At 41.2% G+C, this 130,846-nt stretch overlaps 1 protein-coding gene across 2 annotated transcripts; it reads left to right on the top strand.

Moving 5' to 3' along the window:
• Window positions 1-17,620: 17,620 nt before the first annotated feature.
• Window positions 17,621-90,729, top strand: spast (spastin). 2 transcript variants are annotated; one of them, XM_048531033.2, is made up of 17 exons: window positions 17,621-17,990; window positions 29,620-29,703; window positions 45,811-45,894; window positions 52,330-52,425; window positions 58,349-58,539; window positions 63,429-63,568; window positions 64,318-64,411; window positions 66,007-66,081; window positions 75,889-75,960; window positions 77,796-77,871; window positions 78,016-78,107; window positions 80,610-80,689; window positions 81,755-81,797; window positions 82,423-82,502; window positions 86,470-86,540; window positions 87,659-87,699; window positions 87,999-90,729. In XM_048531033.2, the coding sequence occupies exons 1-17, from the start codon at window positions 17,669-17,671 to the stop codon at window positions 88,125-88,127; spliced, it is 1,770 nt and encodes a 589-aa protein (XP_048386990.1). In that variant the 5' UTR covers window positions 17,621-17,668; the 3' UTR covers window positions 88,128-90,729. The 2 variants fall into 2 exon arrangements, with proteins under 2 accessions (XP_048386990.1, XP_048386991.1); XM_048531034.2 differs by lacking the exon at window positions 52,330-52,425.
• Window positions 90,730-130,846: the final 40,117 nt, after the last annotated feature.

Consider the following 130,846-nt stretch of genomic DNA (forward strand, 5'->3'; position numbering starts at 1 on the left):
TCAGAAAATATAGGTAGTGTCTTAAACAATATAAAACACCCCGAGGCACTTCGCAGAAGATTCATGCTAAAGATGAAACCTAGCCACATACAGAGATATATCTTGCTGCTCAGGTCAGATGACCAAATGTTTTGTCAAAAAGCTACGTCTTATGGAGAATGTTAAAGGAGGAAAGTGAGGGGGAAAAAGACAAGGAGGTGAAGGGAGGAAATTGATATTGTTCTCGGTGCTGAGCACCAATGACTAGAGTGATAAAGTGCAAGTCAGTGAACATATCCTGCTGACAATGAGTGTACTGGATTTGGTGTTGAATGGCAGCCACCAACCTGTCAATGGAGGCAGCCAGATGCTTGTGTGCCAGAGACAGCAATGGTATGGATGTAAAACTGGAGTTCTGGAGAAGTCATGCCAAACTTGAAAATGTTAATTCCATTTCTCTGCAGAGATGGATAATACAGTAGCTCAGTGGTTAGTACCGTTGCTTCACCCAGGTTCAATTCCAACTGTTCTCCACCCATAATGCAATCAACAAACACACAGAATTGGACCCATATACAAACCCATACAGATCAAAACTGAAAATGACACTACTCACTATAACAGGCCAAACAGTAAAAATTCCAGGCCGAGTAGAATAACACCGCTTCATCGGTGGCTCCACCTGGCATGGTGACAAAACATCTGAATGAGAACAAGCCAGCAAGTCAACAATCTCAATTCCAACTTCAGGTGACTGTGTAGAGTTTGTATGTTATCAGGGTGTCTGCATCGGCTTCGACGGTAATCCCACAGTCCAAAGGTGTGCATGTTAGTGAGATTGGCCATGCTAAATTACTCTGTAGTGTCCAGGGATTTGCAGGCCAGGTGGATTAGCCATGGTAAATACTGAGTTATGGGGACAGGGTGGGGGCTGCATCAGGGTGGGTGGTCTTCTGAAGGTCAGTGCACATTGATGGGCTAAATGCCCTTTTTCTGCACTACAGGGATTCTATGAGCTGCAGCCCTTATGGTGCAGAAATCATTTGTGGACTCCGATAACCTTGGAATTAGTCTGCCCAATGCTTCTGACAAACCTGCCTGGCGCTCCTTGAATGAAATCCAATAGTCAGGGGTTTTCTCCTGCCTGGACTCCAGCAATCCTCTGAGGACCAGTGACCTCGGGTGTTTCTTCCTCAACCAACTGTCGAGATGTGGCAGGTTTTAGTAGGTATGGAGATTTTCGTAACACTATGTGAGCAATCATGATCCTGTCATGATAAGGAGATCCTCTTCTCCGAAGGAATGAATGTTGGGCACTCCACCACCCATTTTGGCTCTTACTGAATTATGAAGAGATGTTTTCTTCTGGAATGAGACAAAGAGAAGGATTAAATGAGATAGATATGGCTGGCAATGCTGTTGGTGGCGGGGTAGATGAAGAGGTGTTCCAAATATGTGACGAGGCAGTGCAGAGGCCATGCAGGATAATTTGTCTAGAGTGATAAGGATGGGTATAAACAAGTGAGGGAAGATGCTTCATGCAATACTGACAGTAAACATGACTGTTAGTGGGAGGTGGGTACAGTAGCAGAGAGACAATGGGAGACATTTACACTTGCAGAGTGTATAATGTCATTAACCATTTTTCTGCACTGATGGGAATTCTTCCAGACCATAGACATTGCACTAATCTGAATGGCAACTTCAGAACCGGCTGTCAGGGTCTGATGCTGTGGTTTCCTATGGTGACCCTGAAGAAAGAGGGTCAGCCTTCCCCTGAATCACCGCAACTGCCTACCAGGATGGCCTCCAAGTCCCTGTTGGAGAAGTAGGGAGCCAACTTCTCTTGCTGACCTTTCTCTGGGACATTTCCTCACACACAGGAAACTGAAGGACAGCTGTTGACTGACAGCATGGACAAACAGGAGGCTGGAAGAACACAGCAGGTCAGGCAGCATATGGAGGAAAGGAGTGATGTATTGGGTAATACCCTTCTTAAGGACTGGATGTGGGGGTAGGGCAAGCTGCAGATAAAGAATGGGGTGGGGGCAGGAGTGGAGGCAGAATGGTGGTGATAGGTGGACACTGGTGGCAGGTACGACCCGGTTGGTCAATGGGAGAGATGAATTCGGTTGGTGGCTGGAAGGGAGGGTCAAAAGGTGGAATGGAAAGGAGTGCTAGATCTGGTTCCCAGCTGTGTATTAAAAATGGCGCTGGTGCCAGGAATTCAACAGGTTCCTGGCAGTGGCGAGGACTTCCAACACTGGTGAGTGCCTGATAGCAGTAGCAGGCACTATAGATGTAATGTGCATACATAATGAGGTAAGTGGCACAGAATTGCAAGAGATAACTCACTAGAACCTATAGAGAAGCACCTCTTCATTGAAAATCCCTGAAACTGACAATTAATCATGGTTCTGAGTTTATTGATGTTACTGTAATTATGTACATATATAGACAGCTGATTCGCTTAACAAATTACACTGACTTCATTACACTGAGTGACTGCAGGTGTGGCAGGTATCGTTAAATCAAAACGTCACACAATTCAATGTCATGTAACTGTCTTAACAATACGGTGCCTGTGACCTCTAGAATCAATGCTGTAATACAACAGTTTGTTTGCAGATACAGCAAGTAATTAGGAAAGCTAATAGATTGTTATAATGTATTGCATGGGGATTTGAATCAAAATTAGAAAGGTTATGCTTCAGTAATACCATATCTGGAGTACCATGCTTCCGTGTTGGTCTCCTTAGTTAAGAAAAGATGTAAATGCATGCAGAGAAAATTTACTATACTGTTGTCTGAAATAGGTGGGTTATTTTGTGAGGAAAGGTTGGACAGGTGAGGCTTGTATCCACTGATCTGTGATCATTACACAAGCAAAATTATAAGAAATACATCACTTTATTAATAGCACCTTCACTGGAATCAAGTTCACCGGGGAAAAAGAGAACAGCCAACTTCTGTTTCTAGATATAATGATGGGACGAACAATGGTGAATTCCTTACCAACATATACAGAAAGGCTGCAAACACAGATGAAATCCTGAATTGCAACAGTAACCACCTGAGCATCCACAAACACATCTGTGTCAAGACTCTGTTTAAATGAGTGATAACACACTGCGACACCCCGGAGCTGCACAAAGATGATGGTGTCACCTATACAAAGTTTTTATGAACAACGTGTATCCTAAAAGCTTTGACTACCGAAGCCTGGCAAGTAAACAACACCAAGAAGACTCTGTACGCCCCAACTCACTGGCCACACTACCCTATGTTAGAAACACATCAGAACTGTCTACAAGATTCCTACAACCTCTTGGAATAATGATGGCATACAAACCAACAGCCACACTTTGATAGTTACACTCAAAGACAAAAGACCCCATACCCACAACGAACAGGTCAAATGTGATATACAAAATACCATGTAGCAACTGCAAGAAACACTACATAGGACAGACCAGGATACATGAACACCAACTTGCAGCAAAACAGCATGACCAACTCTCCCTCATTTCAATGCACTCTGACATAAAAGGATATTAGTTTAACTGGGACAAAGTAACAGTACTTGGAAAAGCACAACAAAGACATGCACGAGAATTCCTGGACATTTAGTTTTCAACTCCCAGTGTGATAAGCAAACATATTGAATTAGACTCCATCTACATACCACTATGGTGCAAAACCAGAAGCAGGACTACCCACCATGACAGACTGGACCATATAAATTCAGAGCAGGAGAGAACAACAACACTTCAACAGAAGCTAGACAGCACTGAAGATGTGACCTAGAAGGGAGACAAAATGTTTGCACGAAAACCAGTCAGTTCAACGAACCAGCCAACAACTCCTGAATCCACTGGAGTTCAAAAGAGTAGGAGATCACTTGTTTGAAACATATAATATCCCGAGGGATCTTTACAGGGTGCATGTGAAAAGAATATTTCATCTTGTTGAAGAATCTAGACATAGGAATCACTGTTTGAAAATCAGGGTTTGCTGTTTTAACACCAAAGTAAAGAGTTTTTTCCTCATAGATAAATAGATTCTTGCAAAGCAAAGGGATGAAAGGTTTTTGTGGGTAGACAGGAATGTGGAGTAATCAGATCAGCCATGATCTAATGAGGCCTTAGTGGCCTATCCCTGTTCCTTATTCATATTTTCGTATGTTCAAGTGTCCCAGTTGCAGAAAGAAACTAGAAACCGTGCTAGCAATATTCCACTGCAGATAGGGAGCTGAATATTGAACTGGGGAGGACAAAATCCCCGAAACACACAGTAATTGTGCAACGAGTAGGCATGTGGTCAAAGGCCACACCTGAAACTTCCAACAGGAGACAATAAGCCCAAAGAGAAGGGATGAGTCATAGGGTGAAGTCTTAGACAGATATCTCTGCCAAGGGGAGATGAAATGCAGACTGGGTGACTGCTTTGCAGAACACTTACGTTCTGTCTGCAAAACTGACCCCCAGTTTCCAGTTGCCTTCCACTTCAACACACCACCAAGTTCCCCGGTCAACATTTCTGTCACAGGCTTGACGAGTGAACCTCAGTGCAAGCTTGAAAACAACATCTCATGTTTCGCCTGGGGACCTTGCAGCTTCTAGAACTCAGTATTGAATTTACAGCCTGATTCCATCCTTGCATTTTTTTTATCCATCCTAAACCTGGTTCTATTATGACATGGTTTGCTTTTAGCACAGTCACCCATTCACATGTATTCCTGGGCCTATTACATTGTATGGAACAAAAACAGAAATTACTGGAAAAGCTCAGCAGGTCTGGAAGCACCTGTGAACAGAAAGCAGAGTTAACATTTCAGGTCCAGTAACCCTTTTTCAGAACTGATTGTAGTTAGGAAAATGTTGGTATTTCTGAAGATGGGGCTGAGAGTGTGGGAAAGAGTAAATGATAGGTGGAGATCATTTCCACAGAGAGAGAACAACAGTTGTGCAGACAAAGGAATGGATACACGTCAGCTTGGGAAAATCAAGAGCTGCTAATGGGGACCATTAATCGCTAAGAAAGGGTAGTTCTACTAGTAGCTCATGTGATGACAAAACCTGGTGAGTGGGGTTTGGGGTAAAAACTTGGGAGATGGTGATCAGACTCTAATATTATTGAACTCGATATTGAGTATTTGAATCATAGAATCATGCAGTGCAGATGAGACCCTTCATCCCACTGAGTTTTCACCGATACATAAGAAACACCTGACCTTCAATCTAATCCCATTTACCAGCACTTGGCCCATAGCCTTGATGTTGATGTTCACCCAGGTAGTTTTAGAGGATGTAAAGCAATTCGTATCTACTGCTGATCTGCACAATGCATTCCAGACTGCCACCACCTTCTGGGTAAAAACCTTTTCCTTGCATTTTCCCGAAACCTCCTGCTTGAACCTATTTACAGGAAGCAGGATCTGTAGTCAACTGTTGGAGTCAGGAGGTTGTCTTAGATATTGGTGGCCAGCCTATCCCCAGAAAAGAGATGCCAAGGAAGGGAAAGGAGGAGTTAGAAATTGACCACATGACAGTCAGAGCAAAGTGGAAATTGGAAGTGAAATTGATAAACTTTTTCAATTCCGGATGAGAGAGAGAAGTAGCACCCATGAGGTCATTGATATACTGGAAAAAGAGCTTTGGGTGGGGATTGAGTAGGACTGGAACAAGGAATTTTCCATGTACGCCACAAAGCGACAGGTATAACTTTGATCTCAAGAAAATGAGATGAGTTGAATGAGAAGTTGTTCAAAGTGAGGACTAGCTCAACCAGGTGGAGGAGGATGATGGTGGATGGGGATTGTTCAGGCCTTTTTTTGTCCCTTGGAAAGGAACAGAAGGCCGTAAGACCATCTTAATGGAGAATGGACATGTAAAAGGATTGCAGATTTTTTGAGGAGATAAACAGATATGTTGATGAGGGTAGTGCAATAGATGTAGTTTATATGGATTTCAGCAAAACCTTTGGCAAGGTCCCACATAGGAAACTTAGCGAGAAGCAAATGTACATGGGATACAGAGTAATTTGACAAAGTGGATTCAAAATCAGCTCAATTGTAGGAGATGCAGGGTGATGATAGAAGGCTGCTTTCATGATTGGAAATCGGTGAGCTGTAGCAAACCACAAAGATCCGTCTGGGTCCCCTATTATTTGTAATTTACGTAAATAACATAGATGACTGTGTGTGGTTTGAATTAGGAAGTTGGCAGATGACTCAAAGATTGGTCAGGTGGTTAACAGTGAAGTTGAATGTCTTGGGAACCAAAAAGATATAAACGGGATGATCAATTAGGCAGATAAGTTGCAGATAGAATGTAATCCTGAACAGGACAAGGTGGTTGTGAAGATACTATGGCTTTAAGAGGTGCATTTTGTCTTGGTTTTTTTTTGAAGAATGGTTGAGGCAGATGTGCCAAGTGGTCTGCTCATCGCCAACAAAGGAAACAGCTTGTGAGGCCTTGGGTTTTTATTTTCAAAGTTGGAACAATAGAAGCAGCCTGACAGGGTGGTGCCAAGCGCCCACAGAATCAGGAATTTTCATTCTAGCTTTCCACAGTCGCTGGTGTTTTGAAGCTGGATGTAGAAGCTCTTATTCCTCTCCTTGTTAGAGCTCAAAGCTGCCATTCTCTTTCTGCAGCTAGAATGCATGAGAGACAATCTATTTTACTAATTTGGTTTTGCTAAGGGTGTGTTAATGGGATGTTACTATATTTGTACAGTTAATTAATAGTAGTTTATATATATATAAATGTTATTTTGTTAAGCATTTTGATACAGTCACAGTTAAGCCAATTCTTTTCTCTTTATTTTGTCTATTTTTTAATTGTAGTGTAAAAATAAAGTGTCTTGCTTAAAGTTGAATGGTTTCACTAATCAAATTATATCTGGAATGCACCGCCTTTCACGTAACTATAAAATTATAAAAAGTTAAGGTCAAGGCTATCTTATTAATATATTTTGAGGGGGTTTGGTCTGGTCCATAACAATGATACACTTTAGAAGGAGTAATTTGACAAGAAAGTATTCAATGAATTGCATGGTACCAGGGAGTCCTATTGAGCAAAGGGACCTTGGAGTGTTTGTCCATAGATCTCCGAACGCAGAAGGGCATATTAGTAGGGTGGCGAAAAAGGCACTTTCCCCTATCACTTGAGGCATAGATTACAAAAGCAGGGAAGTCATTTTGGAATTGCATAGAACTTCGGAGAAACCATAGCGAGAGTACTGTGCGCAGCTCTGGTCGCCATATTTATTGTGATTGCACTGAAGTGATTGCACAGCAGATTCACCAAGAAGCTGCCTGGGATGGAAAATTTAAAGTTTTGAGGAAAGATTTGGGTTGTTTTTTTCGTATCAAAGAAAACTGAAGGGCGATCTGATTGATTCATCCGTCTGCTCAGACCCTCCATCAGCTGCCCACTTGCCCAACTTCAGCTTCAGCAGAAATAACACATTTTCCTAGCTGCTAGTTGTGATGAAGAATCATCGGATTCAAAACATTAAACTCTACTTTCTTCACACAAATGCTGCCAGACCTTCTGGAGGAACAACATCTCATCTTCCAACTAGACACTTCACAGCCTTCTGGACTTGATATTGAGTTCATCACCTTCAAACTGTGAACCAACTCCCATTTCTAAAGAAGGGTCTGGACCTGAAACGTCAGTTTTCCTGCTTCTCTGATGCTGCTTGGCCTGCTGCGTTCCTCCAGCTCCACACTGTGTTATTTCATTTCTTCCCTTTCTTTTAGCTTTACTTGTTACATTCTCTGTCACCATATCATCTATCCCCTCCCCTCACCACAATGGGACTGTCTTCTCTTTCAAGCCTGGCAGCTAGACACACCATTCTCACATTCCAATCACTTAATCTGAACAATTTCTCCCCCAGCACTCTACATCCACCACCACCACCACAACTCTCGCATAAATGCCACCCCTCTCCACATTTCACTTCAGTGAAACTTGAAACGCTAGCTTGCTGTCTGACTTGCTGTGATCTCCAGCATTTGTTGTTTTCATTATAAATGAAGGCAGGTTTGTGATCACTAATCTGTTTAAAAAGAGTTTCTTTAACCATAATTGTGTAAAAAGCACAGATAGAATGTATCTAGATTTGCTGTTGGCATAAGATTAAGTTGGAAACTAAACTATAATGAAGACACAAAGAATTTAGGATTTGCACAAGCCAAGTGAACGGGCAATAACATGACAGATGGAATATAAAATGAAAAAACTGAAGTTATCTACTTTGATACGGAAAATAGAAAGCAAAATACTTTTGAATTAGTGAGTATTGCAAATGATACTCAGAGTCACCTAGATGTCCTTGTATACAAATTACAAAAAGTTAGCAAGCAGGTATGGCAGGTATTTAGTAATGCAAATTGAATGCAATTTTTTTAGGTATTACAGGTAATTAGATTGCAAATGGTTATGAAACTGTATAATGATGCATTGCAGTATAAAAGCTGTCTTGTCCACATGATCTGAAGCGAGATCATGAATATGTTTTAAGGCTTTATTTGCTTCTATAAATTTTCCAATAAATTTTGCTGGACTTAAACAAAGCCACTTCCAATTGACTCATGCAAATTGACCAAAATTTCTAGAAGAATTCTAATCAGCAAATACTAATCAGAGGGTACTCTGACATCTTCCTCCTGGAATGTCACAATTATGCATGTATGGACCTTCAATTAAAAGCAAAATACTGCAGATGCTGGAACTCTGAAACAAAAATAGAAAGTGCTTAAGAAACTCAGCAGATCTGGCAGGTCTGTGGAGAGAGAAAAACAGAGTTAGCATTTTGAGTCCAAAGACTCTTACTTGGAATGCGGTGTAAAAGGACACAGGGCTTGCATTTGCAAAAATCTGATTCCAAAGCCACATCCAGAGTCTACAATATAACAACCAAACAAAGAGCATGCTGATAGGCTCAACAAGGTGTGTTGCAGAGACCTGCATAAATGGAAGTACACACTTGGGCGTCACAGCAAGACAGATCAGGGTGAAGTTTCAGAGTGGAGGAAACTTCAACAAGAAGATGAATAGACTTTCCATGTTGCTAATATGAAACATTGTGTGGACAAAAAAAAAATAGAAAATAGAAACTTTTGCTTCTGTCAACATCATCTGCCCATTGGTAAACATATATTTGTATCCTTCTGTTCTGAGAAGAGCAACTCAATGACTCCAGACTCTAAAACAAAACAGTGTTGAAGAAACACAGCAGGTCTGGCAGCATCTATAAAGAGAAAACAGAGTAAACATTCATGAAAGGTCCCTAGATCTGAAATATGAACTCTGTTTCTCTCTCTACAGATGCTGCCAGACCTGCTGTGCTCTCCAGAAATCTCTGTTTTTGTTTCAGATTTCCAGCATCCACAATTCCGTGTTTATTTTGTCTACAGACTCTTCTGTGTCCTGGTCCCTATTGATATGGACTGCTCCAAGTAAAGACAGAATATATGCTGATATGTAACTTTATAATAGACATATCAAACAGAATAAAGTGGAGGTACTTAAAAATTTGACAGAATTCAAAGAAGAAAAATCATTTGGACTTGATGGAATATATTCTAGGTTGCTGATGGAAGCCAGAAAAGAAATTATAGAAGCTCTGGTCTAATTATTCCAAGCCCCCGAAAATGAAAGTGGTGTCTGAGAGCTGGAGTACTGCAAAATTTATGCCTTTGTTCGAAAACACAAGAGAGTGAACAACTTGGTAATACAGGACCAATCAGTCTAATCTTTTTTGGAGGGATTGTGTAGAGAAATTCCTCTGGGGCAAAATAATAGGCACTATTATAAATCAGTTAATAAATGAAAGCTTTCATAAATTTGTTCAAGGCAAATTGATTGATTGACTTGGTCAAGTTGTTTAATGAAGTAATGGAGACTGTGGATAAGGGCAGTGCAGTTAATGCTGTATATAAGGACTTTCAATCTTATGCGATGTGGAATGCACTACCTGAAGAGTGGTGGAAATCAATTCAGTAATAAATATAAAAAAGAAAATTGGATTACAACTTGAAAAATAATCACTTTGCTTTGGGGGAAATGTCAGGGAGGATTGATGTCTCAGGGCAATGAGCCAAATTGCCTCCTTCTGTCCAGTTTCATTCTATTAAACTAACAGGTCAAAAGGTAATTGACAGGGTCAAATAGGGATCAGCACTAAGTTCATTGCTACAGCTTTTAGTATATTAGCAGTATTAGTTTATTACAAAATATTGTTAGTAATGACTATTAACAAATTCCTCTGAACTGTAAGCTGATGAACAGGTTTCTATTGATTCATGCTGTGTAGTACAATCTGGTACAGCAGTATCCTCTGGCTCTGTTTAGGGCTTCTAGAAAGCTAATGGAGAGTGTCCAGAATATTATGAGCATGTTGCAGACTTAGATGACATCTCCCTGTTTTAAGTCAGACTGTATTCATTAATCAGCAGTGTTCATTACCAATCAATCTGTAAAAATCTGTGGAATCTCTGCAACAGCTCCTGGAATTGAATCCAACAGCCATATTTATACCTATGATTTTCTCCGACCTGAACAAAAACCAAATTTTCTGATAAAAATGGTAACACATTTTACTTAAGTATGAACACACGAAAAATGACAGGCAGGAAACTGATCCCTCGCCCTGTGCCATACAGTTGCAATGCTAAATGTGGTGAAAAAAAAGCTTGGGAGTGACCTGATGGAGATATTTAAGATTGTGGAGAGCGTGATGAAGGGTCTAGGCCTAGCTTTTTGTGCTCCTGAGATGCTGCTTGGCCTGCTGTGTTCATCCAGCTTCACACTTTGTTATCTTATTTAAGATTATGGAAGTGTTTTTCAATGTGGACCATAGGGAAGAACTTTACACCAAATACCTGACTGAAAAGTCTATTGGAGTGGCACAGTGACTCAGTGTTTAGCACTGCTGCCTCACAGCGCTGGGGATCTGGGTTCAATTTCGCCCTCGGGGGACTGTCTGTATGGAGTTTGCACATTTTCCACACGTCTGCGTGGGTTACCTCTGGGTGCTCCGGTTTCCTCCCAAGCTCCAAAGATGAGCAAATTAGGTGGATTGGCCATGTTAAATTGCCTAGAGTGTCCAGGGATGTGCAGGTTAGGTGGGTTAACCATGGGAATTGCAGGGCAGGGGGGGTGATTGGTCTGTGTAGGATGCTCTTTGGAGGGTTGGTGTGGACTTGATGGGCCAAATGGCCTGCTTCCATACTGTAGGGATTCTGTGATTCTACACTTGTGTGTGAAAGCAAAATTAGAGACTATAAATATGCATTCAGTCGCTGATAAATTTGTCAGGGAACTCAGCAGAAATATTTTTACAGTGTTGTTAGAGTGTGAAACTTGCACGTTTTTTGTCATAGAATCTCTACAGTGTGGAAACAGGCCTTTCAGCCCAACGAGTCCACACCAACCCGCACAGCATCCCACCCAGACCCATCCCCTTATAACACACCTAAACTACACAACCCTGAACACTATGGGCAATTTAGCATGGCCAATCCACACAGCTTGCACATCTTTGGACTGTGGGAGGAAACTGGAGCACCCGGAGGAAACCTATGCAGATGCAGGGAGAAAGTGCAAACTCCACACAAACAGTCAACCGAGGGTGAGATTGAACCTGGGTTCCTGGCGATCTGAGGCAGCAGTGCAAACCACGGAGTTATCGTGCTGCCCTAATTGAGATGATAGAATAAATAATTTTAATAGAGTTTAGATAAAAAGTTTAGATGGGTATGGGACAAATGCTGGCAAATGGGATTACATTAATGTAGAATATCTGGACGGCATGGATGAGTTGGACCAAAGTGTCTGTTTCCATGCAGTATATGTCTACAATTCTATAACTCAATAATATAATGTTCTATAGAATGCAAGACTTTTTTTTCCTAATAGGACAGACCCAGCAGAATGGGCAGCACTGTGGTAAATTGGGAGGGAGTTGATCTAGGAGTCCTCTCCAGTAGTCTCATGGCACAGGTCATACATAGGCAAGGAAATCTCTTGCTGATTACGACTTAGGTCGATGAATAAGTACTCATCTACGTTGAAAATCACTTGGAGGAAGCACTGAGGGTGGCAACAGTGTAGAATATACCCTGGATGGTTGCGATTTCGAAGTCCACCTCCAAGAATGGCTTGGCTGGACCTCTACTGACCAAGCTTGTTAGATCCTAGAGGACGTAACTGCTATTCTGGGTCTGCGGTAGATGGTAAGGGAAGAAGATATTTGACCTTGGCCTTGCCAATCCACCTTCTGCAGATGCATTTGTCCATGACCATTGAGTGATTACTGCACAGTCCTTGTGGAGATGAAATCCTGTCTTCACATTGAGAATATCCTCCATCATTGTGTATGGCATTATCACCAAATGGGATAGATATTGAACAGATCTAGAAACTCAAAATTGGGCATCCATGAGGCACTGTGGGCCATCATCAACACAGAATTTTATTCTAACACACCTTGTAACCTCACAGCCAGGCATATCTTCCACTTTACCATTATGGTCATGTCAGGGTATCAATCCTGGTTCAATACAGAGTGCAGGAGAGTGTCCCAAGAGCAGTACAGAAATCTTAAGTGTCACCTTGGTGAAGCTACCAAATTTGCACACCAAACAACATAAGCAGTATGTGGTAGATAGGGCTAAGCAATCCCACAACCAATGATTCAGATCTAAGCTCTTCAGCCCTGTCAAATCAGTTGTGAATGGTGACGGACAATTAACCAAGTTACTGAAGGAGTATGCTCCATTGATATTCCCCATTCTCAATGACAGAAGAGTCCAACACTTCAGTGCAAAACACAAGCCTGAAGCACTTGCAACAATCATCTGCTAGAAATGCCAAGTGGATGATCCATCTCACCTTCTTCCTGTGGTTCCCAGCATCACAGATGCCACTCTTTAGCCAACTTGCTTCACTCCATTTGATATCAAGAATAGTTGGAGGCACTGGATACTGCAAAGGCTATGGGTCCCGACAATCTTCGGCAAAAGTACAGAAGACGTGCTCCACAATTTGCCTCACCCCTAACCAAACTGTTCCAGTAAGCTACAACAAAAACATCTTTCCAACAATGTGGAAAATTGTACTAAGAACATATCCAGTCAGTTACCTCTCCATTGGTCTATTCCCTCAATCCTTATCAATATTTTGGCTTTCATTAACAGGGGGATTGAGTTTAAGAGTCGTGAGATCTTGTTGCAGTTCTATAAAACTTTGGTTAGACTGCACTTGGAATACTGCGTCCAGTTCTGGTCGCCGTATTATAGGAAAGATGTGGATGCTTTGGAGAGGGTTCAGAGGAGGTTTACCAGGATGCTGCCTGGACTGGAGGGCTTATCTTATGAAGAGAGGTTGACTGAGCTCGGTCTCTTTTCATTGGAGAAAAGGAGGAGGAGAGGGGACCTAATTGAGGTATACAAGATAATGAGAGGCATAGATAGAGTTGATAGCCAGAGACTATTTCCCAGGGCAGAAATGGCTAACACGAGGGGTCATAGTTTTAAGCTGGTTGGAGGAAAGTATAGAGGCGATGTCAGAGGCGGGTTCTTTACACAGAGAGTTGTGAGAGCATGGAATGTGTTGCCAGCAGCAGTTGTGGAAGCAAGGTCATTGGGGTCATTTAAGAGACTGCTGGACATGCATATGGTCTCAGAAATTTGAGGGTGCATACATGAGGATCAATGGTCGGCACAACATTGTGGGCTGAAGGGCCTGTTCTGTGCTGTACTGTTCTATGTTCTATGTTCTAATATTATGAAGCAAAATTTGCAAATGAATAACCTGCTCATTGTGCTCAATTTTGGTTGCACGAGGGCATCTCAGTTCTGAACTCCAAATCAGCCTGGGCTCAAATATTTCAAAGATCAAAATGCAAGTTTGAAAATTAGAAGGAAAAGTTGGAACGTGGAGGAAACCAGGCTAGCAGCTTTATAAAATCATGAGGTATATAGATAAATTGGATAGCAAAGGTTGTTTGCCTATGTTTAGGGAGCTCAAAACAAGACGGCATAATTTTAAGATGAGGGGAGAAACATTTGAAAGGAATCTTAAGGGCAGTTTTTTCACCCAGTGGGTGGTTTGTATGGGGAATGAACTTCCAGAGGAAATGGTAGATGCAGGTGCAGTTACAACATTCAAAAGACATTTGGATACGTACATGAGTTGGAACGGTTAAGAGGAATACGGGCCAAATGCAGATAAATGAGATTAGTTTTGTTTGGGAAATTTGGTTGGCATGGAAAAGTTGGACCGAAGGGTCTGTTTTCATGCTGTATGACTCTGACTCATGGACTATAAAGCATTTTGGAACAACTGGCTGCATGAAAAGCTACCATATGAATGAAAGTCACATATTTTCTTCTCAAATAATTCAGTATCTGTTTGCTGATATGCCACAGACTAATTCAACTGGAATTAAACATCTATCAGGAAATTCAGATAGGACTGAATGTTAGATATACCGCTGTTTATTTAGAGTGTGTGATTTTTCAGAATAAACACTAGATAAAACAATAAGCAACCATTATGTCAATTTGATTGAATTAAACTCAAACTTCAAAACTGAAATTGGTAGATTTTGTAATCCAAGGATTTTTGTAATTCATATATAGATATCCAGTGATGTATATATGATATGTATAGATATATTAATATTGATATTCAAGATAATCCAAGGGTTACACTACCAGTTAAGGACAGAGTATGATCTAATTGAATGGCAAACTGAGCTTGAGTCATTTACTTCTATTCCAATGTTCTTTCCTAAGGAAGAATAGCATGGAACAAGGCCATTTGGCCTATTGTGCACGTATCAGAATTGTTCCTTGCATTATAACATTAGTTGATGTTTACTTTACTCTAGAGAGTAATAAGGAACTCAGATGAGGACAAGCAGAAACATTACTTGGCTTTTCAGGCATCTGCTATAGACTCAACACTTCCAAAGCATTTTTGAAGATTAAAGTCCTTCCACTGGGTCTAATCATTTGATGATGTGTTAGTGCAAACAGAGAATGATAATTCTGGATATGTGTGAAACAATTACTATGCTTAGCTTAATGGTCAGGTAGGGCCAGTTAGTTCAGTTAATTAGAGCATGATGTTTAATAATAGCAGCTGTGTGGGTTCAGTCCCCCTACTAAGTAAGGCCTGCATTTTCTACTATCTCAGTCTCTGAGTCGTGATTACCAACTTTTGGACATTGCATGAACGGGTAGAGTAATATAGCTGTGCAATATCAACTCTGATCAGTGTGATGGTGTAACTGGAAAGTTGTAAATCTAATTAGTGTGTTGAATCAGAAAATGGCTGAATTTAATGTTACAAAAGTAATTTAGATTGTTTTTCATTTGATTTTCTAAATACTGGCCACCATACATGCAGCTATGGTAATATGGTCATATGCATTTGGTATTTGAAAGAAAAGGGAGTTTAAACTGTTAATTGTTTTAAAGATGCAAATGATTAAATTTGAGCTTAACGACACATGCGTTGCACCAAACTTGGAAACATTAGCAGAGAGAAAGGAACCCAGCAAACCCAAGAATTATTTTGCATGATAGCTGAGTGTCAAACCCAGGAACAGCAGCTTGATCAAATATTCATGATAGTCCTTGACTGACAACATAGTTATTATGAGTCTGCAGCAACAATTTCCAAAATTTGGTTTGCAACCCCCAGTGAGTGCCATGTTGGTTCCGGATATTTGCGCACTGTGTCAGTCTAGGCGAGGTCAACAGTGATTGTGTGAGTGTTAGAAAATCTAGGTCATACAGCTGAACTAGGAAGGCTTCAGGCTTTACTGTATGTCTGTTACTTTCAGCTTGATGTATAAGATCTTTACCCTGCAATAATGATACTGCTTTGCACATACTGGCAATCTGGCCAGAAGGGTGGACTGTGAGGGACGGAGTGGGTGGGGAAAGTTGGTCTGGTATTGTGGAGGGGCAGGAAGTAACACTGGTTATAGTTTGTCGGGGAGGATAGAGGGGCTGATTGCAATGTGTGGGCTGGGGAAGAGGGCTGTTCACAGTGTGGGGGCCAAAGAAGAGGGGCTGATTACAGTACATAGATTGTTAAGTGCAGCTGGTTACAGTGTGCCAGGATAGAGACAGGAATGTGAGGGGTGAGGAGAGGCCCTGATTACTATGTCTTAGGGTGGGGGAACTGTTTGGCGTTTTGCTGAGTGTTCTGTCATTGGGCCAAATGGAAAGCTTGTCTGCCCCCTCCCTAAGTATATGTGATATCAATTTAGAAAGTATTTTAAGGCATAGATATTTTTAATCAAATGGTAACTGGGGTAATACTCAAATTTTCATGATTATATACTGAATATTATTATGCCACTTCCTTTGCTGATGTTTGTGGTAATATTAATTTTCAAAAAAGGGAATTGTTTTGAAAAATAGTTTGGGAAATTCTGGTCTTCATTTTCAATTTGTGGGCACAAACAGCAGTCTGAAGCCAGCATAGAAACTAAGCTCCATGCATTGCTTTTCCATGTATGAAATGAACAGACTTGTTTGTAAATAACTCAAGGAGAAAGATCTTTCATGTTTTAATATATCAATGACAAAACTGTTTGGAAATACTTTATATTATGTTTTGCATGGGATATTGACTTGCTAACCTTTTGTTAAATACTGGACTCAAAGCATTGGCTCTATTTCTCTCTGCATAGATGCTGCCGAACCTGCTGAGTTAATCCAGCATTTTTTCTGTTTGTTTCAAATTTCCAGCATCCTCAGTATTTTGCTTTTATTTGTTATACGCTCGTTCTTAGCTTCAGTCCGTCCCTTAATGACAGAGCTTGTACATTGAATCTATTAATGCGCTTGTGGGTTGGTTGATTGATCCCTGATTTATTTGAGCAATAGGCAGGAAAAATAGTGCAAGGCCCAGTTCAGAAAATGAACAGTGAATCCTTGAGAATCCTACTTTTAGATGTTTAGCTAATTATATGACATATCTCTGGAGCAGGTGGATCTCGAGTATGGGCATTCTGGCCCAGAGGAAGACACCTACTGCCGTAGCACAGTGCTGAATTTGTAGAATATTTCTTCAATACACAGTATTAATTTCTGTGCACTGTATTTAGCACCACTAAGAAATATAAATGCACGTCTTTTTTTCCTTTTACTTAACCCTACTCATCTATTCACACACTCAGTGTTTCGTATTTCTTTCTCTTCATTCTGCTTCATGCTTACAATTCAGTTGCTACCTGATCTTCAGTTGCTCTTTACCGAGTTCATTGTTTGTTTTCCTGCGTCGTTCGTCCCATTTTCTCTCCAAACTGGTTTTTTGATTGGCTGATAATCTGTTATCATCTTCACTGCTGAAGAAGGGAGGATGTTTGGTCTGGACGCCCGTCCCATCTGTTTCTGCACAGAGCTGCCTTACCCACCAATGGTTTGTTTTGATTGACTGGGAGGCTGCAGCCCTGGACTCTGATTGGTTCGTTACCGCACAGAGAAATCTCGGAACTTCGTGATTCTATTGGATAACTAGTGAAATACCCACCTTCTGATTGGATGGAGGCCCGGCTGTTAGCGCAGCTGATTGGAGGGTGCCTGGACAATGCGGAGTGGTCGGGACGCCTGCGCTATGCCCGTGGGTGATGGCGGACAGAGGGCGGGTGGATGAATTCTCCGGGTGGCCGAGGCAGAAAGAAAAAGGGTCCGGCGCGAGTATCGCCCGACGGCACCAGCGACAGACTCTCCCTCCACAAGCGGAACCTTTACTACTTTGCGTATCCTCTGGTCGCCGTTTTCAGCTTCCTGCGCTTCTTGGCCTTCCACCTTTGGCTCTTTTTCGCCTACGTCTGCCAGCGCCTGGCCGCGATGGCATCGCGCAAGGCAGCCCCGGCCGTCACCACGGCCGAACCCGAGCAGATCCGCCAGTCCCACAAACTCGCATTCGACTACATCTCCACTGCTCTCAAAATCGACGAGGACGACAAAGGTAAGGAGGTTCTCTGTACTTAAAGCGGGCTGGTCGGAGGAAGGCTTTTGTTGGACAGTTGCAGGGGTTGTTGGGTCAGCGCCCTGCCCCTTTGATCCAGGTGAGAAACCAACGGGTAGTGTTTATTTCCAATGTTAGTGTGCATCACATTGTAAATATCTGGCATTGTAATGTTTTATAATAGATTCTGTACTAGAATATTAAATTTATGTGATTCATTATGACATTATAGTGCAGCAAGTATTATATTTATAGTTAACATTGTAAAGAGCTGTTATTGCGCTGTATCTCGTATTGTGCATATTACCATGTTTTGATGTTGTAGAGTTACGTGATACTTTTGGCAGTACATGGTAATGTATTTCTTGCTTTACTGTCATGATGTAGTACTATATTGTATGCCTCTGTCATGTGATGTTGCATGATAATGTGAATGCTTTACTATGTTACATGGTGTTGCTTTGAAACGTGCTTGCATTGATCTGTGTGCTACACGATGGTGTAAGCCTTACAGCATTACAGAGCAAGGCACCAAGCGAAAGCATGATGTGTACGACTGATCTCAAGGAAAGTGACCCTCAATGAGCCAGTGAGTTCTGAGCTGCCGACTTCCCTTTTTACAACGTCCAGCCAAAGTCCAAGAACAGCAAGCTGAGTAGCCAATCGGATTGGGGAAAAAATATCAAATCAAAGCCAAAAACAAAATGGTGGTTTGCTTTATAACAACAGTTTTGCCATAAATTAAATAAGATTAGAAGATACATGCAGGATTAACATAGATACTGAACAATCATATTAAAAGATATTTTGTAAACTTCTTGTAAAAAAAATCATGGTAAAAAGCAAATGACACTTCAAACTTCTAAAACTATTCTTTCGGTACTGAGTTTATGCAGCAATATTTATGACTTCAGTACAAGTTAGCAGCACAATGACATTTCCTGCAACAAGATTGTGATTTGACAGTTCAGAGGGCTTTACGGTAGAATGGTACCTGTAATGTACAGAAACTTGTCAGATGACAAAAGCGAAATTAGGATTCATTTCCAGTTTTCATTGTCTCATCATAGACTAGGGTAGAACAAAAGTGTCCAAACATCTGGAGCATGTTTGCCTAGCATTTCAAAGCAATGGAAGAAAATGAGGATGAGATGTTGAAAACCTGGAGTTTAAGTTGGCGGACTGAGAGAGTTTGTACACTACAGTTGCTGCTCTGTGGTAGAGATAATGGGAACTGCAGAAGCCGGAAATCCGAGATAACAAAGTGTGAAACTGGATGAACGCAGCAGGCTAAGGAGCATAAAAGCTTTTGACTTTCGGGTGTAGACCCATCAGGGGAGGGGGGAGAGGATTCTGAAATAAATGGGGAGAGGGGGAGGTGGACAGAGGAGAAGATGGTTGGAGAGGAGACAGACAAGTTAAAGGGGTGGGGATGGAGCCTGTAGAGGTGAGTACAGGTGGGAGGTAGGGAGGGGATAGGTCAGTCTGGGGAGGGTGGACAGATCAAGGGGCGGGATGAGGTTAGTAGGTAGGGAATGGAGGTGTGGCTTGAGGTGGGAAGTGGGGACAAGTGAGAGGAGAGGCGAGGACGAACTAGGCTAGTATTGGGATGCAGTGGGAGAAGGGGAGATTTTGAAGCTTGTGAAGTCCACATTGATACCGTTGGGCTGCAGGGTTCCCAAGCGGAATATGAGTTGCTGTTCCTGCAACCTTCAGGTGGCATCGTTGTGGCACTGCAGGAGGCGCATGTCGTCTGTGGAATGGGAGGGGGAGTTGAAACGGTCCGCGACTGGGAGATGCAGTTGTTTATTGCGAACCGAGCATAGGTGCTCTGCAAAGCGGTCCCTAAGCCTCCGCTTGGTTTCACCGATGTAAAGGAAGCCACAACAAGTACAGCGGATACAGGTGCATGTCTGCTTGATGTGGAAAGTCATCTTGGGGCCTGGGATGGGGCTGAGGGAGGAGGTGTAGGGGCAGGGGCAAGTGTAGCACTTCTGCGGTTGCAGGGGAAAGTGCTGGGTGTGGTGAGGTTGGTGGGGAGTGTGGAGTGGACAAGGGAGTCACGGAGACAGTGGTCCCTCCGGAAAGCAGACAATAATGGGGATGGAAAAATGTCTTTGGTGCTGCTGGTCTGAATTGTTCAGCACATTCAATTAGAAACTGCATGGAGTAAATTCTGCATTAAAATGGAGAGAGATAACTTCAAAAGACAGTAAGTTCTTGTTTAAAATTAATTGTGTGGCTTTAGGTGTAATATTGAGTTGGATTCTATAAAGTCTTCAGGAAAAAACATTAACATTATACTCTGCAGGTTGAAATACTTTACATTGCTAGACTTGTGCATTTGTAAATGAAATAACTTCTCATATTTTTCAAACTTTTTTCTTATCATACCTCCTGCTCGCTGCTAATCATGCTGCTCAAACCTCTTGGTCAGTGCTGTTTCTTCACTTACCTGAGCCTCTAATGCTCCCCATCGTGTCTAAGTTTCTTCAGAGACAGTAGGAATTGCAGATGCTGGAGAATCTGAGGTAACAAGGTGCGGAGCTGGATGAACACAAGTAGACCTGAAGGGTCGAGGCCCGAAACGTCAACCTTCCTGCTCTGTTGCTTGGCCTGCTGTGTTCATCCAGCTCTACACCTTGTTATCTGTGTAAATTCCTTTTTGAGTTCTACCTGACAATGGAGTTTTTTTTTCCTTAATGCTCCAGCATGTCTCTTCCCATTCCTGAACACTTTCTGTGCCTGTGGCTTCTAGAGATGAGTGGCTCTTACAAGAGATTGGAAGATCAGTTAAAATAAAACATGGATTATACTCGCTCCAACTTGGCACATCTGTACCACTGTGGCCTGCAATTTTGCTTTTGCCCTGAATTGAATCTAGTTTTTGAATAAAAAATTACATTCAGGAGACAGAAGCAGTGAGAGGTGGGGTCAGGAAGGAGAAAAGCCACAAATCCAGGGTTGTGCAAGGAGAGAGGCTGCACGTCAGTGGCTTGAGGAGAGAGCATCCTTTTGTTGAAGGATCGGACGTAGAGATTGACCCCATGTCACAGGTTTGGGGAGGGGGTACAGACCACGAGTTGCAGAGTTTGTGCCTAAGAAGCTACTCCATTTTGGAGCCAATTGGTGTCTCAATTCACTGTGACCTCGAATATCATGATACTCAGTAAACTTGTTGCCTCCATTAACCTAGCTTTATTTTGGTTCAGCATTGAAAAATGGGGCAACATTAAACAAGGAATTACTGTATTTATTAGATGTAAATGTCAGCATATCCTGAGGTTGTTTAAAACTGTTGCTGTTAAGGTGTTGACTTGTGCTCCAGCTGCAAAAATGGATAATGGAGCCTACTGACTCAGTGCCTCAGCTTTGTAACATTTGTTTTGTCACTCAGAGCAATGGTTTAAATGTCTCCACCTTGTAAGCTGGCAAAACCTAATGGAAGCTGGTAAAGTTTGAATTGAATTTTTTTTTGTCTCTGTGCAGCTCATGACATGATATAAATGGACAAGCACTGCATTGTAGTTATTGGGCAGAGCTTAATCCTTAACGAATGCCAGAAATGGATGACCTGCTCAATTTTCACATTTCTGTACATGGGATTCCATTGCGTAAGTTGGTGCTAAATTCCCAGCATTGCAGTAGTATCTGCGCTTCAAAAGTACTTGATTAGCTTCACAGTAATTTAGGATATCCTTAGTTTGTGTGAGGAGCTGTAGCAATCGATGCCCTCCTCTTGTCCATATCTTGCATGTTAATTACTGTAATTGGTTAGTTCTGCTCTTTCACTTACCAAAGATAATAATGAAATTGGTGTTAGTTTACCTACATTTTCTAACTGGTATAGTACCAGGGAATTTTGCCAGAACTTGGACTATGCAGCAGTTCGGTTTTATGTTGAACCCTATGCTTTCTGTTACAAGTTCTTTTGGTTTTTAAAATGTGGAATAACTGCAGATGCTGTAAATCAGGAACAAAAACAAACCTGTTGAAAAAGCTCAGCAGGTCTGGCAGCATCTGTGGAGGGAAAAACAGTTAACGTTTCAGGTCTGGTGACCCTTCCTCAGAACTTCCTTATTCCACATTTTTAGTTTATTTTATCAACCTGTTCAAACATGCTACGTTGTACACATCTGGAGCAGGTGGGGCTTGAAACAAAACGTTCTGGCCCAGAAATAAACCCATTATCACTGTGCCCCAAGAGTCCTCTTATTTGTGTTTATTATGAAAACATTTTTTGTAAATTTCAAATGTAACAACATTTTCCTGTCAGTGCCACGTTATTTTGAAAAATGCATTTAGAGCATGAGGCATTCACAAGTATTTTCTTATTTCAGTTGTCATAAGAATCTATAATAGCTTTGGGGAATCTTTTTACATGAAGATGAACGGATACTGAGGTAATAGCATGTTGCTTGCTTTGAGGAAAACTTGAATTATGTTTTTTTGGGAGCAATTGTCATATGGAAATATTTAAAATTGAGAGAATGGATAGGCTTGATGGCAGGTTATTTCAAATAGTTGAGAGAGTGATATATTTAGAAGGCAGGAATAATGTCTTCAGGCAGACTTAAGGCTTTGTGGTGGCCTTTTTAAAAAATGTATAATTGAGACAAGTTTTTAATGTTGAACAGTAGAACAAAGGAAAATATATTTTGAGGCATGTGGGGACAGCGTGTAGCTATGTTTTTAGATGATTTGCTTTTCAAAAGTAATGGCCTGGCAGCCCCAGATTACATCTGAGTGGACTTGTCTAGACTTTCCATGTCTCCAAGATCATAGACAGGTATGTGATTGGTGAGAGAATGCCAGATTTTGACTGCAGTGACAGTGAAGGAATCATGATTTATATTTCCAAGCCAGGATGGTGAGTAGCTTGGAGGGAGACTTGGTGTTTTGGTGATGTTCCCATATATCTGCTGTCTTTTTCCTTCCAGATGGAAGTGCTTATGAGTTTGGAAAGCTCTGTGTAAGTTTCTTTGAATTTCTGCAGTACATCTTGTCGATTATACATGCTGTTAGTGGAGTGACTGAATGTTGTGCCAATCAAGCAGGAGGCTTTGGCCTGTATGGTGTCAAGCTTTTTGGTGTCCTTGGAGTAGCACTTATCCAGGCAAATGGGAAGTTTTCCATCACTATTCAGACTTGTGCCTTGTAGATGGCAGGCTTTGGGGACTTGGGTGGTGAGGCATTCACTGTAACATTTGTAGCCTCTGACCTGCTGTTGTAGCCACTGTAGTTATATGGTGGATCCAGTTGAGTTTCTCCTCCTTTGATCACCCCCACGATGTTGATATTTCTGTTTCAATGATGGTAATGTCTTTGAATCTTGGAGTAGTGATTAAATTCTCTTATTCTTCCACTATCAGTCACACAGTAGCTACCAATGTACATCATCTGGAATCTATACTGCAGTAATGAGCCAGTACTCCTTCATAGCCCCTTATAAGTCGCACACCATTCTTATGTAGAAATATATTGTTACTTAATTATCCCAGATCCTTTGTTGCTGTTGACCATGGCTGAGGTAATTACCCATGGCCAAATATTATTATGGTATAAACTGCTGATTGAATGTGAGGCATTGTGGGATCTGATCAATTTGATCACATTCCTGTAATTATTCAGTTACTGCAGCCACAGACCTTAAGTTTACTCATGAGCTTGCCGTTTCATTGCACAAGCAACCACATTGAGTAAATGACTGCTAGAAGAAACAAGCCAGGCATATGGCTGAGATAAGGAAATTCTGAGCATGTTATTCATTGTGAAGGCACAGGGGCAATTGATAAGATGTCTGGTAAATATCATGATGCAACATTGTCCACAAGCTGATCATGCAGCCATATGGTACCTGATTACTAATTTGATTGGGCGTGTATGTAATCAGTTAAGACTGTGCTTGGTTTGACTGCAGCCAGAATAGGCTAAAATATAAGATGTGTACGATTTCCTTTATTCAATGGAGAAGCGCATAGTGAGCCCAGTGACTTGCTCTGCACCAGTGTGAAATAAACCATTTGATGATTGGAATGGACTTGGGTGCTGAGTGATCTCTTTTACCAAAGAATGACTTAACACTTTTAAATCCTGGAACCTCCTCCTTTAATGGTAATGTGCATTCCCCATCACCAAATGGACTGAGGCAGTTTTGAGATGGCAGTTAACCATAACTTTCTCAAGGGTAAATAGGAATGGGAAATTAATGAAAACACTTGTAGTGATCTGCACGTTCCATGAGCAAATTTTAGAATTATTTGCTTTGACTCTGTGTGCATGTTCCTAGACCTTGACCAACATATGGTCTAATGAATTGAAGCTGATTCCATTGGGACTTCATGTTCAGAGCTGCAGTCATAATACAAGATGGAACGTTTAGAGGTTTGGCTGCCTCAGACCACTCTATTTATGAAGTTCTCATGTTTTGAACACTGCTGTGTTGCTATGTCATTCATTTTATGAATGAGAAGAGGGATATAGATCAAAAGTGTTAAAGGTTGCATATAATCTCAAGCGACTTGAAGATCGGCTGTGGTCCTTTTTCTGTCTTCACTCCAGCATTGTTTACATCTTGACATTTTAAACTTTCTTGCCAGTAATTTTGTTTTGTGTGTAACATCAAGCATCACAGGCCACATACAGCCATTAGTGTTCCAGTTAATTTATATACATCTTGTGGAGGTGCTGGTATTGGATTGGGGTGGACTAAGTCAGTAGTTGTACAACACCAAATTATAGCCCATCAAGCTTATTTGAAGGCATGAGTGTTTGGAGCACTACTCCTTTATCAGGTGAAGTCACCTTTGCCAGGTGAAGTCTTGACTGGCCCAGGAGCAGCGCTGCACAAGCTTCTGACTTCAAATAAACCTTTTGGACTATGACTTACACAGTCAGAAATCACATGACACACAATGTATCAACCTGAAAGTTATAAATATAAGAGAACACTGAAGCTGGATGAATACAGAGGTCAAGCATCATCAGAGGAGCAGGAAAGTTTGTTTTGGGTTGAGACCCTTCTTCAGAAATGGGGGAGGGGAAGGAGATTCTGAAATAAATGGGGAGGCGGAGAGAAGATGGGGTGAGAGGAGACAGACAGGTCAAAGACATAGGGTTCGAGCCAGTGAATGTGGGTGGGGAATTAAGGAGGGGATAGGTTGGTCCAAGGAGGACGGACAGGTCAAGGAGGTGGGATGAGGTTAGTGGGTGGGGCTTGAGGCGGGGACTAGCTGGGCTGGCTTTGGGATGTGGTTGGGGGAGGGGAGATTTTGCAGCTTGAAGTCCATATTGATACCCTTGGGCTGCAGGGTTCCCAAGTGGAATATGAGCTGCTGCTCCTGCATCTTTCAAGTGGCATCATCATGGCAAGGCAGGAGGCCCAGGATGGGCATGTCATCTGGGGAGTGGGGTTGGGGGGGGGGGGGGTAGTTGAAATGGTTTGCGACTGGGAGATGTAGTTGTTTGTTGCGAACTGGGTGGAGGTGTTCCACAAAGCAGTTCCCAAATCTCTGCTTGGCTTCCCCGATGTAGAGGAGGCCACAACAGGAACAGTGGATACAGTATATCACATTAACAGATGTGCAGTCGAGCATCTGTTTGTGGAAGGTCATCTTGGGGCCTGGGATGTGGGGGGGGGGGGGGGAGGAAAGAGGGTGCGGGGGAGAGGTATGGGGGTAGATGTAGCACTTGCTTCGGTTGCAGGGAAAAGTGCCGGGGGTGGTGGGGCTGCAGGGGAGTGTGGAGCGGACAAGAGAGTCATGGAGAGTCCTTCCAGAAAGCACAAGGGTGGGGAGGGGAAAAATGTCTTCGGTAGTGGGGTCAGATTGCAGATGGCGGAAATGTCAGAGGATGATGCGCTGGATTTGGAGGTTGGTGGGATAGTACGTGAGGACGCAGGGGATCCTGGTTTGGTTATTATTGCGGACAGTGGGTGTGAGGAGTGAGTTCCGGGAGACACGGTCAAGGGCCTTTTTGATCACTGGAGAGGAAGTTGCGGTTCTTGTGGGTGGGGGAGAGAACAAGTATATCTGGGATGTTTGGGAGTGGAATGCCTCATCTCGGGAGCAAATGCGGTGAAGGCAAAGGAATTGGGATTAGGGGCCTTTTTACAGGAAGGTGGGTGAGAGGAGGAATGTTCTAGGGTGTTGTGGGAGTTGGTAGGCTTAAAATGGATATCGGTTTCCAGGTGGATGCCAGAGATGGAGACAGAGGCCTCCAGGAATGGGAGAGAGGTGTCGGAGATGGTCCAGGTAAATTTAAGATTGGGGTGGAAGGTGTTAGTGAAGTGGATGAACTGTTCAAGCTCCTCGTGGGAACACGAGCGGCACTGAACAGTCATCAACGTAACGGGGAAAGGGCCAGTGTAGCTTTGGAAAATGGATTGTCCCATGTACCCTACAAAGAGGCAGTCATAACTTGGGCTCATGCAGGTACCCACGGCCACCCACTTTGTCTGTAGGAAGTGGGAGGAATTAAAGGAGAAGTTATTGAGGGTGAGGAAGAATTTGGCTCAGTGGATGAGGGTGTCAGTGGAGGGGCACTGGTTGGGCTTGCGGGACAGGAAGAAGTGGAGGGCCTTTAGGCCATCTGTGTGGGGAATGCAGGTGTATCGGGAATGGATGTCCACAGTAAAAATCAGGTGTTGGGGACCAGGGAATTGTATGTTCTGGAGGAGGTGGAGAGCGTGGGTGGTGTTACGGACGTAGGTAGGGAGTTCCTGGACCAAGGGGGAGAAAATGGAGCCCAGATAAGTGGAGATGAGTTCGGTAGGGCAGGAGCAGGCGGAGACAATGGATCAACCGGGGCAGTCAGGTTTGTGGATTTTTGGGAAGGTGGTAGAAGTGGGTGGTGTGGGGTTGGGGAACGATAAGGTTTGAAGCTGTGGGTGGGAGGTCACATGAGGTGATTAGGTTGTGGATGGTTAGGGAGATGATGGTTTGGTGCTCTGGGATGGGGCCATGATCTAGGGGGCGATAGGAGGAGGGGGTCAGAGATATGGTATCTGGCCTCAGCAATGTAGAGGTCAGTGCGCCATACTACTACTGCGCCTCCCTTGTCTGCGTGCTTTATGGTGAGGTTGGGATTGGAGCGGAGGGCTGCATGCTCTGTGGGGGAGAGGTTGAGGTGATCGATGTTTCGACAATCCAGCATTGGCGGTTCCTACTATCTCTAACAAGTTATAAAAATACTTCTGTTTTCTTTTGAGTGATGTATCCATCATACTTTTTAGTCATACTTTTCACCTCTCCAGACCAACACACTTTCTCTGAGATGCTCTTGAGAATAAGCAGCATAAATGGAGGCACCCAAGTCTCATGGGCCGATTGGTGAGGCACTGTGGAAGTTTGCTGTTTGGGTATCTTGTCCACTTGTGTGGACTCTTAGATTGGATCAGACCTTGCAGTCATTTGTGCACTTCGAGCCAGGAGGGGGCACGAGAAAGGCTTGGCGGAAGGAATCAGGGAAAACACAAAGGCATTTTACACTTATGTGAGGAATAAGAGAATGGTCAAAGAAAGAGTAGGGCCGATCAGGGATAGCATAGGGAACTTGTGTGTGTGGAGTCTGAGGAGGTAGGGGAAGCCCTTAATGAATTTTTTGCTTCTGTCTTTACGAAAGAAACGAACTTTGTAGTGAATGAAACCTTTGAAGAGCAGGTGTGCATGCTGGAATGGATAGAGATAGAGGAAGCTGATGTGCTGAAAATTTTGTCAAACATTAAGATTGACAAGTCGCCAGGCCCGGACCAGATTTGTCCTCGGCTGCTTTGGGAAGCGAGGAATGAAATTGCTTTGCCACTTGTGAAGATCTTTGCATCCTCGCTCTCCACTGGAGTCGTACCTGAGGACTGGAGAGATGCAAATGTAATTCCTCTCTTCAAGAAAGGAAATAGGGAAATCCCCGGCAATTACAGACCAGTAAGTCTCACGTCTGTCGTCTGCAAGGTGTTAGAAAGGATTCTGAGGGATAGGATTTATGACCATCTGGAGGAGCATGGCTTGATCAAATACAGTCAACACGGCTTTGTGAGGGGTAGGTCATGCCTCACACACCTTATCGAGTTTTTTGAGGATGTGACTAGAAAAGTTGATGAGGGTCGAGCTGTGGATGTGGTGTATATGGACTTCAGTAAGGCATTTGATAAGGTTCCCCATGGTAGGCTCATTCAGGAGGAATGGGATACAGGGGAACTTAGCTGCTTGGATACAGAATTGGCTGGCCAACAGAAGACAGCGAGTGATAGAAGGAAAATATTCTGCCTGGAAGTCAGTGATGAGTGGGGTTCCACAGGGCTCTGTCCTTGGGCCTCTACTGTTTGTAATTTTTATTAATGACTTGGATGAGGGGATTGAAGGATGGGTCAGCAAGTTTGCAGAAGACGCAAAGGTCGGAGGAGTCGTTGACAGTAAAGAGGCCTGTTGTAGGCTGCAGCAGGACATTGACAGGATGCAGAGATGGGCTGAGAGGTGGCAGATGGAGTTCAACCTGGATAAATGCGAGGTGATGCATTTTGGAAGGTCGAATTTGAAAGCTGAGTACAGGATTAAGGATAGGATTCTTGGCAGTGTGGAGGAACAGAGGGATCTTGGTGTGCAGATACATAGATCCCTTAAAATGGCCACCCAAGTGGACAGGGTTGTTAAGAAAGCATATGGTGTTTTGGCTTTCATTAACAGGGGGATTGAGTTAAGAGTCGTGAGATCTTGTTGCAGCTCTATAAAGCTTTGGTTAGACCGCACTTGGAATACTGCGTCCAGTTCTGGTCGCCATATTATAGGAAAGACGTGGATGCTTTGGAGAGGGTTCAGAGGAGGTTTACCAGGATGCTGCCTGGACTGGAGGGGCTTATCTTATGAAGAGAGGTTGACTGAGCTTGGTCTCTTTTCATTGGAGAAAAGGAGGAGGAGAGGGGACCTAATTGAGGTATACAAGATAATGAGAGGCATGGATAGAGTTGATAGCCAGAGACTATTTCCCAGGGCAGAAATGGCTAGCACAAGGGGTCATAGTTTTAAGTTGGTTGGTGGAAAGTATAGAGGGGATGTCAGAGGCGGGTTCTTTACAGAGAGAGTTGTGAGAGCATGGAATGCGTTGCCAGCAGCAGTTGTGGAAGCAAGGTCATTGGGGTCATTTAAGAGACTGCTGGACATGCATATGGTCACAGAAATTTGAGGGTGCATACATGAGGATCAATGGTCGGCACAACATTGTGGGCTGAAGGGCCTGTTCTGTGCTGTACTGTTTTATGTTCTATGTTCTATCGCGTTTGTGTCACTTTTAACAACTGCATGGCATCAGTCAGGTCACCGGTGCATGTATTTGTGTATCCATTGTAAACAGTGTCTTGATTCCTTTTCCATCACTTCTTTTGTACAAACCGTTCTTAACCCTAGATTTGTATAACCCTGATGCATGCTCTGCTGCAATACGAGTTTAACTGAACAATGCAAGTGATTGTACATATGCGGTAATTTTTCACTGTTCAAATGGGCTTACATGTCGCATATTACAGTCGTCATAGAAGTATAAATAGCAAATTGTGTTCTGGAAAATGACCTAGGTAAATTTGTGTTATTTTGGGCATTTTGTGGGCAGTGGCAGTCATTCTGTTCTTTTCCTTCAACAGGACAGAAGGAGAAAGCTGTGGAATGGTACAAGAAGGGGATTGCAGAACTGGAGCATGGGATTGCAATCCAGATCTCTGGATCAGGTAAGGCATGCATATTAACAAATGCTAACCTGTTGCTGTAATGAATGACGGTGAAAAGAAAATAGATGGTTTGGTCTCCCCAGGTGGCTTGGCGGTCAAATAAGATTCAAAGGGAATAAGCAGTGGAGAGGATGTTTTGAATGGCTGACTGCTGGAAAGACCTTGGCACGAGTTTTTTGTCTTGAATAACTCTAACTTAATCTGGATGGAAACTGTATATTTGTCAATAGAATATTACTTCAAATCAGAACTTTGTACCTATTCTTCTAAACATTAGAATTGTTGTCTTCATGCTACCTCAGCATTACATAGTGCTGTATCATTTTTTTTTTTGTTTTTTTTTGAACTAATTTGTGACCAGGAGTCCCCATGTCATGCAACTTGTAGAGGAAATTGTGACAGTCCCTCAGTGGTGATTAAAAGAGGAGATGATCCATAGTGGACAGCTCCATTGTGAGCAGCCAGTGGTAGTTAAGTTGACAATGGCAGATATTAATGGGGGTCCTCTGTATGGAAGTGTGAAATCTAGACTTTGAGTCTGAATGTCACTGGGTCTTTGAAATAAAAGTTTTTTTTCAAAAAGAAATGGAGTAGGACATTGAATTGATTTGTGCTTGTTCTAATTTCAATAAATTCGTAATCGATCACCTGTTTTACTTCACCTATTCTGTCAGAATCTCAAAAGCCTTGATTTTTCTTATTGAAACATCTGATGACCTGTGTCTCGAATTTACTCAAGCTGAGCATTCTAAGCCCTCAGCCAAACATTCATAATCCTCTGAGTAAAAGAATGTTTCCTTGGATTAATAGTCAACGTGTTATCCTGACGTTGTAACACTCCCCAGCTAAGGGCGACATTATGCTGGTGCTGATGAGCCGGCTTAAGGGTAATTTCTCCGTTCCAGGATTCTAACCCAGTGGATCTTGTATGCAAGGAAATTATATCCATCCTTAGATAAGGAACCCAAAACTGTTTACAGCACTCATGTATCCTGTCCAATGTCTCAATTGTAATAAAGTTGTTTTATTTTGTTGACTTTTGATAAAATGGCTAATGTAACATTTCTTATTGCTTGTTTGCTTGTTTGCCTGTGTGCCTACAGTTAATTTGGTCATTTGTGTACAAAGACACCCAGCTTACTCTGAAGAGGGGTAAACATCTGTAATTCTCAACTTAATAAATATTCTGTTGTTCTAACTTCATGTTTTTCCACATTATGCTCTTTCTCGCCCACTCAGTTAATCTGTCACTTCACAATCTCTTTGCCTCCTCCTTAAGTCTCACTTTCTCATTTAGTTTAGAATCTGCCAACTTGGATGCATTACACTCGTTCTTTTGATATTGATTACATTTGGTTGAGACCTAAGCACTGATTCTTGAAGTATGCCACAAATTTTATAGCCTGCTACCTGAAAATGATCCTTTAATTCATTCTTTTGAGAGTCACCAAAAAACAGACTACAATCTGGGGTAGTGTGTTGCTAATCCCATGGGTCCAACCTTTGTTTAAATGCCCACGTCATCGGTTATTAGCAAATTTTTTTTAAAAATCCCAAAATATCTTTTGGTTTCTTGCTTCTTTACCTGCTTGGCACAAACCCAAACAATTCTAAAAGATTTGTGAAACAGTTTCCCTTTTCATAAAAATCTGTATTGATTTTGCTCCATTGTTATAATTTTCCATGAGCCCTGAAAAGTGCCCTTAATAATAGATCCTTAGTGTTCTGTTTCCTACTAACTATAGGATGACTGGTCCCTAGGTTCCTGTTTTCTTCCTCTGATTTGTTGAACAGCAGTGGTATGTTTGCTCCCTTCCAATCTGTAAGGATAATTCTTTATGTATTTATCTATAAACACTCTTTCAGCATGCATACACGCCCACCCGTCCATCCAGGTTGTCATGCATCAGGCCCAGGGGACTTTGTCAGCTTTTAGTCAAACAATTTCCCCAGCATTGTTTATTTTCTAATGGTAAATTCTCTTAAGTTCCTCCAATCTGCCTGTGTTCCTTGCTGCTTCTGGAATTTTTAATGTGTCTTCTATAGTGAAGTTAGTGATTTTTGTCACATACTCATTTCCCATTTTAATCTTTTTCTTCCGCCTCTAAGGGACCCAAATTTACTTCGCTAAACTCTTTCCTTGCCCACTGAAGTTTTTAGATGCCTTTTATTAATGTGATTAACCTATTCTGACCGTCTTGACCAATTTCTTAGCTATCCTTTCATTCCATCCCCAATCCTAATTCCTGAGGATTACTCCCCTTTTTGACAAAACTATCAACCTCCTCCTATAATTTTGTTTGAAAATGATTGAAACAGCTTTTCAATTAAGCTTTTATTCCCGAAGGAAGTGTATGTTAATTGTGAATAAACTGTCTAAACATGAACTGTTGCTTATCTACTCCATTTAATCAAGTTTCTGATTTTGTTTTTTTAAGAAATTTACCCTTGCAGCAGTTTGGTTTGCTTTGTTTGGATTTAAGACCTTAGGTTTAGCCCTAACTGTGAGACTGCCTTTAAATTGGGTTGTGGTCAATATTTGAGCATGTCCATTTGTACAGTAGAAGTGCAACACTGTCAGAAATATTATATTATGCTTGAGAATTAAATTGAAGCTTAATCTCCAGCATAGATAATCTCATTCTACTCTATTAAATGAAAGAACGAGATTTAAGATGAGGCCATTGTTTATCCCTGAGCTATCTTCATGTGGTCTTTCAATTTTCATTCCAGTTTGTAGGACTGTGCTGTGTTCACATCGAGTGCTACATTTCACAACATACCACTGACTTCCAGTATATCTTCCAAGTGCTTAATTGGTTATGAAGACTTTAGTGTAAGGTCATAGAAAGTTGGAATGTAATGTCATTCGTTCTTACAGTTATGGAACTATATTAGCTTTTTCTTGAAGTTTGTCATGAGACCTGTTTTGAGGAAGTTGTCTTGCACTATGTGTACAATTCTGGTTACCCTGTTATAAGAAGGATATTATTAAGTTGGAAAGAGTGGAGAAAAAACTACAAGGATGTTACTGGGACTGGAGGATTTGAGTTATGAGGAGAGGCTGGCTCGGCTTGGACTTTTTTCACAGGAATGTAGGAGGTTGAAGGGTGACCTTGTTGAGGTTTATAAAATCATGGATAGTTTGAGTAGCAAAGGTCTTTTCCCTAGGATAGAGGAGATCAAAAGACGAGGGCATATCTTTAAGGTGAGAGGAGAAAGATTTAGAAGGGTCCTTAAGGGCACTTTTTTTGTATGTGGAATGAACTGCTGGAGGAAGTGGCAAATACAGACACAGTTACAACCTTTAAAAGAATTGGACAATACTCGCATAAGTAAGATTTAGATGGATATGGGACAAGTGCAGGCAAATGAGATTAGTTTAGTTTGAGAAACTTGGTTGGTATGAATGAGTTGGACCAAAGAGCATGGAAAAAGGCCCTATGACTCTGACTTACAAATTCAAATATGATGCATTGTAGAAAGGTTATTCTTGTATGGAGTTTACTTATTGTTAATTCTCCCGAGATCTTCCCTGGAAGAAGAAAAAGCTTGTGCCCTATAAATTGATATTCTTTATGTTGTTAAATTGCTATATTCATAACTTAAATAGCCTTTCAACATAAAAATATAAAAGAAATATGCTACCTGTTTCTGGATATCTTCACATGTTCCACCTTCTCAAATCTTTGGGCCTGCTCCTCTCTCTTGTCTGAAACGGCCTAGCAAGCTGCTCGGTCCATGGGCAAAAAAGCAACTGCAGATGCTGGAATTTGGAAACAAATACAGAAACTGGATGTGAGTTTGCTCGCTGAGATGGATGGTTTGTTTTCAGACGTTTCAGCACCATTCTAGGTAACATCAGTGAAGCACTGGTGTTATGTCCCGCTTTCTATTTCTGTTTAGGTTTCCCTGGGTTGGTGATGTCATTTCCTGTTCTTTTTCTCAGAGGATGGTAGATTGATTTGGAGCCTAGGTGTTTGTTGGAGTTCTGGTTGGAGTGCCATGCTTCTAGGAATTCTCATGCATGTCTCTGTTTGGCTTGTCCTCGGATAGATGTGTTGTCCCAATCAAATTGGTGTCGTGCCTTATCTGTATGTAAGGATACTCATGATAGTGGATCATGTCTTTTTGTGGGTAGTTGATGTTCATGTATCCTGGTGGCCAGCTTTCTGCCTGTTTGTCCAATGTAGTGTTTGTCACAGTTCTTGCAAGGTATTTTATAAATGGTGTTTGTTTTGCTTGTTGCCTGTATAGGGTCTTCTAAGTTCATTAGCTGCAGTTTTAGTGTCTTGGTGGGTTTGTGGGCTACCGTGATGCCAAAAGGTCTGAGTAGTCTGGCACAACGCATCCATCCTAGGACAAGCCAAACAGAGACATGCATGAGAATTCCTAGAAGCATGCCATTCCAACCAGAACTCCAACAAACACCTAGGCTCCAAATCAATCTACCATCCCCTGAGAAAAAGAACAGGAAATGACATCACCAACCCAAGGAAACCTAACCAGATAAATAGAAAGCGGAACATAACACCAGCGCTTTACCGGAGGCTCACTGATGATGTTACTTGGAATGGTGACGAAATGTCTGAAAACAAACCTTCCAGCTCAGTGAGCAAACTCACATCCAGAACCTCCAACCTGAGCTACAAATCTTCTCAAAACTCACAAATACAGAAACTGCTTATAAAACAGCAAGTCTGGCAGCATCTGTGGAGAGAAGGCAGTGTTCACATTCTGAAGGATCACCTGAACTGGAAATTTTTAACTCTACTTTCTACCTAATGTTGCCAGACCTGCTGTGTCTTTCATATTTGTGGGCACAAACTTGAATTTGGAACAGATTGGAAGGAGTCAACCTTTACACTTTTTAAAAAATTTATTGATGTTTATTACCTTGACTGCTCAAATGACATGATCTGATTTGATGGCTTTCTGATCAGAACTGTATCTGTAGAAGAACTGTCTATTATTTTAAAGACCGATAACAACATTGAACCCTCATGATGTGACAGAGATACATTTAAAAGTCTTTCTTTCCCCAGAAGAAATTGCCGTGACAATTACATCTCCTGTGTGTGAGATGCATCAGCTGAGCACAGATAAGGGAAACTACCATCAATCGATTGGAGATCCATTTATATTTACCTAACACAATAAGTTTCAATGTTTCTGTTCATGGTTAAAACAATAGGACAAGCCAACTGGAAAAGTGTTGTTCTTCTGGTGATGGCTCAACCTTTAGAGGCACAAGGAAATTTCTTAATGGCTGTGAATATTCCTACTTAATTTGCTTAAGACTCAGGTGTCTAGAGCTTGAAATTCCAAAGGTCACGTTTGCAGTGGACCTCTTTTTAACAATTTTTGTGTCCAAAATTTTAATGTATTGTCTAAGTCCATAATATACTGGAAAATGAATAATAGAATGGTGTAACATGGTTGAAGCTGAATGGCCTCCCCTGTCCCTATGTTTTAAATAGACTTAAGAAGTGAATGAAACCTTTGCTGTGTTCTTCATTTCTAAGAATCTGATTTATGGCAAAGATACAAATTTCAGAGCCATCATTCCCTGCAGGATTGCTCTGTTGCTTCTTTGAGAACATAGTTACTGAAGTCAGTTCACTCTCTCAAGACTGTTCCATTCTATTCGTCACTGATCTGAACATAGAACATAGAACATAGAACATAGAACATAGAACATAGAACATAGAACATAGAACATAGAACATAGAACATAGAACATAGAACATAGAACATAGAACATGCCCTTCAGCCCACAATATTGTGCCGACCATTGATCCTCATGTATGCACCCTCAAATTTCTGTGACCATATGCATGTCCAGGAGTCTCTTAAATGACCCCAATGACCTTGCTTCCACAACTGCTGCTGGCAACGCATTCCATGCTCTCTCAACTCTCTGCGTAAAGAACCTGCCTCTGACATCCCCTCTATACTTTCCACCAACCAACTTAAAACTATGACCCCTCGTGCTAGCCATTTCTGCCCTGGGAAATAGTCTCTGGCTATCAACTCTATCCATGCCTCTCATTATCTTGTATACCTCAATTAGGTCACCTCTCCTCCTCCTTTTCTCCAATGAAAAGAGACCGAGCTCAGTCAACCCCTCTTCATAAGATAAGCCCTCCAGTCCAGGCAGCATCCTGGTAAACCTCCTCTGAACCCTCTCCAAAGCATCCACATCTTTCCTATAATAGGGCGCCCAGAACTGGACGCAGTATTCCAAGTGCGGTCTAACCAAAGTTTTATAGAGCTGCAACAAGATCTCACGACTCTTAAACTCAATCCCCCTGTTAATGAAAGCCAAAACACCATATGCTTTCTTAACAACCCTGTCCACTTGGGTGGCCATTTTAAGGGATCTATGTATCTGCACACCAAGATCCCTCTGTTCCTCCACGCTGCCAAGAATCCTATCCTTAATCCTGTACTCGGCTTTCAAATTCGACCTTCCAAAATGCATCACCTCGCATTTATCCAGGTTGAACTCCATCTGCCACCTCTCAGCCCATCTCTGCATCCTGTCAATGTCCCGCTGCAGCCTACAACAGCCCTCTACACTGTCAACGACACCTCCGACCTTTGTCGTCTGCAAACTTGCTGACCCATCCTTCAATTCCCTCGTCCAAGTCATTAATAAAAATTACAAACAGTAGAGGCCCAAGGACAGAGCCCTGTGGAACCCCACTCACCACTGACTTCCAGGCAGATCACTTCAAATCCATGTTGTCTGATGTCTTTATTTAACAAAATTCCACATTTATTTGCAATGCCACTGCAAAGTGAAGTGTTGCAGTCCATAGGTACGAAAGCCAGTTGCACTTGACTTTGGAAAAAGCAACTGCTTGTTCTACCAAAATTTGCTACAAATGGGAAATGAGTAACCAGAGTGCAACCATTTCTTGCATTAAATGTTCAATGATACAAAATCTGGGAAAGGTACAGTAATCAATTTTGGAACCCCTTTGCAATTTGGTGCTTCCATCAACTGCTAATTAGCTTTGAGTTACAATCTCAACATTGCATCCAGGCTGATGATATACTACCCTTCTGAGAGAAATTGAGCATAACAGTAAGGATTGTGTGTGGCCCACTGAGCTGGTTCATTGTTTTTTCGCAGGCGTTTCATTACCCTGTTGGGTAACATCATCCATGCAGCCTTTGTGCTGTGTGTTTTCCCGCCTGTTATCTGAACTCTACCGTCCGTTGAGCTGGGTTACCTCACTTGTGGTTTCCCTTTGCAGTGGAGTGTATATAGGGTCAAGCTCTGTTTGTTGATGGCTTTCTTCGTGGCGTACCAGGCTTCTAGGAATTCCCATGCTTGTCTCTGACACTCCATGAAGAAAGCCATTAACAAACGCCTGGAGCTCGACCCCCATATAGACTCCATTGTGAAGAGAGACTTTGGAACTCTGCCTCAGAAGACAGTGGGTAGGGTCTCATTGAATATCCCGAAGACAGGTTGTTTCTTGTTAGATAAAGGAATCAAAGGCTGTTGGGATAGATTGTAATATGAAGTTCAAAAGAAACAGATCAACCATAATCTTCCAACCATAATCAACCATAAGCACTCGGCAGGTAAGAAGCGCTGTTGAAGTATAATCACTGTCATTTCATTAAGACCCATTACCACTGGTGTTGTCTGAGATCATCTACAATGCCCTCACATTTCTCATCCACCTGTTTTTTTTCCCCTTTTTCATCCAAGAAAACAGTATCAATTTCCACATATATGGTTGTAAACCAACAAGACTTTGACCCCTGCACTGTAACTGATTTGTTATTGCCAAATCCTAACATCCCATTCTGAGTGAGCGGATTTTTTTCAACTACATCTTGGAAAGATTAAAGGCATTGTCTGAGCCCCTTCTGAAAATTTTAGTACCTTGCCACAGGTTATTGCCTCAGGCTGAGTTGAACTGTTTGCAACACTGGCTTTCTGTTCAACTTTGAACTGAGCTTCTGACCAAATTTTCTTCCAACCAATATGACACAGGGTAGGGATCAATAACATTGTACATCTTTTCCTCCAGTTTAGTGCAAGTTAATGCCTTTGTTCTTACCTCTGGTATCTCTTGACTGTTTTGGTGCACACTTAACTGACTCTACATAAATAAGAACTTGAGCAATTTTGGATATGGTTAAGTGAATTCCTATCATCCTTTCTTTCACCCTACACCCTTGTCCACTCACTCACTGGTCTCCCAAACTGACAATTCTCTCTCTCTCTCTCTCTCGCGCTCGCGCGCGCGCTCTCTGTTTCGAGTCTTTGCAGCTCCTCCGTGGAGGCAGAATGACTCAGCATCAAGATAAAGGTACATGGATTTCATGATGACTCAAGAGGCTATGGTTGTTGGAGCTAGGCAAGAATGTTGAGTTGAACGGTGGAACAGGCTCAAGGGCCTACTCTTGTTCTTAATTCATATGCTGAGGATAGTCTAGAACACAGGCTTATGTCTGACATTCTTTTGAGATTGCTGATTTCCAGAATCATTAATCCTTGCACATCTTTTGATTGCCACCCTTGCCTTTCCCATTGTCTGTCTGATCTGGCTTTCTGAAATCCAATTCCAGTCAACTTTCAATTTGACCAAAACCTGACCACTCGTTCTAAAATCCCACTAAAGGTTCAAGCTGCCCATCCTCCAATGCACTGATTTCAAGGAACACCTCTTAATTTGCTGTCATATCTCAACTGTCTAGCATAGCAGATGAAAAATAACAACATTGGAAGATGTAATGTTATCCACTTTGGTGGGGGTGATGTAATAGTAACTTCGAATAATTATTCAAATAATGAGAATCTGCAAAATATTGACATTGAGAAGGACAAGAGTGTCCAAGTACAAGTTAACCCCCCCCCCCCAACCAGAAACTGGAAAATGGAGTGTTAACCTTCTTTTAGTTTTAAAAGATTAGAGTTTGATTGTGAACAAGTCTAACTGCATGTGTACAGGCTCTTGGTGAGACCACACGTAAGAGGCTTGATTTCTCCTTTCCCTTAGAAGTAAAGGGCAGAAACTAAGTAATATTTCTTCAGTCAGGTTGTGGATCTTTTTGAAATTCTTGACCCCAGAGAGCTGTGAATGCTCTTTCACTAAGCATATCAAGAGTGAGATTAAGTTTTTAGCTACTGAGGAATTTAGAGATATCAGGATAGGGTAGATGAAGTGAAGGTTAAAATCTGACCATGATCATGTTCATTGGCAGAGTGGACTCAAAGCTCCAAATGGCTTACACCAGCTCCTATTTATAATGGTCTTTATTATGACTTTGGAGTTAATGATCTGCGTGTGGTGCCATCTTTTCCACCTTAGCCTAACCACCCCCCCCTCCCCAACCACTTAAAGCCATTACTCTTTCCTGTCCTCATTCACCTTTTTATGATCTCATAGAATCATTAGTTGTACAGCACAGAAACATGCCCTTTTGGTCCAACTGTTCCATGCTGAATATAATCCCAAACTAACCCTACCTGCTTCTGGCCCAAATCCCTCCAAACCTTTTCCTATTTGTTTACTTATCCAAGTGTCTTTTTAAACATTATAACTAAGCTTGCATCCTCCACTTGCTCAGGAAGTTCATTCCACGTAAAAGCTTTGCCCCATGTCTTTTATAAATTCATGTCTACTCCATCAAACTGTCTGGCACAAACACTAATGGGCATCTCTGGTTTAATTGCTGACTGCTGAATTTGTCTGGACCTCAAAAAAAACCCTTTTCATTTGACAAAACTACTCAACAGTCCTTGGAATCCTGGAATGGAAAATAGCTCTTGGTTTCTTTTCTCTAGTGCAGAACTCTTTCCATCTGCTGTATCCTTGCCTCCAACAGCAAATAGGAAGAGCAAATGGACTTCTTTGGCAATGTGAAAGCACTTCGCACCCACATGTATTAAATGATATCCAGATGTTGCTACATTGTCAGACTGTCATTTGCAGTACTGTAGGTCAGAAATTTACTTGTAACCAAATGTTGGGAAGACTATAACCATTGCTTTTGCTCTCTGCAACTGCTGACTTCATCTCTCACATTGCCAACAAGTGAAGCTAAGCCAATTTGACCCTGGATTGAACTTCCAGTCACAATCTGCTTCATCACCAACATTTCCTCTTTTCACATTTGCAACATTGTCATCTCTGCTCTTGTCTTAGCTTGTCTGCTAATTCACAGCTTTCCTTCTATGGATTCTTGATCATTCCAGTACTGCCCTGGCTGGCCTCTGAATTTGTGATCATTCAATTTTCTGCTTTTGTCCTAAACCTCCACCTCTGAATTTGCTGACCTATATGAGTTGACCAAAGCATCTTTTAGTGGGTTTATCCTTACCATCTCGTCCAACCTTGGATACTCCATGATGCCCTCCTCCAGTTTTGACCCTTAGAATGCTTTATTTCTATATTCATTTAAAGGGCTTTTTGTTTTTGGTGTTTTTTCTTTTCCATACTCGTAAACTTAATCGATGGTCATGTTGAAATGATACTTTACATACTTCTATCTATGTGTGGCATCAACTCTCCATTTAACTTAAAGCCAAGGGAAAGCATTAACTTGAGTATCACAGTACTTAAATTGGTACCAAATAGCAGGCGTATGTCAGCAATTTCTTGTTTTAAAAATAACTGACCAACTTTTAGGCAAGATGCCATCACTGTGATCATACTTTCCATAGACTAGTGACGCCAGGCTTACATCACATAAGAACAAAGCTAGAAGACTGTAACATGGCAGTTGCTACGTCTTGAACTGAATCTCAGATTTAAGTAAAACAGTTGATGCACTTCATTATTTGCATAGACTGTGTTGTTCCATTACAGTAGCTAGTACAGAAATGCTGACTTAGTCTCTAGAGATTCCGCATTTTACTTGCAGGTGAATTTCGATACTTCCTGGTGCCTTGTTGGCTGCATATTCTTTTGTTGGCCAGTTTAAAACTTTTCACTTTTCTCTGCAGCGACTTTTTTTTTTACAAAAAGAGCAATCTCTTCAGCTGTGAGGAAGGAAATTCTAGGATTTTGACTGAAGGAATGATGAGATATTTCCAAGACAGAACTTGCTACTGGTAATGTTTTCATGTATCTGCTGCCCTTGTCCTCCTAGATCCGAGTTGTGGGTTTGGAAAAATTGTCTTAGGAGCTTTGAATTTCTGCAATGCACCTTGTAGGTGATGCATGTGGCGCTATTGAACATCACTGGTGGGGAGTGTGGATGTGGTACCAGTCAAGTGGCTGCTTTGGCCTGGAATGTGTCAAGCTTCATGTTGTAGTGGTAGTGCATCTGGGCAAGTGTGGCGTATTCCATCACGCCCCTGACTTGTGATTTTATAGCTGCGGGATAGCCTTTGGGGGGCCAGGAACTGGGTTACTTGTAGAATTTGGCGCCTCTTTGTAATCATGTGTTTATATGGTGAGTCCAGTTCAACGTCTGGTCATTGGTAATCCCAAGATGTTGATTAATAGGGGATTTAGTGATAATAATGCAATTGAATGTTAAGGAACAATGTTTATCTTGTTTCTTATTAGAGATGGTCATTGCCTGGCATTTGTGTAGCACAAACGTTATTTTCCAGTTTTCAATCTCTGAGCCTGGATACCAGCCCTGTCTTTTGCATTTGGACATGGACTGCTCCAGTATCTGAGGAGTCACAAATAATGCTGAACATCCCCACTCTGACCTCTACGACGGACAGAAGATTGGAGCAGCTGGAGAGGGTTAGATCTAGGAGACTATCCAGAGGAACTCCTGCGGAGAAGCTGAAATTACTAACCTCCAACAACCACCACCATCTCTCATGTGCCAGGTATGACTCCAACTCATACCTGGAGAGTTTTTCAGTTTTGCTAGGGCTCTTAGATGCCCCACACAGTTGAATATGGCCTCGATGTTAAAGACTTACTCTCCCTTCACCTCTGGAATTCAGCTTTTTTTGTCCATGTTTGCAATAAGCCTGTAATCAGGTGAGTGACCCTCGTGGAAACCAAACTTTGGTACCAACAATCAAGTTATTGCTGAGTAGGTGCTGTTTGATAGCACTATTGAAGACTCCTTCAATATTGTATACTGTATTGATGACCAAGAGTAGACAGATGAGATAGTAATCAACTGGGTTGGACTTGTCTTTTTGTGTATTCAGGACATACTGGAGTCATTTTTCACATTGAGTAGATGCCAGTGTTGCAGCTGTACACAACAACTCACCTAGGGGCATGTCAAGTTCTGAGTGATTCGAATTGTCTGCAGACTGATCATCATGATGCCGAGGACCTCTGGAGAAGGCCATGTACATCTCATTTAATGAGACCATTCACTTCCAAAAGAGAAGTCTGTCAGAAACTTGCAAACATAAACATCTGAATCTGAAGTTACCACTGAATGCAATTGTTAGGTTCTTCATAAATTAGTGTCCAGCTTTTGAACTATGTTAACCATTGTAAGAAAGTGTGAATATTCCAGGTAAACATGAAAAAATAAGTTGTCTATTAATTCATCTGAGATAATTAATAATGAGTCTCAATCAATATCATCTTTTTAGAAAAGTTACTTATAATGATTTAAAGGAAAAGCAGTGACGTACAATTCAAAATGAAAGGCAATGAAGTAGCTAGGAGTATTGTAGAGTACAGGTAGATGCTCGAAGATAGATGCTTCGAACCAGGATCAACAGTGCCTAGAATCAAGATTTTCCTGGCATTGAAATTTAGTTTGCAGCCAAATATTCATGGGAACCATAATGTGATGAATGAGAGATTATCATCAAGCTTGTTGACCAATTGTTGGGCAAAGTGATCACCTAATGTGTTATGTTCCATGTCATTGTTCCTGTTTCACCAAAGGTAGGGTGGTCTTTTATTATCTATCATAGTGTGCTTTGCACAATATTCTGTGTCGCGATTTGAGTCTGACTTTGGAGTACAGTCCTAATTAATTATTATTATTTTTAAAGAAATGTTCAATCCTTTCTTCAAGTGTTCTCCATTGGGGTTTATATTCAGTTCTTACTACCATTCTGTCTGAATTCACCACTCTGTCTCAATGACCTGTTACTTTAAAAATGTGCCATTACCATGTCATGGAGTTAGGTTGTTTACAAACTGTGCTGTTTCGGAAAATTTGAACGCTGGATGAGTCTCTATTCCCTGGAGCTTTTGAAGTGTATAAAATAACTAATATACTTGATTTGAGGGATTTTTCCATGTATGTGAGTCCAGAGTTTTAGAATTTAAAAACTTACTGACTTAGCCTAAAGATGAAAATTTTCTTCACACAAATTCTATGAACATTTGAACTCTCGCCCCATGGGTTTTCAGGTGCTCATTTGATGAGTATACATAATTTAGAGATCAGTGTGGTTTTTCTGCACTTTTAGTAGAGTGGGCTTGATTGCCCTATTTCTTGTGTTATTTTAACTGTGTTAATAATTTAACGTGTTATGCTTAGCATTCAGTAATTATGGAGCTCATAATACAAGATGGGGTATTTACAGAAATAGTAAAGTTACAAAATCAATAGGCAATAGGTGCTGGAGTAGGCCATTTGGCCCTTCGAGCCAGCACCACCATTCATTATGATCATGGCTGATCATCTACAATCAGTATCTTGTTTCTGCCTTATCCCCATAACCCTTGATTCCACTATCTTTAAGAGCTCTGTCAATCTCTTTCATGAAAGCATCCAGAGAGTTGGCCTCCACTGCCTTCTGGGGCAGAGCATTCCATATATCCACCACACTCTGGGTGAAGAAGTTTTACCCCAACTCTGTTCTAAATGGCCTACCCCTTGTTTTTAAACTGTGTCCTCTGGCCCTGGACTCACCCATCAGCGGAAACATGCTTCCTGCCTCCCCAGTGTCCAATCCCTTAATCTTATACGTCTCAATCAGATCCCCTCTCATCCTTCTAAACTCGAGTATACAAGCCCAGTTGCTCCAATCTTTCAACACATGGTAGTCCCGCCATTCCGGGAACTGACCTTGTGAACCTATGCTGCACTTCCTCAATAGCAAGGATGTCCTTCCTCAATTTGGGAGACCAAAACTGCACACAATGCTCCAGGTGCGGTCTCACCAGGGCCCTGTACTGCTGCAGAAGGACCTCCTTTGCTCCAATACTCAATTCCTCTTGTGATGAAGGCCAGCATGCTATTAGCTTTCTTCACTACCTGCTGTACCTGCATGCTTGCTTGCTTTCATTGACTGATGTACAAGAACACCTAGATCTCGTTGTGCTTCCCCTTTACCTAACTTGACTCCATTGAGATAGCAATCTGCCTTCGTGTTCTTGCCACCAAAGTGGATAACCGCACATTTATCCACATTAAACTGCATCTGCCGTGCATCCGTCCCCTCACCTAGCCTGTCCAAGTCACCCTGTGTTCTAATAACATCCTCACATTTCACACTGCCACCCGGTTTTGTGTCATCAGCAAATTTGCTAATATTACTTCTAATGCCTTCGTCTATATCATTAACATATCGTAAACAGCTGCAGTCCCAGCACTGAACCTTGTGGTACCCACTGGTCACTGCTGCCTGCCATTCTGAAAGGGACCCATTTATCACTACTCTTTGCTTCCTGTCAGCCAGCCAATTTTCAGTCCAAGTCAGTATTTTGCCCCCAATACCATGTGCCCTAATTTTGTTCACCAATCTCCTATGCAGGACTTTATCAAAGGCTTTCTGAAAATCGTAGAATCCCCACAGTTTGGAAGCAGGCCATTCAGCCCATCTAGTCCATACCAACCCTCCAAAAGACCATCCCACCTAACCCTGTACCCTGCATTTCCTATGGCTAATCCACCTAGCCTGCACATCAATGGTCACTATCGGCAACTTAGCCCAGCCAATCCACCTAACTGCACATCTTTGGACAAAATGGAGGTTATTCTCTCGCTTCTTACATGTGGATGTTAGTGTAAAATATTCATCAGGGTACGGCAGCTAGGCAGTGAGCTTGCCATGGACAGTGAAGGAATTAACCCTAATCCTTTGTACATTAGCTAGTTTACCTCTTGTTAAATATACACTGGCAGTAACTGTTTCATGAAGCAGTTCTAAAAAGGCTGATTAACGTAAAGCCGAGACCTGATGGCTTTATATCCTGGAAAGTCTCTGGAAATGAAGGTTTTATTTTCCAGAATTATGCAGACAGAAAGTGTGCCTGAAGACTCTAAAGTAACCGTTGTGACTGACCTCTTCAAAATAAGTAAGATTTAGAAAACTATTGGCTCCTTTTAAGTGTTTTTTCTGATTAGCTTAACTGGTCGATCAATAATATATATGATGAAATGGCTAAACAATTGGAGAGATTGGGGCTAATCAAGGTTAAATTTCAGGGATTTCTAAGAGAACTCCTTGCCTGACCAACCTTTTTTTTTAAAAATAGTACTTGAATGATTAAGGAAGGTGAGTGAAGGCAATGAGGTGGATGCGTTGATTTTTGTTTTTTTTTCAAAATATCATTCGGTAAGGGTGCCTATGAAGAAATTACTGCTGCACGGGAAGTAAGGTCAATGTAGCCAACACAGCTGGAAATGGTTTGAAGATAGGATGTAAACAGGTACAGTTTAAGGGAAACTTTGTTGTAAAGATTTCAATTGAAATACAGGGATAGTATTGCTATGTGTAAGTACACATACTGTTAAAGGTGGAAATATAGATAGGAAATCTGAATTCCTGCTTTTTGTGTCTGTAAGCGCAGAATGCAAAAGAAGAGTGGAAATGTTGAATTTATATCCCAGTTTAATTAGGCAGCTCGTAGTAATGTGTGATGTTCTGGGCTTCTCTCCCAGAAAATAAAGAAATATAAAGGTAAACAGTCACAGCAGTGGTGGCTCTTGTTGAACATTTCATTTTACTTAATATTCAAAATGTCTTTTCAGACCTAGTCAATTTTTCATTGTTCAGTTTCTTAATTGCCTAAGGTTGTATACAACTTTGATGCTTGAGCACCCTGAATATATTCTGCATTAATTACATATTATACTTGTTATCAACAAGTGTTATGCACATGTTATTTGACAGTAATTCTCAACATGTTTGGCTTTGTTTTTTTTTAAAATATAATCCAATACCGATCTCGTCCCTTCCAGGTGAGCAGATTGAACGAGCCAGGCGTCTACAGAGCAAAATGACAACCAACTTGATTATGGCCAAGGATCGTCTGGAATTGCTGGGTGTGTAATACTTGAGCTCTTTTAAAGAAAAAAATGCTGATTTTATGTATCAGTGACTGGCTGTTTATAAATAGATTTATCTTACAATGACTTCAATTGAGTATGGGTTGCATGCACTAATCCTGTATACCGATAAATATAAACTATTAAAGGCAATATAATAAACATCATTAATGGATTTGACAGAGTAGATGAAGAAAACTATTTTCTGTGTTGCAAAGTCCAGAACAATGGGACATAACTTTTAAAATTGTTTAGACTGTTCAGGAATTGATGTGAGGTGGTGGGCATGAACTGTATGCCCACATGCTAACACATGCAGCTTGAGGCTGAATTGTAAATTTCAGAACTGAGATTGATCTCGCCTGTTTTTTAATTCTTGAATAAGAAGTGAGGTATGGAACTGTGGTGGCAATAGTTAATACAAGGCCAACTCTGAGCAAATTCACTGGTGGAACTAGCTCAAAGGTCTGAATGGCCGCCATCTGTTTCTGTTTCTTCGTTCTGTTTCTCTTCCCTCGTTATTGTTTTCTTACTCTTTTATGGTTGCACTGAAACCCCTGTAATCCCCATTAGTTGCTTTACATCAGTTCTATCACTATCAGTCCTTCACTTTGCTTTCCTTCATGTCACCATGCTCTTGTTTCACCTGGGAAAATGCCATCCTGCATGCCAAGCTCCCATCCGTCAGTGTTATCTTTCCTGTTTTCATGTGTGTAACAAATGTTAAATGTGCCGTAGGGATGAAAACTTGCCTGATCTTCATCCGCAAAGCCTTTGTGATTCCGGCCCAGGCTGACATTGTTAACTCTTAACCACCCACTGATTTGTATCAGGAAAGCTAAGGGATTTGCAAAATGCCAGTGACAGTCATTAACTGTAGTCAACCTCCATTCTTCAATACTTCATAAGGACATGCTTCAAGTAAGCATTTGAAGGTGGAATATTTATATGTGGAATAGTCTTTATTCATTTACAACTTGGGTGTGTTATGAATCAGACCAAATCCCCTCAAAACATTTCAAGGAATTAGCCGAACTCTAACTTTTGTCTTAGTTAAAGGCAGGTGTAAGGCACGGTGTACTCCAGATGTGACTCCTTGGTCAAACTACCAGGCTTTAAACAAAACATAATTTATTCTACACTATAGTTCAAATATAAACAAAAGAAAAATAGGCTAACTTTAACTGTTAAAATACTTGTTGTAGTTCAACCCTATTATTTTATCAATTGTTCTAATATAGCAAAACTTTCAGGAGAATGAACTCTAGCAGAAGAGAGAGGACTCAGCTTTTGTCGCAGCAGAGAGCCATATCTCGTAGCTTCAACTCCAAAAACTCTAACATAACTGAAAGCCAAACTAAATCCTGGGTTTGCGAGCCTGATTCCACCCACTCATGCTTATTTTGTCTAATTTGTTTTTTAAAACCCCAAAGCTATTTATTCTGCTATTCTTAGAGCAGGCACCTCATTGTCAGGTTTACAACACCTCTCCAAGAAAAACATGACAGAACAAATCCTTCTTAAAGGCACATCTCATCACAGGTGATTTAACCTGTGTTGTAAATGTGGTTCCGTTTGTCTTCTTCATCTTCTTCTCCTTTCCCCCCCCCCCCCCCCCCCCAGTTCAATCTTTCAAGCTCTTGGAAGAAGTATTGAAAACCCTGCACCTTCAGTTCTTGAGTCCTTTGATAGTAATCTGTTTGCTCAAGTAGTTGTAATAGTCATAGAGCACAGAAACAGACCCTTTGGCTCAACTTGTTCATGCCAACCAGACATTCCAATCTGATCTAGTTCCACTTGTCAGCATTTGGTCCCTCAACCCTCTCTATTCATCTTGATTGCTTTAAAGTGTTGTAATTGTATGCACCACCACCACTTCCTCTGGCAGCTTGTTCCATATACACACCACCCCCTGTGTGGAAAAGTTACCCCTTGGATCCTTTTTCCATGTTTCCTGTCTCACCTTAAACCTCTAGTTTTGGATTTCTACACCCTTTGAAAAAGACTCCTGGATATGTGCAGCATATAACTCTATATTCCAATAGCTTGCCTCTCAATATGGATGTGAGATGCACAAAGAATTGAACAAGAACGTTGGGCTGCAGTCTCCGCTCCATTTTGACTGTTCAAACTCTTGCTATATTGAACTGTGCCAGCAATAAGTAGTAGACCATGAAAAGCTTTCCTTACTCAATTACATATTATCATTTGTTAATCAAGTAAGGTGCCCTTTTTAATCAACAGTTGTTTGAAACAAAGGGAAAATGATAGAGAAGTTAATTTGTAATGGAAGCATATCCACAAATTAAATTTCCCCAGTAGGAAGGGAAACTGAAACTGACTAAGTATGTGCAGCATTTCTCTAATTTTTTTTCAACCACAACACCATAAGATACCTTGTATGACAAGCTTTTCATCATGGAGACCATTCTTGCAAACCACCTCTGGACTGTCTCCAACACCAGTGCATCCTTCCTTTTGATACAGGGCCCAAAACCGCTCACGATATTCTGAACTTGGTCTGACCAGAGCCTTATACGGTCTTAGCAGTATGTCTTTGCTCTTGTATCCTAGCCGTCTTGAATCGAATGCCAATGTGCATGTGCCCTCCCAACTTTAAACTGAACCTGCATGTTAACCTTAACAGAATCCTGAACTAGGGTTCCGTGGTCCCTCTGTGCTTTGGATTTCTGTAGCCGTTCTCTATTCTGAAAAAGTCTTCACCTCTATTCTTCCTTCCAAAGTGCATAACCTCACACTTTTCCACATTGTCTTCTATCTCCCCCTTCTTTGCCCATTCTCCGAACCTGTCCTAGCACTCTGCAACCTTCTGGCTTCCTCATCACTACCTATCCCTCCATTTTGTCTTTGTCATCTGTAAATGTGGCAGCACATTTCTTTGTCCAGGTCATTAATATATAACGTGAATTGTTAGGGTCCCAATACGGACCCCTGTGGAATTCCATTACTCAGTAGTGCCATCCTGTAAAAGATCCCTTTGGCAGAAGGCAGAGTGGGGAGATAATCGGCCAATGCCAGTACCTTGGCCTTGACACCATGGGCTCTTGACTTGTTTACACTGAATCCATTTCCACCTGGTTAGAAGATCAGTAAAGTTTTTTTTATAGCTTTTCAGAGCTGTTAACATAAAAACACTGGAGTAAAAATAGCAGAAGTGTGAGATTAAGTGCCAGAACTGGAGATATTGGTTGTGCTTTGCCAAATTAGTTATCATTTTAATGACAGCAAGAATACACTCTGCAGACTGAAAGGTGAAATTGCAAATTGTGATGCTGATGCTTTCTAAACTGAGATTGTTCCAAGCCAGGATGCCAAAAAAATGATAGGGGAAAAAAAGAAAAGCCATTCAACCTGTCAAGCCTGTCCTGGCACTTAATTAGTTTGTACTTCATGTAAGGCATAAATCCATCTGCAGACTTTGGTTCCGTAAACCTCAAACCTCTTCTTGAAGAATAGTTCATTAATCTCAGTTTGAAAATTCACAATTGATTCTTTTTTAGGACAGTGTGTCCCAGATTGTCACTTGCCCTTGTATGAACAGGTTCTTCCTGATTTCGGCGTGCATTACCTAGCTATGCCGTTTAGCATGCCCTCTTGTGGACTTTGACCCGAGGAAAATAATTTTCCCCCTATTTACCCTATCAAATCATTAAGTCATCTTGCAGATTTTGATTTTTATAGCACCTTAGTCATGTGTGAATGATGCTAAGCTACTTAAGGTATTAGCGCTTATGGTCCAATAAGTCCTCATTAAATGTGTTAAAGAAGGAAAGTGAGCGAGAGAACCTTAGAGGTCCAGAACATGTGGGCCCAACAGCTGAAGGTACAACCATCAGCATGAAGTGATTTTAATTAGGAATGCTCAAGACCTCAGAATTAGGGGGTTGCATAGATCTTGGATAATTATAGGATTAAAAGGCCTTTATAAAGATAAGGAGGGATGAGCCCATGAGCGTATTTGAAAACCAGCATGAAAGTTTTAAAATTTGTGTTGCTTGTTATGAGTCAGTGATGCTTAGAGAACATGGTGCATGATAGGACAGCAAACTGTTGGATGGGCTCAAGTTCAGGAAGGATAGAGTGTGAGAGACAAGGCATTAGCGAGAGAAATCTCAAGGAAACAAAGGTATGGATAAGAACTTTAGTAACAGATTAACTGCTGCAGTGTTGATCATGAACCCATGATTGAAATCCAAGTGCAGGGTTAAAATATGACACACAAGTGCCAAATATTTGGTTCAACTTCAGACCGTTGTTAGAGGAATTGGATTTAAAGGGGAAGTGTGTGACATTGTGGTGGGGTCTGAAAGCATTGGCTTCAGTCTTCCCAATATTTAAGAGCATCTCTGCTAATCTGGTACAAGATGCGAGACAAGCAATTTATAAACAGTGGAGTGATTGAGATGGTGAGGAGAAACTGGATGCCATCAGTGTGCATGTGGAAAATTTATGTTGTCTTTATTCAAAAACTGAAATAGACAGTTTCGGATTGATTTGTCAATAATCATTACCTGCTATTCTGAATCACACTGTCATTTGATGACACTTACTCTGCAATTTGTTAATCCCCGTACTTCTGTATATTTACTGGCAAATATTTATCCCTTAATTGACATTATAAAAATGAATTACCATGTCAATGTGGAATCTTTCTGTGCACCATGTTTCCTATATTACAACACCTCTACAAAAGTACTTCATTGGCAGTAGAGGTATGGGGTGTATTTCGTGACTTTGGGACATCCCAAAAGTGTTTTACAACCAATGCTGGGGCATATTGCCAGGTAGCAGAAGATGGAAACTTTATATTTCTGATTTGGTCCCTATTGCAAACTGCAGAATAAGACAACATTGGCCTCATGCTTTACTTGGGATGGCATGTAGGAGTGAACAAGTGTAATATCTCAGGCAACTTTCGACATGAATGGTTGGTATCTGAGCTGGATGGAAAATTTGCATCAACTTTTTAAACTAAAATGCTTTAATTCCTCACCTGCCTTTAATAAGGTGCTAGCAAGGTTTCAATTAAAGTAGCACTTTAAAACATACACGCCAGTAGATTATTTGTGGCATGTTGTGCAGTACTTTGAACAGGAGCAGTTTTTGCGGGCTTTTTTTAAAAAAAGTCCATTATTTCCAATTAGACTTGCTCAACAATAGATCATCACTGTGCTCTCTCTCATTTTCATTTTCTACCAAATGGCTCTAATAATGTTTTAAGACTTTTGACTAACTTCTCAACAAAAAGGAGTTTGGGGACCAAAACAAAACTTGGTTTTCAAAATGAAGTGTATTCACATACGTTTTCTTTAAAATGTTAAGGTGAAAGGTACTGTGCCTGGTGTTGAAGCTAAACCTGCATTTTCATGAAAGTGTATTATAACTCTGCAATGAATGTGGAGCAGATGACAAAGGTGTCAAACGGTCTTTTTGTTGGGTGCTGCTCTGCTGCAGAACTGCAACAAGGCGTTTTATTTCCTGGCACTATTTCTGACCTTTCTTCTCAAATAATGTCGTCAAAAGTTTGTTAAAAAATACTTTGGGCTATTTTCTTTCTGAACCATGCTGCTGTGCTGTTGAACTTTCAATCCACTTATTTTTATTCCATTTTTTTTGGCTAGAAATTAAGTGGAACACAGGAATTCTAAGTTTTGAAGCCCTAGAAATGCTTGGATTCCCTACTGTCACACAACCTAAATGACTCTTGTCAGGGCACGGGTGGTGCTTGGAAATTTGTTGTATTTGAGAAGCTAGTAGTGGACCACCTTTAAACAGCTATAGTCCAATTGGTGAAGTTATCATATTATTGGGTGGCAATTTCCAGGTTTTAGACCTAGTGAAATTTCTGTAATTAAGTCGGAGTTCATGTGTAAGATAGCGTAAACAATACACTTGCTCAACCCAGGATGTATGGGGCTAGTTGCCCTTCAGTTGACGCAAAGTGTTTTTGTACAAACATTTAATAAGAGATTTTAAACTTTCAGTTGGGGTTGAAACTAGGTTTTAAAACTCCTTCTTTTTGGTGTGTGATGTAGGGGATCCTTTGTAGAACTGACTATTGGGACAAAATGAGCATTTAAAAATGAAAACCTTCTGTGATATCCTCTGATATTCTTATTTTAATTTGAAAAATTCTTACCTAGCACCTTTTGCCAAAACCATTCCTCCTGGTTTTTGTTGAAAGAAAATGCAGGTCATTGATCAGCTTCGGCTCTTAACTGCTACCATTTAAACCCTCAAAAGTAAAGATTGATAGGAGTTGTATGAAATCTCACTCCCAAGTTTGTTATTTTAATATTATATCCATTCACTTCAAAGCTCTCTCTCTAGCACGATCTATTTAACTTGTTTACTCTGTCTGTACTTATTTTGTTTTTGTTGTTGTTTGTGCCCACTTATTGTGTTGTATAGAGCAGATGCTAGCATGCGCGAGGTTTTCCAAGCCCGAGAGGGAGGTGTGTAGAGACAGCCCAGGTCCGCCGTGCCCTAGTGCACGGATCCAGTCAGGTGGGTTCCTCTGATCAACAAAACAATGGTTCTATTAGATGGAAAACCATTTGATTTATTAAAGAACATACATATATATATTTTCCTCAAATGCAGTTGCCTTGTCAAAATAGATTGTATACAGTGTTCCATATGATTAAAGGATGATACTCATGTGTCACCTTGCCAATGTCATGTTCAAAAGGAGTGATGTCATATCAGAGTTGAATGCTGATAATCCAGCATAGTACTAATGTTTTCCCAGCCCAAGTTCCTTCCCTTGCTGCTCCACGCCGGGCGAATGGAATCAATGGATTAACCCTAAAAGTGACACCATATCGCAAGGATGAGCAATTGCCAGAAAACCAGATGGCTGCTATTGTAATTTGACTGTTGGTTGAAGGTCTTGTGGGGTTAGTTAGAAATACCTATTTATGGAGCTTTTGTGCAAGCCATCAAGGTCATGAAGGGTTAATCTTGCTAAATGAGGAAAAATTGTTTCCAGTGGCTGAAGGAACCAGACTTTAAGGTAAGAATCATTTTAGTCAATGAGTTATAATGTGGAATACACTGCCTGCGAAAAGAAAGCAGGTTAATAGTAAATTACAAAGAGGAATGGTAGCATCGTAGGTTATTGAACTAGTAGCCCAGAGGTATGAACATATGACCTTGAGACATGAATTCAAAACCTGTCATTGATTGTGATCTCTTAACAATATAATTTATCACTTATTAAAAAATGAACTAATTTTTTAAAATCTTTTTAGGAAAGAAATTTAGCAGTCCTTTAATGGTTATGATCTTGTGATTGGCTCTTATCTGACCTCTGAAATGGCCTGAAAAGCCAGCCAGTTTAAGGACAGTAAGGGATTGCCATTATATGGCACTGACACTTCTCGGCTATAAGCTTGAAGGTTAAGAAATCTGTAGGGCTATGGGTAACTGGCATGTTTAACAATTTTAATAACAACATGCAGTAATTTTAGGGTCTAAACTCTCCCATGTCCCAGCCCCCATCTCCACACGCCAGGTCTTCTTATCACATAGCCTGCCTTTACACGCTACACACTGACTATTGTTAGTCACCAATAGTCCCCATTAACAACTATTCACCTTTGCAGCCTGATCATTAGCAACCCCTTTGAACGTCCAACTGTCCTCCTCTCTTCAGGGTCTATCCTAATGTTTACTCCCTACCCCACTCACCGCCCTATTTTCTGTGTGTAACCTGAAGTTTTCCCAGCCTCCATCAGTTCTGAGGAAGGGTCACTGGACCTGAAACGTTAACTTTTTATTCTTCACAACTGCTGCCAGACCTGCTGAGCTTTGCCAGCAACTTTTTTTGTTTAATAGGACTAACTAGTTCTCTTTTCGAAAAAGATGTTACAGCCACAGAGGTCCAAATAGTCTCCTTTTGTATCACAAATTTATGATTCTATATTTTGTGGTTGGGAGAATAGAATCTTTCTTTTGTAGGTTATAATTATCTGAGAAATATTAGTGCTTATTTGACCATTTTGCCTTTTGTTTATAATATACTTTTTGGCAAACAGAAAATGCTTTGCCTATAATGAATGTACATTTTATGCACGTATGCTGGGTTTAATGCAACTTGGCTATGACTGACACAAGATCCATAGACTGATCAAAAATCTGTACTAGCAGTGAAAGTTTGAAAAAAAAAACACATCTTGGTTAAATATACAGTAGATCAGCTTGTATTATTTACAAGTGACTCAATTTTAGAGAAACCTATTACCTCTACCTCTAACAACATTCGTGATTTGCAGGGTAATGGCATATAATGTGTTCCAAATGTTAGTAGTTATTCCTTGAATTAAATGCATTGCTGTTAAATTTACAGGATGTTTCATTTTAAGTGTGATTGAAGTCAAGACACTGTTAACTAGCTGTCAGGAGAGGGAAGGGTTTAATGTGCTGACACAGCAGTTGTGTAAGAATGACTATATAAATGATAACTCGTGGGGAAGGTGTTGGAGGTGAGAACTATTTTAGATGTACACTGGGTGTGGGGGGGAGGGGAAACACAATTCTGTACAGTCATAAACAATAAAATCCTGGACAGCAGAATTTGAGTAATGTTGGTTTTAATGTTGAGCTGAAAAGTCATGCAACAATTATTTGCTATGTAAAATTGATGCTGATGTGTTCCCACCAGTTTGCCTACCTTATCCCCACTTTTGAAGTCCTGCACCCACTGATCATACGGTAGCCTCTTGCCTTAAACTCCCAATTCCTCACCATTCCTAAATAAAAACCAAAAGAACTGCAGATGCTGTGAATCAGGAATGAAAAACAAAGTTGCTGGAAAAGCTCAGCAGGTCTGGTAGCATCTTCCTGGTTCTGAGGACGGGTCAACGGATCCGAAACGTTAACTCTCTTTCTCCTCCACAGATGCTGCCAGACCTGCTGAGCTTTTCCAGCAACTTTGTTTTTTGTTTCTCACCTTTCCTATTCTACTCCACATTATGTTCACTGCATCCATTACCACTTTTCCTAACTGAGAGTTATCAGTTCCCACCCATCTCCCAGATCAAGTTTTAACAGTCTTATTCTGATTTATTATTATCTTACCCCACTTTATATTCACAAGCTCTTCCATATCTGCACCTAAGCACCCTTTACTATTTGCTCACTCTATTCTCTAGGTATTTGTAAATTACTCTCCCTTTTAAGCTAAGGGGCAGCAGGTTTAGAGAGGGTGTGAGGAAAAGTTTTTCCAGTCAGAGGGCGGTGGGAATTTGGAACTCATGCCTGTAAAATAGTAGAGAAGAACACCTTCATAACGTTGAAGTATTTAGATGTGTACTTGTGATGCCAAGGCTTACAGAGCTATAGGCCAAGTGCTGAAAAGTGAGATTAGAATGGCTAAGTGATTTTGTTTTCTGACTGAGACTGGCGCGATGAGCCAAATAGCCTTTGTCTGTGCTGTAGACTTCTGTTCTACCAATTTAGGAGATTGACTCATGAACCTCTTATCACTATCATTGCATGTTATTTAAGATTATAGTGCCTCTCCCTATTTTTTATGTCAAAACAAACCACCTCAACTCTGTATATTAAATTCCATCTGCTAATTGTCTGCACATTCTATGATCTTTTGATTCCCTACTTTATTTAGTTTGAATCATCTTTACTGTTTGTCAAACCTCCAAATTCAGCATCGTTGAAAGGTTGAGATGTTGCTGTCTACCACAATAGTCAAATCATTTTTATGTACGTGATGTAAAATGCAATTAATACAAATACTGAACTGTGGATAACGTTGCTGCCTGCCACATTCTTCAGTCTGACAAAACAACTATTTACAACTTTATTTTCTGTTCTTAAGCCATTTTTTATCCTAGCAGAAACTGAGCCTTTTCCATGGGGCCTTATTTTTATTATTCAACCTTTTTCACATTGTACTTTGTTTGCAAAGTATATAGACACATCCACTGCTTTAATCCAATCTTTTCATCAATCTTTACAGTTAATTCACTTTAAAAAATTGAAATGGTCGAGCATAATTTATCTCCTGGAACTCTGTGTTGGCTGGGCTGTGCTTCCCCCGGGCTCCCCCTGCCACCGCCACCACCATTTTTATTTTCTAAAATCTCTTTGTTAGATTGACCGGCCTGTGGTTACTAGGGATGTCCTTCTATCTCTTTCTTAAAAGAGACTATCACATTTGCCACTGCCCAGTCATCTGGTGCCTCCCCCATATGTAGGGAATAGCAATGTCTCCCACCATCTGTAATCCCACTTGCTTTAGCAACCTTGGATTTCAGCTGGCTTAAACAGGTTATCCATTCAAAGCATAATCAGCCTTTTCAGAGGTAATGACTTTTAAGATTATACCTGAAATATTGGCTTCCATATCACAGGAACAGAATTCAGCCATTTAGCCCATGCAATCTGCTGTGTTATTTGTTCATGGCTGATGTGTTTCTCATCCCCATTTTCCTGCTGTCTTTCTCTCCTCCCACCCCAACCCTTGATTCCCTTAATTATCAAGAACTTGTCTATCTCTGTCTTACATATATCTGGTGGTTTGGCCTTCACAGCTTTCTCTGGCAATGATTTCCACAAATTCACTACCCTCCGAACAAATGCCTCATCTCAGTTTTAAAAGATTGATCCTTCGTTCTGAGGCTGTGCTCTCCAGTCCTAATCTCTCATTCTAATGAAAGCAACATCTCCACGTCTGCTCTATCCAAGCCTCAGATATGTAATTTTCGGTCCAATTTTGCCTCTTTACCACCTCCATCCCACCCCCCCTCAAAAAAACATTTTAAACTCCAAAGTACAGACCTGGAATCCTCAATGGTTCCTCTTGTCACAAGCACTTAATTCCCAGAATCATTCATGTGAACCTCCTTTGGACACTCTTCTAACAACTTGCAGTTTGTCCTTTTGAGGAAACAAAGGGGAGAAAGAATACTCTGTTTTGCCTCTCTACATATAACTTTTGTCCTTTTAGAAGATCCACTCACCCTCTCACTGGAAGATTTTGGGGTTCTTTGTTATGTTGACTTGCCTTTCTATTCTCATTCTGTCTTTAGCTGTTTTGCTTTTTCCTTCACCTCCTCTCAGCTTATTGCATTTGGCCTGGTGCTTGCTTCAAGAATTCATTTGACATGGATATCATTATGTTCTGTAATGCCTTTTCATCCAGTTTTGGTTGAATATCATTGTCATTGTTGGAATGTACCTAGGCCACATCTGAAACATTGCCACCTTAAGATCATCCATTGTTTTTCCTGACTAACTCAATTTCATCTCATCCCATTGGTAGCCTTCCAATTTAGAAACTCTACTTTTTGTCTCTGCTCTTCTCCGTTACTCATCGAAATTTTGATCGCTTTAATTCAAGTGCTACTTCACAGATAATTGCAGTTGGCTCACCTATTTCCCAACACACTCTCCTTCCAGGTTGAATCAAGAGCGCACTGTTCAAGGAAATTCTCTCATTTTAGAAATTTCACTTACTTCTTTACTCTATTTCCCAGTTGGTAATTGTCTCATTGAAGCACCCCAATATCACCAATCTAAACAAAAACAGTTGTTTTTGCACCTGTAGTATACTTCTGTTCTGATGTGAAGGTTGTCATTTTTGAGACTTGACCTGGTTTTCTGTTCATGACTTTTCCTAATTTGATTTAAACAAGAACGTTTTCTTTTATTTCCTCCACTGCTATATCAGTTTCCTGTAAGTACCCAAAGGATGCAAAAGGTTGCCATTAAATATGGGCATGAACCTAATGTATGAGGATACAGATGATTGAGTACAGATTAATTGCCTGCTCCTGTTGCTCTGATCTTAGACAGCACAATAATTGAGCTGTTGATAGTTAAATGGTTGGTGCATGGTACTTTTCACCACTAACATCCAGATGGTAAATGTAGTGTAGGTTTGATTTAAAGGATTGCCCTAAGATCACTTTCTGGATGAACCTTCATCAGGCTTCTGGCTGATGGACACTGCCAGTGACTTCGTGGAACATTCATCTGCAGAGTATTATAGCTTAAGTTTGCCAAAAAGGTTAGCAAAATTTTGATTTTACTGCTGAGGTTGGATTTGCTTCGTTTTGCATTTGGTTGTCAATATACCCAAGGTGTGTACAGAGCCAGATTTTGACTACACTTTAACTTTTAAACTTCTGCCGTACTTGTCTAGTTGGATCACTTTAAAAGGCATAAATGAAAACTTCAAATTTGTAGAAATATGCTGCAAAATTTCTTTTCTGAAAGACAAGTGCATCTACAAGAGCACTCAACATCACCATCTGCTGCTACAAAACTGTATTGCAATGTTCCAATTTTTAAACGTTAGTATCAATTCCTCTTAATGTAACATTTTACAGTAGATGACAGTGTATTTAGAGTACCGGTGACCATATAGTCTTTGTTCTGATCCAGTTCTGTCTTTATTTGTCTCTAGAAAGTGGAGCTGTCCCAAAGAAAAAGGATCCTTTGACCCACACGAGTAATTCCCTACCCCGCTCCAAGTACACAGCAAAAATCACTTCCCCAGGGCAACGTGGTCACCACAGGGCCCAGAGCCATAGTGGAATCTCCAACGGTGCTGGGACTTCACGATTGCCAGCACAACCCAGTACCTCTACTGCTAAGGTAACAAAATTGGGCACTTGAATGTTCTTTGTCCTGCCCGTACACATCCATCATATGTGTTCTACTGATTGCCCGATGGGCCTCATTTATGAAAGAGACATTGGAAGGTAGCAAAGTTTAGAACTGGGGCCTTTTACTATCTGGCTCCAGAAAATCTTTAACCTTGTACCTTTTTTGGGGGGGGGGTCTTTGCCGTGTGAGTGACAGACAGCATAATGGTACATTCTATATGTAAGTTTCATAGTTTCTTTATGTAAAAACGTATGGTGGATGGTAGAAATACATTTTAGGAAGTACCAGATTACACCAAATGTTGCTTGAAGAACTCGGTAAACGGTCTTCCAATTTTTTGACGTGAGGGGAGAAGTTGGGTTTTTTAAATGTCCGTGCTTCTCTCCAGTTTGGCAATTCACTATCTTTAAGTCAGTAACTTGCTTTGATATTTGACCTAATTATATGTTAAAGGCATCAGAATGTTTGTATGATGTAACCAGGTCGTTTTAACTGTGAACTGTCTTGAATCATAGGAAGAACCATTTGGCTATCCTACTTGTACTGGACCACTGAAATAACAGCTTTCTAATGATCTCACTCCTCTGTCAGCTTGTCAATATATTTCGTGCAAAACGTTTTTGATATGGGTATTCAAAATACTATAGGGAATAGACTAAGTGGACTTGGTGAATCAGAGACAATGATATCCAGATATGTTCTAGAATGTAATGGAAGCAATAAAAGTTTGGTCTTATTGGAATGGGGAATGCTTCACTGAAAGTGGTAATTGGTGCTAAGTAATAGAACTAAGAAAAGACAAAACCAAAGTTGCTGGAAAAGCTCAGCAGGTCTGGCAGCATCTGTGAAGGTGAAAACAATTAACGTTTTGGGTCTGATGACCCTTCCTCAGAACTGTTAACTCTGTGTGTTTGTTTTCTCCACAAATGCTGCCAGACCTGCTGAGCTTTTCCAGCAACTTTGGTTTTGTTCTTGATTTACAGCATCAGCAGTTCTTTTGGTTTTTATTTAGAACTAAAAGGTCCTGGCTGGTTTGAATGTATAAGGACCTAGAGGAAGCCGGAAGTGATGAACTGTATAATATCAGTATTCTAGGGAATGAATCAAAGCAAGAGGTCTCCTATGCTAAACGTTTCCTAAAATTAACTGAAAAATCTGTCTTCACATTTTAACTTAAATACAATAACGATTATTTCCATTTATAAGTGGAGTGATAGTGTTTAAAAGAATAGTGTCCCAAGCACTACATGTATGTTTTGGATAAACCTTGACATAGTCACAGAAGGATAAGGTGACAAAATTTGCTTAAAGTTGGAGCAGTTAAGGAGTGCCCTAAAGCAGGAGAGCAGGGAGGAGATAGGGTTTTAGAAAGAGGCCCAAAATTTTGGGTTCCAGATGGCCAAGGCACAGCCACTGCCACCAGTGATGGGTAAAGAAATCCAGAAATGTAATGCAGTGTTGGAAGAGGGGATTATAGAGTGGAGGAATTTCTGGAATAAAGGACATTTGTGGGTCTGAAAGCAAGTAGAAAATTTGGATGGTCAGGCTGTATATTTAATGTGGTTACAAAGCAAAAGAAAAGGTTTATAAATGATAAGAAATAGAAGTAGCAGCAAGTCATTTGACCCATGAAGCTTACTGCATCATTTGATAAACTGTGGGATGAATGTTAAGCAAATTTGCAGACGCCACCAAGGTGGGTAGAATTTATTGAGGAAGTTGGTCAGATGGCAGACCAATGACAGTATTGAACCCTGATAAGTGCGAAGTAATGCACTTTGGAAGAAGAAACACAATGAGGGATATCTAATGAATGGCAGGACATTCTGTGCCTTTTTAGAGGAACAGAGTCATCTTTGGGTAATTATTCACAGATCCCTGAAGTTGGTAGAGCATGTGAATAGGATAGTTAAGAAGGCATGTGGGACACTTGCTTTCATCAGTCACGACATAGTATAAGAGCAAGGAGGCAATGTTGAAGTTGTACAGTGTGTTCATCAGCCCACAACTGGAGTACTGTACGCAATTCTGGTCACCTCACAAGGAAGGATGTGATAACACTAGAAGCAGTACAGAGGAGGTTCATCAGGGTGTTGCCTGGGATAGAGTGATTGAGCTGTAAGGAGTGACTAGATAGCTTTGGATTGTTTTCTTTGGAGCAGAGAAGATTGAGGAGTATGGACAAGGTGAGTAGAGAGCAACTTTTTCCATTTGGTTGAGGGGGTTAATTATGACAGGGCATTGCCTTACAGGTAAGGGACAGGAGATTCAGAGCACATCTGGGGGGGGAAAAGATATGTTTTCACTCAGTGGGTAATGGAAATTTGGAATGCACTGCCAGATAGGTAATGGTGGCTGGAAACCTTACAACTGTTCCTAAAAACCAAGATTTGGATAAGTGCTTCAACTGTGTAACATTCAAGGAAATGGGACCAATGCAGGAAATTGGGGTTAATGCATTTTTAATGATAGTTATGTCAGTGCAGCTCGCTGGGCTGAAGAGCCTTTTCTGTGCTGTATGAATAAGGCCACCAACAGATTTGTAGCACTTTCCCACTTGTCCCAGTGTTCAGTATGTTGATAAAAATCTAACTTTGGGTCATTGAATATGTTCAAAACTGCCTTCACTGTCTGTGGAATTGAATTCCACAGACCGAGGATGTTCTGAGAGAATAAATTCCTCCTGATTTCCCCCTTAACTGAGAGACTTCAGCATCTACCAAGTTGAACAACCTCCAAATCTTGTATATTCCAGTAAGAGCATCTCTCATTCTTCTAAACTGCAAGAGTGCAAGTCCAACCTGCTCAACCTTTCCTCATAAGAGAGGCCCTTTTATTTCAGAGTCTGCTTTCCTGAGCTTTCTCTGAATGTCTTCCAGTGCAAGTACAGTCCTTCTCAGAGATCACAACTGTTCTCGCTATGCCATTTGGTTTCATGAGTATCCTGTGCAGCTGTGGCAAGATATCCTATTTTTAATTCCATCCTACTTATAATAAAAAATAGTATTCCATTTGTTTTCCTTATTATTTACTATTATCTGCATGATAACTTGTTATTCATGTACAGGGACAAGATCCCTATGTATTGCAGCGTTTTATAGTTTCTCCTGTATTTAAAAGATTTACTTTTCTATCCTTAATGTTAAAGTAGACAACTTCGCATTTTCCCACATTGTTTCATCTGCCAAGTCTTCCCACTCTAAATTCCTTTGTAGATCTTTGTATCTTCATCACAGCTTACTTCCCTATTTATCCTTATTATTCACAGATATGGCTGCCATCCTGTCTGTTTCTTCATCTAAATATTTCAATATAGATCATAAATAATTGAGGCTGCAGCATAGATCACTACAGCACTCTACTAATGGCGGTTTTCCGATCTGAAAACAACCTGACTCCATTTCCTTCAGTTAGCCAGACATCTATCCATACTGATAAATCACGCCTACTCTTTGAGCTCTTCTGCAGTAAGCATGTATGTGACAACTTAGCAGATGTTTTTTGGAAATGCAAATACATCTACTCGTTTCCTTTAGTCCACCCTGCTTGCTATTTCTTCAAAGAAATCCAGTGAAATTATTGAATGTAATTTCTCTCTCTCTCAAAACATGTTGACTTTGCCTGATTTGTATTGGGCTTTTGGAGGATTTTGCAGATTTGAAGGCAGTTGTGGTTTCATGGCAACTAGAGAGAATATGACAATCCGTCAGATGGTAATACTAGGTTTATCTAATTCTTGGATGAAACCTGATTGCTTTTGTTTTCAGTTGTTTACCACAGTGGTCAGTCACTGAAACGTATTTACACAATGCTGCAGGTGTTCCTTAACAAAGCAGCATTAAAAACGGCGGGGGGGGGGGAAAGAAATCAAACAAATCTTAAAACAGTTAGAAAGATATTAAGCCAAATAGCAAAACAACTTGTAAGATTTTTTCGTCTGTACTTTTTCTTCATACAGATATGGAGTTCCAGAGAAACTTCACCCATATATTGATTGTTCAGGTTTTTCCTGAACTGGCTCCTCCAAGTTTCTTCTAGGCCTGTGGAGACAATTTTACAATTCATTTTTAGTCTAAACATTTTTTTAGTTCTGACATTTGGTTTCTATCCAAGCTCTCATGGCTTAGAAACTATACAAAAATAAAATACTTCATTAACAGTGACTGGTTACTCTGAGTAAAAAGCTGATTCTTCTACTAGGAGAAACTGTTCTCCCTTATGGAATCAAACAGTAGAGAAGAGGCCTTTCAGCTCATCAAATCTATACTGCCAAAATGTACTAGTAGCTATTACTAGGCCCATAGCCTTGAATGTTACAGCACTTAGTGCTCATCCAAGTACTTCTTAAAGGTTGAGGTTCTCTGCCTCAACTACCCTCTCTCTGAACTGAACTCCTGATTTTTCTGAACTAAATCTGTGAACTTTCTGTTTTTGAAGTCAAATCTAAACAGATGGTTTTCTGATCTGTTGTAAACTCAAAAACAAACGTTTCATCCATTTACATGAGAGGAGGTTCTTTCAGTTGCATGCTTTCTTGGAACAGATATATTTGGGTCACTTCCAAATGATTTCCTGATCTTTATTTTTCTTAAAACAAACCTTCACAAAACTGACCCACATCCACCTGCCACTTTTTTAAAGACCCAAATCTTAATATATGCATATATATATACTTTTCAACACCAGAGTTGAAGGGCTGTAGATCTGCAGGGGGTTTCAGTCAGGCAGAGGGTTATATGGATGGAGGAAATTACAAAATCGGTGATCCAGAACCAAAGGACTTTGCACTTAGGAGACTGACTTAGTTTTGAGAGGTATACCACTCTTGCTTCAAGGTTTGTTGATATATGCTCAAACTGCATTTTTTTTTTAAACAGGTTGCAAGTACAAAAAACACCGTCAGACCAAACAAACCTACCACTCCTAGTGCAACTCCTCGAAAGAAGAAGGATTTGAAAAATTTTCGAAATGTTGATAGCAAGCTGGCAAACCTAATTTTGAATGAAGTTGTGGACAGGTAAATTTGTGTTGTATGTCATGGATTTTGGTTGCATTATACATACAGGTGGAAAACATAACTGTAATTGCATCAGGGGACCTTTTTGATGTTAGTGCTCAGTTTTGTAAAATGCCTAGCTCTCTTCTAATTTTAAATCTGATGCCAAGGATAGACCATTTCTTGTACTTCATACAGTGTACTACGTCAGTACAGTGCAGCAGTTCCAGAGATGGGCATCTATTTTGGATAGATTTAAACCAAGTTCTTGTTGAACTTCTTCAGTAGTTCTAAAGATTATTCTGTGGTACTGTACAAAGATGATCTGTGTTCTCTTCGGTGTTGTTGACACCTGGTATTTTGTACTTTTAACTTCATCCAGTGAACTGTATTTTATGACCGGCATGGCCAATATTAATCGCCCATCTCTAGTTGCTGAATTATATCAGTGTATTTGATGTCTAAAGAAACTTTAGTTGAGAGAATGTACTATGTTGTGATTTGGAGACAAATCAGGGAAAATATTAAAGGTTTTATATATGCTGAGAATCTTAATGCATGTCTTTGGTGCATGAGTTTATACAGAATTAATCTTGTTGCCTGGTAGTACAAGTGGAAGTATCCTAGTGGGTGTATTGGGAGTAAGTGAATCAGCAGAGTGGAGACAGATGGACCCCATATTCAGAGGCAATCTTTGTTAAAAGAAAAATAACTGAAGAGCCTAGGTGAGTGCCAATGAATTGATGGCAAATATAACATCTCTTATTTAGTGCACCATCCGTCCGTTTTGAAGATATTGCTGGGCAAGAGCTGGCAAAGCAGGCGTTGCAAGAGATTGTCATTCTTCCATCTCTTAGGCCTGAGGTAAGCAAAATGCACCCACCTGAGAATGTTTGTGGTACTTTGTTGCGCTCTGTCAACTTTTGATTTCATACTTAGGTGAAATTTTAGGTCCTTCAAGATAGGCCATCTTTTATTTTCCCACTTGAGCCACTTGTGTTTGGAAGCATTTATAACACTTACTAAGTAAGGTCCCCTTCAAGGCCAACCTTAAATAAGCTACTCTGGTTGAGACTTTATTTATATTTCCCACACTAGTGATCTATGTACAATGGTGGAAGTGGTTTTCATGCAATATCCTGTTCCATGGAGTGCATGCAAGCCTTTATCCAAAATGAGATTTTTGCAATTAGGGATAGAACATAAAATTAAGACAAAACTTAGACTGAGTCTATCATATGTAATGGATGATTGTGCAGTGAAGAGAAAAGGTAGTACTTTCTATCCAGGAAAAGGACATGGGAGAAAATTTATACATTGTTTTAAGTAATCTTTTGTTTAAAGGGGGAAGAAAATTACTCCATTTAATTCTTTGAAGTCTCTACCAAGTTGAACTTGCAGCTAATAAGATGGTGAATAGAAATTCAACAACAACCTTCAAAATCAAAATTGGATAAATGAGGCAGCAGAAAAATTGCAGAGAAATGAGAAAATATGAAGGACGAAATCAACCTTTGTTTAGTCCTTCATATTTTCTCATATCTCTGCAAATTTTTCCAGCTTCAATCATTTATCCAATTTTGTTTTTGAAGGTTGTTGAATTTCTATTCACCATCCTATTAGCTGCAAGTTCATTATCTCTTGATAACTGGTTTTATATTGAAAGCTCTCTTTAAAATATGCAGCTTTTTTAAAAGTTTCAATTTTTTTCAGAAGTTCTTGTTTACAATTGCATTGAATGCATAGTATGGGAATAGGCCTTTTAGCCTAACCAATCTTTACCAATGTTTATGCTTGAAATGAGCCTCTTCCCACCCTCCTTCATCCAACCCTAAAAGCATATTCTTGTGTTCATTTCTGCTTTAATTATTCATTTTGTATTCCTTTCCAAATATAATTATACAATTCACTTAAACTACTGTGTGTGCTCCACATTTTGAGCACTCCCTAGGTAACGAAGTTTCTTCTGAATCGCTTGGATTTTTTGTGATTATCTTATGTTTATACTGGAACTCCAGTTGGATTTTCAGCTGGAACTCCAGTAAGATAGGGGGTTTTATTTGTGTTCTGCTTGTGTTTTTATTTGCTGGGCCCTATCCCTCTTATATTTTGGAACTATTCCAATGACTAAACGTGCTAAGGACCTGCTCTTGAAAGCTGGTCCTCATTCTGGTGGTGGAGGGAAGTGAGGTGGTTTGCGCAATAAGTGCACAGCAAATGTGATCGAATCAACTACTTTGTTTTCCTATGAAAACACTGCAGTTTAAAAGTAATTCATTGGCTGCAATGTTTCAAGATGCCACTTTCACATTATGTTAAAGACTTTTGTTTTTAAATGGAGTTCCTTTCATTAATAACCTCCCTGTCTGTTGTTGGAGATGTCTAATGTGAGAAGTGGTTCACTTTTCTGTCAGTATTTTAATTTTGTTTTTTCTCTTTTGCCTTTTCCTTCATGTAAGTTGTTCACTGGACTCAGAGCTCCTGCTCGGGGATTGCTGCTATTTGGCCCACCAGGGAATGGGAAGACAATGCTGGTACGTAAGACTTGAGTGTATGGTAATGTATATCCATAGCAGTGGCATAACTCTGTTATCCGTGATATCGTTATGATCTTTTGCACTATCTTTTTCCTGATTTTAGTTGTAACTAACAACTTGGAGCATTTGTTTTCAGCCATGGTTAGTTGTGTCACACTTCTGTCTCTTGAGTCAAAATGTCATGGTTTCACTCTCCTGTCCAGAAGCCTGAGTGCACAAGGTGGCACACCAAATTGCAGCACAGAGGGGGTGCAGCTGAGACATTAAACCCGGGTCCTACTTGTGGGCACAAAATAGTATTAATTCAAAGCATGGGTGACTTTTTTAAAACCCTAATCTCTAGCCAATATTAGCAAACCAGCTTGTCAGCATGACCTAGGGTAAACAGCTGCTATTTGTATAAGCCAAACACCATAGAATCAAACGCATGTGTTCTCATTCTGCAGCTCATAGTCAACAAAAGATATTGAAACTATAAACTTACACTACTATGCTAGAATGAGTGAATAATTTTGCTCTTCCTCTACTTTCTGTTAGCTTGTGCTGATACAATTATGTGCAAGTAATGCATTTTTTTACTTATCTATGTATACAAAAGTACAGTAAATTTTACAGATGTTTATTTGGGCTGGGTGACTGTAGAAATGAGACTAATGTGGAAGAAACAATGAATTTGTTTTTTATACTGTGCCTTCTATGATGGATATCCGAGAGTGCTTTGCAACCAAAGAAATGTCTTTTTTTTTAACATTTGGTGCTGCAGGTTCCCCAGAGAGCAATGTGACAACCAGATAATAGCACCTAATGTTGAAATAGTATCTTTGTGACCTTTTTATGTCCACCTAAATGAGGCAGACTAATGAACATCACTTTCTGGTTGGAAAAAAATGACCAACAATTTTGCACATATTCAATGCTGTATTGGAATGTCTCCTTAGACTTTGTGGCTCAAGTTCCTGATGTGGAACTTGAACCCACAATCTTTTGGTCCCCTTCATATTTATAAGTGCAAGAATGTTTTCACGAAGTATCTCGGATAGAATTGAAGTTGAACTCTTGCACAGAGGCCTCATTCTTGAGCAAGGGATGCTTAGACTCACCCCAGTTCTTTTAAATATGGTTAGAATGCCTTCCTTTATATATATAATATTACATATTCTGCTGTAATGACTGGACTATGTCCTTGAAAGATATATGTAATGATGTAATAGAGTTATCATAACAGCTATTTATTATGCTTCTGAAACTAACTGTAGAGAGCAAGCCATGTTTTATATAAATTTCAAATTTAAAAGTTTTTTGGTCCAGGGTCTATGCCAGTGAAAAGAATTAAAGTAGAAATGGGAAATGGCCACTGATTTGTCATGAACCTGTTAAAGATTTAATTTTCTGGTTGCATGCATCAAGATGAACCAAGTAAAGAGTTTTACTTGTGCAGCACATTTGTTTTGTTTTGGCTTAGTGGGTGGTGCTCTCACCTCCGAGACAGAAAGAGAGTGAGTTCTTCATAGATACTCATTGACCGACAGCCATCTTCAGCTGATTCATCTGCGACCTTTCCTTCCACTGCAAAGTCAGAAGTGGTGATGTTCGCACCATTCACAAAGACTCCTACTGAAGCCATCCATGTCCAAATCCAGCAAGGCCTGGGCAATGTCCAGGTTTGGACTGACATGTGAAAACTAGCATTCACACTTCAATAACAGACAATGACCATCTCCAGCAAGAGAGTCTAACTATCACCTCTTGATATCACTGAATCCTCCACTATCAACTTCTTGGGGATTACTGTTGACCAGAAACTGACTGGACTATCCAAAAGTACTGTCGCTCCAAAAGCAAGTCAGAGGCGCAGAATCTTGTATTTCACCTCCTGACTCCCCAAAGCCTGTTCCAAATACAAGCACGGGTCAGGAGAATGAATGAATGCTTCCCACACTCCAGGATGAGTACAGCTCCAGCAACACTCAAAGCTTGACCATATCCAGGACACAGCAGTATGCTGAATTTGGCACCATATCCACCAATGTCTGTTTGCCACCAACATTGTTCAGCAGCAACATTGCATACCATTTACAAGATACACTGCAGAAATTCACCAAGGCAGTTTCAGCAGCACCTCTTGAGTACTACCACCTAGAAAGACAAGAACAGTAGACCCATTGGAGCACCACTACCTGCAAGTTCCCCTCAAAGCCGCTCACCATCCTGACTTGGAAATATATTGCAATTTGTTTGTTGAGTCAGAATCCTGTAGCTGCTTCCATAATGACATTGAGTTTTCCTAGAGCAAATGGATTGTAGCAGTTCAAGAGGGCAACACTCGTCTGCTTTCTGCATAGATATATGGAAGATACAAGCAGGTGTAGGGCTAATCCACTCTTTAAGCCTGCTCCACCATTCAGTATGATCCTGGCAGATCATTGAGCTTAATACCTTAATCCCACCATCTCCCTCTATCCCTTGATCCCTTTAGCCATGAGCTGTAGCTACCACTTTTTAAAGCACACAATGTTTTGGCCTCAATCACTTTCTCTGGTAGTGAACTCCACAGGCTTACCACTCTGGAGTCTGGGTTCCTGGAGGCATCTGCATCCAGTGCAGATTCATGGAGGTGAGTTTGGGCTCAGTATGAGATCCAGTGGCTGCATTGGTGAGGTGGACCCGAAGCTGACTCATAGCAGTGGTGGAGTCAAATTTGGGCCAATGCAGTACCTGGTGGCATCTGAATTAGCAAGGTCCAGTGAGAGTTGAGTGCCAAGGGCATCAGTGGAGGCAAGGTGGTGACTTTCATTGCAGCAGCGTGGCAAAAGGATTCATGCTTGGCCAACAGGCCAATGGTATATGGTTCAGCACTTAACGAGTAAAATTGAACAATTTTTCTTTTTCTTTCTTTTCCTGCCTTTATATTCCATATTTTGGTTTAATTTTCTGTGTTTTAAGATGGCGCTGGAGAGTAGTCGCACTATATAAACACTTTCACTCCCTGTATTTTGTTACAATACACATGACAATAAATAAATCAAATCAAATAAAACTGATGATGAATACCAGCATCTTCCCAACAGCAGAAGTCAGGGTTTTTTGGTCTGTGCTTCCTTTTTTGAACATTGCCTCCTTTTAAATAGTGGCGTTACATTAACTACCCTCAAATCTGTACGAACTATTCCAGAATCTAAAGAGTCCAAAGAACTGTTGACGTATCCAGTATTTCTAGAGTCACTTCCTTTAAATGCTCTGGGAATTTGTCCCATTAATTTCTCCAATACCATTTCTCTATTAATACAGATTTGTTTTAGTTCTTCCCCCTCACTAAAACCTGTCTACACCATCATCCGTGGTACTTTACATGTGTCTTCCTTGGTGAAACAGAAGCAAAGTATGAATTTAGTTTGTCATCCACTTCTTTTGTTTCCTGCTATAAATTCCCCCCTTTCTGACTGAAAACTCATATACGTCCATTACAATAATCCTTTTCTCTTTTCGTAGGTATGATAAGTTTTACAGTCAATTCTTATGTTCTGCACAAACTTGAACTCATGCTGCTTCATCTCCTCTTAATCAATCACTTGGTCCTTGTTTGCTGACTTCTAAACTGTTCTCAATCTTCAGGTCTGTTTTTTTTCTCTTCCCAGTTTGTGTACTTTCTTTTTGCATCTAATACTATCTCTGATTACTCTTGTGTCCCTTTTTGGCTACTGTTCTCTTTGCACTCATGTGCCAGACAAGAAATAAATGACTTGTGTAATTTATCCATCCATTCTTTTGAATGTTTGCCATTGCCTATCCACAGACAGTCCTTGCATTGCCATTCCCCAGTGTCCCGTAGCCAACTCAAATGCTTCACACCATTGTAGTTTGCCTTATGAAACTTTAGGACCCTAGCCTCCGAATCCACTACCTCTCCTCCTTGATAAAGAATACCATCATATTATGGTCACTCATCCCCAAGAGGTCTATAATATGCAAAACAATTTTAATAAATAAACACATGTTGACAAGAGTATGATCTGATAGCAATTACAGCGATGTGCATGCAGAACAGTAAAAATTGATTCCTGAATTTTGAATGGTATATTATACTTAAGAATATGAGGCTAATTGAGAGAAAGGAGAAGTACATGTAATCAAAGATGGTGTTAATGCAAAAGTTGGAGATGACCTTGGTTCAGAACATCAGGACATATCATCAGTTTGACTGGAGGTAAAGAATAGTGGGAGGAAGAAGTCATAGTGGTAGTGACCTATAGGATTTCAAACAGTAACCATGCTTTAGAAGTACACAAGAAATATTTGTACTTTTAGTAAGGGGTTGGTGGTAATATATTTTAAATGACATACAAACTGGAAAAATTTGGTAATAATGGCCTAGTTGATGAGTTTATGGAACTCTTTCAAGAATTTCTTAAAGTGGCTGCTTTTTTTCAAATTGACCTGCAAGCAGGCTATACTGGACTTGGTATTGTTAATGTGTCCAGACTAATTTGTGACCTTGGAATGTGTTAAAATGGGCATTTTCTAATTGACAGATTGTAGCAAGTACTTCCCTCAGGGAGCTGTGCTGGGCTCTTTACTTTTTGCAATTTTTATCAGTTACTTAGATGAGATCAAAAGAGCGGTAGTACAGGACATTGGTTAGGCCACCTTTGGAATACTACATTTGATTCTAGCATTCCTGCCAAAGGAAGGATGCTGTGAAACTTGACAGGGTTCAGAAAAGACTTGCAAGGATGTTGCCAGTGTTGGAAGGTTTGAGCTAAAAGGCGAGGCTGAATAAGCAGGGGCAGTTTTTCCCTGGAGCATCAGAGGTTTATATTATCATGAGAGGCATGGATAGGGTGAATAGCAGAGACCTTTTCCCCAGGATAGGGGAAAACTAGGAGGCGGAACTTGAAAGTGAGAGAGAAAGACTGTTAGGTCCCTTTAAGAGGGTGGTGTGTGTAAGCAATAAGCTGCCAGAGGAAGTGGTGGAGGCTGATAAAATTGCCACCTTTTTATAAGGCATTTGCATGGGTATATGAATAGGAGGGGCTTAGAGGGATATGGGCCAAATGCTGGCAAATAGGACTAGATTCATAAAGGATATGGGGTCAGCATGGACAAGTTGGACCAAAAGGTCTGTTTGCATGCTGCACAATTTATCTACATTGAATTTATTTGTATTAGGTATAAGAATATGTAAGTACAGCAAAAATTGCACAAAGTTGCCATTCACCGCTGCCCATTTGATTACAAAAACAGAATTAAAAGATTTAAGTGTGGGGGGGGGGGGGGGGAAAGAAAGTCCAGAGTCCCAAGTTCCATGCCCACAATTGTGCCAGTACTGCTACAATAGCTAGGATACTGTGAGGTGGCCCACTGTCGTTGCCTCACTGTCCTTGTCTTGCTGCGACTGCTGCTACCTTACTGGCCTGCACTTGCTGCTGATCCGGCTCACTCCTGATCCACCACCATCACTGTAGGACATGGCCAATGCATTCAACTCTCACCAGACGGTTCCTGGTCAATCGTCAATAGGTGCAGGAGTAGGCCATTCAGCCCTTCGAGCCAGCACCACCGTTCATTATTATCGTGGCTGATCGTCCACAATCAGTATCCTGTTCCTGCCTTATCCCTATAACTCTTGATTCCACTATCTTTCAGAGCTTTATCCATCTCTTTCTAGAAAGTATCCAGAGGCTTGGCCTCCACTGCCTCCTGGGGCAGAGCATTCCATATATCCACCACTCTCTTGGGTGAAGAAGTTTTTCCTCAACTCTGTTCTAAATGGCCTACCCCTTGTTTTTAAACTGTGTTCTCTGGTTCTGGACTCACCCATCAGCAGAAATATCCTTCCTGCCTCCACAGTGTCCAATCCCTGAATAATCTTATACGTCTTGCAAATCCCCTCTCATCCTTCTAAACTCAAGTGCATACAAGCCCAGTCGCTCCAGCCTTTTAACATATGATAGTCCCGCTATTCCAAGAATTAACTTTGTGAATCTACATTGCACTCCCTCATAGCAACAATGTCCTTCCTCAAATATGGAAACCAAAACTGCACACAATACTCCAGGTGCGGTCTCACCAGGGCTTTCTACAGCTGCAGAAGGACCTCTTTGCTCCTATACTCAATTCCCCCTTGTTACGAAGGCTAGCATTCCGCTAGCTTTCTTCACTACCTACTGTACCTGCATGCTTGCTTTCATTGACTGATGTACAAGAACACCTAGATCTCGTTGTGCCTCCCCTTTACCTAACTTGACTCCATTGAGATAGTAATCTGCCTTCGTGTTCTTGCCACCAAAGTGGATAACCGCACATTTATCCTCATTAAACTGCATCTGCCATGCATCCGTCCACTCACCTAGCCTGTCCAAGTCACCCTGTATTCTCTAACCAGTAATGCAACTCTACCACCCTTTTTTTCTTTTTTCTTGCTGTTTGTTTGTCCTTCTTAAGTAACTGGTTCCCATGCCCTGGTCACCCTGCAGTCATGACTGTGTAATCCTAGGAGCAACTACAAATTGACAATTAATGCTGACCCAGCTAGTTAATGCCTATATTCCAAAAATTAATATGAAAAGAAAACTTGGCTGATATCGGACATTGTTCAATTGGTAGCTCGCTCACCTGTGTATCAGAGGGTTACAGTTCAAGAGGCACCCAGGGCTTGAGCACAGAAGCTGAGGTTCCCTTTCCTGCGTGGTACTGAGAGAATATTGCACTGTGGCAGTGTTATCTTTCATGGGAGGCATTAAACTAAGCTTTTATCAGCCTACTTGGTGAATGTAAAAGATCCTCTGCTATTTTGGAGAAGGGGAGCTATCCTAGTGTCCTGGCCAACATTTACCACTCAGTCAACAACACAAAAAAATGAGATCTGATTATCATGTTGCTATTTGTGGGAGTTTGCTGACCACAAATCAGCTACCACATTTCCTATATTACAACAGTAACTGCACTTCAAAAAATACTTAATTGGTTATAAAGTGCTTTTGAGAAGTCTGGTCATGAAAAGTGCTATTTTAATGCAAGATAATCCAACTGGAATACCGAATTAGTGAGCTCCTGTAACACATCTATGAAACAATCACTGTATTAAAGATGCCATATTAGTGCAGCTTGCTGCTCTTCGGTATCCTGCTTTCTAGCATTCTGACTCCATGTTTCTGTCTTCAGAAACATTATATTTCTATTAATATAGAACAGTACAGCACAGGAACAGGCCCTCAGGCCAACTATGTCTGTGCTGAACATGCCATTCCAAACTAATCCCATCTGCCTGCATGTAGTCTGTATCCCTGTATTCTCTGCCTGTTCATGGGTCTGTCTAAATGCCTCTTAAACATTGCTATTGTATCTGTTTCTGCCACCTTCCTTGGCAGCATGTTCACCTCTGGGGGGGCGTGTGGGACTGACTTCGCACATCTTCTTTAAATTTTACCCCCGCCCCCAGCTTAAACCTATGCCCCCTAATATTTGACACTTCCAACATGGGAAAAAGACTCTGACTATCCATGCTTCTCATGCCTGTCATAATTTTATATACCTCTATCAGGTCACCCCCTCAGCCTCCAACATTCCAGTAAAAACAATCCTAATTTGTCCAACCTCTCTTTATAGCTATACGTGCCAACCCAGGCAACATCATTGCACCTTCGCAAAGGCCTCCACAAACTTTCTAAAATGTGCCAACCACATACTACTCCAAATGTTTTATACCGCTGCAACTTGACCTGCCCGCTTTTATCCCCATTGCCCTGACGGATGAAGGCAAGTCCACCATACGTAGCCTTTACCATCATTTCCATTTGTGTTGCCACTTTAGGGAGCTATGGACTTGCACCCTCCAAAAATCAATGCTTCTAAGGTTCCTGCCATTTACTGTGGGGGTTTTTTCTCCTGTATTTGATCTTCCAAAATGCACAACCTCAAGTGACTAGATTAACCTCCATCTGCTATTTCTTTGCTAAACTTTCCAACTGTTCTTTATCGTGCTGTGTCATTGACAACCTTCCTCCCTATCCACAACTCTACCAGTTTTGTATTATCTATAAACTTACTAATAAGACCACTTTTCATTTTTATCCAAATCATTTATGTTACAAACAGCAGAGATCCTTGTGGAACACCACTGGTCACAAACCACTAGTCAGAAAAACACTGCTTCACAACTACCTTGTGTCATCTATCACCAGGCTAATTTTGTATCCAACGTGCCAACTGATTGTGGATCCCATGCAACTTAATCTTCTGGACCAGGCTACCATCAGGAGCCTTATCAGAAGATTTGCTGAAGTTTGTGTGGACTATATCCACTGCTGTATCCTCATCAGTCATCTTTGTTATTTCCTCAGAAAATTCAATCAAATTTGGAGACTAGACCCCCCCCCCCCCCGCCTTCACAAAGCCATGCTGTTTATATTAAAGTTCATTCTTTTCCCAATGTGAGTAAATCCTGCCCCTAAGAATTTTCACCAATAATTTGCCTATGAGTGATGTAAGGTTCACAGGTCTATAAATTTCCTGGATTAGTCCTGTTAACTGCCTAATTAGAAAGGAGTAACATTGGATATTCTGCAGTTTTCTGGGACCTCAGCAGTGGCTAAAGAAGATGAAAGATCCCTGTCAAGGCTCCAACAATCTCCTCCTTTGCCAACTTCCGTATCCTGGGATAGGGCCTGATGGGATCTCTCTACCTTAATATTTTTCAAGACATTCAACGCCACCTTGTTGATATTGACATGCCCTCTGTCATCCATGTTCTTCTTGGTGAATACCAATGCAAAGTACCCATTTAGGACCTCCTACACTACCTCTTAACTGCACACACAAGTTACTTCCTGTGTCCCTGAGTGGACCCTTTCTCTTGCTTGTAACTTATACATAAACTACCTTGAAATTCCCCGTCATCCTACTTCAAGAATATTTCATGGCCCCTTTTAGCCCACGAATTCCTTGTTTAAGCGCATCCCTGCTCCCTCTATATTCCTCAAGGGCCTTGTATGATTTCAGTTTCTTAAACCTTCCATATTCTTCCATTTTTATTTTTGGAAAAGCTTTAAATCTTTCTTATTCCCAATGTTATCATCCTTTATCTTTCATCCTCACCGGAACATGCCTGTCCTGAACTCTCATCAACAGGCCCTTTAAAAGACTCCTACGTGTCAGATGTGGATTTATTCTCAGAACAGCTGGCCCCAATCTAATTTCTCCAGATCCAGTCTAATACTGTCATAATCCTTTTCTAATTAGCTTTGCCCCCAACTTAGCACTTTCACCCGAGAAATAGTGTTATCTTTATCCATAACTATCTTAAAACTTATGAACACGGTTCCCAAAATGCTCCCTTACTGAAACATTGATAACCTGGCCAGGCTCAATCCCCAGTGTAAGGTCTGTTCTCCACCTACTCTCCACTGCCCTAGCCCCCAAGTATCCCATCCGTTCAACACCAGTTTTCAAGATGTTGCATCTGTTTGAGGGGGGGAATGGCCACTTGAAGAAATCTGTAGTGTAAATCATCACCAAACGAAAGCCCAAGCTTATACTCAGTAACCGGTGCTGCTCTGATGTCCCACTAGGTTAATATATCACATGGTATGTTACTGACGTATTCATAAGAACAAGGAGGTTTATTTTTCATTGCCATTGATTTTAAACTAGGTCATCGGTAAACATGACCCAATATGTTTATCTTTTAGAGGTCTTGAGGTTTGGTTAGAGATCTTGATCAAGGGGAATTTGTGTGCATTGTCAACGTGTTGTGTGTGTGTGAGAAGCATTTATTGTTTCATAATTACCTTTACTGTTCCAATTTAGGCCAAGGCTGTGGCCTCTGAATCCAATGCAACTTTCTTCAATATCAGTGCTGCAAGTTTAACCTCCAAATACGTAAGTAATTGTGATAGCCTTCAAATGTAGTGTTATGATCCTAGTGGATGTTATTACTGGACACGTCAGAACCCAAACAGAAACCTGGCTTGATGGATTTTTTTTCTTTAATTTAAGAGATTGTAGTTCATAGAAGAATAAGCATACATTGCTGCAGATTTGGTTTTGACAATAAAACAAAAGTACGAAAGAATTGATGTGGAGGTGGCAGTGTTGGACTGGGGTGGATAAGGTCAAAAATCATGTGCTGCCAGGTTACAGTCCAACAGATTTATTGGAACATAACCTGGTGTCATGGTATTTTTGACCTTGGGGTACAAAAGAAATGATTTGGTGAAATATTCCATTATTTATATGTAACTATAGACATCTGTTGCAATTTTGAAATGTTTTGAAATTGCAAAAAAAATTTCTATCCATCCCAATACCATCACTGTACAGTGCTCAACATACCAGAGTAAGTTCCATTTTCTATCACTATCTGTAGAGTCATAGAGATACACAGCATGGAAACAGACCCTTCTGTCCACTCATCCATGCTGAACCGGTTATCCTTTGTCAATCTAGTCCCATTTGCTAGCATTTGAGCCATATCCCTCTTAAATCCTTCCTATTCATATACTCACTCAAGTGCCTTTTAAATGTTGTAATTGTACCAGCCTCCTCTGCTTCCTCCAGCAGCTCATTCTGTATATGCATCACCTGCATGAAAAAGTTGCCTCTTAGGTCCCTTTCATATCTTTCTTCTCTCTCTTGAAACCTATGCCCTTTAGTTTTGGACTCCCCTACCCTGGAGAAAAGACTTTGCCTACTTTCCCTATCCTTGTCCCTCACCATTTTATAAATGCCAATAAGGTTGCCCTTCATATAGGTTTGATTTGTCAGTTTTCTTTCATTACCTAGCCTTGAGAGCTTGATAGTCTTTTCCTTAATTTTTCACACAACTGAGCTTCAACTTACTTAACTTGGTAACCCCTAACCAAACACTTCTGGTTTGGAAATTTCAAACTACATACTGACACTGAGGTGACCTATTTACTGCTCTGAACTAACTCCTTACTCCATGCGAAACCCTTTTTTTCATCTGACCACACCCTGGTCATTGGAAAACATTTGGATTCAGTTTCAATCTGTGAAGTTTGTTTTCTAAGCAATAAAAGTAAATACTTGATTCTACCGATTTCAAAAGCATGTTAATACCTTTCACAGTTTGGTTTAAAATCATGATTCCAGAAAGATGGACCGGTTAATTATTATCACTGCATGCACAAACCTAAAGCCGCATGTTACTAGTTCAAAATCCAGACTCTCAAATAAATGATAGTATGTAATAAATGACACACCTGACAGATTTTAAATAAATTACTTTTGCTTTGGGTTATTGGTTCCATTTTGAATATTTTATTGTAACGTGAACATAAGATACAAACACAAATGCCAATGCAAGCACATATGAAAGGGATAAAATGCCTCGTGGGGATTGTGCGTGGCGTGGGGGCAATGTCAAAGTAACAATTGTAGGAAAATACCCCTCAATGTCTCCAAAAACGAAGTATCCTTTCTGTTCACTTTTATATAACTTTAAAAAAATTTCTCTGAAAGACTAAAATACTGAGAGGGTGTGGTTGGGGGGAAGGCACGAGTGTTCAGTGAAATAAAGTTAAACAGATTTTACTGTAGCTGTAAAGCATTTAAGCATTTAAGCACTTAACGCACTTTGTTTAATTTCACTTTTGCATGTTATAATCCTCCATATTGATGTTTTGGTAAATTGTTTTTTGGATGGGCGATCTGAATTGTTTGATCAGTTTCTTAAGAGTTGTTTTCTGTTTTAGGTTGGAGAGGGAGAAAAGTTAGTGAGAGCTCTCTTTTCAGCAGCTCGAGAGCTTCAGCCATCCATCATTTTCATTGGTGAGTGTAGCAGCAACATTCAGAGATCTGTACCTATTAGCATTACTTGTTTATAACTGATACCACTGTATGCTAGTGCGCTGGCAGACAGAATTTGCAATGTGAGATTTTGTCTGTTTACAAATATATTGATCCTTCTCGCAGATGAAATAGACAGCCTTCTTTGTGAGAGGCGAGAAGGAGAGCATGATGCAAGCAGACGCTTAAAAACAGAGTTCTTGATTGAATTTGATGGGGTGAGTACTGTTGGCCACCAGCTATATTAATAGATTCATTTTTAGGGGCAGAACTCAAAAAAGGTTAGTAATGTTTTCGCCACAAGTGCTAGATATGAAACTGACCCAATTTGGGCCACTGAAGGTAGTCACTGATAATGAAGAGGCCAAAAAGGGATAATAGTCTGCAAGTTGCAGATACAATGGATGCTACTTGTGTACATTGACTAGGTGTTAATGTACTACATGTGTTCAGTGTCACTGAACACTCCTGTAACAGAATTTTGTAGTTTTCCTTTGCCATTACCCAGTCAAACAATTGAGAGGTCATGAGGCTGTAGAAATTGAGATGCCTTGATGTGTACAATTTACTACACACACACTCATGCATCTCGAAGGCTGTCTGATTTTTAAATTCCAGCGGGATTAGCTTAATTGTAAACCATGCACTAGTTTATTTCTTGCACAGAGCATAGTGAAACTCAGAGATTGTCAAAACTGCAGATGCTGGAGAATCTGAAATAACAAGATGTGGAGCTGGATGAACACAGCTAGAAATGGTTTCTTGAAGAAGGGTCTAGGCCCAAAATATCAGTTTTCCTGCTCCTCTGCTGCTTGGCCTGCTGTGTTCATCCAGCTGTACACCTTGTTACCTCTCTCATTGTGAAATGCAGTTTATTTAACTTTGACCCTGTTAATGGGCTTAATTCATTTTCCAGTCCAGCAACTTTTCACTTCTCCAATTGTTGGCCCATGGCAGTGGTGGAATTTTTTAAAATCCTTGTAAGAACATTCTGTCTTGTGTTTCCAACTAAATTACAGCAGCGTCATTGCCTTTCTTCAAAACGGGATAAAATGTCTTAATTATACTCTACACATTGTTTGGGATTGGGATTTCCGATTATCTCTGATCAGAACCATTCCTTTTCTCCTTAATACACCTCCTTCAACTTAAACACTGACTTCAATAAAAGAAAGCAATTCTAATGGTACTTTCCCTTTCCTGTTTGAAAAGGATGAACAAGCTCCATTGTTTCCCAATAGAAATTATACACAAGAGGCAGTTTCATCGGCTACAGCATCTAGTTTTGAATGTTGGATCTATTCTTTGTTCCCAGTTAGCTTGTTCGGTATGGCATTCTGCAGCCTGTTTTAAATCTCTCCAGGTTTTTACTCTGAAGCCCACGAGTGCAGACAGTGTAGTTAATGAGGGGGAGGGATTGGTCTACTCAAACTTCTTTATCAGAATAAGAAAAATCATACCATAGCTGTAAACTTGAAGTAAATGAGAAAAGAATAAACCACTGAAGAAAATTCTGTGAATTATCTATGTAATTTTGTTTAAATTAATAAGTACTGTCTCATTCTATCATCTATGACGGGGACCGTATTTCACAGTTGTTCCAGTGAGCAACAGGTCAATGTCTCTGAAAATTACTTTTGATAATTTAGTCCAGGCCATGTCACATTTTCTGGATCAACTGTTCAGTGTGTAACCAGAGACCCTTGAAACTCCTCTTTATGGCTCTGCTGTTCTCATGGAGATGGGGTGTGTGTAGAACTTAAAGGATTGATGTGATACTACAGTGATTTCACCCTCTTAGCTGCCTGTCACCTATAATGCTGTGGACCAAAGCAATTGGTGCCAATCACTGCTGTACATTTATTCTTCTGGAGTGAGTTTAAGTGGATGGTAATGGTTGTGTTACTGAATAAGTAATCCAGAAAATGAGAACTCTGATATCACCAGTTTGTGGTATCTGAGCTTTTAAAAACCTGGTAATAAAAAGCCGGTATCAGTAGAAATGATCATGGTTTACTTGATCTCCTTTTAGGGAAAGAAACCTATCATTTGCGACTGATCTGGTGTGTAGGTGATCTCTGCCTTGCACCAACATGGCTGACTCTCTTAATTGCTTTCTTAAGTAACCTAATAGTTCCTTCATTGCATTAAATTTCTAACACTGGCTTTAGAAGAAGATCCAACATCATTACCTCAGGAAACAAGGAATGAGTATGGAATATTGCCAACAGTGCGCATATCTCAAGACCAAGTTGAAGAGGCTTCCCAATGCAACATATCTATTCGTTTAAAAGGAAATTTACCTATTAGTCTTTGAATTCTGACATACAAACACCATGATTTGTATCTAATAGGAAATATATCTATCATTCGTCCCCCTCCTCTTCCTCCTCAACAGTGGAGTGCTTGACATCATTAACTGATGACCTGGAAGAAGCTATGGGCACTCACTGCATGATTTTGAATTGCAAATAACCTATGTTACTTTCCAAGGTGTCATTAAGTAGTTAAAAATGTAAATATAATGCAAGCTTTTTTTCAAATATTTAACGTATGGAAGGATGAATCTTTTATTTGTCACTACTGGAAAGAGAGTCCAAGTTCCAATTATGTTCAGATGTCATGAGCATCACCAGAAACATTTAACGCCCAATCAAAAAATCACAATCTGAATATATCGGTATAAATCACTGACAAGATCTCTCCTTTTTTATTTTTAGGTGCAGTCCAGTGGGGATGACAGAGTTTTAGTAATGGGTGCAACAAATAGGCCACAGGAGCTAGATGAAGCTGTCCTCAGGTAAGTTGTCTGTGCCTGTATTGCACTGAGGCTAGGGCTGCCAAATTTAGCCAAAATACCATGTTTTGTTTTAAATATGCATTTCACTGATTTATACGGAACTCCTGCAGCCAAGTGATTCTTTGAACTTTGCAGAATGTGAACATTAGATACTTTGTGGCTCAATATTTGAAAGTGATTTGTGAACCCAGGAGAATGAATTCTATTCAGCCTGTGAGTCATCAGTAGGTGTTTGAACATCTCTGATCTTTTTATTACAGCAAACAAAATATGGATATGAAAATGTTCGTTTCTGGCTACTTAACTAACAAAGCTGCTTTTTACATTAAATTAAACTCTGCTGCATTCTTGATTTCTGTGGGTTCTGATGTTAAAGCAAACCAAGGCACAATAGTATACAGTTTCCTGAATTGTCCATGTTTTTGAACTTGCCTTCCATTTTGCCCAGCTGTAACATAACCACCTGAATGATGGACGAGGATTGAAGTCAAAATGAAAGATCTTAGCCCAGGATCCAAACTGGTGTTTATGGTGCAGAACTGAAGGAGTACTGCGCAGTCAGAAGTGCTATCTTCCCAATGAGACATTAAACCAAGACCTTAATAGTGCTCTCCAGTTGGAAACTTTGTCTTGTCTCAGTTTGAATTCAGCTTTGTCCTCAATGCCTGGGCTGGCTTGTTGTAACATTGTGGCCACAGTTGTACACAGTTTTTTCCACATATGGCTGTACCATGCCAAAGCTCTTACCTCCAGAAATAACTTCAAGCTTGAAGAGAAACCAATTTGATGGACTGTGGGAATGAATAGGTGCGTGGTATTAATTGTGTAGCTCTTTAAAAGCGCAGGCTTAGGTAGATCAATTTGCTCCATGTTCTATTGAGTCAATTTGTGATCTTAAGGTATGAATGCATGAATTCATAAGAAGTTAATTTTAGGTAAGTTAATTTTAGGTGAGTTAATTTGTCTTATGCAATGTACATTGATCAAGATTACAGAAAACAATTCCGTATTTATTTTGTGCAGTTATTCAAATAACCCATCCACTTCTATTCTTCTCACCTACAGGCGTTTTACAAAGAGGGTGTTCGTCTCACTTCCAAATGAGAAAGTATGTGAATGCCTTACAAAAATTTTAGCCTTATTTTAAATCCCGTATTTATCGATATGCACGAGTGTTAACCTTCTCATATACTGCAGGATTCCAGGGCTTCCTAAACTAGGCATATTATGAGTTTGCCTCACCCTTTAACCAACCATATTATTGTAATTGAGCTATTAAATATGAGGATGACCTTTTTAACTATTGGATTGCTCTATTTTTTTTTAAGAAACTTTGTTTTCATACACACCTCATGAGCTTGTTTCACACTGTCTTAAAAATAAAATGCACAATGTGGACTTAGAAAGCTGTTTGTATATGGATGAATTGTGAGCCGTAAGTGATGTTGATCGAAGGAAGTTGTGCTAGCTTTGGAGTACTGGGTTAGAATAAACATACCTAAGATTTTATGTTCTTGATTACGGGAACCAATCAATTCTAATAAATGGTTAATAAACTCACTAATTTAGCCCTCTCTCTCTCCCTGTGTTCACTGCATAAGTTCTCCAACTACGGAGTGCCGCAATAGTATATGGCATAATTTGTGTTTGTTCAATTTCTGAAGTGTTTTGATTAGCAACTTTCATCTCTCTTCTCCCCCCCCCACCCCCCCCACCTTTGCCCTCTTCCACAGACACGGCTATTGCTGATTACAAATCTTTTGGCCAAACATGGGAATCCGCTAGGTCGAAAGGACCTTGAACATTTGGCCAAGTAAGTAATTTTTAAAAATTAGTTTGAACTACTGAAATGGTCTGTCTGTGACAGTAGTTTTCAGGGCATCATTGTTCTGTTTCACATTATTAACTTTTACTTCTTGGCAATCCTATAGTTGAGCTGTACCATATTTGATTCTCAAAATCAAGCTGTTCTGAATTCACTCCTAAAGACCTGGCTTTAATCTGGTCCCTTTTATTCTGAATTCCACTATTTAGAGGAAATAATCCCCCTCTACCTACCCAATAAGTCCATTTAATCTTGATCGGTTGATCCATCAACCATCTAAATTGAGGCAATGAAAGCAATTGTATACACGTTTTCTCCACTTCAAGTATCTAACATAAACTGGGATCATTCTGAAACATAGCAGATAGGAGCTGGAGTAGGCCATTCAACCCCTCAAGCCTGCTTTACACTTCATTGCGATCATGGCTGATTTGTTGACCTCTATCATGACGTGCTTTCGGTCTTGCTTACTCTCTTGTGTGCTTGTGCTGTCTCTTTCATGCTGACACTTGTGTCCTATTCCCCCAACCGTCCTTAATATCCCATGACCCTTTTAGCCACAAGAGCTATATCTATCTCTTTGCAAACACAATGTTTTAGTCTCAACAACTTTTTCTGGTAGTGAATTCCACCAGCTCACCGCTCTAAAATTTCTCCTTACCTCAGTCCTAAAAGGTTTATCCCCTTATTCTTAAACTATAAACCCCTAATTCTGGACTCCATCACCATTATGACGACTCCTTACATCTAACCTGTCTAGTCCTTTTAGAATTTTATAGGTTTCTGAGAAGCTCCATCATTCTTCCAAACTCAAGTCACTACTATCCTAACTGGCTCAATCTCTATACATATGTCAGTTCTGCCATCCCAAGAATCAACTTGGTAGATCTTTGCTGCACTCCATTCATAGCAAAAACATCCTTCCTCAGATAAGCAGGCTAAAATTGCACACAGTGTGGCCTCATCAATGTGCTGCATAATTGCAACAAAACATCCCTGAGGTGCTAGGTTTTGGCTTGCTTCCTAACTTCCTGTATTCTGTTTTTTAGACTTGTTAAAAAAGTAGGGATGAGATCCTATATCTTTGCACCATCGTGTACCACAACCCACTAGTTTGTTCACTTGCCCCCTCAAGGATGTACTGCTGCTTTGAGACATCTTGCCCCTAAAAGCAGGGAGGCAACATACCATTCTGGCATTCATTTTTTGTCTATCTATTCTCTTTATAATTGAAGCCCCTATGATTATTGAATTTCCACATGTCTTGCTTGTCACCTGTGTAACTGAATGAACAGTAGTGCCATGAATTTGGCTGTTGCTGTTTTTCCCTGAGAGCCATTCCCCCTCAATAGTATCCAAAGTAGTATATCTGTTTTTCAGAGGAATGGTCACGGGATTCAGCATTCCCTCTCTAGTCCTGTTACTCAGCCTGAGGGTCATCCATTCTTTTGTCTGTGGGATTTCAGCCTGTGGTGTGACCATCTCTTTCTGCAAGCTTTCCACAATTTTCTCAGCTTTGCAGATGTCCCATAGTATCCCCACCAGCTGCTCCAGTTTGAAACCTAGGCTTTCAAGAGCTGTAGTTGGAGGTGCTTCCTTCATATTTGTTGCTCCTACGCACAGGAATGCGCACTCTCTCTCATCTCCTCCTGTCTCCAAATAATTGCCCATCTAAGTATTAAGGTTTGTGCACAATCTCATTTTTTTGCAGCTATTTTCTTTCACAGAACATTATTGTGCTATTATCCATGTACCAGTGCGTTCCCAAAAAATGTAACTAGATTGATGAAACCTTAGTACCCTTCACTAATCTGTCTCTCAGTTAATCCAAGGCTTGGTCATTCTGTCACCAACGGATTCCAATAACTCCCTCATAATTGATATCAAACTGATTGGCTTGTGGCCTTCTGGTTTCTCCCTTTTGTGCAAAGGAAGTTTTTTGTGTCTCGTTTCCAAAATTATGGAGCCATTTAGTAGTACCAGGCAGCTAATATCTCAATCTAGACCCTTGACTGGGGATTTTGGAGTGCTGTGCTTAGAGGTTGATTCCTTCTCTAGACATTTTTCACCTTGAATCAGTGTACTTCAGAGTAGACTCTCTCTATTTGGTCCTTTCTGACAGTTTAACATTGAAAGCTAGAACCAACAATTGAGATAAATGTCCATTGTATCAGGTAGATGAAGTTAAGATATAGATTAGCGCTGATTGGATAGCAATCTGAATGAATGATGGCATATAATTAAGGACTGGAGTGGACTCTTGTCCCTGTTTTCTGATCTTCTACCTCTTCCCGTATGAGGTTATCCAATGAGCAATGCAAGGGCACCCATCATCTCATCCCTCTGTTAGCTAATTGCTTAACATGGTAAGTAAAGTGCAAAAATCAAACAAGGGTTTTGTGACATTTTCAGAATTATTAAAACATTTTGAAATCATCCGTTATGGTTGATGAAATATGACACAGTTGACAACCTTGGTATACTCCTTTTTAAAAAGGAAGGAATAGAATTATAATTTTTAAATCTATTATGCCTTGAGACAGATCTAGTACTTTGTTCTAAACTTGGATCCGCAGCTTTCAACTTATTCAACATGCCAACATTACCCAGACGGAAATTGATCAAATGGTGTAAGTGGAGTGCCTTTAAATCTTATGTTCTGCAATTATCTTCATAGCCAGAAGCCATCCCATGAATTTCTTAAGTAAAACTTCAGCAGTAAAGATGCCCAGACTTTGGCCATTAAAGGCCAGACAGTGCAGACCCTTTTTGTGTTGTTGCTTTGTCTGTGTTAACACTGGAGACCCTGGAGGTCCAGAAACGACCATGTTTAACAGTGTAGCTTTAATTTATGGTTATACTCCAATGTAACTGGGCACTACTACTATAAATCTGGATGAGACGACCTGAAACATGACCCCCAATATGGCACTATCAGCCGGATTCCCCACAAATCAGAGGGTTCCAATTGTACTGAATTCCCAACTGCATCTGGAATAATGATGATGAGCATGGTAGTGCATGGCATGTGGACATAGCAGGTTGGTCAAAAATCAATATATATCATCATCTGAAACAATGGCAAGATTTCAGAGGGGTTCAGCTAATTGGATGAGTCCTGATACAATGGAAATATAGCTAATGTAGTTGAAAATTCTGGGGAAATCTTCTGATGTTTTTTAATATTGATCCATTCAGTCTATAAAAAGCTGCAAAACCAATAGGGTCACTGTTGGTTTTGCCTCTTCTTCCCTTCCCAGCTTCAACCAACCCAGATTTGAAATGTCTTCTCTTCATCATGTAATGACTGAGAATTTAAAAAGCCTGTTATTTTAAGCGTGAAGTCTGACTCAACCTTTGTCCCTCACTGTGGCTTTCTGGATCTTGCCTGTGCATTCACTAAGCTTTCAGCAGCCTAAACCTTTCTCTAATTCCTGCACGTTTTTCCTTTAACGAGCTACTCAATACTCATACCTCTCATCCAAACTATTGATTCCCTTCTAAACATTCAAGCTTGCTTTTATAAAACATAGAACCCAGAACTGTACAGCACAGGAACGGATCCTCTGGCCCATTATGTTGTGCCAAACATGACACCAAATGAAATTAATCCCTTCGGCCTACCTTGATTCATATCCCTCCATTCCTTGCATATTCACATGCTTATCAAAAAGCCCCTTAAATGCCCTGATCATACCGGCCTCTACCACCACCCCTGGCAATGCATTCCAGACTCCTAAAATTCTGTTTTTAAACAAAAAACTTGCTTTCACATCTCTTTTGAACTTCACCCTCTAACCTTAAATGCATGCCCCTAGTATTAGACATTTCAACTCTGTGGGGAAAGATTCTGACTGTCAGCAGCATCTTTTCTGGTTTCTGTTAAATGCAAGTGCTCCATCTTATTGTCTGCATATTTGTGCATATAATATTATCTTCCCACTCTGCTTTACAGGCAGACAGAAGGGTATTCAGGGAGTGACCTGACTGCACTAGCAAAGGATGCAGCGCTGGGTCCAATTCGAGGTACGTGATGTGTTACAGGGCAGAAAGTTACAGCATAGAAAATGGTCATTCCACCCAAGGTGCCTGTATTGGTTCTTTCCTGTTCCCATCAATACCATTCCCATGCTTTAACCTCAGAATTTTGCACGTTTCTGTGGTTGCCTCTGGAAATTTGTTTGAGAGTTCCAGGTCGTCATGATTCACAACATTTTTTAAAAATCTTCGTCTGTGCCTTGGTTCTGAGGCTGTTTATCTTAATCTGTGTCCTGTAGTTAGTGATGCTGCTGCCTCTGGAAACTTCTCATCTGTCATGTTAAAACCATTCATAATTTTGAACACTGAAGTTTCCATGTTTTCTCTACTCTAAGGAGTACACACCCTTCCCCATTTCCCAATTTCCATGCATAATTTAACCCTTTTATTTTGGTACCATTCTAGTAAATGTGTTCTACATCATCATAAAGGTCTTGACTGACATCCAAAGGTGTAGTGCCCAGAACTGGACGCATTACTTACTTCAGCTGGATCCACTTATGCCTTTTTAAATAGCATTCTATTCTCCAATTCTGATAGCCGAAGCTGTATTGAATGGGATCCTGACTGAAAGAAGCTGTTAGATGTGACTGAGATTTGCCCATTTCATCTGTATTGTGTAACTATTTCTCATTCAGTTGTATTTAATGGAGAATCAACTGTGCTGCACATGGGAGGTTCTGTTTGCTATTGTTTCTGCCATAACATTGAAATCCTCAACCCTGGCATATCAGCTGATGTACTGATATCAATATTCTGTTCTTTTTCAAATTAATTCTCTGGATTAAGGGTGACCGTGACAAAGCAAGTGTTTGTTGCTCATCCATAACTGCCATTGAAAGGTAGTAGTGGTGGTTTGAAACAACTGAATTATTGCTAGACCACTTCAGAGATCAGTTTGTCAGAGATTGGTTAGTCAGCCATATTGCTGAAGGACTGGAATCTCTCACAGGAGTAAACTGGGTGACTTTACAACCAGAATAACACACTCTCAGACACTCCTGATCTCTGAAAATGCTTTGGTTTTGCTTTTGTTTATTTTTATCAGCTACTTGGGTTTGAACTTTTTGTATTGTAAGAGTTAGTGAGTTTTTGTTTTCCCTCAGAGCTCAAGCCAGAAGAAGTGAGGAATATGGCTGCTAGCGAGGTAATTTCACTTCTATTCCTATGACTAATACATCCCCATGTGTAAAATTGTTGATATTTGTATCATATTTTTTGTACACTAGAGTGCTTCATTCTAGAAGCATTTTGGAGACAGGGATTTTGATAATTTAGCTGTTTTACTAATAAACTTACTAATAAGAGCCATCAATAAATGATTGTTTACGGTATGTTTTTAAGGATAAGATTGGTGTACAGTGATTTTGAGAGGCAAGTGAATGCTGTGTGTGATTACATGCTGCTTAGCCAGATGTGCCTTTGTACCTTGTATTCTTTGTCCAGGTGAGAAAAATTAAACTGTCAGACTTTGAAGATTCACGGAGAAAGATCAAGCGCAGTGTAGGCCCTCAGACTCTTGAGGGGTACAAACGCTGGAATGAGGAATATGGAGACACTGCCATTAATTCATGACGTGTCAAACCAGCGCAGGCTCTGATCATTGCTGTAAGGAACTCTCCTTGATCAGAATGCTACATCAGTTGTCAATACCAACTGGCGTGCACCACCTCCAGCCTTCCACAGGGCGTCCAGAGTTGTTTCGTCACAGATTCAAATGCAGAATCAGGAGTGCTAAAACTGATGGGACAAGTTTACAAAATGAAATGCTTTCTATGACGTGCTATATCCTTTTAAAAATTGAGTTTCAGGAAACTTTGTGCCTCTGGATCTGGGACCATGTAGTGGCTGTCAGTGAAAGTGAAATTTAGGCTCTAGCAATGGATAAAAATATTTAATGATTTGTATATTTTGTTTCTGGTGTAAACAAATTGGTCCCTGTTCAGAGTATACATGGTAGAAGCACAACAGTAGGAAGATTTGTGCCTTAAGTTTGCAGTACATTTGCTTGCCCTAGCGTGTTTTGGTCCCTTAGCTCCCCATGCCTAATCTGTTCAATAAGGCATGTCAACATCATTCATTCCTAACATTATTCAGCCTGTTCAGCAGTGCCAAATAAGTTGATGGTTGTGCACTTAGAAATGGATTCTTTGAAAGAAGACCTTTTGCAGTGCTTGCCAGGTGTTGATAGCATTTCTTCCCCTAATATCAAGTAGCTGGTCTCTTGATTTTCTAACAAATCCATCAATTACTTTGCTTCAGTGTTTAAATATTTCAATGCAGTTTTTTTGGTAGTCTTGGTACAAAAGCCAAGCAGGTTTTGAAGGAATATTGAAATATGGATGCATTTGAACTTCCAGTTTAGTGTATCACTTGCTTATTATTGTATGATAAACAACCTGTTATTGGTAAAATCAATATAATCAAAGAAATAATTCACTTAGTCATCTTAACTATTTTTGCCTCCACCGAATCAGTTGAAAGTATTGTCACCAAGGGTTGAGTGAGTTAAATGACCCTAACAGATTTTTGCAGTCTTGAGGCAAAAACACCGTCCCTATCACTTATATAAATATAGTGCTTGGTATGACTATCTCGTAATTTGCGGTGAACAATTCCATGAAATTTGGCAGTCTTTTTTGAAACGCACATCTAATGTGTATTTTCTGTCCCACATTCAACTGGCTGTCTCAATTTGGCTTGAAAGAGCATTTTATAAAGAAAACAACACCAGAAACATTCTGTTTCCTTAAACAATCTCAATGAAATCTGTCTTCTTTTTGAAAGAAACCTTTTTATTTGATCCTTGAATGAAGACTATTTACTTGCAAGCCATTACATTTATATAGCCTTGGAACGTCACTTGGTGCAATACTCCTGACCAAATAATGGTCCTTCTGTTCAATCTTAACAGCGAGCAATGTCACGAAGTGCAGCATTAATATAAAAATTGGATGTCATACTCCAGCTATTACACTTTGTTAATAGAAATTACATTGTACTTGTATTGCAATAGTGACCAAACTTAATAAAGCACTTCATTAACTGGAGATTGCTTTGGGTTGGCTGAAGGTAGTGGAAGACATTATAAACTTGAGGCTTTCTCTCCTAAGGCATTGCCCTTGAGCCTAAAATATACAAATGCCTAGTCAAATCACAGTTGCCTGGATTTGACCATTTAGCGGGTTACCCACTTCTTTCTTGAACATCCCCAGTGATTCTGCAGTGAAACATATTAATGTGAGATTATCAGAAGCTACTGCAGCATTCCCTTCAACTACATTTGTTATACTATCTGTACATGTGGAAAAATATTAATTCTGAAAGCTTTCTAATTGCACGTGTGCTTAGATGGGGATTGGGATCAAGATTACACCTGACCTAAGCTGGACGGTTTGTGGATTTTTCTGAAATAGGCTTGCAGTTTTTAAATGACCTTTTGTACCAATTCTCAAAATATGTGTATTTCCTGAATCATGCGGCTATTCACTTATACCTTCATTTATGCAGTGCACAGTTGGTCCCTTTTTATTGTGGAACATCAGACCAAAAAATTTTCAGGTGCCCTTTTATAACCATTGAAAGCTCTTGTGCTGCCGACTGTTTGAACGCAGGATTCGTGACCAAAGGCACTGAGAGAGAGTGCTGAGCTAAGATGAAAACTGTCCTGGAATTCAGAACACTGAAATATTAAACAATCTGAAGTTAAACACCCTGTACTTACTTTTCAGTTTAATCTGTGGTTTGAAACTCTAACCCTTTTACATTGAAAATTGTGCAGCAGTAAGCTTGCAAACTGCAACCCTATACTGCTGAAGTTCTTGTCAATAACTAGCAAAAAGCAATTAACTAACTTGTGGGCTCTTTCTAACTTTGATAATTTTTTGATGATGTTTTAACAGATTTGTATATCATTGAATTCAGTTTGACATGAGTGGGGAATTTAAATGTGAGCATGGTGTTCAGTAGTAGGCAGAAATTCAGTTTGTTTTATTTTAGCACTTGTCTTTCCAGTGCCCTGGTACTGCTGAAACCAGTGTAGGGAAAAGTGTCCCAATTTGTAAACGTGGTATTTTGGCAGTTTTATTTTTATTTTTGTATTCAAGTGCATGATCAATTTATTTTGATCCATTGTTTTTTGTGTCTAATATATTGAGAAATAAAAGTTTTAATTCTATGCTTGGAAGTTGAGGTTTGTGGTTTTTTTAATTGCAGAACTGAAGTGGCTTGTCAGGCAAGAGAACTGCTGTAGGTAGTGTCTGCACCACTTAACTGATAATGCAAGTAGCGCTGCTACACTGTAATATCTATTCGAGATTTTCTGTTTTACTAAAATGTCAACCCTTTAATGATGTTGTATTTTTAACTTATTTTCAACTCCAAGTGACGCAGCTATTTTTATTCCTGTGCTGTGTCTAAGATTGTACTGAGGTACTTGTAGGGATGTCGCTATAAGAAGGCAGACATTGTGAAAGCTTTTCTCTGTACTCCTACAATGGAGTAGACATGACAATAAAAGGATATTCTATTCTATTCATTGAATTCTTTATATACAGAAGAGGAAATGGCCCAATGTTTGAACAATGGCATATTTTGTTTATACCGTGCCTTAACCTTGTAAAAATATGCACTGAAGAGCTGTTGAGCAAAATTAGGTCCATCATGGTAATGCAAAGACTGAGTTAAGCTAATCTAAATGAAGTGTTTGCTGACTCTCCAATGACAAACTGCAACTTCAAACTTCACAAACATCGATTTGTACTTTAAAATTTTAAAATGATCTGCACAGCTGCAAATTCTCCTGCAGGTGTCATTGTTCCTTCATTATCAAAGTAAGGGAAGACATTGATTTGAATGGAATGGAATCATCTAAGCTGATACTTTGAGCTCTGCCTCTGCCTCCTTTCCCCACCACGCCCCCAACTGTTCTACCCCGCTGCAATTTGTTGATCCAATGATGGGGTTTAGATGGAGGATTTTGACAGGAAGCATGAAAGGGATAGCTGAAAGAAACATTTTGCCCTCGGGTTGTTAGAATGTGTAAGGTTTTGCTATGAAACTGACGCCAAAGTCATTATTTTGAAATGAATGTGATAAGTACTTTGTAAAGGGAAGATATACGAAAGAGGGGGAATGGTAGATCAAGTAAGATGAGAGCAAGCTACTTCATTTGAAGAGCTAACATGGAATGAATGATCTGAGTCTGAACTAAGCAGTGTTCTCTCCTTGAAGAATTCAGTTGGCTATGAAATGCTGCTCTGTACACTATTATTATTCTGCTGTCTTTACACCACTCACTCTCAATGCTGTCTCCGTAAGCTATAGCTCTTATTTACAGACAAGGCCATCTCCGCTTGGTATTTTCCTGCTTGATTCATGTTAACCTGATCTGCCTTTTGTTAATGGGTACTAAAGTTAAATTGAATGCACTCCATTCCATCAAGTGCTTTCTCCTGCAATAGCTTCTTGCCTCTTGCTTGCCACCTGCTCAGGCACTAACATTTCCCTCAACCTCCTTACCACTGTTGGCTGTGCCTGCCATGAAATCCCAAGCAGTTTCACGCCTTTGCCACTACCTTGGTCCATATCAATCTGTTGCCTCCTAGTTAACAATGTATAACTCTAGCCTTCGGTTTAATGTTGCAAAGCAGTTGCTGCTCTTTTTTTAGTTATTTCCAGCAATGGCACAAATCCTGTCTCTAACAATGACCCATGTGATTGCTAGTATAGACTCAATATGCCTCTAGTGGTGGTGTTGCACCACAGGATGAGATATTCAGCCTGTTGAGCCTGTATTACCGATCAAATTGTACATATCCCAATAAGCATTCTCTGTATCTGATTTCTAATCCCTTTTCTTCACACCCTTACCTGGCTCACATTTGTCAGCCTCCATCTCAAAAGCTCCAATTAAAACTCTGTACCAGCATCTACATCGTATGCTGTTTTTATTGATGCCAAAGCCAGATATCCACAAAGCTTTGTATGGAGAAACTGCTTCCTGATTTTACTTTTGAATGGCCTGGTTCCTCTTATGAATTGCATTTTGTTCAATATGTTGAAGAATTTAAGTAGTACACCAAATATTCCGCAAAATAAGACTTAGTTCTTGCAGCCATATTATTTATAAATGCTTCATGCTTGTAATGAAAAGAGAATTTTTAATGATTTTACATTGCCCCTTTTGTAGACCTTGCCTAAAGACAATACTTATACAGAGGATTGAATACATAACTTGCATTCCTCATTTTTTTGCCTGAGCAACTCCAAGTAGTGTTAACTCATTTTTAGAGTTTTTTTGTGACTGGGATTAACAGCTCAGCAGGCTATACAGGAATGCTAACTGTCCAGATCTGTCAGCTCCCTGCCCCCCAACCCCCACCATGAAATAATGACAGTCAATATACGTGAGTTGTTGAATGAATAATTTAAGAGAAACAGAATACAGAGAACTGTTGAGAATCTGAAACAAAGCAGATGATGGCCAGTTTTTTTTTCCTCATAGACCATGACAGATACAGTCCATTCAACCTCTCAATCATTGAGTAAGATTATTCCACATTACTGCCTGCCATGATAACCTTTCACCCCCTTGCATATCAAGAATCTGTATACCTCTGCTAAAAGAAGAGCTCCAAAAATAGTAGACTCTGTGGAAAAAATGAATCTCCTTATTTCACTCTGAAGCAGGTAACCCCTTATTTTGAAACAGTGACTCCTAGTTCTGTATTCTTTGCACATCATTATCCCTTGGGATTTTGTTTGTTTCATGCACACTGTCTTGTACTTTTTCTGAAGCTCCTGTGGTTAGCTAAGCTTAACTATCCCACCTTCCCTTATAAGCAATATGCCCATTCCAGGTATTAATCTGCCAAACTTTCTCAACTGCTTCAGACACATTCAATTCTCTCTTCGTAATAAAATATAGCATTCTATTAACATTCCTAATTACTTGCTATTCCTGCATTCTAACCTTTTGCAATTCATGCACCAGGGCATCCAGACTGCTCTGCATCCCAGCTTTACAGCCCCTCACCATCTAGATAATGTTACATTTTCTTTCTGCTAAAATGGGTAATATCTTATTTTCCACATATATACTCAATTTGCTAACTCTTTACCCATTCACAATCCATTTGTATTCTTTTGTGTCGTCCTCTTCATAGCGCACCTTTCTAGCTAGCTGTGTCATTGGCAAATCTCTCAACCATGCCTCCAGTAACTTTGTCCAAGTTATTTACATAAATAGTTTCAAATAAAAAGTTGAGACTCCAACACTCATTAACCAGACTCCTTTTCGTCTTATGGTGTGGGCAAAGATTGCCCAGATATTATCCATTATGCTATGAGTTTTTATTTTCAAAAACTTTTGTAGCACCTTATCAAGTGCCTTCTGAAATTGAAATATGGTCCCTTATCTGCATCTATACAAGGTATATATGCTCACAGCATGCCTATCTCGACTTCTCTAATGCTGCTTTTTGCAAAGGAACTTCCAAGATGGTGACAGTGCGATTGGCAGTTTTTGGCTTCCGGCCATGAAATGGTTCTGGCAGATCCACATGGCTTGTTTCATCATTGTCTTTCCAGCTCGGTAACTTTGGTAACGATTGATGTCCAGTGTTGGTAGAGGTATGGGACCTGCAGAGGGTGACCATCTCCAGCTCAGAGATGGCGGCTTAAAGGAGCACATTGCCAGGAATGGACTGCAGTGACTGGAGGAGCAGAGAGGCTCAAGTCTAAAGAGGGGAGAAATGAACATTCTGAAGTTGTTTCAGTTTTACTAATATCAAGTTAATTTATTCAGTATTTAACTATTTATACAATTTATTCAGTAATATATTCTGTAATCCAAAAGTTGCCAGAACGTGGTGACATTATCTGCATTTCACTACACCTAGTTACAAATGACAATGTATTAAATAAGTAAATCTTCTACTTTCTGCTCTTTTTTTTTTGTTTTTACTCCAAACAAAAGGTCAAATTTTTACAATCTGGTAACTTGTTTTAAATAGATAAATTTTAAAATCCTGGACACTCTTTAAAAGAATAAAGCGGCGAGATTCCAGAGTTTTGAACAAACAAATTTAAACTTTACAAAGGTAGACACTTTACTATGTACAGCTTTATATTCTAGCATCCAGAATTAACATGAGGTAACTAAGGAACAAACAACTGTTGTTTAAAACCTATCAGTGAGCATCAAATAGCAGATATGGTCAAGACATGCCACAGACTTTTCAGCAATCTACCCAGATAGTAGAGTTGATGTTCACCACCAAAATCCATTAAGGCTTTTGTTTTTTCATTTCAAGGGACTTCACTTTTGAGGGTTTAGAATGCCTGTTGAAGTGCTAAAGCTATCATGGACCGCTTCAACAACTGCACACATCCTGGTGGTTCACAATGTTCTCTTGTATTGTGTTCCATTGCATTCCTGAGGTGGTATTCCAGGGCAGAAAAGTTGTTGTTTTTGACTAGCACGGCCACAATAGGCTGAAGAGCCTGTTTCTGTGCTATAGATCGCGATGACTGTTGACTCTGTTCACACTTGCTATTGATTCCATCCCCTTTCCTGACCACTCGGGTCAACAATCTTTTCACAATCTCTGTGATCTTTTTGACCCTGAGCTTGATTTAAAGAACTCGTAACCTCCCTGTAGTCAAGAGTGGCTACTGGGAAACCTTCATCTGGTGGTTGGTTCTTGTCCTTTGAGCTCATCTAAGAATTCTGGTGCTAGTATCCAGTGTAGCATCATCTATTACTTCAAATGCTGTTGGATAAATTATATCAAGCATAATCCATATTGGCAAGGCTGGTATCTATCGATGGTAGCCCGCATTTTGTGCCCCTTCAAGCTGATTCTTACCTGGTCTGTATCATAAATGGTTTCTTTCAACTTCAGTGAAGAGCAGTTGTCCAGGCATAAACATCATGGAGCTCATGCCACCAGAAGTGCTAGTATGTGGATCATAAGCCATTTTGTATATACAGATTGTACTAATCTGGCACTCTGGTCTCAGTGCTTCCAGTTTTCCAAAGAAGATACACTTTACAGGGCAGTGAGGAAGATTTCCAGGCATTTAACTGATGACCAACTGATTCAACTTTATGATCAGAGTATCTTATGTTCCCTTAAATTTAAATATTTGTCTGAATTAATGCGCCATTGGCTTTTGGCGCAAAGGAAATGCCAAGTTTAGGATAGTAGAGGAATGGTTGGAGCAAAGAAAGGAATAGTTTTAAAAACTCCTATGTTGACCCTTGTGTGTTCCCTTGTGCTCCTGCAAAGGTCCAGCCCCAATTCAGCTGGATTCTGGAGGAGCAATTTATAGTGAGGCTGAAGTATAAATGGTGAGCTAGGACAGCAGAATAAATCATCAATTTGTATTTAAGGTAATTGAACCTTCCAAGGAGAGAGGTTTTGAAAAAAATTTAACATCGGAGCATGATGGATGTTTGGGGCCAAAGAAGTGTTTGAAAAGATACAAGAACAAGTTGGAAAGATCTTAGAGGGTAAATTTAGGTTTGGGTAACTAATGCTGGCCTAGCCATTCAGACACACATTTAAGTTCAAGGGAACATAAGATACTCTGATCATAAAGTTGAATCAGTTGGTCATCAGTTAAATGCCTGGAAATCTTCCTCACTGCCCTGTAAAGTGTATCTTCTTTGGAAAACTGGAAGCATGGAGGAAGAATTAGAGAAAACGCTCAGCTGCCCAGAGGGGTAGGGTATCCACCTGAAAGACTAAAGGGGGCTTCAGGGGAGAACGTTCAAGATTTCTACTCCACGTTGAGAGGAAAAATGTGCATTCTGAATTCACTCCTGAACTGGCCAGCTCTAAGTGTAAGGTCATGCCCCCTTGTCCTGGATTCACCGAACAGTGAAAATTGTTTCACTGCATCTACCTTTTGAAATTTCCTAATCATTTCAAACCCATGGGTTATGTCAGCTTTCTAGACACAAGCGATTGCAAAAACAGGTTTGTGGAATCTTCCCTTTGATTGAACTCTTGAAGCTCTGCCATCATTGTGATCAATCTGTGTTGTAAGTCCTCCTTATTGTGTGCCACCCAAAACTCAGCAGAGTACACCAGATAGATCTGACCAAAACCCTGTACAATTGTCGTACTATATGACCTCTTTCCTTTTGTATCCAGCATCCTTAAGATAAATTTTCAAATTACAGTAAGCCTTTTTTGGGTTATGTTTTGCTGTTGCACTTGCCTCTGCACCAATGCTATCAGGATTTAACTTGGTAGATCACAGGTTGTGAAGCTTATTTCGAATATTCTGAAAGAGTAGGCCTTTCTTTTAAGGCAAGCTCACTGGGTGTAGATATCAGAAGTCTGACCTGTTTCTATGATAGAGCTTGGTTCAAGGATAATGCGAATAGTGTCCAGACCACTTAGAAACACCTCCGTGTTCCATAAACTAATTCCACTCAAAAGTCAGTTAGTCGGAATTATAAGACTCTAACATCTGAGTCAAAAGCTTCTGGATTTAGATTCCACTGCAGAGACTTGAGCACCATATCTAAGTTCTACTCCAGTGCCATACTCGCGGAGTGCTACCATGTTGAAAGTGTTGTCTTTTGGATGGAGCATTAAATCAAAAGCTGCTCTTTTGCTCCTGGACCAATGTTAAAGGCTCACATCACTCTTTGAAGAAGAGCAGGTGGCTTTCAGTGGTATATTGGCAATTTTTACTTACTAATTGACCAACAGATCATTCAGTCACAATCTGTGTGTGGTTGTGGGAAATTGCGGTGTGCAATTTAGCTATCACCTTTTTACATTACAGCAGTGACTACCCTTTTTTAAAAAAGCACTTCAACAGCTGTAAAGACTCCTTGAGGTTTGTAAAAGTTCTAAATAAGTGCAATCCTTTCTTTAATTTTGCATGACAGCAATAGCCAAAGCAGCCTTGTTGCTGGGAATGCCTGATTTAGTGCAGCCTCTTCTTTGTGCTTGGCCCCCATCTCCTGTTTGAAAAAGTTCACCTCCAGCTTCACTCCAGTGGGAGGGTATGGCCCTGACATTCCAGCTGTCTGGCTCAGGGTGATGCAGCCCAGTGAATCATTCAGCCTTGCGGGTGAACTGGGAGATTTTAGACATGTATTAATATGAAGCAGGTGTACAAATACAAGCTGAAGCTGGGGAAAATTGGCTGCCTTATCACCACCTATATTGCAAGTGACTACAGGGCAACAAATGTTTCATTGGCTGAAAAGTATTTAGGGTTTTCTTGAGATGATAGAAGCCACTAGAGGAATGAATTTTTTTTTTTGATTTCTCAGGAAAGGCAAAAAAAAAATGAAAAAGCTGCAACAGTTAACAGGATTTTAAAAAAATGCTGAAAAATATTCTCCTCTGATCTGTTGAAATGATCAAAACTGAGCCAAGGATGCAGTGTTATGCCCTCTCTCATGTCTCAGTCTCAGCCCCTCTCTTTCTGCCTGTCTGCTTCATTCTGTCACTCTCGCGGTGTCCATAATTCTCCTTCTCTCCCCTTCACCCATTTCCCACCCCCCTTGACTCACTCCCTGTAGTTCAATCTGCTGTGGGAATTGCACTGACTTAAACTTGGAAAAAGATTAATGACCTCAAATATTAATGAAAGCATTGTGTAGGCCATGTGTTAAAAGTGCCGTGTAAACCAACATTGAGATTTGGGTTCATGGTATTATTTTAGGCTTCATTTTGTGCCACAAATGATTCAACATAATTTTTCAGGACCTGGCAATCACCAATGTGTTTTGTTGTAGCATTTTAAGATTAGGGTGTGAATTCTTGAACAATTATCTGCTAAATCCTCAATGAAAATTACAGGCAAGTTCTGACTTAGACCTAATGAAAGCCACACCAGCAGCCTATGCACAAGGCCAGATGATTTATGAGATTCTGAAGGATGTGATATCTCAGTTTTCAAACCTGTTTGAATTCCTAACAGAACAAAACCATAATGAGATTTCTTGTTAGTTTTCACCGAAATGATGCATTGCTCCCAGTTTGCAAATTAAATAAGTTGATAAATGAGATTTTAAATGTGTGAAAGGTTATCAAGACCCTTCTGTTAAACATCATAAAGCCAACAAAAGAATTTGATAATTTCAACAGTCTTTGCAGAAACATTGCAATGCAGACTGACTGAAAGGTAAGGATGTGCATTTCTATAGCACCTTCTATGCCTGAAGGTGTTCCCACAACCAGTGCAGTCTTTCTGGTGTACAATTAGTTTTGAAATGTGAAGAAATGTGGCAATCGATCTACACACAGCAAGATCCTCTGTCAAGTGACCAATCATATTTGTTGAGGAATTAACTTTCTACTTTTTATTCATGAGATGTGATGGTACTGGCTAGGCAAGCATTTATTCTCATCCTTAACCGCCCTGGCACTGTGGTTTTAATGTAACTTGCCATTCATCAGTTCAAGCCTGCATATTGTCCAGCTCTTGTTGCATTTTGACACGGACAGCTTCAATATCTGAGGCGTCGTGAATGATGCCAAACATTGTGTAAGCAGTGAACACCCCCATTTCTGACTTTATGATGGACAGAAAGTTGTCGATGAAACAGCTGGATGGGGTTGGGTCTTGGCACTAGCCTGAGGAATTTTTACTAAGACACTTTGAATAGTGCCTTGGGGTGTTTCACATTCACCTGAGAAGACAGAAGCTAAATTTAACATCTCATTCAAAATGACAGCACCTCCAACATTGCAGCACTCCCTCAATACTGTCAGTTTAGAAAATACCTAATTCTCCAGAGTGAGGCTTAAAACTGCGACATTCTGATTCAGAGGCCAGAGAACCACTCATTGAGCCAAGGCTGTCAGTGTCTGACCATATCCCTGGTTTCAATTAGCAGCCATGTCTTCAGCAAACCACACTCTAAACACAAGAATTCCCCACTAAAACTCTCCTCCTTCAACACTCTTTTCAAAATCCATCCCTGATAATCCTCCTTGATACTTTCTCTGGCATATGTTCATTTCTGCCTGATTCATCCTCCGTGAAGTGATTTTATTTTCAAGTTCTGAAGGTACCATATATTAAATGCAAGTTATTGAAATGTTGGCAATGCAAAGAAGCCTAGCTTTTGTCCTACCACTTGGCAAACTATTGATACCATGCATTGTAGAAGGTGGTCATTTGACTTTCACTGAATGTGTTTGCCATTGTGCCTTCCTTTCTCTGACCTGTTACTGTCTTTCTGTTTGAATAGAGATCCAATTCCCTTTTAAATAATGTTACTACCTTTACACTAATAACTGCTAGAGCAAATAGCCCTTAAACCTGGCTGCAAGAGCTGAAGATCAAGATGGTGAGGCCATACTCTACACCATGACAGTGGACATCACAAGAATGAAGAAGTTCACCAGCAGTGACAACAGAAAACCTTGATCAGGAAGGTTAGTTGTCTCTGCTCAGTGAAACAGTTGTTTGCCAAGTGCCTTAAAGTAGGAAGCAATACTTATGTGCTTATAGAGTATTGACTCCCAAACTATATTTATCGTTTTGAATGCCCCCCAAGCTCTGCATCAATTTAAATTTAATTCTGTTTCACCACACTTTTCAAATCCATGACCACAGCACTAATTCCAGGGCCCCACGCCATGCAGTCCTGTATGCATCATGAATTAATACCATTGTTCCACTCCCTTCCTGCAACTCTGTCCTGATTCCAAACTAATATCACTCTCTTCCTGAGCATTGCCCTGATTCCAAACTAATACCACTGCTCATTTGCTTCCTGTAACTTTGCCCATTCCAAACAAATACACTGCCTCCCTCTCTCTTGTAATTTGAACTGTATTGGCACCATCTATTGAGTACGATTAATGAATCCAGTGAAAGAACAATGACCAATAAACACTGCCAAATAGGAGGAGTAATTAATTTAATATATTAAAGAGAGAAAATTAAAGAAAATTTCAAACACCCAGTAAGTAGATGGAAAGATCATGCAACAAGATTTCACTTTCCTTAATGACCATTAGTATTGCTGAATAAAGACACATTATGTTGAAAGTTTCCACTTGTACTCAACAAAGGGAAAACAAATGTTTATATTGCATGAGAGGAAATGCTGATTAGGGAGTGGCCTCTGGAAGAGGCATTGACACGAATAATGCACCAGTTAATGATGATAGGTAGTTAAGTGACAGGCTTTGTCTAAATTTTAAACTGGCAAGTTGATTCTGGTTGATCAAGGCATTGGCATCAGAAATTGATCAGTAAATGGCTGTCATCTATTTTATTGAGTTCAAAGAGACAAGGTACATGTATACCACAGAGTAATCTGAAGTGAACTGGGCACTTTTTAGGTCTAAAAGTAACAGCCTAAAGGCAGTTATGAGTCCATGTGGTACACAGTGAAAATTACTGTAATCAAGGTAGCCGTTCACCTGCAGGATTGGTTTGCTGCTTCCTTTTTCAGCATCTACCTTGTATGGTGGACAAATAGCTTGAGGTCTGTTTGCAAGGATGCTCATAAGGCCAATCTCGTAATGTGTGGGACTGTAAGAATGCTCAATCTAAACAGAAGAAACTATGATGGTATGAGGCAGGGGTTAGCTGCACTTGAATGGTTAAGTTACGGCAAGGTATTGGGTAGACAACAGTTAATATTTAAGGAATGAATGCATTGCAACTATTGTACATTCCTTGTGGGTGAAAGAGTGTAAGAAAAGCAGCACAACAATGGCTAACAAAGGAAATTGAGGGTAGTATGAGAGGAAAGTTTGTAGAAAATATACCAAGCCTAAGGATTGGGTGGAGTTTAGAATTCGGCAAAGAAGGGCCAAGAAATTGATTAGAAGGGGAAAAATGGAGTATAAGAGTAAACTGCAAGAAACATAAAAGTGAACTGTAAATGCTTTTAATAACTATATGTAAAACAATTTTAGTGAAGACAAATTTGGCCCCCTTACGGTGTGAAATGGGAGAGTTGAAACCAGAAACAAACATTAAAGAGATTGCTGAAAAATGTCAGCAAGTCTGGTAGCATTTGTGAAGAGAAATCAGAATTAATGATTTGGGTCTAGTGACCTAGTTACACAAATAACTTGGGGGAGGTAGTGGCAGTGTGATACTGTCACTAGATGGTTAATCCTGAATTCCAGGCTGATGTTCTTGTGACATGACTTTGAATTTCACCACAGTAGATGGTGAAATTTGAGTTCAATAAAAATCTACCATCCCTCCCTGGTCTGGCCTACATGTGATTCCACAGCAATGTGGTTGACTCTTGACCACCCTTTGAGCAATTGGAGATGAGCAATAAATGTTGGCCTAGCCAGCAATGCCCATATCCGGTGAATGAATTTTTTAAAAAAAGTATCAGAAATACGTAGCTGGTAGGTTAGATATTATTCCATTGAAGACACATTCCCATGAATCCAACAAAAGATATTTGAGGGGATTGGGCTGAGCAGGGATCCCAAGGCAACACCAACTACTTGAGCATATATGATGTCATTGAAATTGATCTCAATTGCGTGAATGGCTTAGTTCATAAAATCCATGGATACCGATTTACACAGTGGTGGTGGGTCTAGGTTGTGATGATATATTGCTACAGCGTAGATGTTTATGGCTTCCTTGAGTGGTATGTTGGTGCTTAGGCTTGCAATGCCACATAAACTATTGGCACTGCATTGCAATATATATGCAAGTCCTGTCTGGCCGTTGTAGATATGACGGGATCCTTCACTGTCTGAATGAAAAACTTGCTGAGCACTGATTGTAGCAATTCCCTTATCAATTGTCTGAGTGGTATTGTGTAGAACCAGTCAGTGATAAGGGTGTAAAAGAATTTGTGTCTTAAGCCGCGTGTACACAATGCACTGGCAGTGAGCCTTGTGGACAAACCATATTGTACATATCTCGCTTAAGCTTCTATAGCTGTTATACATATCGATCAAATAACTTCTTTCTTAAAGCTTGCTTTCCATTACGGCTATCTGGGTAGGCTGAGCAGCAGATTCAGTGGATAAAAATTTGGTCCTGTCATTTAAGAATGATGAGCATTTTGTTGATTAGGCTTGTCAAGGATACCTATTCCTGCCCCTTTGTCAGGTTTACTGAAATGCATGTCTGGATTGGCCTTGAAGTTTTGTAGCTCTGCCAGACATTCACATTGTATGTGAAAATCAGACCAAGTGCTTGGAATTCTGTAACACGTGTACCAAATCAGCTAGAATATCTTCAAAGATTCACTGCCTTTAGTGGACACTGAATTTTGGCAAGAAGCTGGGAGTAGAGTTCAAACTCAGTAAATACCTCTGTCTGTTTATGGGATAAAAGCACACCAAAATCCTTGCTTTTAGACAATACTTGGTCAGGTATTTACTTTGTCAATAGTGCCATCATGAGTGTATTACCAAACCACTTCCGCCAAAGTGAGTTTATAATGCTGATGTGTTTTAAACTGTTTAGTTTTTTCTTTATTCATTATCAAGATGAGGACGTTGCTGGCTAGGCAGCATTTATTGCCCATCCTTAATTGCCTAGAGGGCAATTGCTGTGGGTCTGGAGTAACATGTAGGCCAAACCAGGTAAGATGGCAATTTCCTTCCCTACAGGACATTAGCGAACTAGATGGGTTTTTCCCCTTAAGAGCAACAATGACCTCATGATCATCAATATTTAATTCCAGATATTTTGAATTCAAATTCCAGCATCTACTGTGTTGGGATTTGAACCTGGGTCTCCGGGATATTATCTGGATCTCTAGATTAACACTCTCTAGATGATACCACTAGGCCATTGCCTCCCCAGTCTGGTCAAAAATTGAAGCAATGTAACACCATAAACAGATCAGATGGAAAAATGAAGGAAAGCTTGTGCAGTTCAGACCAAGCACAGCCTAGGCACAGCGTGAATGAATAACCCTGTAAAGAATCTTTTTTAATAGAATCTCTACAGTGTGGAAACAGGCCCTTCAGCCCAACAAGTCCACACCAAACAACAAAGCATCCCACCTAGATCTACCCCACTATAACCCACCTGAGCTACACATCCCTGAACACTACAGGCAATTTAGCACGGCCAATCCACCCAACCTGCATGTCTTTGGACTGTGGGAGGAAACTGGAGTACCTGGAGGAAACCCATGCAGACACAGGGACAATATACAAAAGCCCACACAGACAGTTGCTCGGGGGTGGATTGACCTCAGGTCCCTGGCGCTGTGAGGCAGCAATGCTAACCACTGAGCCACTGTGCCACCCATAATCTGTTCAATCTCAAATGAACACATGTCCTACTTTTGCATTATGTTTGGAAATAAAACTGACACAACATTGAGTTTAATTATAACTACTAAATTAGCTATCATTTGACAAGACTATGAGTATAAAACTACTCCCCCCTTTTAGTTAATTCTATTCAAGTATTTAATTATCCATTCTGAGGTCATGGTGATTTATTCACTTCTCCTTTTGGATACTGCACCGAGTATTCCACAGCTCTCCAGAATTCATTTGGGTGGCACCAGTGGCTCAGTGGTTAGCACTGCTGCCTCACAGTGCCAGGGTCCTGGGTTCAATTCCACCCTTGGGCAACTGTCTGTGTGGAGTTTGCACATCCTCCCCGTGTCTGCGTGGGTTTTCTCCAGGTGCTCTGGTTTCCTCCCACAGTCCAAAGATGTGCAGGTTAGGCGGATTGGCCATACTAAATTGCCCGTAGTGTTCAGGGATGTGTAGATTAGGGGGGTGGGTCTGGGTGGGATGCTCTCAGGGTCAGCGTGGACTTGTTGGGCCAAAGGCCCTGTTTCTACATTGTAAGGAATTTATGAATATGAAATTTCATGGGGATTCTTCCGTTAGTTTTTAACTAAGTGATCCTCCACTGAACTCCTGCTCAATAATTAGAAGTACCAGTGGCCCTTGTACTGGCTTTGATTAATGTCGCTCCAGACATGCTGTCTGTCCCTCCTGCCTCTATCATTAGAAAGTTAACAGCTTATTTTCACTAAGAGTCACTAAGTTTCTTCCTCAAGCTCCAAGTTAGGCAAATCTTCACCCTCTTTTTTTTAAATCCATGAGTTGTATTTCCAAACTGAACTTAGACTCCCACTTTCATTCCATGAAATGATTGGTAAAGTTAATGTTTCCTGCATAAGCTTTTACTACTTTTGCTTCTTCGTCTCAGTGAGCTGCAACTATCTTTGATTCTAAATTGAACTTCTGACTTATTCCTTCAGTACGTAAACAGGGTCAAATTACACCAAAAGAATCTCCTTAATCCCACCTCCATGGCATCATGATATACTTCAGATATTGCAAGCAGAATGATTAACCATCTTTTACCTTCAATACAGCACTTTCATATTTTTTAACTAATATCTCTGGTGGATGCAACTGCTGCCTCTCTACGTTTCCTGGTTTTACCAAGGAATCCCGTATTTCCAAACTGTTGTTAGCTTTTTTTCCATCTGTAAACTCCATAAGTAACCTAAAATTTTCATTGAGACAATGATAGACACAATGCCTCTACCAAGAGGCCCAAAGATGCCATTTACATTATTCAAGTTCTTCCAAATTGGTCTTTATTAGGTAGATCTTTGAACTGTAATTAACCCAAGCCTATTTTATTTTCGTTTACATTAGGATATTTTCAATCATATTTTTCCATTTCCATTTTTGAAAATCCAATTTCTAAAACTAAAAGTTATATTCTAAATCATATGAATGCTGAAGGTAGACATTCACAGCAAATGAAAAAATGTTTTTAGGTGCCCAATTATTCTGTCACGCTTTTATTGTCTGCAAGAACTTCAGAAAACCTTTGAAAGTAAATATAAGCGAAATTAATCAGGGCTTCCTGACAGTGTGTAGATAGGCCAACAAGGGGCGAAGCCACATTAGATTTGGTACTGGGTAATGAGCCTGGCCAGGTGATAGATTTGGAAATAGGTGAGCACTTTGGTGATAGCGATCACAATTCTGTTATGTTTACTTTAGTGATGGAAAGGGATAGGTGTATACCACTGGGCAAGAGTTATAGCTGGGGGAAAGGCAATTACGATGAGATTAGGCAAGATTTAGGGAGCATAGGATGGGGAAGGAAACTGCAGGGGATGGGCACATTAGAAATGTGGAGCTTATTCAATGAAAAGCTCCTGTGTGTCCTAGATAAGTATGTACCTGTCAGGCAGGGAGGAAGCTGTAGAGTGCGGGAGCCGTGGTTTACGAAGGAGGTGGAATCTCTGGTCAAGAGGAAGAAGAAGGCTTATGTTAGGATGAGATGTGAAGGCTCAGTTAGGGCACTTGAGGGTTACAAGGTAGCCAGGAAAGACCTAAAGAGAGAGCTCAGAAGAGCCAGGAGGAGACATGAGAAGTTGTTGGCGGATAGGATCAGGGTAAACCCTAAGGCTTTCTATAGGTATTTAAGGAATAAAAGAATGACAAAAGTAAGATTAGGGCCAATCAAGGATAGTAGTGGTAAGTTGTGTGTGGAGTCAGATGAGATAGGGGAAGCGCTAAATGAATATTTTTCAACAGCATTCACTCTAGAAAACGACAATGTTGTCGAGGAGAATACTGAGATACAGGCTACTAGACGATGTGGGATTGAGGTTCACAAGGAAGCGGTATTAGAAATCCTACAGAGGGTGAAGATAGATAAGTTCCCTGGGCTGGATGGGATTTATCCTAGGATCCTCTGGGAAGCCAGGGAGGAGATTGCTGAGCCTTTGGCATTGATCTTTAACTCGTCATTGTCTACAGGAATAGTGCCAGATGACTGGAGGATAGCAAATGTGGTTCCCCTGTTCAAGAAGGGGAGTAGAGACAACCCTGGTAATTATAGACCAGTGAGCCTTACCTCAGTTGTTGGTAAAGTGTTGGAAAAGGTTATAAGGGATAGGATTTATAATCATCTAGAAAAGAATAAATTGATTAGCGATAGTCAGCACCGTTTTCTGAAGGGAAGGTCATGCCTGACAAACCTTATTGAGTTCTTTGAGAAGGTGACCAAACAGGTAGATGAGAGTAAACCGGTTGATGTGGTGTATATGGATTTCAGCAAGACACTCTATAAGGTTCCCCACAATAGGCTTTTGTACAAAATGCGGAGGAATGGAATTGTGGGAGATACAGCAGTTTGGATCAGAAATTGGCTTGCTGAAAGAAGACAGAGAGTGGTAGTTGATGGGAAATGTTCATCCTGGAGACCAGTTACTAGTGTGTGCCGCAAGGATCGATGTTGGGCCCACTGCTGTTTGTCATTTTTATAAATGACCCGGATGAGGGCGTAGAAGGATGGATTAGTAAATTTGCAGACAATACTAAGGTCGGTGGAGTTGTGGATAGTGACGAAGATGCTGTAGGTTGCAGAGAGACATAGATAAGCTGCAGAGCTGGGCTGAGAGGTGGCAAATGGAGTTTAATGCAGACAAGTGTGAGGTGATGCACTTTGGTAGGAGTAACCGGAAGGCAAAGTACAGGGCTAATGGTAAGATTCTTGGTAGTGTAGATGAGCAGAGAGCTCTTAGTGTCCATGTACACAGATCCTTGAAAGTTGCTACGCAGGTTGACAGGGCTGTTAAGAAGGCATACAGTATTTTAGCTTTTATTAATAGAGGGATTGAGTTCCGGAACCAAGAGATTATGGTGAAACTGTACAAAACTCTGGTGCGGCCGCACTTGGTGTATTGCGTACAGTTCTGGTCACCGCATTATAAGAAGGATGTGGAAGCTTCGGAAAGGGTGCAGAGGAGATTTACTAGGATGCTGCCTGGTATGGAGGGAAGGTCTTACAAGGAAAGGCTGAGGGACTTGAGGCTGTTTTCATTAGAGAGAAGAAGGTTGAGAGGTGACTTAATTGAAACATATAAAATAATCAGAGGATTAGATAGGGTGGTTAGGGAGAGCCTTTTTCCTAGGATGGTGACGGCGTGCACAAGGGGGCATAGCTTTAAATTGAGGGGTGAAAGATATAGGACAGATGTCAGAGGTAGTTTCTTTACTCAGAGAGTAGTAAGGGAATGGAACGCTTTGCCTGCAATGGTTGTAGATTCGCCAACTTTAGGTACATTTAAGTCGTCATTGGATAAGCATATGGCCATACATGGAATAGTGTAGGTTTGATGGGCTTCAGATTGGTATGACAGGTCGGCACAACATTGAGGGCCGAAGGGCCTGTACTGTGCTGTAATGTTCTATGTTCTATGTTCTATATTTTCCATAACTTTCTGACATTTCATATTGCTAGTCATGATGACAACATAAAATTAAATGTGGAGCTACATCTGAGAAACTCATTTAAAACTGGGAATTGGAACATGATGCACAGACTCTAATCACGTATTGCATGACAGCTGCATGTAGATTTTTATATTTCGTCGTTGAGTTTTGTTTCAATTCCTGAAAGAAGTACCTATTTTGCTCCAGCAGGCTGTGTTCAAAGTTTCAATAGATTCTGAGTGATGGGTTCACTGAAGCGTGACAGGAAAGCATGGTGTCAGATGTGTAGCTGAATTCGGTGATTGACTCAACCCAGACCCAAACAGTGCTTGCACTGAACAAAAGAAAAAGTGTCAACACTTAACAATATTAATAACTTTAACAATAGTTAACGCAGACCCAGGCATTGCAGACAGAACATGATATGATAGCTGCCTATTACAATTTTCTTTTAGCAAACTATTTAGTCCATCTGACCTGTACTGGTGTTTCTGCTCGAGGTGAGCCTTCTCCCATCCTACTTTCCCTCTCATCCCATTATCTTTCTTTGATTCCTATCTCACTTGTGATATCTATACTCTGACCCTCAGCTATGTGGTGGTGAGCTCCATTTCTGGTTAAAGATGTTTCTCCTAAATTTCTGTTTGAATTTATGCATGTCTATCTTATTATGCTTCTCCATTTTGGATTCCTCCACGAGTGGAAATATTTTCTCTATGTGCACTTTTGTTAAACCAGAATAGAATTTAAAGATCTCTGGCTGGTCACCCAACAGTCTTCACGCTAAATCTCAAGCAGTTTCCTTTTAACAGTCCTGAACAGTTATAGCAAAGTTCCTCCCTTTTATACTTTTTCCTCTTTGCAATAAAGGCTAACATTCTGTCTGACTTCCCAATCACTTTCTGTACTTGCATTCTAACTGCTTGTAATTAATGCAGTAGGGTACCTAAATCCCTCCATACAACATTGTACTGCAGTTTCCCTCTGTTTAAATAACATTCTGGTTTTTGAATTTTTCTACCAAGTGCATACCGCTGCATTTTCCCACATTATTCTCCATCTGCCAAGTTTTTGCCCATCTTCTTAACTGATTTATGCCACTTTGTGACGCTATTTGTCCTCACACCTTGTTTTCCCATCTCTTTTTGTATCATCTTTAAATTTGGCTGCAGTACATTCAGTCTTTATGTCCAAATCATTGACATAGATTGTAAATAGGTGAGGCCCAGAAATGATCCCTGTGGCACTCCACTAGTTACACTTTGCTAACTTGAAAATTGATTATTCATCCTGATCCTTTAGCCAGATGTCCAACCATGCTAATATATTACCCACAACAGCATGTGCTTCTATCTTAAGTAATAACCTTTTATGTGACTTCTGACAGAATGCCTTTTGGAAACCAAAATGCAGTACATCTCCTGGTTCCCCTTTATCCACCCTGCTTGTTATTTCCTCGTAGAACTCTAATATATTTGTCAAACACGATTTCCATTTTACAAAACCATGTCGACTTTGCCTGATGGTGTTGTGATTTTCCAAGTAGCCCTCTATCACCTGCTTAACAATGGATTCCAGTATTTTCCCAATGATTGGAATTAGACTAGATGGCCCACAGTGTCCCATTTTATGTCTCCCTTTCTTTCATTAATAGGAGTGTTACGTATGTGATTTCCAGAATCTAGGGATTGAAACCCCAATTCAGGAAAGACTGGTAAGCTTGCAAGGTGACTTGGAGCACTTCAGACTTTGCTGACTCCACAGGGAGTGCAGCTACCTGGTCTGTTCAGTTGATAGGAAAAATCAAGAGCTTTGACAGCTTGGGAGCACAAGTGCTGTCATCCTGAGAGACAACACAATGTTGATGCTCCATGGAGCCACTCGAACAGCCCCAGAGTCATTCTGATCATCTGTCAGAGAACAGATTGACAGACTGCTGTGACACATTCAAAATCTCTTTAAACACTGGCATCCACAGCCATGATGGCAAGGAGCAGTTTGAACCTCCACTCAGAGTTCAGTTGGAAGCTGCGTTTGCTGCAATGAGGGTCTGTCATTTCTACCACTGAATGCTGTATCACAATGGGTTCCACAGCTATACAGACAGAGATAACTACCATTTCTATAGTGGTGAGAATTGGCTCAGGCTCAGTGTAACAACTACAACAAGTTGGTGCCTGACTCCCCCGTGACATTGACATTGTATGCAATGTATTTTTTTTAATATATATCCAGCCTTCTCCAGTAGCCTGGCCAATCCAAGTCCTCTTCCGTTGCGGAACCCATGTATGAGCTCAGCTGCTGGTGAGCTGGCGTCAGTGCCCATGCCTTGCCTCCTGTACACTTGTGTCCAATGTCACACCTTGTGCAGTTCCCACCTCAGTCATATCCTCTGAAATGTGAAATGTCTATCTCTGAGCCAGATGGGGTAAGGCAATTAAGGGAATGGTCAGAGATGGAGAGGAAAGAGGGAAGTGAGTGAAGGTGATTGGTGTGACAGATGAGCTTGATCATTTTTGGTTAAATTAGCCTTGCCTTTGTCCCTGTTTAATCATTGAGTGCACAGTTATAAAACTTATTATAATATGTTATAAAGCTTATTGTATATAAACAGGCCCCTGTGAAATATAAGTGAAAAAGTTAGACATTTGGGGCCATTTTTAGAAAGCTGAAGATTCCATTATTCCTGATTTTGATTCATTTGGTTCCTCATGTCCCTGTAATAAAGTTCTATGAGATTTGTAACATACTTTCTTCCCTGCTCTTTATAGTCTGTTATTCTGACTTGGCATTTTGATGAATGGTAAATTTAGATCCTGTAATTTATTGTGATTAGTGAAACTGTTGGAACTTGTTGCAGTGATGATTGACACCACCCAGTTCCCTACTGCCTTCCATGGTGTTTACTGTTCCACATACAGATTGTAACCACAACATCACAAAGTAATGGAGGCTGGTCAGAGTTGGAGGAGAGGAGTGACCAGTAGGAGGAGGGGAGTAAACCTGAGTCTATCAAAATGCCCATGCCCATATCCTAATTTACATCAATTTTAAAATTCTCACATTTGTTTGGTGCTTCATTTATCAGGGCCATAATGTCTCAATTCCATTTCGAAATCTTACATCTCTCCTCCTTTAAAGCCTAAGGTTTTTGGCCACCTATCCAAATCTTTCTGACTAGGTGCTATACTTTATCACCTTGTGATCTTACCTGATTAAAGGCATGCTAACAATATAAAGGCCCCATCATCTCACTTCCATTCTGAGTTGGTGGATTGGGCATTCTGTGAATGGGGCTTCAATAACTCAGGCACTGCATATGTGACCAAGAACAAAACAAAAACATGACCAAAGAGCACTTCTCAGTTTTGGCATAAACAGACTGTAAACCTCAGGTGGAATGAACTCAGACTAAGGAGGGTGTAAAACTCAAACTGATATTCAAAGCATATAACAGCACAGGGTGAGTGGACCGCTATCATGAGGACAAGTGAATAACTTAAAATATAAAGTTGCAAAGGCAAGGCCTGATAGACGGACAGTTTACAGCCTTTTGTTTTAAGATTGAGCATTCAAATTTGGAGAAGGTGGGATGAGCGGTGCTGGATGAGGAGAGTAGATGGAATTCAGGAGCTGTGGCCAGCTTTGTCCATCCAGCTATCTATAGCCATCGGATAATGGCCTAGTTTTTACCCTGAACTCTTATTCGCCTCATGCTGTGAATTCATAACAGCTTTCAGCAAGAATGAAGGTTATAATTCACCTTGGGGTCTACTCAATAGTTTGCGTGACTCCAGGTCCCCCTTCCCTCTGCCCCACAAGGGAATGCTTGACATTACTTGCAGCGGTGTTTGACAAGTCAAATGTATCCCTCTTGCTGTACCCCCTCATCTGGGAGTTAAATAAAGGCTGAAGGTTGTTTGATTTTGTGACCACTGACAGTTGATATGTACTAACCATGTCCATACTGGAACGTGTTATAAACCCTTGACAGCTCTACTTTTCAAATTTACAGTCTCGCTTCCTGAACACTTTGCTTGCCCCACCCTCTCGAGCAATTTATGAGGATTACAGCAACCTGATGTGCAGTTTACAAATCAGACAGAAACCTGGCTTTTAAGGGTGGGACTATTCGTGACAAGCAACTTAAAACAGCACTGCAATATTGTCCAGGAGGAGAAGGCTAAAATTTGGGGTCAGAAGCAGGGACTTGGAAACATTCTTCACTCACCGACAGATTTCTGCTTTCCGTGATTGAATGAGATAAGGCATGGCTGGGGGTGGGTGGGGGGGAGTCAAATGATAAAAGATTTACAGATGGCTGTTTTTTGAAGCAGGTTTTTGGATGATGGTTCATTAGTTAGGGCAGTGACTATTCGAGAAGCGTGTGAAACCGATTGTTCCTGTCCATAATTCTCACTGGGACCTTTCTGATTCACTCTCTCACAGTATGGATTTATAAAGGCCCTATTCATCACTCTGCTGTCACTTTCCTTTGCTTTCTCCTCCTCCTGCTACCAGCTCTCTTTCTGGGTAAATGCAGTGATCAGCTCCAAGTATCAATCACTGCTTTACTTCTCTCCATCAGTTACAGCCTCATGGTGCCTCAAGGCACAGTTCATCATTACATACTTTTTGCTACCTGTCACAGCTCTGAACTTACAAAACCTTGCAACGTGAACCATCTCTGGATTTTGCTACGCCCTCAACATATCAACTAGCATTGGACTGTATTTTGTGTTATGTGTTGTATGTATCATGTATTTATAGTTCCTGCATATATGTATACAATGTATACTGTGTGTACAAAATAATATAATGCATAAGGAGACAATTTTGTCCGTATATAGTTCATATTTGTGGTGCATATAAAATATATACTGTTTGTCCATCAATATAATTGTGTAACCATTACAAATTCAATTGTTCCAGGAATAATGACCAGCTCACATCTATTTTTCTGGGCCATTATAGGTCCCATTTGGTTTCAATTTTCTCTATACTCACTAAATCCATTCCACCCACTGTGCAGCAGGAGATTACACTCTCCAGTTCTGACCAAGGCTCTTTAGTTAACTAAGATGAGCATGGCTTGTTTCTGTGGGTGAGGTACCCCACTTGCAGTGGACTGTGCGTGTTTGGATATTCCTTCTTGTCATGAATAGACCATTGCACGGAGAGAGGCAACAGTTTGAACTACAACATACAAACAATGAATGCAAATGATCATACATTCATCACAATAACAAAAAATGTTTTTGCTTTAATCCACAGAGTAACTAAGAGTTGAGAATTGGACAAATATTAAAAAGGGCAGACATTTCCAGAGTGATGGCAAAAGAGCAAGAGGGCAGGAGCTGTTGAGGTAACTCTTCCAAGAGCTCAGAAAAGGATCAGAACAGAATGGCCTCATCCTGTGCTTTCTGGTTTGTTTAGGAAGTTCAGTTATTTTCCAATTCAAACTATTGAAAAGCAGATTCCCATTTCAACTTATTTTACTTCTGTTTTGAAATAGTTAATTCTTCAGGCAACATGAAAGGGCTGCACTGACAGCTGCTTCAGGGAGGAATTGTTCCAAAGATTTCTCAAAGTGTGGGTGTTGGTGACAAGGCTGGCACCTCCCCATCGATAGAGCTGTGTGGCAGTCAAAACTGCCTCTGAGAGTGCCAACAGTGACGCACAAGTAGACTTGATTAAGAAGTCCAGACCAGATAAGGATGACCAGTTTAATAAAAGCAAAATGCTGTGGATGTTGGAAATCTAAAATAAAAACAGTTTTTTGGAGAAACTCCAAAGGTCCAGCAGCATATGTGGAGAGAGAAATAGAGTTAACATTTTGAGTCTGCTGTGAGTCTTTTTCAGGGCCAGTTTCCCCTCCTAATTGGATTCACAAGTAAATGACAGAGACATGCTCACTTTTAATGAAAACAAGTTCTTAGTCCTAGACTTTTTAAAATCCAAATTAAATTCTCAAACTACAGTTGCTGGTTTTGAACTCTCATTCCCTAGGTTATAAACCAAGGGCTCTGTGATGCCAAGGGCTGGATAGAATTGTGCCTGTGAACAGACAGATTGTAACGGTGGATGGATGTATCTAACATCCCCCTGGATCTGAGGCAACAAAGTGTAGAGCTGGCTGAACACAGCAGGCCAAGCAGCATCATAGGATCAGGAAGGCTGACGTTTCGGGCCTAGATCCTTCATCCCGAAACATCAGCCCTCCTGATCCTATGATGCTGCTTGGTCTGCTGTATTTATCCAGCTCTACAGCTTCTTATCTTTTGATTCTCCAGCATCTGCAGTTCCTATTTTCTCCCCCCGGATCCTGTCTGGCCAATGGTCATCACTGCCAACGGTCACATGCACGTTGAAGCCAGGATATTGATATGAGTGCCATCTTGCTGCTCCTGCCAGTACTGCATCCAAATCTTGTTGCTGTAACAACAGCTTAAAATTTTGGAGCTTTTAACTTTGGACAATGTCCCAAGCTGTTTCATGCTAGCATTATATAATAAAACTTGACACAGTACCACATATAGGTGACCAATCATTATAAGCTAAAGAGATGAGTTTAAAAAGGTCAGTGAGGTGGGAGGAATGGATAGGTGGGAGAAAAGACAGACAGGTCAAGGAGGTGAGGACAAGAGGGGCTGGTCTTGGGATGAGGTTGGGGGTGAGGAGATTTTGAAGCCTGTAAAATCCACATTGAGACAATTGGGCTGTAGTGTTCCCAGGCAGAAGATGAGGTGCGCCTCACTGACCAACCCTCACCCCCACTTCCTACCTACTAGCCTCCTTGACCTGTCCATCTTCTGTCCCATCTACCTGCCTCTCCCTCCTCGTTAACCAACCCCCATCCCAACTCCCTATCTACACTCACCTGTACTGGCTTCATCCCCGCCTCCTTGACCTGTCCGTCTCCTCTCCAGCTATCTGCTCCACTATCCACCTTCCATTATTGCCTCCCCCTCTCCCTATTTATTTCAGAGCTCCCTTCCCCTCCTCCATTTCTGAAGAAGGATTCAGACCCGAAAAAGCCGGCTTTCCTGCGCCTCTAGTGTTGCTTGGCTTGCTGTGTTCATCCAGCTCAATACCTTGTTATCTCAGACTCCAGCATTGGCAGTTCCTACTATCTTTGAGTGAGTTTAAAGAGGGGATAGGTTTAGGCAGGGAGCGCAACCACCTGCAACTCCCTCTACAAGCCACCCACCATCCTCATTTGGAAATATATCATTGTTCCTTTGGTGTCACTGGATCAAACTCCTCGAGCACCTTCCCTCACAGCATGGTAGTCCTACCCACCGCACATGGACTACACTCAAGAAGGCAGATCATCACCACCACCTTCTAAGGGCAATTAGGGGCAGGCAATAAATGTTGGCCCAGCCAGTGATGCCCCCCATGAATAAACAAAAGAAATTCTAGAGATAACCCAGGAAGCTGATCAACAGCAATTAATAGTGGAACAATGAAAAACGGGAATGTGCAGGAGATTGGAATTGGAAGTTTCAATCCAGGATAACCTGGATTCCCAAAGAGAAGCGCATCAAAAGCCCACTTTCCCAGTGCAAATATAACGATGCTAACTTCTCACAGGATCTTGTAACAGAAGCTTACGGAGAGCATGGGGAGGAAGAACCTCCAACAGCTGTTAGAGAAAAACTGCACCTTGCTGCCAGTGGGAAATTCAGAATGGTGAAGGTTATATTTACAGGGCTCAGTTAGTATCTGATGGTGCTCAGCACTCTGTCCACTATGCAAGTAACCCTGGAAGGGAGAACTTGTATATTTCTGTAGCAGTTTTCAGAATTTGAGGATATCCCAAAGTGCTTCATAGTCAATGAAGCCTGAAGTACAGTCACTGTCATAGGGTGCAAGATGTGTCAGCCAATCTGCACACTGCAAAATCTCACAAACACTAGTGTGCTAACTGAGGGTTAGAAATTCTGTTGTTTTTCCTCAACAAGGGACCTAATATGCACGCCCAAGAAAACAGATAAATTATCCAGGTACTTCTGACTGTGCAGCACTCATAATGCCACACTGAAGTGTTACTCTGGATTATGTCTTCAAGACACTGGAATAGGACCTGAACCCACGATCTTCTAATTAAAAGAAAGCTGAATGGTGGGGATAGTGACATCCACCGACAAGACTTGCAACTCTTCAATGTTCAGTAATGAATTATTCTGTCATTGACATCAGTAATGGATTATGTTAGATGAAGCCACAGGGATGAAGCAAGTCATTGATCCACAATGCTCTTACTTAAACTCTGAGGTGCAACCTATTTGACAGATGGACATGATGCACATAACTTTGAAAGATGGGGAATGGTTGTATTACAGCTACAGATTTTCTACATCTCAGTCTGACAGTTAATCCTGATCAATTAAGGCAGGGCTGGATGAACAAAAAGAGAAGGACATGCAGATAGAGTGAGATGACAAGGGTGGAAGAAAGTTAATATGGAACATATTAGAAATGGGATTTTTAAAAAATTCTTTAAATGGGTTTTTACCTCTCAGTCTCTTCCTTTAAGATGCTTATGAAAACCTACCTGCTTGACCAAACTTGAGGCCACCAGTAGTTCCTATGGCTCAGTATCAGGTTTTGCTTGATGAAGCTCCTGTGAATTGCCTTGCAATAATTTGACGTTAGCCATGTTATTTAAATACAAGGAGGGAGGTTATATTATTTGATAGTAGCAATGCATTCTAGCCTGGAGGCTAGTTCCTCCCATTGATGCTGGTGATGAAAGTGCAGGGATCTGTTCAATCTTGCACAACCCTTGACATAACATTCTTGGCAGCAGGACAGAAACTGGTCTATTATAAAGACTGCACGCGCTTGAATCTTGCAGCGGGTGAATAAAACTCAATAATTTCACTTCAGACAGTTTGAAAACCACACAGCTGTCTTTACAGTGAAGAACTGTAAACATAAAAACATAAGAACAGGAGGAGGTTCCTCAGCCTCGAGCAATCCCATTCTTCAATTATGTCATGGCTGATCAAAGTCTTAACTCCATCCATTTGCTTCATAATCCTTAATAATTTCACCGAACAAAACTCTATCAGTCTTTCTCTTGCAGCCTGAACATCTTGTTGGGAAAGTGATAATGGGAACTGCAGATGCTGGAGAATCCAAGATAATGAAATGTGAGGCTGTATGAACACAGCAGGCCCAGCAGCATCTCAGGAGCACAAAAGCTGACGTTTCGGGCCTAGACCCTTCATCAGAAAGGGGGATGGGGAGAGGGTTCTGGAATAAATAGGGAGGGGGGGGGGAGGCGGACCGAAGATGGAGAGAAATGAAAAGATAGGTGGAGAGGAGAGTATAGGTGGGGAGGTAGGGAGGGGATAGGTCAGTCCAGGGAAGACGGACAGGTCAAGGAGGTGGGATGAGGTTAGTACGTAGGAGATGGAGGTGCGGCTTGGGGTGGGAGGAAGGGATGGGTGAGAGGAAAAAAAGGTTAGGGAGGCAGAGACAGGTTGGACTGGTTTTGGGATGCAGTGGGTGGAGGGGAAGAGCTGGGCTGGTTGTGTGGTGCAGTGGGGGGAGGGGACGAACTGGGGTGGTTTTGGGATGCGGTGGGGGAAGGGGAGATTTTGAAGCTGGTGAAGTCCACATTGATACCATTGGGCTGCAGGGTTCCCAAGCGGAATATGAGTTGCTGTTCCTGCAACCTTCGGGTGCTATCATTGTGGCACTGCAGGAGGCCCATGATGGACATGTCATCTAAAGAATGGGAGGGGGAGTGGAAATGGATTGCGACTGGGAGGTGCAGTTGTTTATAGCGAACTGAGCGGAGGTGTTCTGCAAAGCGGTCCCCAAGCCTCCGCTTGGTTTCCCCAATGTAGAGGAAGCCACACCGGGTACAGTGGATGCAGTATACCACATTGGCAGATGTGCAGGTGCACCTCTGCTTAATGTGGAAAGTCATCTTGGGGCCTGGGATAGGGATGAGGGAGGAGGTGTGGGGACAAGTGTAGCATTTCCTGTGGTTGCAGGGGAAGGTGCCAGGTGTGGTGGGGTTGGACGGGAGTGTGGAGCGAACAAGGGAGTCACGGAGAGAGTGGTCTCTCCGGAAAGCAGACAGGGATGGGGATGGAAAAATGTCTTGGGTGGTGGGGTCGGATTGTAGATGGCGGAAGTGTCGGAGGATGATGCGTTGTATCCGGAGGTTGGTGGGGTGGTGTGTGAGAACGAGGGGGATCCTCTTGGGGCGGTTGTGGCGGGGGGGCGGGGGATGTGTTGCGTGAAATGCGGGAGACGCGGTCAAGGACGTTCTCGACCACTGTGGGGGGAAAGTTGCGGTCCTTGAAGAATTGACAATTCCTCCGCCTCCGCCGCATCTGCTCCCACGATGAGGCATTCCACTCCCGCACATCCCAGATGTCCAAGTTCTTCAAGGACCGTAACCACTGCGGGGGGAAAGTTGCGGTCCTTGAAGAACTTGGACATCTGGGATGTGCGGGAGTGGAATGCCTCATCGTGGGAGCAGATGCGGCGGAGGCGGAGGAATTGGCAATTCTTCAAGGACCGCAACTTGCCCCCCACAGTGGTCGAGAACGCCGTTGACCGCGTCTCCCGCATTTCCCGCAACACATCCCTCACACCCGCGCCCCCCCCGCCACAACCGCCCCAAGAGGATCCTCCTCGTTCTCACACACCACCCCACCAACCTCCGGATACAACGCATCATCCTCCGACACTTCCGCCATCTACAATCCGACCCCACCACCCAAGACATTTTTCCATCCCCATCCCTGTCTGCTTTCCGGAGAGACCACTCTCTCCGTGACTCCCTTGTTCGCTCCACACTCCCGTCCAACCCCACCACACCCGGCACCTTCCCCTGCAACCGCAGGAAATGCTACACTTGTCCCCACACCTCCTCCCTCACCCCTATCCCAGGCCCCAAGATGACTTTCCACATTAAGCAGAGGTTCACCTGCACATCTGCCAATGTGGTATACTGCATCCACTGTACCCGGTGTGGCTTCCTCTACATTGGGGAAACCAAGCGGAGGCTTGGGGACCGCTTTGCAGAACACCTCCACTCAGTTCGCAATAAACAACTGCACCTCCCAGTCGCAATCCATTTCCACTCCCCCTCCCATTCTTTAGATGACATGTCCATCATGGGCCTCCTGCAGTGCCACAATGATGCCACCCGAAGGTTGCAGGAACAGCAATTCATATTCCGCTTGGGAACCCTGCAGCCCAATGGTATCAATGTGGACTTCACCAGCTTCAAAATCTCCCCTTCCCCCACCGCATCCCAAAACCAGCCCAGTTCGTCCCCTCCCCCCCACTGCACCACACAACCAGCCCAGCTTTTCCCCTCCACCCACTGCATCCCAAAACCAGTCCAACCTGTCTCTGCCTCCCTAACCTGTTCTTCCTCTCACCCATCCCTTCCTCCCACTCCAAGCCGAACCTCCATCTCCTCCCTACTAACCTCATCCCACCTCCTTGACCTGTCCGTCTTCCCTGGACTGACCTATCCCCTCCCTACCTCCCCACCTATACTCTCCTCTCCACCTATCTTCTTTTCTCTCCATCTTTGGTCCGCCTCCCCCTCTCTCCCTATTTATTCCAGAACCCTCACCCCATCCCCCTCTCTGATGAAGGGTCTAGGCCCGAAACGTCAGCTTTTGTGCTCCTGAGATGCTGCTGGGCCTGCTGTGTTCATCCAGCTTCACATTTCATTATCTTGTTGGGAAAGATAGTTTCAGATTTCCATCAATCTTTGTGTGTCAGTGTGCTTCTTGACACCTCTCTAAATGACCCAGCTCTGATTTTCAGATTCTGTTTCCTTGTTCTAGACTCTTCCACTCGTGGAAATACTCTCTATGTACCCCAAAATTCCTTCAAGCAACTTAAACACCTCAATTAGACCACTCCTGAGACTTCACATTCAAAGGAATAAAAGTCCAGTCGAAGAAGCGTGGCCCCATAACTTCGCCTCTTTCTTCCTGGTCACGTTGTTCAAGGCCAGTGCGTCCTCCCTGACGTGCAGTGTCCAGAACTGAACACAATCCTCCAGCTGGAATCTAACCACAGCTTTACACAGAGAAATCCAACTCTTTTAAATCAGCCCTCTGTAATCCTGCCCTTTGTAATCCTGCCCTCTGTAATGCATCTCTTAGGAATTTAGCCCTCTGAGTAAAAGGCCAAATACCCACTGGCTTTTTATTCATTATTGTTATTTATCTGACTATTAGCTTTCACTTATTATATCAATGGCCCCTTGCAATTTTCTGCTCCCAACCACATCTATTCACGAGCAAAGGAAAGTATCACAAGGGTAAAGCTAATAGTGTCTTCCTGTTGTTGCCTCTTTGTTTTAGACTTTGCCATGTATTAGCAGATGGTAGCAGTCAGTGGGCAAGGAGTCAGGAAAGAGGATTCTTCTCCCCTCTGGCCTTCCTACACAGTCATTTTGAGTTGAACCAAGGCCACTTTGAAGAATACACCCACGGTTCACTCCAGCATGCTCCAGTAAATAGGATCTGATTAGACAATTCCCTGGAGATTTTGTCACATGTCCTCTTGCTTCCAACTGCCCCAACCAGTAAGAGGTTCCTTGTTGATAGCTGTGTCACATGAAATGAATTATTCAAATAAACTAGGGAAATGCCCCATTCTTCTAACATTGCAAAGAGTTATAGCAGGATCTGTTTACAATGATAAACAGAAGATCAGTCTTTAGTTTAAAACTGGGTGGGATTGTGAGCTGTGGGGAGGAGGCAAGAAGGCTTCAAGGTGATTTAAACAAGTTGAGTGTATGGGGAAACACACATCAGATACAGTGCAAAATAGCTAATTGTTCTACAGTATGAAAAACAGGAAAGCAGAGTATTATTTAGGTGGTGATTATATTGGGAAGTGTGGATGCACAAAAGGATCTGAGTTTTCTTGTACACCACTTACGTCATTGAAAGTAGACAGGCAGGTGCAGCAAGCAATTGGGAAGGCAAATTGTATATTGGCCTTCATTACAAGAGGATTTGAATTCAGAAAGAATGATATCTTACTGCAGTTATTCAGGGCCTTGGTGAGACCCCACCTGGAGGATCATGTGTAGTTTTGGACTCCCTAACAAAGAAAGAGTGTACCAGCCATGGAGGGAGTAGAGCAGACTAGACTGATACTGGGCATGGCAGGACTGTCCTGTGAGGAGGCATTGGTTCAACTGGGCCTATAGTCGTTAGAAGGATGAGAGGGGATCTGATTGAAACACACAAAATTCTAACAGGGCTGGACAGACTAGGGAGGAAGCTTTTTCTCTGGTTGGGGAAATCTCAATACCAGATTGACCATTTACGACAGAGATGAGAAAAGATCTTTTGATTCAAAAGTTAGCGAACTTCCTGCAATAGAGATAGGAAAGAGATAGATATATTTTCAAATGTTAAAGGGATCAGGGGTTATGGGGTGAAAGCAGGAATATGGCAATGAGGTAATGGATCAGCACAATCATTCTGACTAACAAAACAGGCTTGAAGGGCTGAACAGCCCACTCCCGCTTCTAGTTTCTACATTTCTATGTTTAATTCTCAGGGACATCAGGTTGATAACCCTGTCATTTATCTTTAATTCATATTTGATTTGGAAGCCTGGATTAACTCAGCATTATCTCCAGTTCCCAGTCCAGCTCCCCTTACCATCAAGTAGTCAAAGAATTGAGCTTAATCTTTCTTTTCCACCATCTCCTTTCTTACCCAGTCAGATATTGATACTAACTTTATTTTCCTTGTTCCTATCTTTATATGTCTTACAGAGGAGCAAAATCAAATTGTGTACTCCATAGCAGATCGACCGTGATTTAGCTGAATGATTGAAAAGACTTGATGGACTGAATGGCCTATTCCTGTTCCTATATTGCAGTCAATATTCTAGATAAACCCTACGAGTAGAGAGGACTTTAAATAAAATAATGGGGGTGAGGAATCAAGCTTGGGTAGATGTAACAAATCAAAGGTTAGAATCAAGACAGGAGAGCAAAATAGTAATGTGGGAAATGGCAGAGAATGGCAGGAAAGCACAGAGTGAATAAACCTAAGAATACAGCAACAATCAGGATAGTTACATAGATAACCAAAAAAAAGGTTCTGTGTCTCAATTCATGTTGCATTTGTAATAATGTAAACAAATTGACAGTGTGGATAAAAGTAAATAAATATGAATTGGTAGCCATTATGATAGCTTGCATGATTCAAGAAGAATAGGATGCTAGATAAAGGGTTAGTCAAGGCTGGTATTTGTGTAATAGTCAGGGATGATGTTGGTTCGGGAGATTAGAAGGAAGAATTGGTTTGGATGTAAGTGAGGACTAGTCAGAGACAGAAGTCATTGGTGAAAATGATTTAGAGCCCCTTAATAGTAACCACAATGTAGGTCAAAGGGTACAGGAAAATATATGAGATGAAGGGCTAGCGAAAACCATGGATGATTATAATCTACATTTAAACTCGAAATATCAGATCGGCAATGGTAGCCTGGATAAAGAATTCACAGAATGCTTTTGAGGTGGTTTCTTAGAACGGTATGTTCTGGAACAGCCGGAGAGCTTGGTATTGTGTAATGTGACTGGACTCACTAGTAATCTTAGAATAAAAGCCTGGCTGACTGGAAAAAAAAGTGCATAAATGGGTCTTTTTTTGCTGAGTGGCAGGAAGTAATGAATAGATGTCCAATCCCCACAGACGTCTGGGCTTGGGTCTCAGGTTTTAACAATATACATTGATAACTCAGATCAGGGGAGTGAAGGAATGGCAGCTAACCTTGCAAATGCCATAAACATAATTGGACAGAGACCCAGAGCTCTCTGATGAAGGGTCTAGGCCCGAAGCGTCGGCTTTTGTGCTCCTGGGATGCTGCTTGGCCTGCTGTGTTCATCCAGCCTCACATTTTATTGTCTTGGAGTCTCCAGCATCTGCGGTTCCCATTATCTCTGGACAGAGAGCCAATCAACTTTAGGGCAATTAGGAATGGGGAACTAATGTGGGCTAATTAAAATAAAAATTCCAGTCATGATCAAATTGCTGTTTATTGGATCTTGCTCTACATGCATTGGTTGTCACAACTTTTGCATTACAACAATGACTGCATTTCAAAAAATGTTTCATTGGATGCAAGACACTTTGACACAATACGAGGTCATGAAGTGAACATCTTTCTGTCTCTCTAACTCAATTTCTCTTTCATTCCCACATGAAGAGAGGACAGGGCCAGTAATAATCACCAAAGAACCAAGCCCCTTAACTGCACCATTTTATTCCATACTCACATCTACACCCACACTGAAGTTGACATACATCACCTACTCCTTGGCACCCTCAGCTCAATGTCAGACAGTATCATCCTGTCAGAGCAGGAGTACCATGTAGAAATGATTCTCCCTGGTGTACACCAGGTATGAGGTGAATGATATCACTGTCAGAGATGACTGAGACAACAAAAAAGATGTAAACAAATTCTAAACTGAGAAATGCCTTTCAAATTAAAACTGGAATACAGTTTCAGTTTGATTGTAAATACTTGAAAAAGATTTAACTCTTTATGGGTAGTGAAATTCAATTTCAACATTTGCAGATGATATTAAACATGAAGGTATTGTGAAAATTAAAGAGGATAGCGCTATAGTTCAAAAGAACATGTGCAGCTGGTGGAACAGGCGAGTGTTGTGTAAGCAGTTTGTCCTGTTGTTCATCATGTTGGGTGGCCTCTCTGTACTATGGCTCACAATGCAAAAGGCTCGTTGTCACCATCCTCTTTCCCGGTAAGATCAATAGGGTGCGCAGTAAAGGAAAACTGCCTTGTAGTCTAATGAGAAAAGCCTCTTGTCTTAAACAAGATGTAGTTTATTGTGTGATACTAATCAGGTACAAGTCACATTAATATGATAGATATTGTTGTAAAGACCAAAGCAGAAGATTCAGACAACAGGTCCTACTCCTTTCAGACCTCAAGCTATTCTCCAACCAAGACTATGCCACATCATCATAGTGGATGGTGCATAAGGCACTCCTGAGCATTAACCCTTTTAGACCTTTACACCATTATACATCTCACTGCAACCTTCTTTACCATTATGAACATTTGTACATATAATTACTTTAACCATTCATGTCTGGCCAAGTTTTTGATTTCACAAATTTTACTATTCTCCTAGAACACTTTCTCTTTGAGATTGAGTTCTGACCCCAGTTGATGCTATTACTGGACAAGTCAGGTCCCATACTGAAATCTAGCTTGATTTTTCATAATTTTGTTTTTTGTTGTTTTAATAATGTGGGTTCTATCTTGTTTTGGGTTCTGCCTGAGGTCTACAGAGCTCTACAAAATCTTCAGCAGGTTGACCTTCGACCAGGAGTTCCAAGACTGACTGTTCAGTAACTGAACATTCCTTGACCTGTTGTTCATACAAATGTGAAAATTAGAAGTATGCTACTTGGCCTTTCAAATCTGACTTGCCATTCAATAAAATCATGGCTGCTCTGATTTTAACTTCAACTTTACATTCCTGCTTATCCCCAATAACCTTTCATTCCCTTGATAGTAAAGAATCTGTCCATGTTCACCTTAAGAATACTCAAAGATTTGTACCTCAACTGCACTTTGAGGAAGAGGGTGCCAAACATACCCAACCCTCTGAGATAAAGATAATCACCATGTCTGTCTTAAATTGAAAACTCCTAATTTTTAAACAGTGATCTAGGCTCAAGACACTCTCACCAGAGGAAACATCTTTTACAGTATCCTTTTCAAGTCACCTCAAGACCTTGTATGTTTCAATCAGGTCTCCTCTTACTCTTCTGAATTCCAGGTACAAACCTGATTTGTCCAACATTTCCTCATAAGACAACTCACCCAATCCAGACATTATTTAGTAGACATTCTCTGACTGCCTCTTAAAGCATTTGTATCTTTCCTCAGATAGGGAGACCAAACAAAGCTTAGCAGTAAACTGTCAGTCATTAGTAACTGGTGCATTCTCCATAGCAACAACTTCATCATTCACAGTTGCCAACAAATCAGCACTCTCCTTTCTTGCAGTATAGATGTTATTTTCTGTTTACTTTGATAGTTCTTGTGACTTGTTTTGATGAGTGCAAGATGAAAAGTTTTGACAAAATTTCAGCAATATTCAGATTGTGTGCTACCAAACAACTATTTACAATAAACATTGTTACAGGGACAATGGCTACAATTCTTCAATCAGCAGTCTGAGTGTAAAGGTGGACAAGTTCACTGGCGACTGACCTGCTTTCCCTAATACAGTGAATGCTCACCGGATTACAACACAATCTATTAATTAAGAGCTGCCCAACAATCTGCTGGACTTCAGCTCCCAACCCAACCCCTATCTCAGGCTCAGAAGAGCAGCTAGCCAATCAGAGATTAGCAGCACCCCTGAACCTTGAAGACTGTCAGTTGAGACCTGGTCTTCGGGGGTTCCAATATCTTTGTTCTTGTGGGGTGGCTTCATGGGAAGAAGGAGGTGGGGGTGGGGCTGTGGATTAGATGAAACTTCGTCTGGGTCTCTGATTAACGCTAGATTGGGCAACCAGAGGCCATTTTCTCAATTCAGTAGGGCAGGTCATCTCGTTTGGAAACCTTACATGCCTGATAGAAAGGCACATACTCAGGCAGATGGCAAGTTGAGGTCCTTAGTAAGTGGCAGTTAATTGGCCGCCTAAGTTGCTAGTGAATCAGAAAAGTCTCCATCCAACCCTCTTGATTTCAACATGAGAGGTAATGACTTAAACACTCTTTTCATGGTGCTAACTAAAGGGAGGATTAGAGATGGGCAACAAATGCTGTAGCCATTGACACCCCTACTTCCTGTCAAAGAACTTTTAATGAAAAGGCTAGTTTTATTTGGCAGTAAGTTTATATGGCCTATCTCACCCTCCATATTGAAGTACCCTCCTGGGTTTCAATAGTTAGTGATCCAGTCTGCACTCACCAGGGGAGGTTCTCCTCATGCAGCATTTTCTGACTGAGGTCCAGATCTCCAGCAAAGCTTGGACCTTACATCTTCTGAATGAGAGGCATGTGATGTAAGGTGCCAAACAAAATACCAGCTCCAATAAAAATAGTGAAATAGCATCACTATGTTATACTCCTCCCTGTCATGTTAAGTGAGCCATTCTTTTCACAACAAAACCTGCGCTATATCATGGAGATTGAGTCTGAATATAGTTGTATGCGACATGTGGTCACAGGATGATGACTGGGTATCTGGCTGTTGGCAGAGGGAGTATACTTTGTGGTGCCATTTTGCTTAGTGCCAGTAGCCATTACAGCTGAGAATAAGACTCACACCCTGGTGCTGAATTACATTTTGACTAAAAGCAGAGACACTAATTATGGATCGCCCATCTGGTTCTGTCTCAGTTTGACTGAACTGAGACTTCCAACTCGAACAGGAGTCTTTTAACCGTTGAACAGTTTGGGAAAATTCCATGTTTGTTGGTTAAACATGATTTGAGAGTAGTGGATGGAGGAAGACGTTTACATTTTTTTCCATTTTCAGCAACATTCTGGCACCTAAAAATTGCAGCCCTGGCCTAACTATTGAAGGAAAAGATTTTCATATTTAAGCAGCTTTGTGCAGGCAAGGGGCAATTGTACTGTTCACCAATTGAAAACTGAATGAAGTTGATAAAAGAAAATCTTATATATATGTAAACAGTGACTGTTGTAATGTAGAAAATATGGTGGCTAATTTGTAAGCTTTGAGATCCCAAAAACAGGAGTAGGAGTAATAACCAGATTTTTTTTTCTAATGTTCACTGGGAGCTAAATATTGTCCAGGAAACATTCCCTTGGCCTCCTTCATAATAGTGGCTGTGGGGTGTTCTGGAGCCAAGGCATATGCACACGTCCTTGGTTTAATTTGATTCTCTGCTGAAAGATGCAGCATCTACCAACGTACGTAACCACTCAACACTGGGACTGTCAACTTAAATGTGCACTGAAGGACAGAATTTTTCCAGGGCCCAAGGTGGTGCGATTAGAGGCAGAGGAGGAACTGTTAGAATAGTGGAGATCAATGTCAGTATAACTCATTGCCATCAAGGCACTTTCCCAAGTGGATTGGCTCCCCATTCCGGGAAGATTAGGGTTTGAAGACTATTGCAGTGATGGTGGGTAAGTCCCAATGGAGAGACATGGGGAGGCTCTCAGCTTTTAATGGGAAAGGCTGCCTGTCCTCACTGCCTGCTTTAACTGGACTGCAGCCCCATAGACAGCCATTTAGGAGGCCTCCGATCAAGGTGCCAACAAATGTAGCCCCAGGGCCTGCTTTTTGCTCCCAGCAATGCCCCAGAAACATTTAGACCTGAGTTTCTTGAGTGAAGTTAAAGCTTGTGACTCAGAGTGGGCCCCACTGAGCTCCTGCTGATAGTTTTTAGGGAGTGCTGTGCTGGACTTAAATGGCAGGAGCCAACATTCTGAGGCTCATTGATAAGAAGTTCTAATTATAAGAGAGGAAGTAGAAGAGTGTTTTTGGATCACAGCTATTTTCTACTCTTTTACATATTGAAATTAATCACTGAACTCTGCAGAAGATTAGGAGTGTATGTTCATGTGAGAACATGTTCGAAACCTCAGCATCTCACTAAATTATATTCAGCACTGTAATCGCGCCATAACCTTAGTCAAGTATCTCATTGAAAAAATATTTAAAGCATACAGTTCATTCAGGCCACCTGGTTAATGCCTCAGATAAGCTTCCTTTGCTCCTCATGTTTATCCCAAGTTCTCCGCATAGCCTGTGCGTCTCTCCCTTATTCACTTATCTGACATTTCCTTAAACATATCTGTGCTATTTATCTCAACATTCCCAGTGGGAGCGCAGTCCACATTTTCACCACGAGATAAAGAGTTTCTCCTGAACTCTCTTCTGTTTTTGGGTGCTGAATCTGAATAATGAGTGAAAGGCTAATAGGAAACCCATTTTGATTAGTGATGTGACAGGGGGTGTTCACCCCCATTTCCTAACCCCCCACTATTCTGTCTTGGGATCATTACATGTATCGATGGTTTGGAGGAAGGAATAGAGAGCTGGATATGGTGGATATATTACATTGTGTCACTCTGCTGGGAGGAGCAGCATGTGGTGTGGATAATTTGCCCTCATCCAGTTTGACTTGGCATCTTAAGTACATCATATCAAGGGTGAAGGATTAAAATGACATGGAGACAAAATGTATCTGACTTTGCAACAACAATTGGCATTCATTTAGCACCTTTCATGCAGTGAAACATCCCAAAGCAGCACTATCAAACAAAGGACAGGGGCTACGAACTTCGTCAGAGCAGGAGATTTTTAAGCAGTGACCAAGGAAGCGAGTAGAGTGGTTGGAGAGGTATAGGCAATAAGGAAGTTGGAGATGTGCAGAAGGCCAAAATTACTAGAGCAACTATTGTTACATCTCGTGGAAGGGGTATCAAAGCACATGTGTAGCACTTCTGTTCCAACAAGAAATAACACTGGTCCACATCTTCCTCTAAGAACACAGTCATTGGTATAGAGTAGACTCGAGCTGTGTGCAGATGAGTCCCCCTGGGAATTGCCCATAAATATGAAACATTTAATGTGTGCAAACTAAAAATTTGCCAATTGAGTTAGATTCAGGAACTTTGGGGTTCTGACTGATTTAGTTAGCCAGGAAATGTTAAAGGGAAGAATACACGTTGGAACTCCTAACTAACTGTAAAATGACTAACTATACTCCTCTGTAAAATGACCACTGACCACTTCCTCCTCCCCCCAACTGAGACCCCTGAACCCCATGACCCCAAACACCCCATTCTCCCTCACCCTGAGTTGACCCAAACTCAACTCCCCACTAACCTCCCTGATGCCTCGCAATCTGAAATCAACACCATCTGACTCAACCTACGAATTCCCCATGGATTCAGCATCCATCCCCCAAGTCCCCCATAGACTCAACACACCCTCCATCCCAGACAAGACATTCCCTGCTGGAAAAGCACAGCAGGTCAGACAGCATTTGAGGAACAGGTAGGTTAACGTTTTGGGTTAAAACCCTTCATCAGGACAGCCCTATTCTGATGAAGAGTTTCGGCTCATAACATTGACGTACCTGCTCCTTGAATGCTCTGTGACTTGCTGTGCTTTTCCTGCCTCAAGCCAATAGACTGGGATAACAAGGTGTGGAACAGGATGAACACAGCAGGCCAAGCAGCATCAGAGGAGCAGGAAGGCTGCCGTTTGGGGCCTAGACCCTCCTTCAGAAATGGGGGAAGGGAAGGAGGATCCGAAATAAATAGGGAGAGAGGGGAAAGCAGATAGAAGATAGATAGAGGAGAAGATAGGTGGAGAGGAGACAGACCGGTCAAAGAGGCGGGGGTGGAGCCAGTTAAGGTGAGTGTAGGTGAGGAAGTAGGGAAGAGATAGGTCAGTCCAGGGAGGACGGACAGGTCAAGGGGGTAGGATGACATTAGTAAGTAGGAGATGCGGATGGGGCTTGAGATGGGAGGAAGGGATAGGTGGAAGGAAGAACAGGTTAGGGAGGTGGGGGCTATCTGGGCTGGTTTTGGGATGCAGTAGGGGGAAGGGAGATTTTGAAGCCTGCGAAGCCCACATTGATACCATTGGGCTGCAGGGTTCCCAAGCAGAATATGAGTTGCTGTCCCTGCAACCTTCAGGTAGCATCATTGTGGGACTGCAGGAGGCCCAGGATGGACATGTCATCTGAGGAATGGGAGGGAGAGTTGAAATGGTTCGCGATTGGGAGGTGCAGTTTATTGCGAACTGAGAGTAGGTGTTCTGCAAAGCGGTCCCCAAGCGTCTGCTTGGTTTCCCCAGTGTAGAGGAAGCCACTCTGGGTACAGTGGATGCAGTATACCACATTGGCAGATGTGCAGGTGAACATCTGCTTGATGTGGAAAGTCTTCTTGGGGCCTGGGATAGGGGTGAGGGAGGAGGTGTAGGGGCAGGTGTAGCACTTCCTGCGGTTGCAGGGAAAAGTGCTGGGTGTGGTGAGGCTGGAGGGGAGTGTGGAGCAGACAAGGGAGTCACGGAGAGAGTGGTCCCTCCAGAAAGCAGATAAGGGATGGGGAGGGAAAAATGTCTTTGGTGGTGGGGTCGGATTGTAGATGTCAGAAGTGTCGGAGGATGATGTGTTGGATCCAGAGTTTGGTGGGGTAGTACGTGAGGACGAGGGGGATTCTCTTTTGATTGTTATTGCAGGGAGGGGGTGTGAGGGATAGTTGCGGGAAATGCAGGAGACACAGTCAAGGGTGTTCTCGACCCCTGGGGTGGGGGGTGATGTTGTGGTCCTTGAAAAACAAGGACCCAATACATGTCCCACCTCTACCCCCACAGACCCAGCATGCCCTCCCATCCTGATCTCCAATCCCCCAACTACCTCTAACACCTATCTGCCCACTGACTAGCTCTGATTCTCCGACTGACACCATTCTCCCATCCCACCAATACTCTGATCTACACCAGTCTGAAAACATCCCTGACTCTTCCAACTTCGTCCACCTGAGACCCAGCAACACCTGACCCCAAACTCTTCATGGACCCTTTAGCAACTGCCAACTGCCCCCACTCTTCTCCCACCCTAATTCTTGCTCCTCTACCCCTCCTGAACCAACTTTACATCCCCCAAATCCCCATAAATACACCTCCCACTGCCCGGATCCACTCCAACAACCACCAAATACTTACCCAACACAACAGCCCCATACCCATCCTAATGCTTCACCCTCTCCTGCCATCTGTGCCGTTCATCCACCTCATCTCACTCACTTGCCATCTTACCACCTTACCCACCTGCCACTCCATTTCTTCACTCCTTCACCACCCTATCAAATGCCAGACAAATTTCTCACTCCCCTGACACCTTACCACCTCACTCACCTGAAATCCTATCACTGCATTCACCTGATACCCTACCACCTCACTTGCCTGGCATCCTACTGCCCCATGCATGCAGCACCTTCCCACCCCATAAACATGGCACATACCACCCCATTCACCTGGCACCCTATTCCCTCCCACACTTATCATTGCTGAGTAGATCCAAGTGGCTTTGGATC

Source organism: Stegostoma tigrinum, chromosome 4 (genome assembly GCF_030684315.1).
Source record: "Stegostoma tigrinum isolate sSteTig4 chromosome 4, sSteTig4.hap1, whole genome shotgun sequence".
In the NCBI taxonomy this organism is placed as follows: Eukaryota; Metazoa; Chordata; class Chondrichthyes; order Orectolobiformes; family Stegostomatidae; genus Stegostoma; species Stegostoma tigrinum.

Excerpts from the sequence above, each read along its gene's own strand:
- spast (XM_048531033.2), top strand. The coding sequence starts at position 17,669 with ATGAATTCTCCGGGTGGCCGAGGCAGAAAGAAAAAGGGTCCGGCGCGA. Across the intron at positions 45,895-52,329 it reads GGATCGTCTGGAATTGCTGG|AGCAGATGCTAGCATGCGCG; the intron begins GTGTGTAATACT and ends TGTGTTGTATAG. Across the intron at positions 81,798-82,422 it reads TCTCACTTCCAAATGAGAAA|ACACGGCTATTGCTGATTAC; the intron begins GTATGTGAATGC and ends CCTCTTCCACAG.